This window comes from Silene latifolia, chromosome 9, assembly GCF_048544455.1.
Source record: "Silene latifolia isolate original U9 population chromosome 9, ASM4854445v1, whole genome shotgun sequence".
NCBI classification, from domain to species: Eukaryota; Viridiplantae; Streptophyta; class Magnoliopsida; order Caryophyllales; family Caryophyllaceae; genus Silene; species Silene latifolia.
In genome coordinates, this window is record NC_133534.1 from 8311433 (window position 1) to 8455611 (window position 144179).

Consider the following 144179-nt stretch of genomic DNA (forward strand, 5'->3'; position numbering starts at 1 on the left):
CACCGGTCACTTGACTGACAACAGCCGGCATCTGAAGAATGCCATTGAAGAGCTGATCCGGAAGGGGAGCCTCGGCAAATATGTTGCCAAAGGCCAAAAGACTGACGCCGGCGGCTCAAACAAGAAATCCGTCTTTGAACGGATAGGAGTAATCCATGTTGTCATCGGGGGCAACGAGAACGGTGGGTCCGCTCATGGGCACAAACGGCACCTGAACGAGCTGTATCAGGCCATCAACTTTGTGCCCAAAACAGCGACCCCCGCTTCCAACATCCCCGATATGACTATCGGAAAGAAGGACTACGAGGGAGTCATCGCCCCTCACAGCGACCCACTTGTAGTCCACTTGGACATAGCCAACCACCTGGTCAAGAGGTGCCTGATTGACACAGACGCCTACACGAACATCATGTTCAGAGAGTGCTTTCTCAACCTCGGTTTGAAGGTTGAGGACTTGAGCCCCTGCACCAATCCGTTGTACAGTTTTTCCGGGGCCGGCCTGGTACCCCTGGGGTCAATCAGACTGCCGGTGAGGTTCGGCGAGGGGAATGCGGCTAAGAATGTCCTAGCTGGGTTCGTGGTCATCGACGGCTCGTCCGCCTACAACGTTCTCATAGGCCGAGTCACTCTGAGCGAGGCCGATGCAGTAATGTCCATCCGGGCCCTGACACTGATGTATGTCTCAGACCGGGGGGAAGCGCATAAGCTCGTCTCAAAGGACGAGAAGGACGAGATGGTCAACATCCAGATATCTGCCAGAGGGTGCAATATGCAATCCCTCAAAGTGGCAAAGAAGTCCGAGAAGGGGAAGAGCCCATCCTTACAACAGGAAGGCGACCACATGGATGCAACTGTCGGCATGGTCGGGGGAGCCGAGACTGAAGAGGTGGAAATTGACCCAGGGCGCACCGTAACTATCGGTGTCAACCTGGAGCCAAAATTCAGGGCCGCTCTCCTAGACCTGCTGAGGAAGAACAAAGACGTCTTCGCCTACTCAGCGGCCGAGATGCCAGGCGTGAGCCGGGAGGTAATTGTTCACAAGTTGAACGTGCTCTCCACCGCTCGCCCTGTCAAGCAGAGGATGAGGAACTCCTCAGCCGAGAAAGATGAGGCCATTAAGGCCGAGGTAGATAAATTACTAGCGGCGGGCTTTATCATGCCTTGTACTTATCCTGAGTGGTTAGCTAATGTTGTAATGGTGAGGAAGTCATCGGGGGCGTGGAGGATGTGCGTAGATTTTACCAATCTTAATAAAGCGTGCCCCAAAGATTGTTATCCCTTGCCTCGAATAGATAGTTTAATCGACGCGACAGCAGGCTACACTATCTTGAGCTGGGCCGGACGCCTTCTCGGGTATCATCGGTATTCATGGCCGAGGAAGACATGCCTAAATGCGCATTCATCACTGCTAACGGCACATACATGTATAAAATGATGTCGTTTGGTTTGAAGAACGCCGGCGCAACTTACACAAGACTGGTGGACAAAGTGTTCCAAAATCAAAAAGGGCGAAACATTGAGGCTTACGTCGACGATGCTATTGTAAAAAGCAAGTCGACAAATGAGCACTTAGCCGATTTACACGAGACATTTTGTTCACTAACGAAATACAAGATGAAGCTCAACCCAATGAAATGCAACCGGTGTCAAAGGCAGGTAAGTTCCTCGGCGTACTTGTCAGCGCCAGGGGAATTGATGCCAATCCAGACAAAATCCAAGCAATCCTGGACCTGCCGGAGCCGAGGAATCGAAAAGAGGTTATGATGCTGACCGGGAGGATGGCGGCTCTAGCCCGTTTCATCTCTCGGTCAGCCGACAAGAGCACCCCATTCTTCAAAGTGTTGAAGGGGAATAAAGACTTCAGTGGGCGAGAACAGAGCACGACTTTCAAGCAAGCGAAAACTCATCTTGAGACTCTCCCAACCCCGTCGGGCCGATCTTTGGGGAGACGCTATATCTATACATAGCAGTTACCTCGGCCACGGTCAGTGCCGTGATCGTCAGAGAACAAGACAAACAGCAACACCCAATCTACTTTGTCAGCCATACATTGTTGCCCGCCGAAAGAAATTACCCGCTGATTGAAAAAGCAGTCTTTGTTGTCGTCGTTGCCGCAAGGAAACTGAAACCTTACTTCGACGCACATCCCGTGACGGTCTTGACCGACCAACCATTGGAGAAAGCATTGGAAAAATTTGAGCAATCTGGCAGGCTCATCAAATGGGCAGTAAAGCTATCCGGCTTCGGCATTCAATACAAGCCGAGGCCCTCGATAAAGGGGCAGGCACTTGCAGACTTCCTTACCGAGTGCACTTACCAAGAAGAGCAAAACCCCGGGGTATGGGAAGTATACACCGACGGGTCCTCCACGGCGAACAGTTTAGGAGCCGGCATCCTTATCATCGGCCCAAACGGGGACGAGTTTGAGTATGCCTTGAAATTTACCTTCTCGGCGTCCAACAACGAATCCGAGTACGAGGCGGTGATAACGGAAGTCGAGCTAGCTAGGGCTGCCGGGGCGGAGCACATCATTTTGAAAACAGATTCACTTTTAGTGGCTAATCAAATCAAGAGGAAAGTACGAGACTCGAGACGACGGGATGGTAAGATACCTGGAAAGGGTAAAAGCTGACACTTCAAAGTTGAAATCTTTTCAGATACAATGCATTCCAGTGCGAGAACAACCGAGCCGACGCTCTCTCAAAGCTTGCCGTTCAACTATCAAGAATGTCACCGAACCGTTTGGTGGACATCGGGAATGCCAAGAGCATTGCGAGGCCGTCGGCATGGTGGGTAGCATAGAGACCGAGACGACGTGGATGACTCCGATAATGAAATACAAATTGACAAATGAATTTAGGAGGACCGGTCTCTCGCAGAAGATAAAGAGAATCGCAAAGCAAGGTACTTGGTGTTTGAAGGGGAACTGTACGGAGAGGTCCGTGATAAGGCCACTCTTGAAATGTGTCGGCCCAGGCCGACGCGGGAGCTAATCTCGAGAAATTCACGAAGGCATCTGCGGCCATCACATGGGGGCAAGAACACTAGCCCACAAAGCTCTCCGAGCCGGCTACTTCTGGCCCACCATGCTTGCGGATTCCAGAGCCAAAACCAAAAAGTGCAACAACTGTCAAATGCATGCTCCGGTGATACATGCACCTTCCCGAGACTACGCCGGTACTTAGTCCCCTTCCTTTTGCACAGTGGGGGATGGATCTACTAGGGCCATTTCCAACGGCATCCGGAGGAAGAAAGTACTTGATTGTCGTCGTTGACTACTTCACCAAATGGGTTGAAGCTGTAGCAGTACCAGCGAAGACGACGGCGGCCGTAAGGAAGGTAATCTGGGAAAATATCATAACTCGTTTTGGGTTACCCCAAGTCATGGTATTTGACCACGGCCGAGAGTTTTGGAGTGACACAATAATGAACTGGTTGGAAGAACTTGGTATCAAATTTGCATACTCCTCCGTCTGCCACCCACAGAGCAACGGGCAGGCGGAGGCAGCCAATAAAACAATTCTCAACGGTTTGAAAAAGACAGTTGAAGACCTAAAGGGAAGATGGGCCGATGAACTACCCGGCATCCTGTGGTACCTGCGAACCACGGAGAAAGAAGCAACGGGGTACAATCCATTCCACTTAGTCTACGGGTCCGAAGCGATCCCGCGATTGAAGCAACGGTCGGCATTCGAAACGACCACCTTTAACCCGGTTGAAAACGAGGAAGGTTTAAGAACCTCCCTAGACCTGGTCGAAGAAAGCCGAGATACCGGCAGTATATCAAAACCGAATGAGAAGAGCTTACAACCGAAGAGTCCACAAAAGGGACTTAAAAGTAGGAGACCTCGTCCTAAGAAAGTCGGCCGCCACCAACAAAGGAAACATTCATGGAAAATTGACGGCCAACTGGGAAGGTCCCTACAAAGTGGTTGAAGAAATGAGGCCGGGTACATACCGGCTGACAGACATGGAGGGTGTGCCTTTGATGAGCCATTGGAACACTGACAATCTAAGGAAATACTTTGTATAGCGGCGGAGGTGTCCAAAGCAATTGTTGGCACCCCGACGCATGTTTATATCTAATGAAGAATCATCCAAGTTTTCCATCAAAGTGTTTATCTCCTCCGTGGTCATATCGAGGTAGACGCCACGGCCCAAGCCGGGCAGTCACCCCAAGAAGTAGACGCTACGGCAGTCACTACCAGCGCAGTTGATACTCGCGAAGAAAGCGACCAACATGCCTTAGGAACGTATAAGTACAGTTGAGACGCAATTCTAGCCGCCTCGGCCAACCGAAGGCCTGGCAGAGGAAGCGATCAATATGTCTACAGATACGAACACTGTCGCGCCGTAACCCCTAGTCGCCTCGGCCAACCGAAGGCCTGGCAGGGGACACAACGGTCGATACGCTAACATGTTTACAGCGGCGGTTGGGAAGCGCAAATCCGACGCCTCGGCTAGACCGAGAGTGAAAGAGGAAGCGACCAACATGCCAACATGTTTAAAAGACGTTAAACACAGTTGAGATACGCATTCTAACTGCCTCGGTCAGGCCGAAGGTAAAAACGAAAAAGCGCTCAATTAATAACGCAAGAAGACAAGTGAAGAATTGTGATCAAAGCCCCGGCCAAAGCCGAAGGCCAATAAACAACTCTTATTACAAATGTTAAACAAATTACAAGTGAGAAGAATACAGACGACGGCCGTCCCCATAGGGATAAGCCAAAACACAACCTACCAAAGTTTTACAAAAAACAAGGAAAAGAAAAGTAAAAGGTTACAGACATATCGTTTAAGCGCCAAAAGATGGCAGGGAGGCAAGGCTTAATAATTGGCCCCCGAACAGCTAAAGCTATCCGAGATGCCGGGGGAACCTGGTGATAACCGCCCGTCTCCCTATGCTCATTCTGCTGCTGCTTGCTCGCCATCGGCGACGTCGTGAAACATCATCTTTGGTGGGCGACCGGGCCGACTGGTCGGCTTCACTCGCCCGCCTTGACCTCTCAGCCTCCTCCTTGGCCGCCTTCGCAATTTCAGCACGGGCCGCCTTCTCCGCAACCTCCTCTTCCTCCTTCTTCACCTTTGCTTCCTCAGCAGCCTTCGCCTCCGCGGCCTTCTCCTTAGCTTCGAGCTTATCATCGAGCAGCTCGTCAAACTTTGGCCACGGAAAGGAGCCATCAAGAGGAAAGAGCTCCCCAATCACTTCCCTGGCAGCTTCTTCGGCCAGGTCCCGGTATTGGGCACACATGTTAGGGAGGACAACGGTTTGGAGTGTCTCAATGTCCTCCTCCCTTTGGGTGATGATAGCATCCTTATTTCGAACCACCTTCCCCTGGGCCTGAAACATGGACTTCCATTGGTCCCTCTTATGAGCATTGAAGTCGGCGACGGCCTGAAGCTTGTTACGCTCCTCCAGCAGCTTAGCAACTTCAGCCTCTGCAGCCTCAGCCTTGGCTCTCTCATCAAGGACTGCCTTTTCAGCATCCTCCTTAAGTTTTCGCTCAGCAGAGACAGCCTTTTCAGCCTCAGCCTTGGCTCCCTCAGCTTCCTTCTCCGCAGCAGCGAGTTGAAGCCTGAGCCGCTCTAGCTGTGGGGCAGCTTCAGCCATGGCCTTTTCTTGCTCCACAATGAGAGCACCGGCCACATCAGTCCACTTCGACAGCAGCCTAGCTAAACTTATACCCTCCGACCTGATCTGGGCAGGGGTAGGCTTCGGGAAGGAAGAAACGACGGTGGCATCTTTACCACCCGTCTGCAAAGGTTGCTTCTCAGCATGCCGATCAACAGTGTGTCCGGCAGACGGAGGCGGTTTATCTACAAAAAATTCAATCAAGGCATCTGTGTCAACAGTCATGGATATACCAAAGAGCCTGTCATCAGGAACGCCTAATGAACCGGCTAAGTCTGAGCCACAGGTTAGATCTGTACCAGTCTTGGCCTTCTTGGCCGGAGGACCCGTTTCTTTGCCGGCCCGGCGAGAGCAGACGATGGCAGCGAGCGAAGCGGCGGCGCGGCCGCGTCTCTTTCTCTTACGAAAGAGAGGAGATTCTTACGCCACGGTGACCTCGTCCTCGGCGATAATATCGACGATCTCCACCGTTTCCTTTTGGAGTGAAGGGAGTGGAGGTGGAAGTGATGTCGACGCCGTCGCCGCCGAAGACTTTGTTTTCCGCGTTCGGCGCGGCATGTTACCAGCAACCTTCGCCTGGGCCGCCTTCACATCTAAGCCCTTCCGCTGCTGATCCATGAGATCATTTGGCGCCGGCCTGCGATCACGGGCCTGGGCCTTTGGATGAAAATCAACGACTGTCTTGTCCTTGGCAAGCCCCATTCTCCGGAGGATATCCTCAGACAGGTCCGGGCCAAAATGGTCTGCAAAAGAAACGAAGCAAGAGTTAGGAAGAAGAAATAAATCAAAGTTCAAAAACAGAAACATTAAGAGCAGAATGGGCCTCACACCGACCCCACTCACCCCGTCCGAGGGCCGGTATGAGGCCGACATGGCAGAGCAGCTCATCCTGAAGAATGATCTGCGTCGGGGGAATCCATCTCTTCGGCACCCCATTCTTCTCCGCCTCAAACAGCCTCATCGCCAGCTTCTCATTCGCATTAAGAGGGACCTTGCTGGCGTCCATCTTAAGCTTACTCTGGGTGACCCATCTGTCATGCTCCGCCTTACTCTCGCACCGCAAATTGACTTCGTGCTGGGAGGACCGGGGCAGCGGATAGTCATCCGGCACCTCAACGTACACCCACCGCTCTTTCCAGTCCTTGCAGGAAGAAAGCTTATCAACGGAGACATACCCCGGCTCCGTCTGCACGCTGTACCATCCAACGTGACCAGGGGCTGACGGCCGAAGGTGGTGAAGCCGACGGAATAGATTAACCGTTGGGACCTCCCCCTTGAAGAGACAAAGCCAGACAAAGCCGACTATGGTCCTAATAGCCAACGGGTGCAGTTGGGCCACGGCGACGTTCATGGCTCTAATTATGGCCATAATGTATTCATTCAGCGGAAACCGGAGCCCGTACTCCAGGTGCCGGATGTATACGCCGGTGCAACCCGGGGGAGGGCAACAGACGGCCTGACCCTCCTCAGGGATAACAATTTTGTATCCCCTGCCGAAGTGGAAATGGCCCTCGAAAAGTGTTTCGCCAGAACAACTGGCAAACTTGTGGGTCCAAGCACGGTCAGGGCAGACCTTACAGGCGTCGCCGTGATCCATGATATACTGCCTCCCCTTCATTAGGACGAGTCCTTCCAACATCATCACCGTCATCATCACCGTCATCATCAACATCATCATCATCCTCCCAATCCTCTAGAGCTTTTGGATCGACTTCAGGAGAAGGAGACCTAGGGCCCCCGGACTTTATCGGAATGGCGGCTAGTGCCTCCTCTTCATCAAAGCGCGACGGGGAACCCCCCGGCGCAGGTTTACTAGGCCCGGCATCAGCAGAAGACATGTTCACAACAAAAACTTAAACAATTGAAAAGTTGGAAATTTTGTTTGTTTACCTTGGGAAGAGTGTCACGCCGAGTAACGATTCTGAAGATTAGAAGAGAAAGAAGCCCTTTGAAAAGTTTAGAGAGAATAAAATTTTAGAGAAAATGAAATTGGTGGCCAATTTCAGGGGCTAACTGCCCTATTTATAGAGGAAAGCCCATGAAGAAGGACCAATCAGGGCTCAGCCCATGAAACGTCAGCCAATCAGCAAACAGACACGTGTCAGACATGCAGCCATGGAATGTCAATCGTCGCAACAGTTGAACGTCAATCAACGCAACAGTGACCAAACGTCTTCAACACGCCCCTTCATATCTCTTTGCCTATCCATCTTCCTCAACAAACTCCTAAGTATCCGTTCTCCGCCGGCCACATGATCAACCAAGCCAGATACCGGCCGGGGGCAATCAGAAACAACCGGCACTCTTCACCCTGGTCTCGGCCAGCGTCATTTTTCTTTTCCACATCGGATGTCCATTACACAACCATGTGGAGGGGGGATATAGTACGGCCATAACACGATCAAGCCGAGGAAGAAGCTCGCCGATGCAGAAAATTTTTACTTGCGCAGAATACGCTCAACACTCATCGAAGGTCCATACCACGGCATAGACTACGCTGGGGGCAAATTGATGGGGCATATTCTGCACCCGCTGACCGAGTCAACATACTGAGCAAGGTCAAAGATATTCACAGCAAGTCAACGACTTGACTGACCCTAACCGACGCGGCCGTCGGCTTTGTCTCTTGGGTCTCGGCGGGACAACTAGCCAGCCGGGGCACATATCCGCGAACTCATATCCAAGACCCCTCGGCGGCGAGTCAACAGGGCCCGCCGGCCTGCCATGGGTCCCTCGGCCGAGGGTAGATCAGTCTTTCCACCTGCTAGCCACTTGGCCACTTGGCCACTACGTGACAAAAGGTGAAAGTCTATAAATACTCCTCAACCCTCATTGAGGAAAGGATCCACAATTTAACCTAAACACCTCATAATCTGGTAATATCTTCCTTATCTCTCTACAATATATACTTCGCCAAGTAACATACGACTTAATCCTTTTAAGTTTACTGACTTGAGCGTCGGAGTGAGTTCGCTCGGTACAAAGCCGAGCCCTCAGTTTGTTCATCGTTTCAGGAGACCGAAAGGAGGATTCAATCAAAGACATCATTCTACAAGCACAGGTGGTAACATATAACTGCTCTGGAATTACACCCGGAACACTAATAAGTAAGTTGTTTTTATATACAACGAAATCGTCTCACCGTGTAAAACCGTCTCATGTAATAACGACTGTATTAATGTTATTGTCTTTACTATATTAAAATATCAACAACTCTCCTATAGAACCGTCCTATAGCATAGGACTGGCCCAATAGGAGAAAAGTCCAAGGAAAAACATTGAGATATTAAGTTTTTGATTTTATTTTGATAACTTTATACTTTATAATGAAAACTAACATATTTAAATATATAAGTTATTAATTTAAAATATTAGGTTATTAAAATAAAAGTATTATTTCATATTTTTATTAAGTAATTTTGTTGGGCCTTATGCTATTGGGTTAGTCTTATCTAAATATAAGTCTTATAGAACAATTTGTGTTAAAATATTGTCGAATGATATTCTTACTTATAATTTTGTATATTTGAATTTCAATATTTCTACATTTTCTTCATTCATAATTTAATAATAACAATTGTTTAATAAGTAACCCCGTGCAATTTTTGCACGGGATTAAAACTAGTGATCGTGTAAAGATGAGAAAACATTTTTGTAAATGACCACTAACTAATAGTACGGCTCATTTTGACAAGGAGTTCAAGAATATAATTGAGGTTTGGCCCAAAGCAGAAAATATCGTATAAATATGTACAATAAAGATGACTAGACTGTATAGAAACCCAATAATAAAAATATATCAACGTTTCCGCAATTTAGAAACTTTTTTCTTTAAAGTTGGTCAATAATAAATAACCTTTTTTGAACAAGATGATTTTCATCAAAATTAAATCAATTAGTCTTGCTTATAACCGTTGTAAATTATAGCGGAGGGGTGTATCACCCTATCACCCCGAAAAAAGGTGTTAGTTGGGTTGGATTTATACCCCCGTTGTAAATAATAACGGATGTAAACAAGAATTTGTGAAAATATAAATACAAAATGTTAAAGGTATAATGTATATTTTTTTGGTTCAAAAATGTATAATGTATATTGAATGTTTGGAAGCATTCTCATCGCATAATGTATATTGAATTATGTACATTTATGAGTAATTCTGGCGGTACTCCTCACATACAAGTCATTATAGTATTCCACTTGGGTGGATTGTGTTTGTGGGTGAGGAGTACCGTCCTCCGGGAGGACGGTGGAATTACTCATAAATGTACATAATTCAATATACATTATGCGATGAGAATGATTCCAAACATTCAATATACATTATACATTTTTGAACCAAAAAAATATGATATAGAGCATGAATGCATTAAAACATTGTATGTTTCTTTTCTTAATATGTATATACATTAGAAAGGAGATTAATGGTTGCATTTCATTAGATTAAGGATTAATTGTCAAGTATAAATACAAAATGTTAGGCTACAAATAAGGAACTAAATACAACAAACTAGGCAATAAATAATAATTAAATAATTTGCATACTTATTAATATTCTCTCACATTATCCATTCATGTTCTATAAATTACATAATTCACATAAATTGTTAAACACTGTTGCTAAAAAAAAAACGGTTTTTCTAACGCGTGCCCTAAGGGCACACGTTAATAGTTGATTAGGCATAGGTTAAGCATTATCATTAGTTAAGATTCCCACATTTACCTTAATTATCTTTTATTTTTCTCTCTCCCAAATATTCTCTTATCTCCCTAATATTTTCTTTCCTTCCTCCCAAATATTGCTTCTCCCACCGTTAAATTTTTTTCTACAGAAGTTTTGCATCAATAAAACTTATACCAATTTTATGCTCCATAAATCAATTTTTCATCTACCCAAAATCAACAATGAGCAATCTAATCAGTTATGATGCAACAGACTCTCCTTCCGCAAGGTATGTGGTTTTTCTTTACGAATTGTGTCCTGTATAAATTGTTGTATCTTCCTTCGTCCAGTTCTTGCAGACCTCTAAAAGATGGTTGCAAATTCATAGAAACCAGTGTCTAATATCAAAGACTTCGGTTTACAAATCTTGAAAACTAGATCAGTCTACAGGGAAATTAAAAATTTGTATAAATTCACTAATGTTTTAGGGAAGAAATGCTCCTTGTTTGTCAAGATAGCCTGTATATGTGGACTTCGATATGATAAAACTTGCTTTGTTTTACAGGGAGGAGGTGCCCTAATATATACTTCGTAATTTGCATGCCAAACATGTATTGGTTGTCATGTTGCTAATTTATTTCAAGTATATAGGAAAAATTTTTTCCAAAATGGGGCTTAAACACAAAGAAATTAACGGAATAAGTTGAATTCCAAAATATTTACCCAAAATGGGTCCACGTAGGATCGATTTTTACGAAGCTGGGCGAAGAGGTCAAGTCGCTAGGGCGGAGGACGACTTTAAGTCAAATCTCTCTCCCGGAGAGCGACTTGTTCACTGGTAATATTCACAATTTCACACCAAATATCCCCTTCCCCTCATCAATCATCTTGCTCATTCAATCATTCCCCAGAGAAAAAAACCCCAATTCCAAAACCCTAACATTAGCATACTCGAATTTTCCTAAAGAAACCCTCAAATCAATCAACTATTTTAATTAAAACTCAAATGATTAGTCTCTATGCAATATCAAACAAGTATTTGGGTCTTCCTTGTTCAATCTCCATTGAAATCCAATTTTCAACATGATTACTTGGTGTTGTTGATTTGGTACGTTGTTGTTGTTGATGATGATGATTCTTTATCGGCAATGCAAATGGAGGAATGGAAAATGAAATTAGACTGCCCAGATCCACCAAATCGCTTACGATGATGACGACTTGAGCTCAAGTCGCTCAGGGGGACGACGATCTCGGCTCAAATCGCTCTCCGCCTGGGCGATTTGACTGCATATCACAAAGTCTAGGTTTGGCTTCCTTTTAACTCACACCTTGGGTATGGTCGCTGAGCCGGTGAGCGACTTGAATCCAAGTCTAGCTTCGGTGATGACGTGGACCCATTTTGGGTAAATACTTTGAAATCACAACCATTTCGTTAATTTCTTTGTGTTTGGGCACCATTTTGGAAAAAAATTCTATATAGGATGTCATGTTGGGTGTTGGTGTGACGTCGTGTCTTACGCTGTTCATTTCTTTAGCAAATGATTGATACTTTAATTATACAATAAAAACTTGTGTTTGCAGGTCAAATGTAATTCGGTTTTTTGACTTGAACAATGAACCAGAAGATGAAATACTCCAGTTCGAAAATAATGAAGTTGTTAAACTAAATGAAATTGAGGAAAATATTGATAGAAACTCTTTTGAACCCTTTGTTGGTCAATGTTTTCTAAGTGAAGAGGAGGCTTATTTGTTTTACGAGAATTTCGCTAGAGATAATGGGTTTTCAATTCGTAGAGGTCGGTTTGAAACTAAGAATGGAAAAATGGTTAGGCGAGATTTTTTTTGTCATCGAGAAGGATTTCCAAGAGTGAAAATGGTAGAGCCGTCTAAGGAGCAGCGAAACAGGCCATCAACGAGGTGTGGTTGTAACGCTGTTATGCGTATAACTCTTAAAAAATCTTGTGACATTTTTCTCGAAGAGTGGCATGTTACCCAATTTAATTCACATCATAACCATCAACTTTTGTCAGCTACTCAAGTGCGATTTCTTCCTTCTTATCGCTCCATATCTAAAGAAGATGAGCAACAACTTATGTTGTATAAAAATGTTGGTCTTTCAGTCAGACAAATAATACGAGTGATGGAGCTCCAGAAAAATGTCAAATATGGCGATTTACCAATTTTTAAAGAAAGATGTTCATAATTTTAGAAAGGTCGTCCGAAATTCAGGCGCGAAATAGGTGGAAAAGAAGCTGCACAAAAGCAAAGTAGAAATTGTTCTTTTTGTAAAAAGCCCGGACATAAAATTACAACATGTCCAGAAAAGGAAAACATTCATGTAAATACTGTCCCGGTTGATGCTAAGAAGAGGAGAAAAGACTCCCAAACAAGAGAAGGCTTAAATCCAATTTTTTGTTTAAAGGAGTAGAATAAATTTAGAGACTTTATTGTATCTTTTGAAATTTTATTTTTTGTCTCTTGCAATTTTATTTGAGTTTTTGAAAATTGTTATAAGTGATTATGACTTTCATCAATTAAGTTCAATAAATTCCATTACTGTTTTTTCACTGTCAATATATTCTAATTAATTGTATTTGTAGTTGATTAAGAACAATTATGTACTAGGTAGATTTTTTTCTTAAAAAATAAAAAAAAAGTCAAACTTAATGGCATATAACAAAAACCAACGTGGGAGAAGCAATATTTGGGAGAAAGGAAGGAAAATCTTAGGGAGATAAGAGAATATTTGGGAGAGAGAAAAATAAAAGATAATAAAGGTAAATGGGGGAATCTTAATTAATGATAATGCTTAACCTATGCCTAATCAACTATTAACGTGTGCCCTTAGGGCACGCGTTAGAAAAACCGAAAAAAAAAACATAAATTGTTAAACAGAAACCTCCTTAAACAAAAGAAAGCATACAATGTCTAACATTAAAAATATACACAGAGTTATTATTTTTCTGTACCTTATAATTATTGATGCTATATCGTCAATCTTTAGTATCAATGGATTAACGATGAGAATGATTCCAATAGACTCGCACCATTTACAAATTGTTCCAGAAAAATTTACTATCTATGAACGACTTCAATTTTTTAACAACGTGACAATGTCACGTATATCCAATCGTCGAAACCGTTTATTCGTCGATGGAATCAAGTCGCCATTGTCATTAATTCAGAACAGTGTATTTGTAACTCAACTTCATTTAAGTGAAGGTGATACAACTTACTCTCCTTATGTAGTTCTAGACACCGGTTCTGAAGTAACTTGGGTTCAGTGTAAAGGCTGCAATCCTTGTTTTGAGTTAGATTAGCATTTGGATGTGCACTCGAAAGCAAAAACCTCAAATTTGGTTCAACTAACATGAATGTAAACGTTGTAGCCGGTATATTTGGGCTTAGTGCGAAACCTAAATCGCTCTTAGCCCAACTTGATGCTCAAACCCACGGTAGAATTTTTTACTGTATACCACCGGTTAAAGATTTTACTTTAACAGAATCAACTATTTACTTTGGTAATGATGCTCAAATCAGTGGTGATGCTACTAGACAAGTTAAAACCATCTCAATGCAAAGTGGTATGTATTACTATTTGTCATTAAGTGGAATTAGTGTTAATAAAAAACGACTACCAATCAACCCGTCCATCTTTGAATATGTAGAAGGAGATGAGACAAAGGGTTTTTTCATCGACTCTGGAACACCTTTTACTGTGTTAGCAAAAAGTGCATATAATCCTTTGCGACAAGCAATAGTCAAATTCTTTCGTGATGGCTATGGTTGGTTACCTAGATCGGCCAAACAAGCTTTTGATCTTTGTTACGCGGCATACCCTCGTTATGATCAAAATCGATTTCCAGTTGTAGTTCTTCATTTCTTGAGTAACGACCAAGTTGGCGAGATTGATATGGTATTGAGCAAGGAACACTTGTTTGTTGAGATCGAAGACCTCTTTGGTGAAAAAGAAGGATTTTGTATGATGGTGGTACCTGTTGATGACCCTGATCAGTCCATACTTCGTTCGTTTCAACAAGTTAATTTTGGGATTTTTTACGATGTTCATAATAGACGTTTGTCTTTCGTTCCTCAAAATTGCCATGAAAACATATCATAGGCTTATGTTATTATGCTTTCATTTGTTTTAAACTAAGAAAGGCAAGTCTCTGGTAGTTGCAATGTATGTTGCAGCAACATTCATGCGGATATAAAATAAATTTAAACATTATACGCTACTCGAATACGATGTGTCTCGGGAGTTTGATACGGGTATAATTGTTCATCAGTGTGACGAAGAAAACGAAAAAGGAACTCCGAGCCAAAGCAAAACCAACGATCAGGTAGCAAACCATATTATTGTTTCTGTAAGAACAGGGTGTGCATCAGGAATGCCTTCAGCATTCCATTAACGCAGGTCGGAAACAAATAAGAATTCCTGTGAGAAAAGGGTGTGCATAAGGATTCAGGAATGCCTTCAGCATTCTCTCTACGCTCAATTGTTTCGGCTTGAGTTCAGGGATACAGTAGAGGAATCTATATGCCGCCCCTTCTGATAATATGTGGACATGAGTCGAGTTGCATCAGGACTGTCTTAAACATTCTCTCCAAGCTCTCAATCTGTTCTGAATGTTTTTACCATAACAATAGGTTGACATAACCGTTCATACTCTTTACGCAAGTAGATGGAAGAAATACTTAGTACACCGTTATTAGTATAGAAATGTCGACAAAACATTCACATACAACAGCCTTACAGCAGCAAAAACTATGTAGAATACATCTAAGTACTATCAAACATATATAAGGTTTTCATCTCTTAAACAAGTGGTCAGGGGTTCGATTCCTAACTCTTGCGAATGAAAAGGTCAAACTTGGAAGGAGTCAACCCATTAAATTGCCTTCAATAGCCCGAAGAAGATTGCCCCAACTCCTGGCCACACCATAAAAAAAAAAAAAAAAAAAAAAAACATATAAAAGGCTTCTTCAATAGGATCAAGTCCGATCAACTAGTAAAAAAAATAAATCACAGGAAAAGGACGCGGGTCGGATAGCATGTACCTACATTTTGACCCATGTCGTGAGACCAGAGGTAGCGACTTCTTATTCTTCCACGCTTTTGTTGCGCATTGGATCAAGAACCGCGGACCTGAATGCTTAGTTAAATGAAGGACAACAGCTTAAAGTAGATGACAATATACAGTGAAAGAGAGCCAAGAGCCAAAATGTGCTGCCAAAACAAAAGCGCGGATGCTTCCCTGACAGCATAGCCTCTCAAGCTAGCAATTGCACCAAGTAAGATGGCACTAGGAGTGGTGTATTGCAAGAAGAGCACAAATAGGTACATCTGATCGCCCTCGACAGTGATGTTTAATTTATCAGCAAGTGCAACTATACCAATCCCGAAAATAGGAAGAACCAAGAGCCTTGCCACTATAATACCAATTGTAGTTCGATGTCCTAGAGCTGATTCATTAGGTCCCTCGGCAAGCATACCTCCAAGTATGAGCATCACAGCCGGGATTGTTGCCCCGGCCAAGATATCCAAACTGTCGGTCATGAATGACAAAGGGGCATCATATCCAAAGAAAAACGCTTTTAGATGAGGTACAATCCCAACAAGTATGGCTAATAGTGAAGCAATGGTTGGAGGTTGAAGTATATGTTGAATTGGCGTTTGCTCGGCAACAACCCTAATTTTTCTAACAACCCTAGGAGCAGCAAAGCATGTAACTGACAGAGGGCTATCACCCCTTGTGATTGCCCCCTCTTTCGGGTCAAATTCTGGTAAGCTCGAGAGACTAGAGATGCTATTAAAAACCCTAGCTATGAAGGGTTTTTTCGAGTGTTCAGTCTCTTTATCCCCTATACCAGGCCACTCTGCATCCACTAAAAGCGGTGCACTAACATCATCAGACTGTTCTACTCCCTCAGTCTCCGTCTCTTCCTGAACAATCTCATAGTACTCCAAAGGAGGCTCCATCATATGATAAACAAGAGTATAAACAAGAATGACAGCAACCCATTGAGCAAACGAGACATAAGCGACCCCTTTCCGAGGACAATCAGGCCCAAATGGATTATCTGCACTATGACAGACAGAACTGACAATTGCAAGAGGCAAATTCCCGGTATTCCCAAACCCGGTCATGATAACTACAAATCTATTAAACTGAGGAGGCGGGCGACAAATAAGAACCACCACATACCCCAACAAACACCCAATTGCTGTACTAAGAAGTACATTAACCGGAATAAACCACCATTGAATGAAATTCTCAAGAGTCATAGATTGACCCAAATGAGTAAAGATCAAACATGGCAAGAACAAAGCAAAAACAAGCTTGCTGAGTAACTTAAAGGTTGATCTTGGGATCATTTCGAACCGCGAAAGCATTAATCCAATCATTGTTAAGCTCAGTAATTTCAACAGAGGAATAATTGCACTTAGAACATCATCTCGTTCAGATTTCATCTTATTTTCATATAACAACCTCGTAATTACCTCTGCCATTATTTCCTGTTTATTAATTGATCAATCTGCACATCAAATACCCAAAATTTGTAAAGAACAATAAATCTCTTTTAAGACGGTTGTAAGCGTGAAACGCACCCAAAACACGATATAAACACTTATTGGCTATACGGGTTGTTTTAAATCCGTTTCACGCTTACAACCGTATTTGTAAAGATTAAAACTTGACAAATTAAACATAAACAATTTGACGGGAAATCACAAAAAAGGGTACAGCAGTAAAGAATTAACAGAAAGGGGATGTACCTGAGAGAAAGAGGGAGATTTGCACGTTGAAAAACAGATGCGTAGAGATTGGATGAGAAGATACAACCTTTGAATCAATGAGTATATGATTATTGATTAATCAGTTTAGTGAGTGAGGAAGGGAGATACGACCTGTGGAATCTATGATTAATAATTTGGTTGTTAGAATGATAGTGATGTATGTGAACTTGTGAATATTCTAGCAGACCTGTTATACGGGTATACTCCGTATAATGCTTTTTTGGCAATCATTGACCCGACTTGAATGAAATACAACACGAATTCAATATGAAGTTAGTGGATTGGTATTATAGATATTGTGACTAGACCTGGCAAAATCAACCCGACCCGAAAAGAATGACCCGAGACCCGAAATTGACCCGAATTGCTGAACCCGAACGACACCCGAAGCCCGAAGTGACCCGACCCGACCCGAAAATGACCCGAGCTTTCATGGACCCGTAACAGACCCGACCCGAAATGACCAATCCGAAACCACTCAACCCGAAAATGACCCGACAAACTATAACTTTAATTGACCCTAATAGACTTGAAATGTCTCTCTTCTCTTAATCTTTGACCCGAAAATGACCTGACCCGAATTAACCCGACCTGCTTGACCCGAAACACACCCGACCAACAAACCCGAAATAGACCCATAACCCGAAATGAACTGACCCGATCCGAACTAACCCGAAAATTTGAGAAACCCGGAATGACCCGACCCAAACTGGCCCAACCCGAACCCGACCCGGTTGACCCGTTTGCCAGGTCTAATTGTGACCCATAAACCTGATAAAATTGAACTGATGAATGACTTGACACGTTTTCAACCCGATACCCAAAATTAAGATCCGAGTTTAACCTGAACAACTTTTTATAATTCACATGAAAAGTTTTATCGGAACATCGTCTTTCCATGGTAAACTAAATATGTCCATATTGATAGACACTCGTCTCAAAATGGGGATAATAATTATTCGAGGGAAATGAAGAATAATTTTTGCAGCACATAGTTTTAAAGTGAAAATGAGGGGTACCTCTTAGAAAATAAAAATGAGTGATGATTTTCGCGGCACATAGTTTACTCATTATAGTAAGCTTTTTCCATTTCTCCCTCATTTTCGTACTGAAGGAGAGGAAAATGAAAAAAGATTGTACTACATACATGATATATACGGTATTAAAAAGAAAGAAAACATCCAACTTCACCACCAACCTCCCCTATTACCTCACATCTCAACCACTGTCCCTCTTTAACCACCCAGCTGCCCTCCGGCGAAGGGAGCAAAACCGATGGCTAGGTGTCCCGGGGATACCGGCCACCACTGACCCCATGTCTCACCGCCCTAATCACCCACTAATATCTACCAACCTCTTTAAACGTCCCCTTTTCATCACCACCACCTAAACGCCTCCAAGTAAAGGTGTGCAAAATCCGGTCCAGACTGTAAAAATAGATCGGTCCGGATCGGAATTGATCGCACTAAAACCGGAATTAAAAATTCTAGTCCGATCTCTAGTCCAACATTTTTTAAGATTCCTGTTTCTGAACCGGAAAGCCGGAATTATTTTTTTCCTTAAAATATTATTTAAAAAATATTGTGTGTCTATTTAATCCGGTCCAATGCACTAGATTTTGGATCGGAATTTGAAAAAATTGGTATGTAAAGACAAATTCCGGTTTAACAGGTCTCGTCCGGTCTCCGGAGCGGGATTCTTGATTCCGGTCCGGCCTCTGGTCCATCACTTTTAGAGATTCGGGTCCGGTCTCTGGTCCATCACTTCTAGAGATTCTGGTTTCAGTCCTGTCAAAATCGATGTGCAGCCCTACCTTCAAGCACCAAACTCCCCGGCAACCCTTCATGACTTGAAACAGAGGGCTGACGGTGACCGCAACTATACTGAATGACCCCATCTTCGGCTCTTTGCCTCATTAAGCGCCCATCAATGAAGGTGGTTGAGGTAGCGAGTCCAGGGGTCGCTGATGGTTGGCTGTTGTCCACTCATGCTGCACCACCATCCTACAAATCTCAAATCCTAAAACGTATAAAAAATTACTCTCTCTGTTACGGTCATTTGTTTGCCTTTTGTTTTGGTACAAAAACCAAAGAAAAAGAAGGGACTAATTATGAGTAGATGACAAATGGACCAAATTGAGCGAAGATGATCTAATTACCTATCAAAATCATCCTTAAAATAGAAAGGCAAACAAGACCGAGACACTCCAAAACATAATAGACAAATAAATGAGCGCGGCAAAGAGAATAGTACAAAGTTTGTTACAAAACATCAATTTTGTCCACAAATTGTAATCAACAAATTAAATTCATGTCGTTAGATCAAATTAACATCTTTTAATAGACTTAAGCAATTTTAGTTGTCGAATTTGAGAGAATTAAGTTTATTTTTTGTTTTTATATCAAGGGTATACAAATAAAAAATACTTTTTCGGTCTCGATCAATAGTTATCTATTACTTTTGGCACAGCAATTAAAGAGAGTAAAATGAGTGAATTTGGATCACACTCCACAAAATTTATAACTCCATATATGTACATGAAAGATGTCCACAAAAGATGACCAAATAAGAAAATAGATAACTATTCACTGAAACACCTAAAATGAAAATAAATAAATATTCACCGGAACAGGTAGACTGGAAGAGTAATAAAAATGCACTAATATAAATAAAAATCGTACAAAACAAATAAACTTGTTTTTTTTTTTGACAAATAACAAATAAACTTGTTGAATATCCCAAAAAAAAAAATTGTCAATTGTCCAACACCTACCGTACAATATCTGACCGTAGGATCATCAATCATAATATTGATCAACACGTTGAAAACATAAAATCACACCAACCTATACGGCTATACACCGCGAAACACTACATCCTTCTCCACCTCTCTCATCCACATGTCCTCCTCGCTTCCTCTCTCCTCTTCAACCTAATCCAAAATCAATTTGAACAACAATCCCCCTAATTCGCCCCTTTCATTTAAATATCCGAATATTCCCCTAATTTCTCTTCCTTAAAAATTAGGGTTCTTCGCTTTTCTTCAACAAACAAACAAACATTTCAAACTAACTTTACTCTACGCGTTAAATTCTAGAGAGAGAAACTAATCTTCGCTCCAGTATTTCTCCACCAAATCGTATGTTCTTAGAAGGTAATTATACTTATCGCCGAGATCTATGCTTCTTTTGCATTAATTAATGATTAATTACTAGTTTAATACTGTTTTATTGTTGTAGTTATTACTTTTTTTGTATTAATTAGTGTAATTAGTAATTAATTATTGTTTGATGTGAAATATTGTTAGGAGTCAACATAGACTTCTACAGAGCTCGTGAACCTCCGTCGCCATCGCTACCGACACCGAAACCGACGAGTATTGCTGTGTTTGAATTTGTTGTTTATCATGAAGTTTCTCGAATACACCAGTCTGGACCGGTATTTTTCTATTTTCTTTTGTTTTTTTGACTGTTTATTTTTAGAAATTTTATTTTACTAGAAGTAGAAATTTGTCTCGTATACGAAAAATATGTGTGTGAATTAGATGAGTTCGTTTTGGTGAAGGAGATTTACTGTCATGTCGTTGTTTATGATTAAACTTGTGCTGTGCTCGTATTTGTCGCGTTTGATTATGTTAGTTGGAATGTAGGAGGCAACAGCACTGTGAATTAGTTCGGTTATGTTGAATTAGAGTTCGTTTTGATGAATACTGCACTAGGAGATTTACTGTCATGCTGTTATGATTAAATTAATGTTGTGCTATTGTTTTTGTCTGTTCGATTACGTTAGTTGGACCTAATATAGGAGGCTAGGAGCACTAGCTAATGAAGGCTTAAACACGGCAACAACTCTGTGAATGAAGGCTTTATACACGGCAACAACTCTGTGAATTAGATCAATGCATTGAATTAGAGCTCTTTTTTATGAATATAATGAGGAAAGAGATTTACTGACTTGTCGTTGTTAATGCTTAAATTCATGCTGTGACCGTATTCGTCTCGTTCGTGCTTGCTTATGTTAGTAGATTTTCATATAGGAGCACAATTGTTTTTATTAGGTTGCTAGACGAAGTTTGTAGGCGACAACTCTGTGAACTAGATTGATTAAGTTGAATTAGAACTCGATTTTGTGAATATAATGCACAAGTAGATTCACTGGCATGCTGTTTATGCTTAAATTCATGTTGTGCTCGTATTTGTCTGCTTAGTCGGAGGTTATATAGGAGCACAATTGGTTTTCTTAACTTGCTAGATGAAGGTTTGTACTGGGCAACAACTTTGTGAATTAGATCTGTTACGTTGAATTAGGGTGTGTTTGGATAGGAGAAATGGAGGGAAAGGGAGGGGAGGAGAAGGAGGGAAGGGAAAGGGAGAGAAGGGAAGGGGGAATGGGGTGTGGGTGTTTGGATACAATTTCCCTCCAAATCTTGCCTATTGTGGAGAGATTTTGATTAGGCTTGGAGGAATGAAATTGGATCCCTCCAAATCTCTCCCCTTCCATTTCCCTCCACTCTCATTTGCTATCCAAATAAGGGATTTAGAATCACCTACTCTCCCTCCCTTTCTTTTCCCTTCAAATCCTTCAATCCAAACACACCCGTAGGGTGTGTTTGGATAACAAAAGTGGAGGGAAAGGAGGGGAGGGGGAAGGAGGGAAGAGAAAGGGAGGGAAGGGGAGGGGAGGGGAAATGGGGTGTGGGTGTTTGGATACAATTTCTCTCCAAATCTTGCCTATTGTGAAGAGATTTTGATTTGCTTTGAAGGAGGGAAAATGGATCCCTCCAAATCTTTCCCTCTTCATTTCCCTCCACCCTTATTTGCTATCCAAACAAGGGATTTTAAATCCTCTACTCTCCCTCCCTTTCTTTTCCCTCCAAATCCCTCAATCCAAACACGCCCTTAGAGCTCGTTTTGATGAATATAATGCTGTAGGAGATTTTGCTGACATGTCGTTGATTATGCTTAAATTCATGCTGTGCATGTGCATTGTATATGACTCGTTCGAGTTTACATGTTAGTTGAAGTTGATATAGGAACCCATTTGTTTTCTTGAGTTTCTAGATGGAGGATTTAGGTAGTTGTGAACCTTTTGGAGCATGGAGATTTGATGAACTTGTAGTGTTTTGCTCCGCTATTCTGACATATTAATTAGCCTTTTTATATATCCTATGTTACACGGACTGGATGCAAGTGCCGGGTACTCAGACATGACTATTTTGTCTCACGTTCTTTTGGAGTAAATTGAAGTGTTGAAGTGTTGTGTTTGACATGTGACAAAATTCAGTGTTGAGTATGAGAGTAACATAGGGTATATGAAGGGCATTAGTTTACTGCCGTTTTACTGGATCATATAGACCAAATATCTTGGTCTTGTAATTTTAATAGAGTTGATACTTTTTATTTGATAAGTATTTTTTGGCCTTGTAGCATAAACGATTTCTTGAGTCATCTGAACCTCGGCGAGCGTACTATGAAAGGATGCTTGGAGGCTTATTCATGTAAGCAGTGGCTCTTTGTTATACTGCTAGAATTAATTGTTGCCTAACGTTTATCACTTAGTTTTTTTAATGCCTTGCCTCCATTTTTGTTAATCTATATGCTCATTCTCGCACTGTAGGCAAGCACACAGGGACAGACAAGAGGCTTTCAGTAAGCTTAGAAAATGAGGTAAGATTTACGCAACTGATTGACTGAATTTCTATGTAATGCATTGGTTCGCTGTAGTTGGGAATTATGTGGAGCCTTTGTTTAGGAGTATATTTGACCAAACTATCCCGAGTTGGTTTCATAGTTGCTGTTTTGTAGCGTCTTTACTCTTTATTGATGCTTCTGCTGAAGTATTTCTGGGGATTCTTAAGAAATTTTCATTGGTTTTTTGTGTTCCTAGCTCCTTGATTGTCTTGGAAGATCATCTGACCCAGATTCTCCTGCACTGGCTGAACATTTGTGTAGCAGATCTAGGTATTGGTTGATGTCTCAAATAGTCTATAAAAATTAAAGAACCGTTATAAATCCCCACTTACCCATTTCTTGAATTTTCAGCCGGAAAACCCTGATTTACCTGATCCTTACTTTGTACCAAATGTACCCAGATTATGACTTCAGGTAACTTTTTCTTATGGTGCTTGCATGATAAAACATATGAGCTAGAGGATTATGGGTAATGTCATTGTCAGCTTTATGGGCGTCATGGCAACCCGCATATAATACTCTAGATTTTGCATTGGGAGTGATGTCAAGAGGTTTGACAGACAGTTCTGACGACTGCCGCTCTTAGAGGAGCTGAGAGTTCAAATCTCTCCATTTCCCAGCATTAAATTTTGTCACAAGTGGTTGAATCATTCTATTACCTTTCTTATCTAACACATGTGTCCATCCTCTTAGTTGAATCTTCTTTTGTATGTTGTGATATTGCCATTTCCCTTTCTGCATAACAGTGCAGTGAACGCTCATCAGTTCTTCATAAGTGAAACTCGAGACAGCTTTGAGCAGATTTTTGATTCTTACATGAGTGAAGCATCAAAGGTACCTAACTACCTATTGTTCCTTCGGTTATATACTCTTTCTATGTGCTATACTTTAACCTGATTTCACATTTTATTTTGTTGTGTAAGAGACATTTTCTGTTTTGTTTGACACAACTCTTCACTGGATATTTAAATATGTACTTAAGTCACATGGAGTGACAAAGCAACTTTCTCATGCAAAGTACCTGTCAAGCGAATACTTTTGCTGTGTTACTTGTGACATTTTTCTTTGTGCTTTGTACTTAAGTTTTGGATTACATGAAAAGATTTTGCAACATTTTCTATGTATGACTTTTGTTCTTACTTAAACTACAAATGTGTGATGTCACGTTTAATCTATTTGCAGTACAGTTTATCGTGTGATGTATCAAAGCACTGCTTAAAAATTCAAATGGGATATGTATTTTACAAACTACTATGAACCATATAGGTCAAAGGCACAAGTATACAACCATTTCCTAGAGTATTTTAAGGCGTTTCTTGAGAGTAGTTTAAATTTTGTGTTCACTGCTTCAAGGACTGGTCTTCCGTCTTCGTAATCTATAGGAGTACTAGAGAAGGTGTTAAACTTGTCCCATATAATTGTGAAAGAACAAAATGGTTTATGTATTTTACCGACTACTATGTACCATATAGGTCTGGGAAACAACCATTTCCAAGGGTATTTTAAGGTGGTTTTTTAAGAAAAATCTGAATCTTGTGCCACCTATCTAAGAATTGGATAAAAGAACTTCTGCTCACTGCTTCAAGGGCTTGTCTTTATATTAGAGAAGGTGTTAAACTTGTCCCATTTTATATGAGGTAAGATGTTGCATTTGGGAAACAAAGACGCTGCAAGAAGTATGTTAGGAGTCAGTTGTAGGTTGCAGAAAATAAGGTGAGCGAGAGAACTCCTACGCAAGTCCCAAATAAGTTTTTGAGACTGAATTTGGTAGTAGGAGTAACCGTTTTTAAAATCGTATATTTTGTTGTCTCTGTCCTCTCTCTACACTCTAATATGCAAAATATTGGTTTGTATGGATGGTGCTCACCACTGTCCTTATATTTGGTCCCTTAATTTTATTCTATCAGTTGGACCCTCCTATATTTTTACCTTTTCCCCTTTACATCCAAACTTTTTGATCCTTGCATATATAACAATTGTTATTGTCCCGTTAAAGTTTAGGACCTTTAGGTACCTGGGAGAAGTGTCAGTTGTCAACATTCCGTCATTTTATGTGCTCTTACAAATGGAAAAGAATAATTCCAACATTTTGTTGTTTTCATGTTAACCTACTCTTGTTTGGTTATCTTTTACAAATGGCTTATTTTTAAAGCGAGTTAAAGGCATAGAAATCAAACTTGTTTTAATAGTTACTGGTAAAGAATATAATAATTGACGCCTAATCTGTACAATACTGAGGGACAATTAGAAATATTTAGGGGAGAAGTGGGTTTCCGAAAATTATGTTAAGTGTACAATATGTCACTTTTATCATTGTAATATTCTCTTTATTTGCATATTTATACTTTTAAGATTATATGTTCCTATAATAGGAGGAAATGTATGTAGGTTCCTATTGCCATTCTATTCGGATATTACCAAGGACTTCTCCAATTATTAAATATTTTAATACTCCTTATGTCTTTTTAAGGCTACGCCTATTCTCTGTTTACTCTCAGTTATATGTAAGTTGAAATGGACAATCCAAAACTAACAATTGAAATAGGATACCTGGACGTGCTAGAATCTTAATTAAGATTGAGTTAGTGGCTGATTTTGTGATATTGATTTTGACCCGTTCTGTTTCAGTTATGGGTAGAATCCTATGGCGGTAGTTCCCTTCTCGAAGACCTGTACAAAGCTCTTGATGAGGTAAGCATGTTGTAATATGTTAACTATGTGCAGTTTTAATTTTAAGAGACAAGTTATCTTATGTCTGTTTAAGTGTTAATGCAGGTGGTGAAGCTTTCAGAATGTGAAATTTATAGCTACAATCCCGACTGTGATGCTGACCCGTTTCTACAAAGAGGAGCGATGTAAGACTGCAGATATAATATTATTCCTTACACCATCACCGTGTTTCTGCTTCTGCAAATGTTTATTTTTGGTTCTATTTTTTCCATTCTCTTCACAGATGGTCATTCAATTTCTTCTTCTACAACCGAAAGCTGAAGCGTGTTGTGAGCTTGTGCTTCTCCTGCATAAGGTAGGTGCTCTATGAAAGTGGAGTTTTGAAATACCACAAAACTTATTACTGATGTTTGTTTCTGCGTAATATTTAATTTCGATTTGAGAATTGATCTCAAATTTGGTCACCTTCACCTGAAGTCTGTTGATTCACGATAAATTTGGTCAATATCGGCCCGATAGGCAGTCGGACTGATATTTGTTGCTTCCCTTAGTCGGTCAACTGAAATTCGGCCAACCTTTGTTGTCATATTCTCACAGATTCTCTACTGATTTGGAATTCTGAAATTTTCAGTGGGCTTTCCTATTGGTTAGTTTAACTGCCCATGCTATTTCAACCTGTTAAATGAGTGGTACTAGAAAAAGTGTCCTGTCGCCGGTACTGGTGCTTATTTGACTTAAGAGAGTCGAACAATGACGAATTTATCTGAAATGTTCTGTATATTCTTAGTAATGGCTGTTTGACCCAATAATTTCATCTAAACAATAAATTTTCGAGGAAGGTAGTAATACATTTTTTTTTCCCTTTTGCCAATTTGGTAAGGTCCAAAGGCTAGTTTTTACACTCGTATACTCCGTAGATGTTTAGGGTTTTGTCCTATGTATTGTGCTAAGATCGGTGGCATTGCTTCTTTCAGTAATTTGGCGGTGGATGAATATCTGGCCGATGAGTTGGGTTTCGAGGAAGATGGAGAAATATTTGACAACATGGATATCTGAGTGCTCATTTTAACGTAGCTGTTTATAATTGACTGCTTGTAACTATGTGATAGTAGGCAGGATGTATTATATAATGTAGTACTCCGTATTTGATTCCCTCGTGAGTAGTAAGACCCCTTTAGTAGGGTAGTGTCATGTTATAAAGACCAAACTTGCATCCCAACTCGGGATGCTGTGGTCGAAAAATGCGTCAAATAATGTCGTATTTCCTAAACCTTCTATATTTGGTGTTGATTACATTTGTTGTTGGCTCATCACTTTGGTGTTTTTTTTTTTTTTTTTCAATAATGATGGGACTGCAGTCGCTACTTTAGGTGTGTCCTTGGGAAGTTCCGATATCCAGGCAACCACTCTTATACAAGAGTGGCAGACTATATTACTGAATAAGACATTATTTCTAGCTAAAGTGCTTCGGCAAACATTATTTCCAGGCAACAGGCATTTTCATTTGCGATTGTGAACCTTAATGTTAGCTGCAGAACACATATTAGGAAGTCGATTTATGCTGGGTTTAAGTTTCAAAGCTATTAATTTAGCAATTCGTTCCAGGTTCGCTCCTTGAATAAAATTGTGCCGGGCTGTTCATTTAGCTATTCAGTTAACCAAATTGATCAGCATTTGATTTTGAGGTTAAACTTCAAAAAGTAAACGGACACCTGTACGTCAACCCCAACTCTTCCTACCCCTAACCTTTTCTATGGTTTAATTTTAACTTTGGACTCGATTGGATGGTTTTAATTTATTTTAAAATGAAAAGGTTAATGAGTGAAATTGGGATTATTATAATATAATAATCTTTGTAGAAAATGGATTGAAGAAAAAATGGAGATGATGCTCTTCTCTCCCTGCCAGTCTGCCACCCCTCCCCTATCCCCTCCTCCACCAGCCTCACACCCATAAATTTGAGTAATTTTATTTAACCCAATTATGTTAGCATAATTTGACTTAATTGCATTTACTTCCACTTCCGTTTTGCAAGAAGATATTATAAAAATCGATAATTATCAACTAATAGTCTCTCAATTCCAATCGTTTTATAACTTTTTTTATTTATTCTTTGTGGTTTTCAATAACGGGTTTTCTAACCTAATGGACACCATTACAAAATTAATTATGGTAAATATTACACAATTCATTTTTTAAATATGAAAAATATCTTAACCAGGTGTATAAAATGAAGTTTGATGTCTGTTACTCCGTTAGTGCGAGGTCAAAGAAAATGAAGTAAGTCGAGGTCTGTTAGTGCGTGGTCAAAGACAGAAAATGAAGCTTGATGTCTAAAAGCGGAGCAAAATCAGTTTATGCCGAAGGGCGAAATTTTATCCAACGGCGTTTTCGCACGTTTCTCAATTTTCTGACGATTTTATTTTACCGGGTGATATTTCACCCTCCGAAGCAAAATCGTCTTTTGGTTTGTAAACCCTCATTTTGGGGCTTATGCTTCATATCTAGAAAAAACATCTTGTTTTATGCTTCATTTTAAGGAAATTTAGAGTTTTAGAGTGAAATAAAGGTACTTAGGTTTAATTTGTAAGGAGAGTTAATTTCTTGGGTTTTAGAGTGAAACAACTTTGATCCCAATCATGGTCCTTGCTGATCGAATCGAATTGGTAGCTGAAGCAATATAAAAAGTAACTAACCAATTTTCATGTGAGAATTGTGATAATTACTGTCACGGGACGTGCTTCCCATTTTAAGGCTATTTTCAAGAGGGCTGATGAGAGTAATGAAGAATAGACGTAGAATTTGTTGATCTTCTATTTGATAATTGTATTTTACAATGACATATAATATACTAACAACCTTCCTAACAACTAATTGGAACGGTTGTAAACTCTGATTTTCCTGTTTGCAGGGTATTGCATGTGCCCGGGGGAATTCAACCCCTCGTCAAAAAAAAAAAAAAAAAAAAAAAAAATTGTTTAAAAAAAAAAAAAAATAATAACAGACCGCCTCAATGCCAATTAACTTCATGATGTGGACTAGATTGCATATTTGTGGTATATGATCATTTAGTACCTAAAACTAGTCCGATAACACAAAGCCCAACTAAATTAGTTAATATATTTGTACAAAAGTATTTTATTTGATAACTTAATATGGATTATAATATTTTGATAATTTACGCATTTAAATATGTCACTATTCATCATAAGATGTCAGGTTATCAAAAATATAAACTTAAAATGTAAATACAGTTGAATATTAATGGTGGACTATTTTAATTTGTACTAGGTATGTCATATGCTGTAAGAAAAAAAATCACTAAAATTATACTCAATCCTATTAATTAAGCCTATAGTTCTCCTTTCTCTAATATATGTGAGGAGTATTATAATGAAAGAGGAAGTATAGGCTGAATAAGAGGGAGTAAATAGGAAAAATTATTCAAGAATAATCTCACCCTTTACCTTTTTAACCTGTCTTGCTCACACTATTTGCCTATTTGGTAATTCTTGAATTTATTCATGTGCTTATGTTAATATCATAGAGTAACTTTGGCACGTTAGTCTATTTTTTCATGTAGGGTTACATTTATCACTTTTTGAGTTTGTTTTTATTCATTTTAGAGAATGAATGTGTGAAAGTTATGGATGATGTGGAACGCGCGTGGAGTTTTAAGTAGGCAATGAGATGTGAAAAAACACTTGCATGAGTAATATTATTTTTAACACCATATATCTGAAATATATATAAGAATTGATTAAAAAAATATGGGTATGTAGAGAAAACACTAAATTATCAACGTATTTCAACCACCTCATCTGTACAAATTTGTTGAAAGTTGCAAAAAACAATTGAATCATACGTAAATGTATTTCACATATATTGGAAAAATGTATCTCAGATACATATGAAACGTACCTATTCTCGAGATGTTCTAACTTCTTATGTGTGTGGGATTGAGTGGTCACATAAGATCCTAAATATATAAAATGGATTCATTGATATATACTCCGTATATATAATATAGTCCGAATCTATTTTGGTCTCACGCGGGATTTACTTAAATTATTTTTCATCTAAGTTAAAATAAATTTGGAAATAAGGGTGATAATTTTGAGATGATATCAAATGGAAAGAAATGAAAATTGATCAAACTTTTACACGCCCTACCAATATTAACATTTAATAATTTTGACCTATTAATTGTCAATAATACTTATGTTCTATTGTAGTATTGTTTGTTTCTCCTAACACTATAGTCTATTTTTTTTTTTTTTTTTTGGTGCTAATGAGGGGATAAACCCCTTTAACTAATTATTCGCTATTACACGGGGAATAGCCACCCCAAATATGTCCTCCCGTAGGATAGGACGCAGCTCAACTAGAGGATCATCTAAATAGACAGGCGTGGTACTAGCGTTCACGCCCTTATTTGCTAACAAATCGGCAGCTCGATTTGCCTCTCGATACGTATGCTCCACTTTGACCATCCATGAGCTATCCCGGATCATTTCTTGACACTTTTGGACTATGAATTTCAAATTATTGCTCAGCAACTGATTCCCTTTGACGATGTCGACACACGGAGAATTGTCCATGTGTACGAGAAGTCTTCTTAACCCCATATCTTTCGCCCATTTCAGACCGGTTTGAAGTGCTAAGAGCTCGGCCTTCATTGATGAGCATGACCCGCAAGAGAAGTAGTAAGCGTGTAGAAAATTACCCGTCTCATCTCTGAATATTCCACCTCCTCCAGCTGGACCCGGATTTCCCTTCGAAGCTCCATCCGTATTAAGCATGACCCAAGTATAGGGCGGAGGCACCCAACGGATAAAAACTTCAATGTTGGCTGGTCTTGGTTGAGGAATGAATAAGTCATACCGATCAAAAGCTTTTTTATTCATTTCAAATTGCTGGGTAAGGAATTGTCGAGGTTCAGTTGGGTTCTCATTCTCGCGACCAAAAACCACATTATTACGCCATCTCCAAATCCACCAACAAGTAACCGCAAACATCATAGGCCAATTCACTTCATTAGTAGAGACGTCATTACTCGCACATCTTGTCAACCATTCACTAAAGGGGGAGTTAAAAAAGTATATATTGGAGGAATCAATACCTATGAGATTCCAAATTTGTTTTGAAACGGGACAAGAGCGAAGAAGGTGCTCCGTTGTTTCTTCGTCTCCTTCACAGCGTGGACAACGGGGGTCGTTCCCCATATTCCGAATTACCCTGTTAACATTAACCATAACCCTTCCATGGGCCGCCAACCAGATAAACATACGCACTCTTTGCTGGACTGGTAAACGCCAAATCGTCCTCCACATGATGGACTCAGGCTCGCTGGAAGTATCATGTCCTCGGAGAAATCCCAACGCGGACTTTAGAGAAAATTTTCCCGAAGACGTTCCGTTCCAGTATAGCGAATCTTCCATTTCAGGGTCCTCTGTTAGTGAAATTGAAGCAATTTTTTGAAGAATTTCTTGTGGTAAGAAATTAGCGAAACAATCCCAGTTCCAACCCGAGCTTTCGCTCCACATTTCACTCACTGTATTTCCAAGGATTGCTTCCGGAATTGGAGCTAAGGCATGATCACTCGGGCAAATTCCGTCGACCCAAGCATGGTCCCAGAATAGGGTCCTTCGCCCGTTTCCCACAACCGTAGCCGTACCCCTTACTATTGTTCTCGCTTGTGACGAAATTCCAGCCCATACATTAGACATGCTCCTCTTAGCTTGGAAAATGTCAATGTCGCATCTATTATTACAATACTTGGCTCGTAAAACTCTTGACCAAAGGCTAGTCGGTTCCGCTAACGCTCTCCATCCTAGCTTAGTTAGAAAGGCGGCGTTTGATTGCCTTGCTGAAGGTAGGCCGAGTCCCCCAAGTGATTTAGGCTTTTGTAAATTTTCCCATGAACTTAAATGAATTGGTTTTTTTAATTCATCACCTCCCCAAAGAAATCTTCTTGCTTTCCTGTCTATCGAATCACAAACAGTCCTGGGAATTTTTGCCGTTTGCATACTATAATTTGGAATAGTCGTGAGAGTTGATTGAACGAGAGTAGTCCTTCCCGCAAGCGACTGTCTTTTGGTTGACCACCCTGCTAGCCTTCTATTAATTTTCTCCTCAAGATGGCTGAAGGTTTGACGGGTAACCCGTCCGTTGATTGTCGGCATACCTAGGTAGGTCCCTAAATCATCCGTTTCTTCAAACCCAAGGGCTGCACACACCTCCTCTCTGTTTGTTTGCTCCGTGTTGTTAGAAAAGAAAACTCGGGATTTGGCATTACTAATCTTCTCTCCTGAGGCCATACAGAAATTATCGAGTACATGTTTCATGACCGCTGCCTGTTCTTCTGTAGCCTCGCCGAACAGTACCATATCGTCTGCAAAGAAAAGATTGGTAATTTGAGGACCATTTCTACAAATAATGATGGGCTTCCAGTTGTTGTTTCGGACCTCCTGATCAATGGCCTGCTGCAACTTTTCCAGACACATGACAAACAAATAAGAAGATAACGGATCCCCTTGACGCACTCCCCTACTCCTAGTTGGTGTGAATTGTTCCGTTGGCTCCCCGTTCCATAAAATTTGCATCCTTGCCGAGGTTACACATTCCATCACTACGTCAATAATTAACCTAGGAAAGCCCATGTCACTCAATGTGTCGTAGATGAAGCTCCATCTAAGTCGATCGTATGCTTTCTCGAGATCGATTTTGATTGCCATTATACCCTTCGACCCTTTCTTCTTTCTCATAGAATGAATGACTTCTTGAAAAACCACTATGTTGTCAGTTATTTGTCTACCAGGCACAAAACCACTCTGGGTCTCGGATATGAGCCGAGGTAGTACTTTTTTTATACGATTAGCAAGCGTCTTGCTTATGATTTTATAGGCTACATTGCACAGACTTATGGGGCGAAATTGTGTAATGTATTCAGGAGTGTCGACCTTAGGTATTAAAACAAGATAAGTATCGTTTAGGCCAGCCGGCATGCCCTTACCTTCAAGCGCTTTCAAAACCATCTCGCTAAGAGATTGCTCAATCAAGGGCCAATGTTTCTGGTAGAATAAAGCTTGAAACCCGTCTGGTCCTGGAGCCTTCAATGAGCCCATATTGCTAATTACCTTTTCAATTTCAGTTATACTATAAGGTCTAGTAAGCCATTCCCAATCTTCATTATTAAAGTCTTGGAAGATATCCCAAGGAATCGCATTATTGAACCCGAGATTATGCTCGTCCGTATAGAGAGTTTTGTAATACTCAACCACGATTTGTTTAACTCTACTTGGGTCATCTTGCCATTGCCCCGAATCATCCTTAAGCGTTGATATTTTATTTCTCCATCTCCGAACCAAGGTACTGACATGGAAATATGAAGTATTACGATCGCCATCTTTAATAAATTCGAGCCTTGATTTTTGGTACCAAAGGATCTCTTCTTGTGCTAGAACTTCATCCAATTCTCTTCTTAGTTTAGCCTCTAACTTAATGTAATTTGTTCTTCTTGCTATCGAGAGCTCTCTTTGGCACCCTCCAATTCGAGCTATAAGTGATTTTTTGCGTTTGTATATGTTTACAAAAATTTCAGAATTCCAGCTTTGTAATTTTTCTGATAATTCATCTAATCTGACCGGGAATTCACCGCTTGATGGCCAGTTTTGGTCAACAAATTCCTTGAATTTTTCATGCGTCAACCAGCATGCTTGAAAGCGAAACGGTCTATTTACTGCTTTAATTGGAGCAAATCCGTTTGGGGATATTAAGATAGGGCAGTGATCAGACTGGAACGCCGGTAAGTGCCGAACCATTGCATCCTCGAATAAGGTGCCCCAGTCACTGTTGCAGAGAGCCCTGTCTAATCTTGCGCTTTGCCTTGTTTCGGCCGAATTTCCCCTTGCCCAAGTATGAGCTGAGCCCGAGAAAGCTAGTTCGATAAGCTCACAATTTTCTACCCAATTGTTAAAAATGGCACATCGTCTTGCCATATTGTAATCTCCACCGTGCCTTTCACTTAAAGATCTCGTCTCGTTAAAGTCTCCTGCTAATAGCCAAGGTCTATTGTTCGCCCTGGCAAATTCTTCTAATTCTGACCATAGGACCCGTCTATTTGTTGGGTCTGGGCTAGCATACACAGCAGAGAAGAACCAAGGGAGCTCTCCCTGTCTTGCAACTTCGAGGGTGATGTACTGTTGATGGTGAGTAACCGGAGTGACAGACACGACCTCCAAATTCCAATAGACCCAAATTCCTCCACTGAAACCTATCGCACTCACTTTCGACTGTCCTTTGTAACCCAAAATATCTCCTAGTTTAGAAGCATGATCGTCTCCCATGTGAGTTTCGACGAGTTCTAGCACCGTCGGTTTATAGGTTCGAACTACTTCCTTAATCGCACTGATCTTGCGCTTATTTCCTGTTCCTTGTACATTCCATACCATAAAAGTGATATGGGGTAGGTTGGGACACAAATTTGGTATTCTTGTATTCATTAATTCCGGTAAATAAGGTAAAGATGATAGATAAGCTCTACTTACGAGTTTGAGTAAATTATCAACACTCCATGGTATCGATAATTCCATTGTTAGACTCGACGGACTGTCCTTCACTTGTTCGATTCTGACATCCATCAATGGGCATTCTGCCACCATTATTCCCAAGTACGGTGCCGCCATCTCCGGCCATGTCTAAATCTTCACCTTCTGTGTGGGGGGAATGACTTCTATCTGGGGGTTTTGTGGGAGGCATCTCGGTTGTGGAAGTGGTCGATCTAGGTATGAGAAGTATGGGTGCGGGTTCCTCTCTGATAAACAATTCGTTGTTTGACTGGGGTTGGTTTGGAGTAATTGATTGAGCGTAAGGGAAATTAGGAGATACGGTATTGTTATTAGATTTTGAGGGAATGGAGATATTAGTAATATCTTTTAGAATTGTATTTTGGGTAGGAGAATTAGAAGATAGAATAGGAATATTAGATATGATATTTTTATTTGGGGCAATATTGTTGGATTGATCTTTTGGATTTTTTTTGGTAAATTGTTGAGTAGATTTATTTGAAATATGGCTAGAAAGAAGTCTATTGGTTTGCTTATTCAAATTATTGATTCTTTGCCTAATAATGGGATTTTTTTCCATATTTCGAGGGATTGCGCTAGCCTGAAACACGCGATTGTTCGAGATTGTGGGCGGATTTTGTACCAGATTCGTATCCTCTTGATTATTCTCTAGAACTCCAAATCTTGACCCAGAGAAGTTAGACGGTTTGCCGGAGTTAAGATTTTCCTTTCCTGAACTGGTGGTTGCTTCCCCGAGCTAATAGGGGGTTTTCGTCTTGGTGGTTTCTTGACAACTATCCAATCTCCGAAATTGTCTTTCTCTTCTGGACGTAGTCCTGCTTCTAGAGAATTTTCATGTCGATGTGTAGGGTTGACTTCTCGCTGCCCTTCTTGTTCACTACCTTCCATGGTTGATGGAGATCCCTTGTCTTTCCCACACTCGTCCATAGTGTGCCCCAGTTTACCGCATTTGAAGCAGATCATCCGCAAACCTTCATATTGAATACCATATACTTTACCATAGAGACGGAATTTAGAGAGAAGAGGCTTTGAAATGTCCACCTCGATACTCAGCCTAGTGAATTGCCCTCTCTGCGCAGTTGCTGTATTATTATCAATACGAATAACTTCTCCAATCTTAGACCCTATCTTCTTCAGGAATGTTGCATTAAAATACTCTACTGGTAGATTAGGAATTCTCACCCACGCGGTTAACTTAGTGATAGTATCTTCCGATGGGACGAAGTTTGGTATCCATTTCCGAATGGTAAGGTAGTGATCGTCGATCATCCAAGGCCCTTGCGTCATAACAAAATCATAATCATGTTTAGACGAGAACCTGGCCACATAATAAGACCCCGTGAGATCAGTTAGGGTGAGCTTTCCTTTAATCGGCCATTTCGCCTGAAGTTTTCGCATTAACGAGAGATAGCCAATATTTTTATCAAACATTTTGATGATGATGGCATGTCGCCATGGTTTTCGAATGATAGCTTTTTCCATTTTAGTAAGACATATCTTGGGGCATAACTCGTCTTCATCCTGATCCCCGTCATCGATATCAGAGTCAGATTCAAGATCTATCTCGTCGAGAGATAAATCATTCATTGAATCCGAAGCATCATCAAAGCCTTGCACCATCGATTTGTACGACTGATGACCTGCATTTGAACCGTTGACATGAGTGAACTTTGGTTGGGGATTTTCAGTATGAATGTGATTGTTTGAGTTTAGGGCATTGAAAGAGTCAATATGCATGGTTTTCCTTTTAGCGTTTTTGTGAGTAAGAGGGCTTGATGGAGTAATAATTTCAGGGATAATGTGCTGGTGGACGGGAGGGTTTGGATTGATGACGGTGTTGTGTATTGTGGTCTCCGGCGGGAGACCAGTTGTGGGTTCAAGCATTCAAAAAATAAAAGGGAGGATTTTGTAATTTAAGGACTAAGGAGATTACTCTAACACTACAAAAAAACGTCTCGATGCGACGGATACACTGCGACGGAATAATAATCCGTAGCAAATTTAAACCTGCGACGGACACTGCGACGGACTTTCCGTTGCAGCCTATTTTCCCAGACCGCCAAATTTTCTGACATGGCGGGAAGGTCCTGGACGGAAATTCCGTCGCGAGAATAAAATAATAATAAAGTCTGCGACGGAAATTCCGTCGCTATATTAAAATAATATTTTTTGTGCGACGGAATTTCCGTCGCAGAAATTTTAAAGTGTCCAGCTGTACACCTCTTAACACGCTGGAAAAATAATATTATTTTAAGTCTGCGACGGAAATTCCGTCGCAGGATTTATTATTATTTTATTTTTGCGACAGAAAATCCGTCGCATGCTTTCTTTATACGGGCAGCAGCGTCTCCTCCCCCTTCATTATCACTCTTCAATTATTTTCCCCCAAATCACCCAAAACTCCGTCTCCCTCAATCTCACCACCACCACTCCCACCACCACCACTCCCACCACCACCCTACTCCCCAAATCACTCCTCCTATTTCTCCTTTCCCTTTTCCCCTTTATTCTCCTTTCCCCTTTTCCTTTTTTCCTTTCCCCTTTCCCTTTTTTTTTCTGCCGCCTTGCTCTCTCGCCGCCGCCGTTTGGTCCCGCCACCGCCGCTCTTCTCCCTTGTCTCCATCTCTTAATTAATTTAAGGTTTGTTTAATTTATTTTACTATTTTGATTAATTAGGGTTTATGGTTATTGTTTAAATTAATTATGATTAGTTTGGGATGCTTAGTATTATTAGGTTATTTAGTTTAGTTGAAAGCCAATTTAGGATGTTTAGTATTATTAGGATTGTTTAGTTTAGTTGAAATCCAATTTAGGATGTTTAGTATTATTAGGATAGTGAAATTTAGTTAAAAGCCAATTTAGGATGTTTAAATCAATTTTATAATACTTAGTTTAATTAAGTTTATGATTGATAAAATAAATTAGTTTAATTAATATCTAATTTAGAATGTTTAGGATTATTAGGGTAGTTTAATTTAGTTAAAAGTCAATTTAGGATGTTTAAATCAATTTTATAATGCTTAATTTAATTAAGTTTAGGATTATTAAAATGATTTAGTTTAATTAAAAGACAATTTATGATGTTTAAACCAATTTAAGGATGCTTACTCTACTTTTGCTTAGTTTTATAAGATTTATTAGTAATTATTAAGTTTGTTTTGATAAGTTGTGTACATTTGTGTCATGTATATTTTTTTTACAAATATTAATTCATCTTATGCTTGTGTTGTGATTGTTAATATATTTTTGACCTAGTACCCGTTCAGGGATTACACATTAGGTGTAATTCTTGAATAGTCCCCATTTTGGGATTGTCTTTGAATCTTTTATGCCATTTAGGTGGTAAATACTCAATTTTTTTTCTTGATTGTTATGAGACAAAATTTGGTTGACATTTCCTTTAATGTTCTCCGAATACATATGTAGAGTGAGAATTCATTCTAAATAATGTATTTGGAGAACTGTAAGGAAGTCTTTGCGAATTTTTGTCTCATTACAATCAAGAAAAAAATTGGGTATTTACTAATGGTATGAAAGATTCAAAGATGGGTTTAGGTTGGAGAGATAAGGACCCCAATCCGAAAGTATTTTTTTGCAGTTGTGGTGGTGGTGGTTGTTGTTGTTGTTGTTGTTGTTGTTGTTGTTGTTGTTGTTGTTGTTGTTGTTGTTGTTGTTGTATGAAAAATTCAAAGATAAGTTTATGAATGCTCTTACCATTTTTATTAATAATTTTTATTTACTAATATATATGTAGATTTGCAATGAAGAGATTAGAACGAAATGGATGTATCAAAGGTTGGATTCCAATAAAAAATTAAGGAAGGAATTCGTAATAGGGGTTAATAAATTCATTGATTATGTTAAGCAACAAGACGAATTCATTAGAAATAAAGAAATTAGGTGTCCATGTAGTAAGTGCAAAAATAAAACGTTTTTAGTTGAACAAGAAGTACGAAAACACCTTGGTCTAAAGGGTTTTTGTGACAACTATTATGATTGGGTGTGTCACGGAGAGAAATTCCCCGTTGAGGAAGAGGAAATGGCAATGCCCTCTGACAATCCTTATAGGGATATGGTAGAGGATGCGTTGCGCGATAGCATTGATCAAATTAGGGAAGAAGCTCTTAATGCCGAGGTGGTTGATGAATCTCCAAATCCCAATGTATTAGCCTTTTTCCAAATGTTAAAACGCGTCGAGCAACTTTGTCTACGAGGGATGTCGACTCTCATTGCTACGGTTGGTCGCAAGGCTTGTCGCTCCGAAATGTGAACACAACTTAGCCCATGAATGTGTAGATGGTTTCACGTCACTCATGGGAGACCTTCTTCCTCAAGATCATATTTTGATGCGTAACTTCTATGAAACCAAAAATGTTCTCAAAGCTCTTCAACTTCCTCATGAAAAGATAGATGCATGTTTTAATGGATGTATGCTTTTTTGGATGGACGACGCTCTTCTCGACAAGTGTAGAAAATGTGGTAGAGCTAGGTACAAAAGTGCAAAGAATGCAAATGGCAAAAGGGTCCTCGAAAATTTCTTAAATTATTTCCCAATAGGACCACGTTTGCAACGAATTTATGCCACAAAAAACCTCGCGGAACAAATGCGTTGGCATTATGAAAACCCCCGAGTTAGTGGGACAATGTCTCATCCAAGTGACAGTGAGGCGTGGAAACATTTTGATCATCTTCATCCTTCTTTTGCATCTGAGCCTCGGAATGTTAGACTTGGACTTTGCACCGATGGTTTCTCGGCTTTTGGGCCATTCGGGAACACATATTCATGTTGGCCGGTGATGCTTACACCTTACAATTTACCTCCCTGGCTATGCATGAAAAGACAATTTATGTTCTTAACATTAATTATTCCTGGACCAAAGAGTCCCAAACAAAACCTTGACGTCTATTTACAGCCTCTAATTCACGAGTTGAAGCAATTGTGGGACACGGGATTGTTTACATATGACGTGTCTAGGAAACAAAACTTCGACTTAAGAGCCGCACTCCTATGGACGATCAACGACTTTCCTGCTTATGGCATGTTATCTGGTTGGTCAACTGCTGGTGAGAATGCATGTCCATATTGTACGAAAAAAGAGACTAAATCGACTTGGCTTCAAAGATAGCGAGAAAATGGAGTTGGTTTGATTGTCATAGACAATATTTAGACATTGATCATACTTTTCGCAAGGATAAAGTCCACTTTCGAAAAGGAAGAATAGAGAACGATGTTCTTTGGGAACGAGGTTATCGGGCGAACAAGTGTGGGAATGTGTGAAAGATTTACCAAAAATCGTGGATGCATCGGACCATGAATTGAGAACGGTTAAAGCGAAACGAATTGGGTGGTGGAAACAAAGTATTTTTGGGAGCTTCCATATTGGAGCACACTACTAATTCGACATAACCTTGATGTCATGCATATTGAGAAATTTTTTTCGAACAACTAATTCACACGGTGATGGATAGAAAAGACAAGACAACCTTGAACCCAACCGCACAAAAAGACATCTTACAACTTTGTTCAAGGTCGCGAAAGGTGGATTCAATCGTTTTGAAAAAAGAGCAGAAGAAAGTGTTGTGTGATTGGATATGTAATTTAAAGTTTCCAGGACGGCTATGCTTGATTTGAGAAGATGTGTCGATATGAATGAGTTGAAGCTACATGGCTTGAAAAGCCATGACTGTCATGTGTTTATGGAGCGTTCTTGCCGGTTGCTTTAAGGCACCTTCTCCCTAAAAATGAGTGGAATGCCATAAGCGAGATTAGTCAATTTTTCGAGAGACTTGTGCACTTCATCAAGTACAAATTGAAAAAATAACAAGTCTCGAGAAAAATATTGTCGAGATAATCTGCAAATTGGAAAAAATACTTCCACCTTCATTTTTTAACTCAATGGAACATCTGCCAATTCATTTGCCATATGAAGTGAAAGTGGGTGGTCATGTGCAATATAGGTGGATGTATCCTTTTGAGAGGTAATATCAATATCTTTTACGAAGCCTTTTAAGGTTATTACTTAATTTCATTCATTCTTAACCAATTTTTTTGTAGGTTCTTGAATCATCTGAAAAAAAAAATTGGAAATAAAGCTCGTGTTCAAGGGTCATTATGCAACGCATATTTGCTTGAAGAAATAGCAAATTTTTTTCTTTTTACTTTGAAGATCATATAGACACAAAGGCAAAAGACCTTGACATAGGTCAGAAAAAGGCGAAGTATTCTACCTTGCCCGAGCTATTTCAAGATCATGAGGGCACTACTTCTGGAAAATGTCGTGAAAGATTTTTGGAAGATAACGAATATGAACGTGCACACCTCTATGTTTTATCTAATTGTGATTCTGATGAGTTGAAACGTATGGAAAGGTAGGTGAATTTTTTTTTAATTTTAAACGTTGTTTCAAGTAAAACATGCAAAAATTAATTCAAAACTTAATTCGGCATTTTTGAATAGGTTGTTTGAGGATTACATCAAAAGAGAATATCCTGAGGTTTCTATGGCCGAGGATATTTGGAACAAATTTGAAACAAAATTCCCTAACTGGCTTAGAGGTCAAGTAAGTAAATAATATATATTCTATAATGCTTATTTAAATTATATTATTATTTGGTAAATAATTGGTTCATTATCATTAATTCTAGGTAAATAATTTAAAAGATCCAGTTGTAGTTGCCTTAGCAAATGGACCTTCAAAAAAAGTAAGAACATGGAAGCGTTATTCCATCAATGGATACAAATTTCGAGCTTTCATAGATGGGAAAGATTTGGAAAAGTCTACAATTAACAATGGAGTGTGTGTGAGTTCGATCAAGGAGCGACTACTATGGAACCCTAAATGAAGTTGTTGAGTTGTCTTATCTTGTGAGAGAAAAATCCTTACAACGTTATTTTATTCAAATGTAATTGGATAGATAACTCAGAAAGAGGAATGCAAGTACATAAGGAATATAAACTTGTGGATGTTAATCGGAGCAAAAAATTTCCAAAATATGACCCATTTGTATTAGCATATCAAGTGGAACAAGTTTGCTATGCTCCTTATCCAAACATCAAAAGAGATAAAGATCAGTGGTCAACAATATTTAAAATAAAGGCAAGATCACAAGTGGATGCTCCTACTGATGAATCTATCTTTCAAGAAGATGTTAATAATGGTGATACAACATTGACAATAATTGAAATAGAGGATGAGAATGAAAATGTGGAGGAGGAACAAGAAGAAACGCAAGGAGATGAAATGCAAGTACAGAATGATGCTATGCAAGAGGAGGAAGATGAGGAAGAGTTAGGAGGGGAGGCTTTGAAGAAGTATTTAGAAGAAGATGATGAGGATTTTTTAGAATCGCTTTTTGAAAACAACGAAAACACTAATTTAAGTGATGATGATGATGATGATGATGTTGTCTAGGATTTATATTAGTTGTAGATGTTTTGTACCCTTTCTTTCAATCTTATTACTTTGTTGGTACTATTAGTTGTAGATACCGTATGGCTTAATTTAATGAAATCTAGTTTGTTTTCATTCAATCTTACTTTGCCAATTTCTTATTTGGTAGGTATTATTTGATTATTTGATTTCTTACTTTGCCAATTTCTTATTTTGTTGCTATTATTTGATTATTTGATTTCTTACTTTGCCAATTTCTTATTTTGTTGCTATTATTTGAAGCTTTGATTTCTTACTTTGCCAATTTCTTTTTTTGTTGCTATTATTTGATTATTTGATTTCTTACTTTGCCAATTTCTTACTTTGCTAATTTGTTATTTGGTTGCTATTATTTGATTTCTAACAATGTTGAAGAATTTAGTTGGTTTCTATGGCGTCGAGGAGACGAAGACATGGTAGTAATAGTAATGCAGGAAACCAAGGACAGGGAAACGAGAATGAAGAAATACCAGCAGTTGACAAAATTCCTCTCGATTCTCTTGAGCAAGAAGGCGTTTGGTAAGTATGTTATTTTTTCGTAATTAATTATTTTTATAACGATTTATATATATATAAATATTTATTATCTTCTCATTCTTTTTTTTCAGGTTCAGTGATGAAAAAGTTGTGAACTTGATATCGGATACTATTGGATGCAACTACAAAGAACATGCTCCTAATTGGAAATCGGCGTCATCTACTCTAAAGAAGGATTGGTGGAATTGGTTTGAGGTATTAGCAATTGTCATTTAATTTAATACTAGGTATTTTATTCATTTATTTTATATTTATTTACAATAAAGTTTATTTTCTAACTTTATTTTTTATTGAACAGTGGCGTGTTAGTTACGATCCCCGTGACAAGGCAAGGGTTAAGAAGGCTTGGGAAGATGCCATGAAGACCCGTTTACGGCAAATGATTTATCGAGCTTATCATAAAGAAGAGCATGAAAAGCCGGATTGGATTAGTGTTGACTTGCACCGTCAATTGAGGAATAGACCACTTGAAGATCCTAGTTTCACGGGAAGATCGGAGCAGAATTCGGCCAACCGTAGGTCGGGAAGTGACGAGAAAGGGAAGGCGTTGGCTACCCACGTAATGGGTCGAAAGAGCACTTTGCAATATATGGACTCAATGGTAATTTCTTCACTTCCTTTTTTTATTTATTACCTTTTTTTTCTTTAACTTTATTTAAAGTTAGTAATTATATTTAACAAGTATCAAAATTGTAGATTGATAAAGATGGGAAAGGAGATATTCCGCTTTGCTTTCATAGCTTGTTGGAGAAGACAAGGAAGCATAGCACAAAAGGATGGTTATCCAAAAAAACTGGTCAACTCTTCGTAAGTTACTATAATTATTTAATTTTTAACTCATTTTTTCAATCATGATTATTTAGTAGATGTTATCTAATCTTTCGTTTTTTTATTGATATAGGGTAAAATCATCTCAAAGAAAACTGAGCTTCAGAGTCAAGGGGTCGAGAACATCGATGAGAATGAGATTTATATTGAAGAACATGGAGGATTTGATAAGAAAGGTAGAGTACTTGGCGCGGGAAATGCAGCACCACAAATTTGGGAGCACCACCGCGCTCGATTTGGTAACCTCTTTTCTACTCCTCATACTCCGGGTTTTGTTGGTAGAGTCGCAAAAGAGAATGCCCGACTTAAGCAAGTCGAGGCCGAACAATCTCAAAGGCTTGCAGCAATAGAGGAGTTCTTGAGCCAACAAGGTTTTACCACTCAAACTTGTAACCCCGGAGGTCCATCTCAAACTAGAAATGACTTTGATGATGATGGTGGCGACAATGCTAGGCCTACTCCTACTCCCGTGTATTGATGTAGTTGTTTGTTGATTAGTAGTTATCACTCCTACCCCGTAGTTTATGGACTTATTTGGCTTTCTTTGTTGAACAATTATTGTACTAAACGGTTGTAAACCTTTTATTTTAAGTTAATGCGAAGACGTTGTTTGGAAATCTCGTCTTGAACGAGTTGTGAATTTGTCAATTGCTGGATTTTCTGTATGTTTGTAGGAAACCGGGAGTATATGTAATTGCTTTCAAAGCAATTTGGGCGCTGGAAAAGCGTTGTAAACCCACTGGGTATTTCATCCCTGCGACGGAATTTCCGACGGAAAATCCGTCGCAAATTTTGACTTTCATGTTGACTTTGGGGACACGTGGCCTGAATGAACAGTGATCTGCGACGGATTTTCCGTCGCAGATATTGACTTTCTGTTTGACTTAAGTGCCTACGTGGCCTGTATGAACAGTGATCTGCGACGGAAAACCCGTCGCAGATATTGATTTTCTGTTTGACCAACGTGCCTACGTGGCCTCCAATGAACAGTGTACTGCGACGGATATTCCGTCGCTAATCCCTCTTTTGCGACGGGTTTCTGCGACGCAATTATCCGTCGCAGATATTTAGGTGCGACGGAATTTCCGTCGCAAGACCAAATTTTGCGACGAAATAGAGCGACGGATTAAATCCGTCGCAATTCCGTCGCAAGTTCTTTTTTTTGCGACGGGATTGGCATATTTGCGACGGAGTTTTCCGTCGCTATGGAACCTTTTCTTTGTAGTGTAATCCGATATTATAATGTCATCGTGACTCATTTGACAAAAAAAAAATTTATGTACAACTCTAAGAGATACTATACAAGGATGTTGTTACTGCTAATAACTAAGGAAATCGTATACCATATATTCATAATACTTGTATTATTCATAGTACCGTATATTATTGTCGCAATATACAACCGTAGCCTTGGAAACTCTAAATACGATGATAATTTGACAAAAAGATACTACTAATTAACATGAATGTCACTATTATTAATTCCCTCTATGATTCCATGCCAGCCTATAGTCCATTTCTAAATTTCTAAATTTAGGAGGATACTAAATGAGAGTATGAGACATTTTAGGTATTCTTTGCGAAAGCAGAGAAGAAAAAACAGAGGAGAATTCAAAACCTGAGTTAAAAAAAGAGAACTCCATGACGAAAACTAAGAGAGAGTAAGCGAACGAAAACAGAGAACAAAAAAACTGAGTGAAAAAAACAGCAGACTCAAACGACACGACAATGTCAAGCTATAATTTTCTCTTTTTTGTCATCTTCATTGCGTCCGTTGCCTTTTCGCTACCTTCACAAGACGATCGAGCTATACTACTCAAGATCAAGGAAGAGTGGAGAATTCAGCTCATATCTTGGAATACAACAAACTTCATTTGCATGTGGGATGAAGTACATTGCGAGGATGGTGACTCGGTGAGGGTGAGCGGGTTGTTGCTTCAAAACCAAGAATTGACAGGTACAGTTCCTCGACCCGTTTGTGAATTGAAGAGTTTAGAAACTCTCGATGTTAGCTACAATCGTATCAATGGACGTTTCCTAACTTTCTTAAATTGTAGTAAAAATGCAACATTTAACCGCTCCCAAAACGAGTTATTCGGCATCTTACCGGCCGACCTATACAAATTTCTTCCTAACCTTCAAATCCTTGGCCTTTCCGATAACAACTTTACCGGAAACATCCCGAGTTCGATAGCTGAACTTAAGGGTTTAGTTACCCTACATTAAGAGGGAAAATTTTTCAATGGAATATTCTTTTCGGCCTTGGGAAAGTTGCGTAAACTCGAGACTGTAGTGTTTGCAGATAACCCGTTTCCCCCGACATATATGCCTAGAGAACTTGCAATTCTTGAAAATTGAAGGATTTTATGGCTAAGTAGTTGTATCTTGGAGGGATGAATACCACAGGGTTTGGGTGAATTATCACAACTCGAGCATTTGGATTTGGTCGAAAATAACTTGGTCGGTGAGATACCATATAGTTTGTTTCGTCTAAACAGTTTTGAAGTATTTGTACTTGTATAAAAACAATCTATCGGGAGGCCTTTCAAGGACAATTGACATGCCAAACTTGGTTCATCTAGATGTATCGATGAATAGGTTAACCGGATCAGTTCCCGAAGAAATTGGCAATTTGCGTAGGTTATAAGCATTGTCCTTGTTTGACAATGATTTTAGTGGAACATTGCCATCGGTGATGGGCATGTTGTCGACATTGACAATTCTGACAGTTTACAACAACAAGTTGTCCGGACCTCTCCCGCAACAGATAAACTACACTCCAAACTTATTGAGTAAGTACTATTTTAGATTTTATGTCCCTTGATTTTAGGGATTGAATATACTATATATAATATATAATATATAATAATATATATATATATATATTTCATACAGAGAATTACATTTTATTATAGTCAGGTAATTAGTCATTAGTCATTAGTCATAATATTTAATTTTGTTATCTTATTAGATTGTTTTTTATTAGCTGCCATATCAATTTTATATGAAATATTATGAGGACACATTAGCAACTCTGGCTTTTGCATTAAAGAAATATATATGATGATAGCATATATTAATAAACTTTATTTATTAAAGCGCATACATCACCTTGAACTTAAAAACTTTAACAAAATCATATTGCATTATTATCATCATAAATATTATATTGAATCGGCGGCGGTGGCGGGTCTGGGTTGAGTCCTGATAGAGGGATTCTCCGTCTCAACATTCGCCATAATTTTCGTTGATTATGAAAAGTGGATTCCCTTGATGAAAGATCGTCAAAGTTGATAACTTTTGAGGGTGGATCTTCTAGGCAGAGGCGTCGTTACGGGGGTTGCAGTGGGTGCGCTTGCATCCCCCTGATTTCAGGAAAAAATGTTAATATAGATAAAGAAACATCTAAAGACCAGAAATCTATTATGGTGCAGTGGTTAGAAACTTGGATTTCATTCAACAGATCTCGTGTTCAAAACTTTTAGTAGGCAATATTTACTTTTTTTTAATTTATCAAAGAGATTGATGTTCCCTAGACTAGTACAGTGTAATACTGTACTAATAGAGTGATAGTGGTGTGGAAGTACCCAATAGACGAGGAATTGCAATAAATGACAGTTGAGGATTATTTTATGGAGTATTTCTTTAAACTATAACTAGTTTTCAACCCGTGCAAAATTGCACGGGTATAATTTTAAGAATATTGTCGTAAATAATTAATATTTAAAAAATATTAACCAAAATACATGAATATTTTATACTCTATTTCTCTTATAATGATAATAGGTTAAAACACTGCAAAAATTCAGTGATAAAACATGGTATAAAGTATACTGGATGCAATGTATATAAAACGATATGCATGTCATATACAAAAATTATATTGACTGAATATATTTTTGAGATAATAACTTATTTTTTTATTTTTTAAAAAGAAAATTATAGTATGTTGTTCTTTAATTTCTTACACCATTTACGATTACTTTAAACTTAAATTTAGTATTCAGTATCTTTGTAGCAATATTGGTTGTTATCAGTTGATGTATTTTTTCGTACTTTATTCTAATTGTTATTGTAATTTATTATCGTTGTAAAAATTTGGACCGAATTTGTAACAGCTGGTGTAATTTATCAGTAAAATAAATTTTGGGGTAAATTATTTACGTTTTAAATTATTTACTTTTCATTATTATTCACTAATATTTTCGTGGAAAAAACATAAACGTAAACATTTACGTCTAAAACTTAACTTTTCCAACAATTAATTCCAGATTTTTTTTTCTGTGGGTTCCATATATACTTAAAAAAAATAAAAATAAAAACATGAATATGAATATGATGATGTGGCTTAAGGAAAATGCTTGAAATGTTTTTGGTTTTATAAAGATAAGATATGACAGTTGAGGATTATTTTATGGAGTATTTCTTTAAACTATAATTCTTGTGTGACGTCTCACAGTGTGAGACGGTGAGACGGTCCCATTATATACAAAGATAATTCATTTATTAACACTAAATGAACAAACTTTTTTATAAAAATGGACCGTCTCGCAGTTTGAGACTGTCTTATTCTAGGATTTGTGTTCTTTAAATTGGTCTGTTTTGGTATCTTTTCATAATTATGTTTTTGATCATCCATTTTATATGGTATAAGGAGTATAGTTTGTTTGAATTAATACAACATTATCTCTTGAAAGAGGCTAATAATTCGAAAATTTGACCGCTTACAGTATTAAAAAGACGCCTAACTTTGTAATATTCGATTAGTATTTCAATTTTTTAGAAGCGTATAAATTTGCACCCCCTGTAAGCAAATCCTAGATACGCCACTGCTTCTAGGACACGACTTTGGGTCGTCGAAAATGTTGAACATACGATCACAAGTAAAAGAGCAATTACATGCATCAATCGACATAACGAATGTCTCATATTGATGACTGAATTTCTATGTACTCCCTCCCATTCAAAATAAACCTCCCTATTTCCTTTTCCGTCTATTCACAATAACCTCCCTATTTCCTTTTTTGGTAAGTGTTTGTGTGGTCCAAATTTAATTGTATGGTGGGGTAGTGTATTTGTGTGGTTCAAATTTAATTATATGGTGGGGTAGTGTGTTTCCTTAATATTTGTGCAAAAATGAAATGGGAGGTTTATTGTGAATGAGAGGGAGTATAATAATAATAATGTATGTATGATAAGAAGACCGATCTAACGTAGTATATGTACATGTCAAAATATTTATCGTATTTATGACTGTTTTAAAAAGTATTCTTAAAGTTTATTTTGTAATATACATATCATAAGATATTATAAAATAAACTTTAAGGATTTATGAAACTATTTAAAAAAGTATCATTTCTCGATATTTGGCAAAAATTCGTTTAGGTGAGATTCTGGGATATTTTTTTTGACAAAAATACAAAGGTTGAATTATTATTGTTTAAGTTAAAAGGCCGGGTTATTTCTGGAAGAGTTATCAAAGATTGGGTTATTTTTGTTAAATTCGCCAATCTATTATTATAATTTGTTTTTAATATTTGTTAAGGTTATTCTAATAATATACATGAGATTTGTGAAGAGTTTTTACTAATTAGCTTCTTATCATCGCTCTTAACACATACGTTGAAAAATCGTTTAACTAGATGTAAACAAAAATTAAAAGTGGGGGGATGAAAATGAAAAACAATGCTCCCCCTCCAATGAATTGTACTCTGTGCTATTCTTTAAGATCTTCCACATTTCCTAAAATCGCAAATTTATAAAGATCTTCCACTTTTATTATTTCTCTAAAATATTTGTGGTTATAAAAACTTAAACCCCACATTTTCTCACTTACTTTCATTTACATCCACACATCACCATACCATTAAGGGGGTGTTTGTTTGGCAAAAATAGGGTTTCATACCTGCAGCAGGAGTTAGGGGCAAAGGTCCTTCATTTTCAAACCAAAGGAACATTCCATGGAGCTGTACAAGGCAATGAAACAATTGAATGCATTTTTTTAGATCAAAATGAAGCTTAGGAAACCTGAAATTCTCCCAACAGTCACATGATTTCAGGTCTAACTTCAGATGATCATATCTGGAGTTTTACATGGCTAAAATTTATGTTTTTTATATGGTTAAAATCTTGAAGAAGTTAGATTTTCAATGGAGTTGGAATCAGCAACTTTAATCGTGTAGATTTTTCACAATCAAGCTTTAAAGACTGTCACGCAGGAATGCAATTCAGTTTTCTGAAATGACCTGTCAGTGTTCAGACCTGAATAACTCAAACTCTACTGGTTATTTTTGGTTGATTCTTTTTGGAGGTGAAGTATAACTTCTTTAGCTTTTATTTGAGATATCATGGGTATTTTTAGCCAACATGAGTTGCAAGATATGAATTTTCAAAGATGCTGCTACTGCACATGAAGAATACTAAACATCCAAATCTGACCTGTTCTTACTCAAAAATCTATATCTCACGTTCTAGGCCACTTCCAATGCTAATTATTTTTGGAGATGAAAGTTAACATCCTTAGCTTTCATTTGAGCCAACATAAGCTATTTAATTCAACCTGAGACAAGAGATATGATTTTTTAAATACAAGGCATATGTGTGAAAGCTGATGTACAGTTCAGTCCTGACCTGAACTCACTCAAAGGCCTATAACTAAAACTCCAGACATGATCTTTGGATGATTACAATTGGAGGAGGAAGCTAACTCATTTAGCTTTCAATTGATATAAGGGAGGCACCTTAGTTCATCATGAACAACAAGTTATGGCTCCTGTAAGTAAGGTCTGATTTCTGAATGATACTAAGTTGTCTGTTATGCATTATGTGTGCAGCAGGGGCATTCCTGTCCAATTACATGGCTTGAATGGCACGTCCAAGGATGACAAATGATATCTAAATAATTCCAAGTATGTGAGCATCAGAAAACAAGAAAAGGAGACCCTCACATGTGATCAAAAACAGTTTACTTTTGAGGAGACACAATGAAAGTGACAGCTTGTCCTCTTCTTCTCCTTGTCTCCTCTTTTTTGTTCTCTACTGCAAGGACCAGCCTCGGGCCATAAAAGAAGACACTACAACAACTCTTATTTGTCCTTAATAGTTGACATTCAGATCCTATCAATTTGTCCTCTTACTTTATTCAAAATCAACTCTTAGATTAAAGTAGCTTTCCATCAATGATTAGATTTCTTTTTAGGGTTTTATTTGCTACATTTGTAAGCTCAATATAAAGAACCCTTCTCCATTGTAATATTCAGAGTATGTTGAATGAAAAAAGTTGAGTTTTATCTCAAATTTGAAATCTGTTCAACTTGTGCATTGACTGTAGTTGAGAGTCAGGCTTGATAACATCTTGTGCTAGGCTGTGGATGTTGATCAATCACCTGTGGTAAAGACTAAGCAATCATGTGCTTGATTGTGGATTGTTTATCCTTTGCTGTTGGTTTAGATTGAGTTTACATGTGCTTGGCTGTGGTAAATTCAGTTTAAATTACCCAAATTATTAGTCTAATTTCCTGTGAGCTTTCTGTGGAATTTAGGTTAATAATTATATCCCCTTTTTATTTGTTGCATCTTATTTCAGAAAATTGTCTCACAAAAAGAGCCTCAATTTCCCTTGTTTGTTCAGAAACTTGAACATAGTTTGCACATTTGTTAAACTCAGCTTGCACATTTGCTGAACACAAATTGCACATTTGCTCGAGTTTCTTCAGAAAATTCCCCCTATTTTGAAAGTGTTGTTACTCTTATTCTAAACATCCCCTTAGGTTGTTTGTATCAACTTTAAATACCTCAAATTATAAGAAACCCTCACCATTACACTGCAATACCCATACCTCAAACCCATAAGGTGTGTGTTTCTCATACCCAAGGAAGGAGGTGGGTATGACAACTACGTATGAGATTGATACCCATGGGTATCAAATAATAAAACCAAAAATCATAAAAAAAAACTTATATGAAACATTTTAAATGAATTTTTTTTACAATTATTTGCTCAAATATTTATTTTCATGATTTTTCAATATTAAAAATAATCATTTTTATGAGGTATTTTAAATTTTTTAAATTTTGATGAAGTTCAACCTCATTCCCCCCAAAACAGAAACAAACACAAGGTATGAGGAATAAGTCCAAACTCATACCACCGGCCACCGGGTATGGTTCTTGATTCCAAACCTATACCCACGCGCGAACCAAGGATCCTCTCCATTTCCCAAAAGAAATGGAGGCTCCATTTACTATCAAGGGTCAAGATTTCATCTCACGGCGATCTAACGGTCCATGTTTTCAATCGATAAATAAAGGTAAAATGCAATAGAAAGAAAGGTGTAATATTATATTGTAATGTGAGAGGAAATGGACAAGAAGTGAAGAGAAGGAAATGGAGAGGATTTTTGCTCGAACCAAACACCCCTTAAATTCTACCCAAAAACCACTACTACAGATACATGCTATAACAACGGTTGAAAACCGTTGTTATATAAAAAATCGGACGTTGTTAAAGCGTCCGTTGTTAAATGTTTTAACAACGGTTGGTTTTCTTAAGGAACCCGTTGTTAAAACAATTAACAACGGTTTTAAGTATAAAAACCCGTTGTGGAAAGTGTGACTCAATTTTGGAGGGAAAGTTATAACAACGGTTGTAATATACAAAACCGTTGTTATAACTAAAGACAACGGTTTTTTAATAAATAACCGTTGTTGTTTGTTCTTAAAAAATAAAATAAAATTAAATTAAATATTACTAGATGCATGCATAATTACGGCCCGTTATATTTCCGATGCATGCATTATTACTGCCATAACTGTAGCATATGAACGGACAATATGGAATGAGAATGGTTAGAAGCAGCATTGAGAGATATGATGATGATTATGGCACAACTTCCTAACATATATATTAATTAAAAAACAACTCAACCCACACATTGCTTAGTATAAATACATTGCATTATCTCAACTAACATTTCCATTCTCAATATATACATCTCCAAACCCTAACTGCTAAAACAAACTCCAAATAAATTAACCCTCTTTAATCTTTCAAAACAAACTCCAAACTCCAACAAAATGAATGATATCATCCTTAAGACTCTTACTATGATCGAGAACAACAACAGTTTCATCCGCCGGTTGCTCCATATTGAGGAAAGTTTCAGGAGCTACCTTGAGGATGCTCGATCCGTCATCAAGGACGCCAAAGAAGATGGCTTGACGGAGCAAAGAAGCGATTTAGCGGCTATATGACGATATAGCATATGCTGAACGGAACCTCCAAATAGCCAAGGAGGAGAGGACGAATATGATAGAGGAGAATAAGATTCTCTATGAAAATATAAGAATTGCATTTTTATTAATGTATTTTTTTTTAATTTATGTATTTATAAATATATATATATATATATATATATATATATATATATATATATATATATATAGAGCAAAGTTCTTCTAAGTCCCTTTTTTTTTTTGAGTCCATAAGTCCCTCCCACAACCCTTGGATCATGCATGGTAGAAGGTTGAGATTGAAAGCAAAAAATACACTTAACACTAATTAATTCACTTCTCTCTCTAGTTTTAATAATACATTCACTAATTCATTATCATACACAATTAACACCATATTTTGTCTTATACTTCAAAGTTTATGAAAATTTTGTTAACATTTTTTCTGTTTCGATTTTTTTCGTTTTTTTTTTCCGAGACAATTTTTCGGCACTTTAGGATTTTACGAGTGTAATTCTAACAGCAAAAAGTGTAATTTTAAGGAATATTTTCTAGAATTTAGCGTTTTACAAGCTTAACTTCAATCTTTTCCGAGTGATTTTAACGAATAATATTTTGAATTTTTGTCATTTTATCACAAGTTATTGTAATTTAGCATTTTACAAGTGTTATTTTAATGACAAAAAGTGTTATTTTAGTCCAGGTAAGTGTAATTTCAGTCCAATGAGATTGTTATTTTTAGTCAAGGAGAATGTAATTTTAGTCCAGAAAAGTGTAATTTTAGTCCAGAAAAGTATAATTTCAAATTCCCACCGAGAATGTAATTTTAGTCCATTGAGAGTAACATTAGTCCAATGAGAATATGAGAATATGACCAAGTCCATGGAGAATGTAACATTAGTCCAATAGTAGTAAGTGTAATTCTATCAGAAAAAGTGTAATTTTAGCCGAAAAAAGTGTTATTCTAGCAGAAAAAAGTATAATTTTAACAAAAACAAAAAGTGTAATTTAAATGGAGAAAAGTGTAATTTTAACAGAAAAAAGTGTAATTTTAATAATTTTAACAAAAACAAAAAGTGTAATTTTAACAGAAAAAAAGTGTAATTCTAACAACAAAAAGTGTAATTTTAGCCAAAATATACATAAAAACGAGATTTCACCAAATAAAACAATAATGTAAGATCTATTTAATAGATCTAAGATTAAAATACAAAGATAGCATAAAATAATTAAAATTATAATTTAAGATCTAATAATAAAAAGGAGATTTCACCAAATAAAAACAAATAACAAGAAGAAAAAAAACGTGATGATGGAAAGGAATAAAAACAAACACCCTCACTCCTCCTCATCACAACTTTGAAAACAAACACCTTCACTCCTCATCACAACTTTTAAAAAAAAAATTTGTTAGATCTGAAATAAACGAGATACAGTGATGATGGAAGAAGAAAAAAATAAAAAAATCAAATCTGAAAAGGAGGGCATGACGGAGGAAGGTAGGCGGCTAGACTTGTTTTTTAAAATCTGAGAAAACAACAAAATAAATATGAAAAAAAATCGAAAAGGTGGTTGAGGGCTGGTTGTTGTGAGCGGCGGAGGGAGCAGACGGCGTGGAAGGGCTGGTTGAGGGTGGTTGTTGTGGTCGGTGGCAGCAGGCGAGATCTGGGGAGTTGTTGTCGATGGTCGTGGTGGGTGGGGATGTTCGTGGTGGCGTTGTGGGTGGTAGCGGTGGTCGTGGTGTGGGTGTTATTGAGGGTCGTGGGTAGTGAACGGTGGTTGCGAGGGGATGGTGTCGTGGGTGGTGGTCTGCGTGGTGTGGGGAGTGGTCGTGGTTGTGCGTGGTGACGGAAGTGGTGGTGGTGTTGGTGGTTAGTTGGGTGTTGGGTGTTGTTTTTGATGGTGGTGGGTGAGTGGTGGCGAGGACGTGGTGTGGTGGTGGGTGGGCGTAGGTGGTGCGTGGGGTGGTGGACGTAGGTGGTGCGTGGGGTGGACGCGGCACAATGGCAACGGGGTGGGAGAAAAAGGGGGGGGGGGGAATTTTGGGATTTTTTTGTTTTTGAATTTGTTTGGTTTTTTAGAGAGGAGAGGTTTTTGAGAGATAAAAAATGGGTGAAATTATGAGATATGAGAGAGAAGTGGTGTTTTGGAAAAGTATATATATTAAATTAGTAGTTAATTAGGAAGAGTTAGTGATTAATTAGTATAGGTAGTGAGAGAGTGGGTTTAATGAGCTTTAATCCCTTCTTTTTTGCTTTCAATCTCAACCCTCCATCTTCCTCATCCAATGGCTCTAAAGGGAACTTATGGACTCAAATGTAAGAGGTGGACTTAGATGATCTTATTACTATATATATATATATATATATATATAGAGTAAAGTTCTTCTAAGTCCCTTTTTTTTTTGAGTCCATAAGTTCCTCCCACAACCCTTGGATCATGCATGGTGGAAGGTTGAGATTGAAACCAAAAAACACACTTAACACTAATGAATTCACTTCTCTCTCTAGTTTTCATAATACATTCACTAATTCATTATCATACACAATTAACACCATATTTTGTCTTATATTTCAAAGTTTATGAAAATTTTGTTAACATTTTTCCAGTTTCGGTTTTTTTCGTTTTTTTTCTTTTCGAGACAAGTTTTCGAATGTTTTGTTTTTTTCTTTTTTTTTTTCGAGACAAGTTTTCGACATTTTAGGATTTTACGAGTGTAATTCTAACGGCAAAAAGTGTAATTTTAAGAAATTTTTTCGAGAATTTAGCGTTTTACAAGTTTAACTTCAATCTTTTCCGAGTGATTTTAACGAATAATATTTTGAATTTTTGTCATTTTATCACAAGTTATTGTAATTTAGCATTTTACGAGTGTTATGTTAATGACAAAAAGTGTTATTTTAGTCCAGGTAAGTGTAATTTCAGTCCAATGAGATTATTATTTTTAGTCAAGGATAATGTAATTTTAGTCCAGAAAAGTGTAATTTTAGTCCATAAAAGTATAATTTCAGTTCACGAGAATGTAATTTTAGTCCATTGAGAGTGTAACATTAGTCCAATGAGAAGATGAGAATATGACCAAGTCCATTGAGAGTGTAACCTTAGTCCAATAGAAGTAAGTGTAATTCTAGCAGAAAAAGAGTAATTTTAGCCAAAAAAAGTGTTATTCTAGCAGAAAAAAGTGTTATTCTAGCAGAAAAAAGTGTAATTTTAACAAAAAAAGTGTAATTTTAGCGAGAGAAAAGTTTAGTTTTAACAGAAAAAAGTGTTATTCTAGCAGAAAAAAGTGTAATTTTAGCCGAAAAAAGTGTTATTCTAGCAGAAAAAAGTATAATTTTAACAAAAAAAAGTGTAATTTTAATGAAGAAAAGTGTAATTTTAACAAGAAAAAGTATAATTCTAACAACAATAAAAAAGTGTAATTTTAAAAGAAAAAAGTGCAATTTTAATGGAGAAAAGTGTAATTTTAACAAAAAAAGTTTAATTTTAATGGAGAAAAGTGTAATTTTAATAAAGAGTAATTGTAATTCTAGTAGAGAAAAGTGTAATTCTAAGATGAAAAAAGTGTAATTCTAACAGAAAAAAGAGTAATTATAGCAGGAAAAAGAGTAATTCTAGGAGAAAAAATGCACATCTAAGATGAAAATCAACAAATAACCTTAGATCTATTTATTAGATCTAAGACTGAAATAAAACAATCTAATATAACAAAAATTGAAGAAAAAACCTAGATCTAAAATTTTAAAAATAATGAGAAGCCAACAATCACAACTAAAGTTAAAAAAAAAAAAAAAAAAAAAAAAAACGAATCACTGAAAAAAAAAACGAGTCACCACCATGACTCAACCATCACCAAGAAAGTCCTTCATATATTTTGACTTTCAAAAAAAATATTAAAATAATTAAAAAGTGAGTAGATCTGAACGGAAAATTCACCAAACAAACAAAAAAAAAAAACAAAAACGAGAATTGGAAGGAAAGAGAAAGAAGAAATGGTGGCGGATCCTGGTGATGCGTGAGGGAGGCGGAGGACGGGCACCGGTGGTCGGTTGGTGATAATGGCGGTGAGGGCGGATGGCGTGAGGGTGGTGGTCGGTTGGGAAGCGTGAGGTTGTCGGGGTAGTGGCGGGCCGATGGCGGTTGGAGGTCGTGGTGGGTTGTGGTGGTAGGAGAGGAGGTGCGGTTGTGGTGATGGGCAGTTGTAGGGTGTCGTGTCGTGGTGGGTGGTGGTGGCCGTGTGCGCTCTTCCTATTACCATTTTCTTTTTTTTTTTTTCAGATCTGCGATTTTTTTTTTTTTTTTTTTTTGTCGTAGATCCGCGATTTCGATCGCGGTGGTAGAGGTCGGGTGTTGTTGTTGTCGCGGTGTTGTTGTCTCGGTGGTGGGGGGCCTGGGTGGTGTGGTGGGGGATGATGGTGTATGTCGGCGTGAGCATGGGTTCGGTGAGGAGGTGAGGTGGTGGGTGAGGGAATTTGGTGTCGGTTGTGGTGGCGAAGGGATATGGCCGTGGTTGGTGAGGAGGTGACACGGCACAGTGGCAGCGGGGTGGGAGAAAAAGGGAGGGGAATTTTGGGATTTTTTTGTTTTTGAATTTGTTTGGTTTTTTAGAGAGGAGAGGTTTTTGAGAGATAAAAAATGGGTGAAATTATGAGATATGAGAGAGAAGTGGTGTTTTGGAAAAGTATATATATTAAATTAGTAGTTAATTAGGAAGAGTTAGTGATTAATTAGTATAGGTAGTGAGAGAGTGGGTTTAATGAGCTTTAATCCCTTCTTTTTTGCTTTCAATCTCAACCCTCCATCTTCCTCATCCAATGGCTCTAAAGGGAACTTATGGACTCAAATGTAAGAGGTGGACTTAGATGATCTTATTACTATATATATATATATATATATATATATATATATATATATATATATATATATATATATATAGAGGAGATCCGTGAGTTTGCCACTTTTCGTGAGTTACCCCCGCATTTATATACCATTGGATCTAACAAGATCAAGAGCTGAGATTAACCCACACAAAAATACACAACCTTAATTTTTCTTTCTCTCTTCCAGTTCATTCTTGTTCTACGTTACCCTGCTTACTATTTTTTCCCCTCCCTTTCTTCATTCTTTCCTATTTTCTTCCAATTTATGGCATAATCCAATCAAAGTTTCTCAAAACTTGAGTAATTCAAGTTGAAAACACAAAATTAATTCATTATCTTCATTCAATTTGATTAATACACGCATCAATCGTCGCTTTTTGCCCAAAATTTGCGTAAAACCCTAGCGCAAATTGACAAAACGAAGGTAAGTGTAGATTATATAAGTGAATATATGTTATTTTTTAGTAGTTATTTCAATTGTTACTCCGTTAATATGCTTGTCTATCATACCGTTGGCATTTGATTGGTGATTTGTTATCATAATCCTGAAAAATTGTTGGTAATATAACTTAGCACACCAATTGTATGTTATAATGTCTAGTTCAATATAGAAACTCAATTATTGTAATGAAGAAACGTGGTTATTTAATAGTTATTCAAATGCGAAAACTCGATTATTGTAATGAAGAAACTCGATTATTGTAATATAGGATGTCGAGTTATTGTAATGTATAAACTCGTTATGGTATGTAGAAACTCCGATATTTGTAGTTATTGTAATGTAGAAACTCGATTATTGTAATGAATAAAGTCAGTTATTCTATATGTGATTGATTATTCACTCATTAGTTGTTTAAACTCAATTACGCTTATTTTATAGTCTAGTTATTATAATATATTGACCGAGTCATTCTATATGATGTTCTGTTAAGTTATATTCTTCTTTTTGGTGATTTGCAGATTGAATCAAGATAGACGCGGATAATTGACGTTCAATGGAAAAATTGATGTATATACTTGGTCATTTGTTGTTAGCTTTCATCTTGTTTAATTGAATAGCTCAATTATTGTAATGTAGAAGCTCAGTTATTGTAATGTAGAAAAGCTCAGCTATTGTAATGTAGAAACTCTGGTATTTGTAATTATTCCAATGTAGAAACTCAGTTATTGTAATCTAGAAACTCAGTTATTGTAATGTAAAACTCTGGTATTTTGTAGTTATTGTAATGTAGAAACTCGGTTATTGTAATGAGTAACTTGTGTTATTGTATTAAGATGAAACTCAAATATATTCAAATATCTATCGTGTGTTTGTTTTCATCTTCTTTAATTGAATAACTAGTCATTTCTACTCAATCAATCATTGAGATTGGTTAATGCAATTGCAAAATCTGAAAAATGAAATAATCATATATAATATGGCTAAAACAAATCAATTACTTTTATTATATAACTATTTTGTTTCCAACACATTACACTTAAATATCTCCAACAAATTATAACTAAGCATCATCATCATTACATCTAAGCATTTCAAATAATACATCTAACAATAGTACATCACAAATATTACATATATTTATCTCTATTACAACGTCTAAAAATATTTTTTCCAACGAGAACCGTGTCTTGTCGTTGTGTTCACGTTTCTTCCACCGATATTTCTTCCCGACGAGAACCATGTCTTGCCTATTGATGTAGGCTGAACTAGCAGACAACAAAAGCTCACTGAAAGAAATAAAAACAAAAAGGGAGTAAGTTATAAATTACTATACAACTATAAGCAGATTATATAAGACCACAACAATAATTACAAATTTAAATAACTAAGTTAAAACAATACAATAATTGAGATGTAATATTACTATAACCAACTTAAACAGATTATATAAGAAGACGTCATCTTGCAACAACTCTAATTTGAAATAACTAATTTAAAACAATACAATAATTAAGTTTGAATAATACAATAATTCGGTTAAAGCAATACAATAACGGTTGTTAACAGATTAAAACAAAGAAAAAAAAGTAATCGCAAAATACAATAATCGAGTTTGTATAATACAATAAATCAGTAAAACAACTATAAAATAACTGGATATTTTAGAGAAGTAAAGTATACTATTATAACCGACTATAAGCATATTATATGAGACCACAATAATAACTCCAAATTGAAATAACTAAGCTAAAAAAATACAATAATTGAGGTGTAATATTATTATAACCAACCTAAACAGATTATATAAGAATACGCCATCTTACAACAACTTTAATTTGAAACAACTAAGTTAAAACAATACAATAACTAAGTTTGAATAATACAATAACTCGGTTAAAGCAATACAATAACTATTATTAACAGAATATATTCAAACATAGCAAACAAGAAGTAAATACAAAATACAAAATACAATAACTGAGTTTGAATAATACAATAACTCGGTTAAAGTAATACAATAATCGTTATTAACAGATTAACCAGAGAATTCGAGATATTATCAAAGATACAAAAAACACAATTGAATAAAAAAAAACCTACTCAAACACCTTACAAACAAGATGAAAATGCACAAATCATTTAGAATTCTCATCTCAAACTCAAAACCTTAGAAATTATTGGCAAAAACAATGAGAGAACAAGTAATTTAACAACAAAGACATAAGAACAAGCAGATATACAACGAATCAACGAAAATGAAACGAACATTAGATAAGAACGATAATGAAAACGCACAAATCGATCCTGGAAAAACAAAATTAGTACTTACCTATTGTGAAATTGAAGAGAAATACGAAGATGAGGCGAAAGTGACGACGAAATCTCCTTAATTGATGACGAATTTGAATGAGTATGATGAAGACCGAGTTTGTAGTCAGAATTTGAACGAAATTGATGAAGATTGAATTTCATAATTCTTATCGATTCTTTTTTTTGTTCTGGTTTTTTAGAGGTTGAAGGAGGAGAGAGAATGATTTTTTCTAATAATGGGGGATATTGAGGAAAAAGTGGGTATTTGTAGGTTGGGTAAGATCTAATCTCAGCCATCCATCTTAGATTAGATTAGTGGTTCAGATTTAGAGGGGTAACTCACCAAAAAACCAAACTCATATGATCCTATTTCTATATATATATATATATATATATATATATATATATATATATATATATATATATATATAGAGCAAAGTTCTTCTAAGTCCCTTTTTTTTTTTGAGTCCATAAGTTCCTCCCACAACCCTTGGATCATGCATGGTGGAAGGTTGAGATTGAAACCAAAAAACACACTTAACACTAATGAATTCACTTCTCTCTCTAGTTTTCATAATACATTCACTAATTCATTATCATACACAATTAACACCATATTTTGTCTTATATTTCAAAGTTTATGAAAATTTTGTTAACATTTTTCCAGTTTCGGTTTTTTTCGTTTTTTTTCTTTTCGAGACAAGTTTTCGAATGTTTTGTTTTTTTCTTTTTTTTTTTCGAGACAAGTTTTCGACATTTTAGGATTTTACGAGTGTAATTCTAACGGCAAAAAGTGTAATTTTAAGAAATTTTTTCGAGAATTTAGCGTTTTACAAGTTTAACTTCAATCTTTTCCGAGTGATTTTAACGAATAATATTTTGAATTTTTGTCATTTTATCACAAGTTATTGTAATTTAGCATTTTACGAGTGTTATGTTAATGACAAAAAGTGTTATTTTAGTCCAGGTAAGTGTAATTTCAGTCCAATGAGATTATTATTTTTAGTCAAGGATAATGTAATTTTAGTCCAGAAAAGTGTAATTTTAGTCCATAAAAGTATAATTTCAGTTCCTGAGAATGTAATTTTAGTCCATTGAGAGTGTAACATTAGTCCAATGAGAAGATGAGAATATGACCAAGTCCATTGAGAGTGTAACCTTAGTCCAATAGAAGTAAGTGTAATTCTAGCAGAAAAAGAGTAATTTTAGCCAAAAAAAGTGTTATTCTAGCAGAAAAAAGTGTTATTCTAGCAGAAAAAAGTGTAATTTTAACAAAAAAAGTGTAATTTTAGCAGAGAAAAGTTTAGTTTTAACAGAAAAAAGTGTTATTCTAGCAGAAAAAAGTGTAATTTTAGCCGAAAAAAGTGTTATTCTAGCAGAAAAAAGTATAATTTTAACAAAAAAAAGTGTAATTTTAATGAAGAAAAGTGTAATTTTAACAAGAAAAAGTATAATTCTAACAACAATAAAAAAGTGTAATTTTAAAAGAAAAAAGTGCAATTTTAATGGAGAAAAGTGTAATTTTAACAAAAAAAGTTTAATTTTAATGGAGAAAAGTGTAATTTTAATAAAGAGTAATTGTAATTCTAGTAGAGAAAAGTGTAATTCTAAGATGAAAAAAGTGTAATTCTAACAGAAAAAAGAGTAATTATAGCAGGAAAAAGAGTAATTCTAGGAGAAAAAATGCACATCTAAGATGAAAATCAACAAATAACCTTAGATCTATTTATTAGATCTAAGACTGAAATAAAACAATCTAATATAACAAAAATTGAAGAAAAAACCTAGATCTAAAATTTTAAAAATAATGAGAAGCCAACAATCACAACTAAAGTTAAAAAAAAAAAAAAAAAAAAAAAAAAAAAAAAAAAAAAAAAAAAACGAGTCACCACCATGACTCAACCATCACCAAGAAAGTCCTTCATATATTTTGACTTTCAAAAAAAATATTAAAATAATTAAAAAGTGAGTAGATCTGAACGGAAAATTCACCAAACAAACAAAAAAAAAAAAACAAAAACGAGAATTGGAAGGAAAGAGAAAGAAGAAATGGTGGCCAGATCTGCTGGTGATGCGTGAGGGAGGCAGAGGACGGGCACTGGTGGTCGGTTGGTGATAATGGCAGTGAGGGCGGATGGCCGTGAGGGCTGGTGGTCGGTTGGGAAGCGTGAGGTTGTCGGGGTAGTGGCGGGCCAGTGGCGGTTGGAGGTCGTGGTGGGTTGTGGTGGTAGGAGAGGAGGTGCGGTTGTGGTGATGGGCAGTTGTAGGGTGTCGTGTCGTGGTGGGTGGTGGTGGCCGTGTGCGCTCTTCCTATTACCATTTTCTTCCTTTTTTTTCAGATCTGCGATTTTTTTTTTGTTTTTTTTTTGTCGTAGATCTGGCGATTTCAGTCGCGGTGGTAGAGGCTGCGGGTGTTGTTGTTGTCGCGGTGTTGTTGTCTCGGTGGTGGGGGCTCTGGGTGGTGTGGTGGGGGATGATGGTGTATGTCGGCGTGAGCATGGGTTCGGTGAGGAGGTGAGGTGGTGGGTGAGGGAATTTGGTGTCGGTTGTGGTGGCGAAGGGATATGGCCGTGGTTGGTGAGGAGGTGACACGGCACAGTGGCAGCGGGGTGGGAGAAAAAGGGAGGGGAATTTTGGGATTTTTTTGTTTTTGAATTTGTTTGGTTTTTTAGAGAGGAGAGGTTTTTGATTGATAAAAAATGGGTGAAATTATGAGATATGAGAGAGAAGTGGTGTTTTGGAAAAGTATATATATTAGATTAGTAGTTAATTAGGAAGAGTTAGTGATTAATTAGTATAGGTAGTGAGAGAGTGGGTTTAATGAGCTTTAATCCCTTCTTTTTTGTTTTCAATCTCAACCCTCCATCTTCCTCATCCAATGGCTCTAAAGGGAACTTATGGACTCAAAGGTAAGAGGAGGACTCAAATGATCTTTTCTCTCTCTCTCTCTCTCTCTCTCTATATATATATATATATATATATATATATATATATATATATATATTATGTTTATCTTGTTTCTTCATCTTGCTTCTTCTTTGTTTTACTAGCTAATTATGCGAACAATACTTAAAGAAATAACATAATGGTCGATAAAAACACATACATGGAAATGAAATAATTAGAAAAAGAAAATAATGACGATGAAACTAACCTGATAATTACAGAACGTAAGAGACGATGAAATCAACAGTGACGGCGAGAAGATAAAGCGACGATGAGAAAGAGAGAAAGAGAGAAAGAGACGATGAGAAAGTGTGTGTTTTGTGTTTGTGTTTGGCTCTTTGGGTTTGTGTTTGTGTATTAAGGTTTGTGTTTTGTGGGTCGCAGCATACTTGTGTTTGTGTGGTTTATAGTATGGAAGGTATTGACAACGGTTATTAAACAACAACCGTTGTCAAATAAGTTTTAACAACGGTTGTAAATCAACAACCGTTGTGAAATAAGTTTTAACAACGGGTTCCAAAATCAACCGTTGTGATTACTTTTCACTAACTTTGCGTCAATTTTGCGCCATATTATTAACAACGGTTGTGCATGTGTAACCCGTTGTTAAAACTAATAACAACGGTTTTTATAACCATACCCGTTGTAATTCATTTTAGTAAAATTCGCGCTATACATTCTACAACGTCTATTGTCATTTTCGTGAATACTCGTTGTTAATGGGGCGTTGTAGTTGCCTGGATTTGTAGTAGTGAACAAATATGGAAAAACTTTAGTGAATAAAGGGAGTATACCTTTGTTTTATATACGTACATCAATGCTGGTTTTATTTTAATCATAGTTTCAATTACATATTACTAAGAATTATATGAACTAGGTTTGGTGCCCGGCTTCGCCCGGGCTACCTCTATTACTGTTAATTTTTTTCAATGAAATAAACTATGTTGGAGTTGTCTAACTCACACGTTTACTATTTGTAATATATTTTTCAACATCATATCTTGTAATTATGATGAAATGTAAAATTTATTTCCAAATTATGAGACACGTTCACTACCCCGCTATTAATATTATTACTTTCACGACATTCTTTCTTAATATCATTACGTTCACTACTCCCGTGGTTACTATTTTTTTTTTTTTACTAATTCTTCTATTTTTTTTCTATTAAGTTCATTAATCCTGATGCGTGCATTTTATCACTACTACAGATACGCGCTATAACAACGGGTAAAAACCGTTGTAAAAACAAAAAGCGGACGTTGTTAAAGCGGCCGTTGTAAAAGGTATTTACAACGGTTAGGTTATTTACTTAAACCGTTGTCGAAAGTATTCACCACGGTTAAAAGCCGTTGTTGTTGCCTGTAAGCCGTTGTGGAAAGTGTTTCAAAAATTTGGTGGGAATAATATAACAACGGTTGTGATATGTATAACCGTTGTTGTAACTTTCCCTCCAAAATTGTGAAGACTTTTAACAACGGGTATATGCTAGATACCCGTTGTTGGAATTTGTAGTAACAACGGTTCTTTGTTTATAACCCGTTGTTGTAACTTTCCCTCCAAAATTGTGAAGACGTTTAACAACGGTTCTTCGTTTAAAACCTGTTGTTGAATATTAAGCGCGGTATTTGTGATAGGTATTCACAACGGTTTTTTGTTTTAGTAACCGTTGTGAAAGGTATTCACAACGGTTTTTTTTAGTAACCGTTTTTATTACGAACTCCTAATGTTTTTAAAAATTAAATATGTTTCATGCCATTCAAAAACCTCGCATATATCAAGCCAAAGACCATATACCAAAGACAAAGATAAATCACAGCTGGGTTCATCAGAACTCAATAGATTCAATTCAACCACAACAGAAGCATCATATATATATATATATATATATACTTACAAGGAGTTAAATTTACATGAACAAATCATTCCCTAACTTCAACAAAAAATTTACTAATAAGCTGATCTAAGCTCTGAGTATCATGCATTTCTATGTTCTAAGACGTATTTGCCCAACATGTCTCTTACCTCGTCTATATCTAAACTTTTGTACAACAGAATCTCTTGTGACGGGTTGATTACATACTGCGGAAAAAACAAAGACAAGACATTATTGTAACAATGCAACATCAAATACTGCATAGCGGACGTTATGGTATAGCAGCAAGCAAGACAACATCAGCTCTAATTTAAAAAAAGAGGGTGGAAAATTATTAAATTACTAACCTTTTCTGGAATAAGGATATATCTTCGCCGAATAATCTCCAACATGAACCGACAAACGTAGTATCCACATTGTATGCAATCCGGCTGGCGAGGGACCTATTATTACATAAAAACAAACAGACGAGAGAAGGCTGACATCAGAATCTTGAACTTTCGGTATTGTATTAGTATTATAAACACAGATTTTTGCACTTAATGTATTGTATTTGAGCACGTACCCCTGTTATCGTAATAAAATTAGGGCCATCATCAGAATCTTTCGTGGGTTGATCCTGCTCGTTAGCTCTTCTCTTCTCAAAGGCCTTTTTTTTAAAAAAAAAAAAGAGGCAGAAACTCATTTTTTTAGGGGCAAAAATGAGCTTTTTGCTATAAATAAAAATTGAAACTTAATGTTATTATAAATAAATCAGTATTATAAACTTACTTATTAATCAAGCGCTTAAAAGTCTCGCTTGGTTGATTATGTATAGAGTCCAACCAAAAAACTTTCTTCTTTGTCGGCATGATGGCTGCTAGCACCCAATGAGTCCTACATCAAGAGACATCATCATTATTAACAAGTACATATATTAGTTATGAAAATGTAATTGTAGGGGGACACGTAATATTAATTTGTTTATTACCCTTTTTCATTATAAGGGGCAAAAATCAGCTTCTTGGTTGTCGCCAATTGCTGAGCAATATAATCTACCCGATCTTCGAACGAGTATTCCGGAATAAATAAAGATAAAATATAGGGGCACATGAATCCGTATTGATCAGATGGAATCTTCTTCTCGGGGATCACTCTCAATTTCAATATCCTACATTATTACGGTATTAATTCCGGTATTTAAAACACTATCTAGTAGTCAAAATATTAGAATATGAAATTATTTATTAAGAAACTTACTTCATCCAAACAAATAGGTGTTGGACATCAATCTGGTCTAGGCCAGCCCAAATGGCTAGCATATCCCATGACATAAGTGCTTCGCGCTCAACCCCTAGAATATCCTCCTCGAGCGGAATAATTATCAATTGCTCGTTGGCTATGCGACGGCAAGCCTCCTCATGCAGTTTCCTCATCGTCACCGTTCTTACTTTTTGCATGTAATCCTTCCCAGAATATTTTGTGGAGTTTAAACTCCTAACTTCTTTCAGATCGGGAAAATAATGATTCTTTGATTTTGTGCAACTACCACCAGCCTACACATGTAGATAATTAAAATAATAAAAAATCCAAAGGTAACATATATATCCTAGTTGGAGTAATAAAAATAAAAGCGTACTTAACTAAATACCTCATCAACCTGCTCTTTCAATGATGAGGTAGTAGTAGCAGGTATGACTGGGGACTTAGGCTTATCAGTCTTTGTTGTCCCCTACACAAAATTACCATGCTTTTTAGAAATACAGACAAAATATAAATAAAGAGAGCGAGGTTTTTAAAAAAATGGAGAAGTTAATTAAATACCTCATCAAGTAGTTGTCTGAACGAGGTAGTTGGCATCTCCGGGGACTTAGGCTTATCCGCCTTAGCCGGCTTTTCTGTTCCCTACATAAAAAAAATTTCCATGCATTTTAGAATTACATAAACAAAAAAAATTAAAGGGAGGTTTTCATAAAAATGGAGAAGTTAATTAAATACCTCATCAAGTTGTTGTCTCGACGAGGTAGTTGGCATGTATGTGGACTTAGGCTTATCCGCCAAAGCCGGCTTTTTTGTTCCCTACAAAAAAAAAAATAACATATAAATTTAACATATAAAAACATTCAACAATTAAAAATGTAACATATATATAAAGGTATTTCTTCTAACCCCAATCGCTTTTTTTCGCCGAGGCGAGACGACCGAGCCAAGTAGATGTGAGTTTCAGGCCATTGGATGAAACTTCCAACCGCATCTCCCAGAATGGTAATGTCGTCACGAACTGGGACAGGCAGTTGGAAGTTTTCATGGCCTGGAAAGACTATAGTTATCTCTACGTTTCTATGATTCGGCAAAAGTTTTTCGCCATGAACTACAGTCTCCGCTGCTGATTTGGTGTGCATTTCTACGAGACCCCGGCCAACACGCACATATGGATTTTCGAATTTAGGGTCAGCAAGAATAATGGCCTCTTGTTTACGGCTTTGAAGAATATACACATACATTATTATATCCCAAAATTTAATAGAATTCATATAAATTTAACTAATTAAACACTTCATGCATACCTTACTGAAAACAGTGAACTGACTTGAAGGGGATGTATGCTGTTTTTCATCAGCCGTCTTCTCAAGTTGCATCTCCTTTTCAGACCCATTATTTACCTAAAAAAATTAACCAATGGTGTTTTGGTAAATTTCTACCAATTTAGGGTTAAAGCGGTCTTAGAGTTAGGTCTATGTTATGATTTGAATGATTGTTGTGTGTTATCCTGTATGAGCAATGTAAACAAAGAACACAAGCAATTTTGGTGACGCGGAAAACCCGATGTGGGAAACAACCGCGGGGGGAGACGGAATCCCACCAATATTTTCACTATAATTCGAGAGGAAATACAGTTCGTATGCTTGCTATGAATGCTAGGGTGTAGTTCTTGTATTTTCTGATCCTCGTTTTTCCTTGTATCGAGGCTCCTTATATAGGGGAGGTCGATGAGCTAGGGTTTCTTGCTTTCCCTCCAAGTTATCCCTAATTTGACATTGGGTAGGACTTTCCTTCTTCGGATTCGCAAGACGTTGGACTCTCCTAAGCTTCTCCCGCGTGGGCCAAAGCCCATATCCTACGATGCTTGTTGACGCTGGCACCCTGATATCCTGCATCCCACGGCGCTTCCAGGCCTGCTGCCCCAAGTCAGCCCATATCCAGATTTTGGGCCTAACAGTTTGCCCCCAATTTTCTGCGAAAAGTGCAACCCTAATTATTTGAGCGGGAAATTGCAGTGTATCGTTGAGTGACTTCTCGCATACTCCATTTCAATTTACATTTCTGAAAACCCCAACTACCCCTTCCTATTTAATCTCATCCGCCCACCATTTTCTCTTTCATCATCATTTTGCCTCCTCAAAACCCTAAACTTTCCGTCTCCCCAAATCCCTTTTTCGTCAACGTCCTTTCACTGCCAACGCCGCCTTCATCCGTCCTCTCAGGTACTTTCATTTCTCTCTCCTCGTTTATCATGGCTAAGACCCGCTTAACATCATCTTCCTCCACCACCATCGACCTCGAAAACGATGACTTCCCTTCACAGGGAGTCCTCAAGAGGCCGCATTCCGGCGACTCCCACCTAACCCAAGAGGATATACCTAGGATCAAAGCTCTGCTGGGGTTGGGTGACGATGTGGTGATCCTCATCCCCAAACCTGGCCAGAAAGCAGACGCCTTTCGTTCGGGGTGGATCTGCTTGTACACCTACCCCTTCGTCCTTGTTCTCAAATTTCCCTTCCCCCCGATGATCCAGGAGTTCATCCGCCTGAACTCTCTTCCTATGGCCCAAATCGCCCCTTATGCATGGAGAATCCTCCTGTCCACTGTCGCTCTGAACAACAGTATGGGCGTCGAGATTGGTTTGTCAGATCTGGCCCATAGGTTCGAGTGTCGGTCACTGGGACACGACCAATACACTTTTAGGTCGGTGGATAAGACTGAGAACTTCCTCCTCTCGGCGGCAAAAGGGAAAGACGATGGGTGGTACGAGGACTTCTTCTATGTCAAGCTTGAATCTCTCCCCATTCGTGCCGACTACCTGTTTGAGCACTAGGTTTTCGCCAAGAGTAAGTGTATTTGCATGTTTATTCCTAATTGCCCCCGTCGCTCACTGTTCTTACTCTTTTATTTGATGCAGAACTCAAGAACCCTGAGAAGTCCGAGGACGAGGATACCTCTGTTGCCAAGCTCTTCTCCATCCCTGAAGATCGTAGATATTTTCCCCTCCTGCTCGCTGGTCTAGACGACTCTGTCACCGAGGAAACAATGTCTTCTGGTAAGCATCCTTTATTCCTAAAGCTTCCTGCCCCACTGGGTCTTCATTATGATTTCCTGCCTCCGTGTGCTACTGCAGGAAGCGCTAAACCGTCTGCTTCTGAGATTCTGATGCGCCATGCTAGGAAAAGAACCGATGACTTCTTCAGCTCCCCTGTCTCCTCAAGAAGAAGATCCACCTTGAGGCCTGCTCCTGAGCCCATCGAGGTGACTCCAATATCACGGGCGCCTGGATCCCCTGTTCATACCGATGAGTTGCTGCTACGCCTCCCTGCTGACTTTGGGGACGCTGATCGTGCGAACTACTGGCCTGCACTGGAGAGGCTCCTGACTCCGGCTTGCTCTAGGGCGTTTGATTCGACTACCCCCCAAGAGATGACCGACCTGGCTGCTGAACACTGCTTCCTTGTGAGCCTGCTTTCACTGTCTTTGTCTTTCTTTGCCCCTGGGCTTCCCTGACTAACAATTTCTTCTTCTTGTTTTTTTTTTTTTTTTTACTGCAGGCTCTTCAATCATTCCTCTATCTTCGTAAGATGCTGCAGAGGGCTAAGGTTGAATGTCTGGCTTCCGTAGGGAAGAACAAGGAGCTCACAGTCACCTGTGCCAAGTTGAGGGAGCAGCTTCATGCGGCTTTTAAGGAGAAGGAGGCAGCTAAAGATCAGCTGGCGAGGACCCAGGAGGCCAACTGCGTTCTGACTTCTGGGTTAACAAAGGCAGAGGCCCGTGCTGAAGAGATGGCTGAACTGGCCAAGAATGTGGGAGCCTACACTGATTTTGAGGGGCGGATTGACTGCATCCGTGATTATACTGAGGGGAGGCACAAATCCTGGAACCTGGAAGAGGAGCTGGCAGAGTTTGCTCGTACATTTCCCAATGGTATGGACCTGAGTGCCCTGTTCCCTCCCGAGGCTGAAGCTGCTAACCCGGAGCCTGAATACACAGCCATGGATATTTCCGGAGCCATCTCTGGGACTGTCGAGGAGATCCTGGCTGGGGAGGCTGGTGATGGTGCTACTGCAACTCCTGAGGCTGTCCAGGCACCTGCAACGGAGAAGCAAATAGAGCATGGGGAGCAGAGCAATGGTTAGGAAGCATTTATCGAGAGGATTGACCTCTCTTAAATTTTATTTCAAATTATCTGGGGACTTGGCCCTGTGTGGCGCAAGTTTTGTAAAAAACTCTTTTTTATTTTTATTTCTTGTTTTGGTTCGTTTTGTGCCTGCCGGTGTGCAGGTTTTGAACTTTTGATGGCGCCTGCTAAAGGTAGCAGGTGCCCTATTTTAAAGTTGCTCTGGGCCCAGGTTTCTAGGCCCTACTTTTGTTATACTTGCGTTTTTGCCACCGATTTCTGGAGTTTTGATTCCACATAGACATACCCAGGAAGCTGACTTGGCTCCAGGTGCACAGCCCCTGTTTCTGGCGACAGATTTTTGATAACATATTTTACCCATGACGTAAAATATCTTATCACTAGGGTTGGCTGACTTAGAGCTTACCTTCATTGAATGTTTCTGACTAACAAGGAATGTTGCGTTCCTTGTGGTTCCAGACGTTTGAAATCCGTGCGTGCACCCATTGATCTACGACATAGCTAGCTAAGGAATTACTGAGTTAACGTTAAGGTATGGGTGGTCTTAGTATGCCGAACCCTGCGCGCTACCTCGGCGTATGCTCTCCATGTGGCTTGACTTAAGATAAGCGTCTTCGTAGCCTCACATGGCAGGGGCTGGACCCTCAAAGTGTGCCTCATCTGATAAGTAACCAACATTAGTACCAAAGCCCTTCTTCGTAGAAGCGTTATAAAGTCCAAAGTAGTGCAAATTACCTGGTGCTACCTCATGGTGTTCCAGGGCAACACCTGGATCCAGGAAGCCACAGCCTGTACTACTCGGTTTAAAAATGACTCTTTCTGACTAAAAAAAAAAAGAAAAACCAAAAGAAAAAACGTTTTTGTGAAACGTACTAACGCCTAAAGCATATACTAACCCCCCCCCCCCCTTTTTTTTTTTTTTTTTTTGAAAACCTTTTTTGTTTTTGCTTCACGGACTTTCGAAAGGTCCTTTGTACACTAAAGTTTTGGCACTTTGTCAGACAAAGTACCGTTTCAAGTGACGGATGTTCCAGGGTTTATCCAGGATTTGACCGTGTATGGTCATCAACCTGTATGCCCCATTCTTAATAACGCTTTCGACCTGATATGGCCCTTCCCATTTATAGGCAAACTTGCCTGCCTTGTGGTTCTTGGTATTTTCGAATACCCTTCTGAGTACTAGGTCCCCTACTTCGAGGGTCCTGATTTTGACATTCTTGTTATATGTCCTTGCTACGGATTGCTTATACGATGCCATACATATGTAAGCACTTTCTCGCAGCTCATCAACTGTATCCAGGCTCCTAGCCATTTCGACTTTGTTCTGTTCCGCCGTTTGACAGCCGTATCTGTGTGTGGGTACCAGAACTTCTGAGGGTATCAGTGCCTCCGCTCCGTATACCAGGCTAAACGGAGTTTGACCTGTTGCCATTTTAGGTGTTGTTCTATCCGACTAGAGTACCAGTGGTAGTTCATCTGCCCATTTCCCCCCAACTCTTCTAGCCGTTTTCTGAGGTTCTCCACGATGATTTTATTGCTGGACTCGGCTTGGCCGTTGGTTTGTGGATATCTGGGGCTGATTTTCTTAGTGTTATATTCCATCTTGCACGGAAGCCCTCGCTGTTGTCTGATATGAACTGGGACCCATTATCGCATATGATCTCAGATGGTATCCCAAATCTGCTTATGATGTTGCGTTTGATGAAAGAGATCACCTGTTGCTCCTTTACCTCCGTCATTGATTCTGCTTCAATCAATTTTGAGAAATAATCGGTCATAGCTAGCATATACACTCTGTTTCCTGGAGCTCTGGGCAGCTTACCCACTATGTCCATGCCCCACATCATAAATGGCCATGGAGAGATAATCGGATGCATTGGTTCTCATTGGTTTGGTGGATTGCCGGAGCCGCCTTTTGACACGACTCGCGAGCGTTTAGCATGGTTCATCGCGCTGCGCGCATGGTGGGCCGAAATACCCTTGTCTTAAAATTTTGTTTGTGACTCCGTCCTCCGCCGTGATTCCCGCATTCTCTCCGTGCACATCTTTCAAGATCGTTTGCCTTCCTCCTTGCCTAAGCACCTAAGGCATGGTCCCGCCAATGATTTCTGAAGAGAATATTATCAATCATGATGTATCCGGAAGCTTTTATCCCGAAACTTTGCGCTTCCTTTCTGTTTTCTTCGGGAGTGTCCCATCCCTTAGCCAATTTAGGTATGGAACCCTCCAATCGCATCCTCGCGGTCCCTCGTGGAAACCAGCGTCCTGGCTCTTAGTGCACACTGCATGTGTACATCCTCTTTCATTGGTTTCTGATCTGGCTCTCCCTGGATGGCTGGGGTCAACACATGAGTAATTGGTATGTTTGATAGCTCTGCGGGATGGAAGGTGGATCCCAACGTGGCTAGAGCGTCTGCCTCCACGTTCTGCTCCCGCGGCACCTGAGTTATCTTGAATGTTCTGAATTTTAACTTTCGCTCTGTGGCTTATTTCAAGTAAGCTATCATCTTCGGGTCACGCGCTACATACTCGTTGTTTACATGATTTACCACAAGTAAGGAGTCACTGTATACCCTCAGGTTCCTCACCTTGAGCCCTGTCGCCATCTGCATCCCAAGTATAAGAGCTTCATATTCGGCTTCGTTGTTGGTTGCCTTGAACTCACACCTAACGGCTTGCACTATCATGTCTCCTTTAGGAGATCGAAGGACCAGGCCTACGCCAGCCCCTCTTGCATTTGAGGCTCCATCAATGTACAAGGTCCAGATTTCACCGTCCTGATTCCTTGTTATTGCCAGCATTCCTTCTTCTGCCTCCCTACGGGTGGCGGGGCAGAAGTCAGAGACGAAATCTGCTAGGGCTTGGGATTTTATCGCCGTTCTGGGTTCAAATTGCAAGTCATAGCCACTAAGATGTACTGACCATTTAGTCATTCTACCTGAAAGTTCAGGCTTCCTCATAATAGTCTTCAGCGGGTAATTGGTTATGACATGGATGGTGTGAGATTCAAAGTACGGCCGTAGTTTATAAGAAGCAGTAACCAAAGCCAATGCTAGTTTTTCAAAGGAAGTGTACTTAATCTCTGCAGGGAGCAGAGACTTGCTAATGTAATACACGGGATGCTGCACTCCTTCCTGTTCTTTGACCAGGACAGCGCTTACGGCTGCTTCCGTGACTGACAGATACAAAAATAGTGGTTCCCCTTGCTCAGGTTTCGCGAGTAATGGTGGCGTGCTTAGGTAGCTTATTAGTTCTGCGAATGCTTTTTCATGCTCTTCAGTCCATTCGAATTTCTGACTCTTCCTCAATATATCATATAATAGTTTTCACCTATCCGAGGCCCTTGATATGAACCTATTTAGGGCCACCACCTTCCCTGCTAGCCTCTGCACATCTTTTGGCTTCTGGGGTGATTCCAGCTGGAGTATTGCTCTTATCTGCTCTTTGCTTGCCTCAATTCCCCTCTGGGTCACCATATACCCTAGGAATTTTCCCGAAGACACCTCAAACGAGCACTTGGATGGATTAAGTTTCATTTTAAATTCCCTTAACGTCTGGAAGGTATCCGCCAAGTGCTCCATGTGCATTTCTGCTTTTTTAGATTTCACCACCATGTCGTCAATGTATACTTCCATGGTCTTTCCTATTTGTTGCTTGAACATTTTATTTACCAACCGTTGATAGGTGGACCCGGCGTTCTTTAGGCCAAAGGGCATGACCTTGTAACAATATATGCCTCTTTCCGACATGAATGCTGTTTTCTCTTGATCTTGTGGATGCATCTTGATTTGATTGTAACCGCTCCAGGCATCGAGGAAAGTGAGTACCTCGTGTCCCGCAGTAGCGTCCACCATTGCATCGATATGTGGCAGTGGGAAGGGATCCTTGGGATAAGCTTTGTTTAGATCTGTGAAGTCTACGCACACCCTCCATTATTTGCCGTTCTTTTTGGGCACCACTACTACGTTAGAGAGCCACTCAGGGTAACTGACTTCTCTAATTTTATCTGCTGCCAGGAGACTGTCTACTTCTTTGTTAATGACCTCATTTCTTTCTGCCGCGAATTTTCTTCTCTTCTCATTGATCTTTGGGGTGGCTTGGGTTCACGCTAATTTATGCGAAATAACGGATGGGTCTATCCCCACCATATCATTGTGGGACCAGCGAAGCGATCCATGTTGTTCTTGAGAAATTGAATCACCGGTTGCTGTGAGCCTCTTCATCGCAGTTGCCCCAATCAACACTGTCCTATCCGGGTGTTCCTCGTCCAAATGTATCTGGTCCAGCTCCTCCGAGGGAGGCTCCTTGTATTTTGTCGAGGTGCCCTAGTCCTGTAATTGCTATGAGGGGAGCTTGGTTGTAGCCTTGAGGGCTTGGGTATAGCAGTTTCTGGATTCCTCTTGATCTCCTTTTACCGTAACCGTGCCCCATGGTGTTGGGAACTTGAGACACTGATGATATGTTGAAGGTACTGCCTTCATCTGATGCAGCCACGGTCTTCCTAGTATTACGTTGTAGGTGGTTGGACCTTCGATGACTAGGTATCTTACTAGTTTATTAACTCCTTCAATATACGTTGGGATGGTTATCTCACCTACTGAATGCGCAGTCTCCCCACTGAATCCCACCAGGGGCACAAATTTCTTTATCAGGTTTTCTTTATCGAAACCCATGGTTTTGAGGGTTTCGAGCATGATAAGGTTCACAGAGCTCCCTGTATCTACCAGTGCTTTCCGTACGGTGCAATTGCCGATGGATAATGTTATAGTTAGGGCATCGTCATGTTGTTTTGCGCCGCTTTCCATGTCAGTTTCATCGAAAGTTACCGGGGGTAAATTGCTCTGGCTTACTCTGTACGAAGTTTCTGGATGACCCCCTTTGCTCCCGGTGGCATTCCTCTTGGCAGCAGAATATGTCAAACCTGCTAGCTCAGATCCGCCTATTATCACGTTAATAATCTTCGTGCATATGGGTGGAGCAGAAGGAAGCACCTGATTTGCTGCTTCTCTTCTATTCTGCTTGCCCCCACGTGATAACAGGTGGTCCAAGTTCCCCTTACGTACCTGGAACTTCACCTCCCTCCGCAACTTGTAGCAATCTTCTGTTCTGTGACTTATGTCCTGGTGCCATTCGCATCTTTTGCTGCTGTCTCTGTCGTCGTTGGGTCGGTCCTGAGTGGGTGGCTTTGGCCACCTCACTTGATCACCCAAGTTTCTGAGTGCTTTTAACAACCCCTTCATTCCCGTGTTGAATCCGTATTCAGATAGCTTAGGAGGATGCGGAGAATCATCAATTTGCTGAGTTTTTTCTGCTACCCTGCTGATATTGGGTCTGGTGTATGACTTAGCTCTGTCGTCCTTCTTTTCTGGTGCGAATTTCCTGCTTGTCTTGTCGAAGCCTGCTGTACCCTTTCTAGCCTGTATATCTTCTTCCAACCTTAACGCTGCAGTAGCTCTCTGTTGGACTTCCTCGAATCTCTCACAAGGATACATCGTTAATTCTTTGTAGAGGTTTGACTCCTTATCCAAGCCTTGCCTGAAGGCGTTGATGGCAGTGGACATATCACAGCCTCGTATTGAGACTTTTTCTGCATTGAACCTAGTAACGTAGTCTTTGATTGATTCACCTATCTCCTGAACGATCCTGTACAGATCACTCGGCTGCTTGGGTGTTCTCCGGCTGCTGGAGAACTATTGGTTGAAAGCGTTGACTAAATCGACGAATGAGGATATGGTCCCGTTAGGTAGACCGACGAACCATTGCAATGCTGCTCCGGTTAGGGTTGAACCGAATCCCTTACACATACATGCCTCTTTTGAGGCTCCCGTGGCTGTAGTAACCATCATCTTCTGCTTGAATTGGCTGATGTGATCACATGGATCTGTGGTTCCATCGAAGAGGGTCATTGTTGGGACGCTAAATCCTTTTGGTAAGGCCACTATGGCTATGTCGTTAGTAAACGGTGAGTCAACGTAGCTTTCTGGTGCAACCATCTCCATAGGCAGAGGCATGCCGGGGACCCTCCTGAGGAGGCGTCGTAGTTCCTGGTACTGCTGTTCTATGTATGTCTCTCTTCCGGTGGGTCGCAGGTGCTCCTGTGACTGGTGTCCTACTCCTCGTACGAAGTTCCGTTGTTCCAGGATTTCTGTTTGACGCGCCTGCGATGCTGCTGCCACCGGAGTGTCTTCCCAGGTATACTCGCCTTGATTCGTAACTGGCATCCTGGTTATTGGGACTGCAATTGTGGCCCTGCTTCTCTGCGATCCCACCGCGCCTGACGTGGGTGTAGGTTCCTGGCGTACTGGTTCCTCATCTGGTGTTAATGCCCCCAGTCCTGTTGGGACCAGGCCTCCTCGTGGCTGTGGTGTTCCATCCATGTCCAGCCTGAGTGCTACTTCGCGTGGTAATACCCGCGTCTGCCTTCGGTCCCCACTTTCTCCTGGCGGCCTTCCAAATCTGTCTTCTTGCATCCCAGGGGTCGAATTAGCGGCCTGGTTCCTTAATTCGTTGATCTGTGCTCAGAGGAGATTGTTGTCCTCCTCCATCTGGGATCTCATGCTTCTATTTTCGCTCTGCATAGTCCTGATGGTCCTGGCTAATGTGTCCAACCCGCTTATCATGATGCTGGTAGGACTTGGAGGTGCCTGAATCTGTTGCCTGGGTTGTGCTCCCCTTTCTGATTGCGGGACTCCCTGCTGTCCCTGAGCGACTCCTGGGTCTTTAGTCTGAGCCCTTCCCGAAGATGGGCTTGATGCTGCCTGGGAACTCTGACTTTGCTTGGCTGCTGGTATCTGAACAACAGTGGTGGTCCGAATCGAAGTTGCACGTGTTGCCGCTGCTGCCGAGGGAGGTGGTACCTGTGTCGCTGCAGAGGGGGGCGGCACCTGTGTTGCTGGTTCACCGCCGACGTTGCCTGAGGTTGTTTCTTTGTGTCCGGACATGTTTTGACTGTTGAGTTAGACTGACTAACGAAGACGACCACTATGCCCCACGGTGGGCGTCAAACTGTTTTGGTAAATTTCTACCAATTTAGGGTTAAAGCGGTCTTAGAGTTAGGTCTATGTTATGATTTGAATGATTGTTGTGTGTTATCCTGTATGAGCAATGTAAACAAAGAACACAAGCAATTTTGGTGACGCGGAAAACCCGATGTGGGAAACAACCGCGGGGGGAGACGGAATCCCACCAATATTTTCACTATAATTCGAGAGGAAATACAGTTCGTATGCTTGCTATGAATGCTAGGGTGTAGTTCTTGTATTTTCTGATCCTCGTTCTTCCTTGTATCGAGGCTCCTTATATAGGGGAGGTCGATGAGCTAGGGTTTCTTGCTTTCCCTCCAAGTTATCCCTAATTTGACATTGGGTAGGACTTTCCTTCTTCGGATTCGCAAGACGTTGGACTCTCCTAAGCTTCTCCCGCGTGGGCCAATGCCCATATCCTACGCTGCTTGCTGACGCTGGCACCCTGATATCCTGCATCCCACGGCGCTTCCAGGCCTGCTGCCCCAAGTCAGCCCATATCCAGATTTTGGGCCTAACAAATGGCACGATGTCAGAAGTTATAGCATTAGAGCTGGCAGGGAACACACCCCCTGATCTTACCCAAAAAAAAAGGAAAAGAAAAATAAGGAAGTATTAGGTACCTGATCGGCTTTAGTTGTTACAACTTCAGAAGCATTAGGTACCTGATCTTTCTGAATCTCGTTGACCGATACTTTCTTCTCATGTATTGCCAAGGTAGTAGCGGCCTCTTGACCAATCTGTTGTACCTTATTACCCTCTATATAAATGACATCCTCCATCATCTTCACTTCTTCTTCGGAAAGCTTGCCTCCAGCATTCAACTTTAGTAGTACACTAGTACGGATGCCATTAACTGAAGCTGCGTGCCAAGAATGTAATGTTTCAGCAATTTTTATCCCAACAATAACATGTGAATTGAACTTAAATGAAAATAATAGAATAAATGGTACCATGTCAGCCTTCTCAGACTTAGTCTTCCTTTTCTTCTTTATCGGGGCAGTTGTCCGATAATATTTCGTTACTCCAACCTGTAACGGGACGCCCCTTAATCGACCTGGATGTTCGGGTCGGCCAATCGCTCTAGCAAGAACGTCATTACGACCATTGGGAGTGAATTTCCCTTCTTCTACCTCCGTCAATACGTTGTCCTATAATATATTAAATAAACTTCAAATTATATTTGTGACTAAAATAATAAAGTTAGTAATGAACTCGTCTTAATAAAATAATGCTTACTATGTTGGCCAACACTTCCTCATCATATTTGTCACGCGACCGGGATCCTTTAGGCGTGTGCCCTTCTTTATAAGTTACATGCCGATCCAAGTTGGTCACTCCCTTTGTCACCTACACATTAACATGGTAACATTTATACATGTAAATGTGTATCAATGCAAGTCCAAGTATGATTAAAAAAATAAAGTCTCACAGGGGAATGCATGCTACTTACGAGGTTCTCTTCTATCTTTCTGTAACCGCCTCGAGAACCATACCATTTACCCTTCTTGCATGAAATGTTAGCACGATTTCTTACGCTAAATGACCTTCAAATAATTATATAAAAGCGCAAGTAGATGAGATAATAAAAAGATTATATAAAGGACTCATTAATTAAAAAAATGATAGGTAAATCGTTAAAAGGCGAGGATATTTAACCTGAAACTTCTCAGTAGTTCTCATCTCTTTGAAAAGATCCCATTGTTCCTGACTGATGGTGGGACACTTATTGTCTTCTGGTGGGTTCTTACGCATCTCCCCCGTTGCCTTGTCCACATACAACCAATCCTTAGCAACGTCACACTTCCACTGCCTTAGGACATCCCCTGCCTTATGCATTAAATACTCATCATGGCATTCATCGCCAATATCAAAGGCTTCCTTTACACGAGCCAAGTATAACTCCGCCAATTTTGGATTCAAATTTCTAATGTCATCTAAATGGATAGGCACAAACTGTCTTGTGCAACATCCAATCCAACTGGAAAAATAACCCGCATTTGGACCAGTAGAGAAACCCTTCGAGCTCCATGTTATTTTCATCGGCTCTTTAGCGGCTATAGCTGCAAGGGCTTTCTGGCACTTCGTAGCACCCCTCTCACCAGGCTTATTATCCCCAGGCTTATTATTCTTTTGACTTTTTTTTCCGTTTTTCACCCATGATAATCCTAAAACCAAAATATGAATGAAATAGGAAATGAACAACTTAACAACGTACATGCAGAGTATTATCTAAAACCCTAAACCCTAATAGGAATGAAAATTTAAAACAACAGATTGAGCTTGTAAAATCCTAAACCCTAATAAGAGGAGTGAAGTAGATGATGCGGGATGATAAAGATAACAAAGAAGACGAAAAACAAACAGATGCATGAAAAAGAAAAAAGATGATCGTCTTAAAACCCTAATGACGAAACACAAAATTAAAGTGAACATACCTGATGATGATGATGATAAAGAGAACGAGCAGGATGATAAGGGAAGGCAACGGAATCTGGGCGGGATTCGCATAAATCCTTATGACTCTTGGTATCAATGGAAAATACCACAACACCTTAGCCGGGATCCCTTCCTTATCCTTATAACGCCACTCCAAACATTTAGGGCAATTGGTTAAGTTTTGATATAATTTCCGATACAATATGCAATCATTTGGACATGCATGTATTTTCTCATATTTCATACCCACTCCTCTTATTAGTTTTTTCGCCTCATATGTCTTAACAGGTAGAACATTACCATCAGGAAGCAACTCCTTTATCAAGGCTAAAAAACTAGTGAAACACGTGTAACTCACCCCATTTGCCCCCTTGATATTATACAACTTCACCACAGCCGACATTTTTGTGAACTTACAACCAGGATACAGAGGTGCTTCAGACTCACACAACTTCTCATACATGTTGTTAAGGTCATCCCAATTACTAGTGTCATCACCTACATCTTCAAAAGCAATCGACTCATCATCATTCTCTTCATTATTTATAGACCCAACATTCAACTTCTCTACTTCCAACTCTTCCAACTCAAAAAACTCGGCAAACTCAGGATCATCAGTTAGCCTTTCTTCAGAGTTATTCTCTTCCTCTAATGATTCCCCATGAAACTTCCAAAGCGTATAGGATCGACTAAATCTCCACTTTTCTAGGTGTATTTTAACGTCCGGAAAAGACATATAGCTAATATTACCACATCTTTCACAAGGACATGCAATACTAGAAGAACCTTTCAAATTGTTCGAAACGACTTCATAAAATTCAGCTAAACCATCCTTATAGTTGCGGTCACTCATATTTGCATCAATCATCCAAGTTCGAGTCATTATTCTACATTCGTAATAATAGGCAACTAATTCAGAAAATACAATAATAGGCAAACAAATAAACGAAATTCAGGAAAGCAATTAAGCTAAATTATCAACAAATTAGATAATAACCCCAAAAATCCTATATCTATAAGCGTTGCTAAGAAACATATATACCTGATTGATAAACACGATGAGGGAGAGAAGACGGTGACAACAGTGACGGAGATGAAGACAGAGAGACGATCAGGGAGAAATGGAGGATGATATAGTAGCAGTATTAGCTTGTGTTTGTGTTTTGTAGCGTATAGCAGAATAAAGCAATCTGTTGTTCTTAAGATTTTCATAACATTAATAACAACGGTTATTGAGTCTACAACGGTTGTTAAAAAGTATTGACAACGGGTTCTAATAAAACCGTTGTGATTACTTTTCACTAATTTTGCGCCAAATTATTAACAACGGTTAAAATGTATCACAGATTCAACCGTTGTTATTAGTTTTTATATTAACAACGGTTTTTCAAGTATGACCCGTTGTTAAAACCAATAACAACGGTTAACAACACAGAACCGTTGTAATTAAGTTTGGTAAAATTCGCTGCATCAATTCTACAACGTCTTTTGATGATTTTCGTGAATAACCGTTGTTAAAGGGTCGTTGTAGTTGCATGTATTTGTAGTAGTGTATATAGACTTATTGTACCATATTTTCACGCATCTCTATGCATATTTAGTAGTGTTTAGTTACAAATGTCCCCCGAATTGTCTACTTTGGTATCTCTTGTATTATTTGCAGGTATGAACCAAAGAGAAGCATAATCAAGCTTAGAACATGTCCCTATCTATGCATTTAGGAGATGAGTTGAGCCGGAGCTTGAAGACTACTATTTTGAGATGCGCAAAGAAGTAAGATAGCTAGGCGAGCAAAATAAGAACTTCAAATTACTAGTGCCTAATTTGAAGAGCCATATCTCGAGTTCTAAAACAGATATTCTAGTGATTCTAACTGAAGATGAAAGCTTGTCCTCTTAGCTTTCCAACTCCACCGGAAACGCTCTATTTGCCCAAGTAACGAAGAAATGGCGACCGTTTGAAATTCAGTGCGCGAAGTAGGAATTGTGCGCTGGAAAGTACTCGATCGAGTACTATCTTGTTCGATCGAGTAGTTATTGTCTTCGATCGAGTGCCCTCCTTTTGATAGTGTTCGATCGAGTACCTAAAGTCCTCGATCGAGAGGTTTTAGCTTGGATTTGTTCGATCGAGTGTTATGAAAGTGCTCGATCGAGTAGCTTGCTATGGACTCGGGCTTTTTAGCTTAAGTTCGTGTTTTAGGTTTAATAATTGTCTTTCCTAATAGGAAAGACGTCATTAGGTTTAATCTCTCTCTTTTCTATCTTCTTTTCTCTCTTTTAAAAACGGGATACTGTTGAACGCTGCTTTTCTCTCATTTTCCGGATCTAGACTTTTGTAATTCCTTCTTCCCTTTTATCCTAGTATTCTTTCTCTTCCTTTCATCTCTTTACTATGCTTTCTATTACTTTATCTTTCCTTTTTCTTTACCCATTATTATGTTTAGCTAATTCTCCCGCTAGGATTTAAGGGATTCAATGAGTTGATGTTAGTTGCTAATTAGGTTTGCAGATCTGTTGCTAAAATCATGTCTTTGTTGTTAATCACTGCAATTAATTGTTCTTGTCTACTTGAGTCGACGCAATTAGATAATTAATCTTGGTACACCTTTACCTGGATCGGAAGATTGGAATGGGTAAGACCTGCAGTGAACATTAGGATGCTTTAGTGAGGGCGGAAGCTAAGCTAATAGTGTTTTAGACTGAATTAAGACCGGAAGGAGATATTCGTTGCACCTCACACTGATACAAGTGACCGATCTGTGACCTTAGCTGCAATTATCTGACATTCATTGGTGACCCGACAATCCTAGTTCTCTCTCTTTATTGTTAATCCCTTTTATTCTTTTCTCTGCTTTAGTTAGTCAGTTTAGATAACAAATCAACAAAATTTGATACCGTCGTTTAGTACCAAAAATAAATACCTAAAACAACTAACAGAAGCTAGTGGAAGTAGGGTCGATCTCCACAGGGAGGCGGTCACTATCTACTTGTTATTCTAGTCTGTCTAGTGTCACTAAACTGGGGGTTTTGTTGATTTGTTATCTAAACTGACTAACTAAAGCAGAGAAAAGAATAAAAGGGATTAACAATAAAAAGAGAGAATTAGGATTGTCGGGTCACCAATGAATGTCAGATAATTGCAGCTAAGGTCACAGATTATATTGGTCACTTGTATCGGTCTAAGGGGCAACGAATATCTCTTTCCGGTCTCAATTCGCCCTAAAACACTATTAGCTTAGGTTCTACCCTCACTAAAGCATCCTAATAATGTTCACTGCAAGTCTTACCCATTCCAATCTTCGATCCAAGTCAAGGTGTACCAAGATTAATTATCTAATTGCGTCGACTCAAGTAGACAAGAACAATTAATTGCAGTGATTAACAACAAAGACATGATTTTAGCAACAGATCTGTAAACCTAATTAGCAACTAACATCAACTCATTGAATCCCCTTAATCCTAGCGGGATAATTAGCTAAACATAATAATGGGTAAAGAAAAAGGGAAAGATAAAATAATAGAAAGCATAGTAAAGCGATGAAAGGAAGAGAAAGAATACTAGGATAAAAGGGAAAAGGGAATTACAAAAGTCTAGATCCAGAAAATGAGAGAAAAGCAGCGTTCAACAGTATCCCGTTTTTAAAAGAGATAAAAGAAGAAAGAAAAGAGAGAGAGAGATTAAACCTAATGACGTCTTTCCTATTTATAGGAAAGACAATATATTGCATCCTAATGTTCACTGCAGGTCTTACCCTCCTTTGTGGATTCTGTCCCATATATTGCAGCCTCTAGAGCGTCCAGCTCGGCTTTTCAAATGGGGGATTCACCATAACCATTGTTTTCATTCGTATCGTCATCCAAAATAGGCGAGAATGACGAATCAACACTGTTCATGGTCAGAGTACTCGATCGAGCACTAGATCGAACAAGGTAGGGTGTTCGATCGAGGTCCTCTTCCTCAGCAGTACTCAATCGAACAATGTCTCCTCGATCGAATTCCTCCTCATATAATTCACTCGATCGAACAAGGTGGGCCGTTCGATCGAGTGTTTGATGCTGAACCGTAGTGAGGTGCTTGATAAATGCTTCGTTTTCAATAGTTTCTTCAATTTCCGAGTCGTACAAATCTTCATCATCAATAGGCAGCTTAGGTCCTTCATAGGAAGGACCGCTCTCGGTACAAATAGCAAGTACCTCCTCTGAATGCCTATAGTCTATCTCGGTAGCTAATTGAGCTATTTGAGATTCAAATAGCTTGACACGAGCTTCCCTAGCTTTATCAGATTCTTGCACTAGAAGTGCAAGTGCCTTCACCAAGGACTTCAATTCAGCAACCTCTTCATTCTCTTCAACGGGAGGAGGGGTTTGTTGTTGCGGGGGCCAGATAAACGGAGACTTTTGATAGCCTCGTTGCTGAAGCGGATGTGGTGGCACATATGCAAAGGAATGAGTGGCTTGCCTATGCTGCCTAAACGCATAGACTTCGTCGTTCCCCGCTAGACAGATAACAGCATTGTGCCCCGCAACACCACATCTCTCACAATAGACCACCTGTCGTGCCATAGGATGGAACATAGGTGGAGGATCAAAGGTACTCAAGACTTCCCTTTGATGATCTTTTACCTAGATCTACCTAGGTAGGACCTGTAAGACCTATCAAAACAGCATTAGAGAAAAAGAAGAGAACTGTCTCAAGGAATAAATCCCTTGAGGCTAAAGACAGACAAAAATAAACAAGCAAATAAAATAGTTGCCTCTCCGGCAACGGCGCCAAAATTTGATACCGTCGTTTAATACCAAAAATAAATACCTAAAACAACTAACAGAAGCTAGTGGAAGTAGGGTCGATCTCCACAGGGAGGCGGTCACTATCTACTTGTTATTCTAGTCTGTCTAATGTCACTAAACTGGGGGTTTTGTTGATTTGTTATCTAAACTGACTAACTAAAGCATAGAAAAGAATAAAAGGGATTAACAATAAAGAGAGATAACTAGGATTGTCGGGTCAGCAATGAATGTCAGATAATTGCAGCTAAGGTCACAGATCGGTCACTTGTATCGGTCTAAGGGGCAACGAATATCTCCTTCCGGTCTCAATTCACCCTAAAACACTATTAGCTTAGCTTCCGCCCTCACTAAAGCATCCTAATGTTCACTGCAGGTCTTACCCATTCCATTATTTTGATCCAGGTCAAGGTGTACCAAGATTAATTATCTAATTGCATCGACTCAAGTAGACAAGAACAATTAATTGCAGTGATTAACAACAAAGACATGATTTTAGCAACAGATCTGCAAACCTATTTAGCAACTAACATCAACTCATTGAATCCCCCAAATCCTAGCGGGAGAATTAGCTAAACATAATAATGGGTAAAGAAAAAGGGAAAGATAAAGTAATAGAAAGCATAGTAAAGAGATGAAAGGAAGAGAAAGAATATTAGGATAAAAGGGAAGAAGGAATTACAAAAGTCTAGATCCGAAAAATGAGAGAAAAGCAGCGTTCAACAGTATCCCGTTTTTAAAAGAGAGAAAATAGAGAGATTACACCTAATGACGTCTTTCCTATTTATAGGAAAGACAATTATTAAACCTAAAACACGAACTTAAGCTAAAAAGCCCGTGTCCATAGCAAGCTACTCGATCGAGCACTTTCATAACACTCGATCGAACAAATCCAAGCTAAAACCTCTCGATCGAGGACTTTAGGTACTCGATCGAACACTATCAAAAGGAGGGCATTCGATCGAAGACAATAACTACTCGATCGAACAAGATAGTACTCGATCGAGTACTTTCCAGCGCACAATTCCTGCTACGCGCACTGAATTTCAAACTGTCGCCATTTCTTCATTACTTGGTCAAACAGAGCGTTTCCGGTGGCGTTGGAAATCTAAGAGGACAAACTTTCATCTCCAGTTGGAATCACTTGAAAATCTGTTGTAGAAATTGAGATATGGCTCTTCAAAGTAGGCACTAGTAATTTGAAGTTCTTATTTTGCTCGCCTAGCTATCTTACTTCTTTGCGCATCTCAAAATAGTAGTCTTCAAGCTCCGACTCAACTCATCTCCTACATGCATGCATAGGGACATGTTCTAAGCTTGATTATGCTTCTCTTTGGTTCATACCTGCAAATAATACAAGAGAAACCAAAGTAGATAATTCGGGGGACATTTGTAGCTAAACACTACTAAATATGCATAGAGATGCGTGCAAATATGGTACAATAAGTCTATATAAAATGCACGCATCAAACTTCCCCAAACCAAACCTTTACTTGTCCCCAAGTAAACTATATGCAACTAACTAATGGAACGGAGTAAAGCTCAGAGCTAGCTACAAATCGTCCACCTAAACCAATTTAATGCAGCAAACTAACACTTATAGCAAAAATGTCAAATGCAAACGAGTTGTAGGATGTTTATAATAAAGCTGAACCGTCGACCTTGCAAGACCTTTAAAAATGGACTCTCATGGGTCACTCTTCTCCCATGAAGCAAAGGGTAAGCATATGAATGTAAGAGAAGAAGGAAATATAGTCGTTCACCTAAACTACGACCCACATAAACATGCATGCAACTAATATGATAGACAATTCTAACTACCGTACATACATTCCAACCAAACAAGGTCTGTCACAGCCGAGGGCTTACAAAAGTATGGTAAAGTGAGGAAATGGATAAGAAAAGGCAAAATATATTTGAAAATGTGAGGGTATAGGCGGCCAAGCTAGTACCTAAACAGAACCAATGGAACATAGTCATTTCTAATCCATCCAAATCAAGCACAACGCCCATATTTGGCATTCAAACTCACCAAACCGAACCAAACATACTCTTCAATAAATATAAATAAAGCATAGGAGTGAAACCGTCAACAATCAAACATCTTTTTTTTTTCTTTTACTTTTTCTTCTTTTCTCGGTTTCTTTTTGTTTTCTTTTGATTCACGTTTTTTTTTTCTCATCCTCATTTTCCATAAATTACCAACTCCTGATAATACAATACAAACCAAACTTGGCACAATAAACAATATACCACAAAACAATCTAAACTAGCTTGACAAGGCATGCTAAATTTGGATGTAGTTAAGGGTCAACAGGCAAATTTGGCTAAATGTGGAGTGTAATGGGTAAAAATGAAAGGAAAAGGGGAATGTAAGCGCCTCCCTGCATGTGACACCAACCACTAACCCGAATGTATGTAGGCAAAAAGACATTAAATTTCATATACGTGCAAATTAATGAACATGTTATGCAAGGAGTATACTACTCACAATCCTACATGAAACCGGTCACAAATGACACCAGTTTATTAGGCTCTAAAACCTTAGAAATTATAATTAGTTTGCCAAAATTATCAGGTCAAGTCATTTGTTCAGCTAAATTTTAACATTAACTCGTAGATATGCAGAAGACAAAGCTAATAAGATATCAATTTTCTGCAAGGCTTAAGCAAAAGGACGAATTATAGTGCAATTTCATCATTGGAATATACCGTCCCGACTCGACCTATATGCAAAAGTAAACGTGAAATTTTTGAATTTAATAAAAATTTTAATTTTTATGAGATTTTTGATTTTTTATAAAAATAAACAACAATGCATACAGAAATTAAACGTGATAACAGAAATGCAATAAAAACATAATTGCAGACATAGATATGGATGCATAACCTCCCCAAACCAAACCATACAATGCCCTCATTGTACTCAAAAATAGGGAAAGGAAATGCAAACTAAAAAGGAGAGAGTGGAGATGCGGAAAACTCACAAGAATACGCGAAGTAGGGACCTCCCCAAACCAGCAAGCAACATAGGAGGTCGCTAAAAGCCTCAGACAGCGTCATTGGAAATTAATCAACTAAATCTACCCAATGGTACTCGATTGAATGGTTCAAGCACTCGATCGAGTAAAAAGAATGCTCGATCGAGTGGTACCTGCAGACAAATGACGACCAAAAACCAATCCTAAATTGTTCCGCGGTCTATGGTTGTAAAAACCATTTATTACACACACAACAAAAACTGAAATGCAAATCAACTAAAAATTTAAACTCCGGGTTGCCTCCCGGACAGCACTAAATTCAGACAGGTCTCAGCTCGACCTTCTTTTCTTCATCCAGCTGCTCCAGTTAGTCGCGATCAAAGCAACTCAAAGCTCTTAGCATAAGATCATATATCTGCGCATGTGCTACACAAGAGCATAAGTAGCACCAAAATAAAGAAGGAGCATATGAAAGAGAACTAAAGTACTGTCTCAGCCTAACAAATTTCCGATGACAAATATGGTGAAACTTTATTAGCTTATTTGTCCAATTGGGAGGGGATGGAGTATTGAAATATATAGCCTGAGTCATATGAGGTAGTGTACTATTTATACCAATAATAATAAAATTACCGTTAACTACCTCAGGTCGGTCGCTCCTAACGTCGCAATCATTGATAAAAGAATATATTACCTCTACCGTTCTAGGAATATTCCCGGACTCAGCTACCTTCCCATTCCCCTCCTTTGTGGATTCTGTCCCATATATTGCAGCCTCTAGAGCGTCCAGCTCGGCTTTTCAAATGGGGGATTCACCATAACCATTGTTTTCATTCGTATCGTCATCCGAAATAGGCGAGAATGACGAATCAACACTGTTCATGGTCAGAGTACTCGATCGAGCACTAGATCGAACAAGGTAGGGTGTTCGATCGAGGTCCTCTTCCTCAGCAGTACTCAATCGAACAATGTCTCCTCGATAGCAAGCTACTCGATCGAGCACTTTCATAACACTCGATCGAACAAATCCAAGCTAAAACCTCTCGATCGAGGACTTTAGGTACTCGATCGAACACTATCAAAAGGAGGGCATTCGATCGAAGACAATAACTACTCGATCGAACAAGATAGTACTCGATCGAGTACTTTCCAGTTCACAATTCCTGCTTCGCACACTGAATTTCAAACGGCCGCCATTTCTTCGTTACATGGGCAAACAGAACGTTTCCGGTGGCGTTGGAAAGCTAAGAGGACAAGATTTCATCTACAATTTGAATCATTTGAAAATCTATTGTATAACTCGAGATATGGCTCTTCAAATTAGGCACTAGTAATTTGAAGGTCTTATTTTGGTTGCCTAGCTATCTTACTTCTTTGCGCATCTCAAAATAGTAGTCTTCAAGCTCCGACTCAACTCATCTCCTAAATACATGCATAGGGACATGTTCTTAGCTTGATTATGCTTCTTTTTGGTTCATACCTGCAAATAATACAAGAGAAACCAAAGTAGACAATTCTGGGGACATTTGTAGCTAAACACTATTAAATATGCATAGAGATGCGTGCAAATATGGTACAATAAGTCTATATAAAATGCACGCATCAATTCCCGTTAATTTAATCCGGCCTATATTTAATTAAATAAAATATTTCCTTGAGTCTATTAGTTATTTAATTGTTCATACTTTTTCTCATTGTTACCACGGTTACTTTCACTACATTCGTAGTTACTTTCACTACTCCCACTATCATTATTATAAGTGTCACTAGTCCCACATTAATACCGTTAATTTTATTAATCTCGTTGCTGCTACTATTACTTTTACTACATTTAATTTAATGTATAATTCTATGATGATACTAATTAATTCCATAAGTGGGGCATGTTAATTTTAAGGAAAATCACTATATTCTTGTGTTTTCTAAATTTAATTACTTTAATTTAATGTAATTTCCATAAATTTTCTTTATCAAGACATCTTTATATTATACTTTTAACCAAAACTATATAATATTTACATTAAGGTCCCTTTATCAGGTCCATCATAGGTGCTATCGATTTAAAACTATATATTATAATTAATTTGTATAGATTTCTTTAATTACATTGAAGTTCCTTGGTTTCTGGAATTTATATATAGTATTGATTGATTGATTGATTTGATATTCATGATATAATCAATAAAACAATTTAAAACAAGATCTCACATACTGACTATCTTTTACGTACTCCCTTCCATCCAAACCAAAGGTTACATTTGATTTTTTGGCACTATTCATAATTGTAGAGAATCTTTGGTATTATTAGTAATGTATAAGAGAAAATATAGTCATGCGAGATCTTGTTTGATTCATCGTCATGAATGCTATACGAATATCAAGTTTTCGTAATTTTTAATAATGTGTAACTAAAGATATTCACGTTGCAAAACGCGCCTCGGCAAGCGTAATAAAGTCAAATGTAACCTTTGGTTTGGATGGGAGGGAGTAGTATATTATTATCCGTAAAAGTTATATTAAAAATTCTCCTCGCTTACAATTTTTTTAAAAAAAAAATGCAATTCAATGGAATGGAGGTAGGGATGGCAGTGGGTCGGGGACCCGACCCAGACCCTGAGGGTCGGACCCTAATGGGTCGGGTATGGGTCTCATTTTTTCAGACCCAATGGATATGGGTCGGGTATGGGTCTTAAGAAAATATTTCGGGTCCGGGTGTAAGTTATGAGACTCATACCCGACCCTTAGACCCTTTATTAAAGAAAAAAAATCAAAATTACAACTTTTCTGAATTCATACTGGAAGACTATAGAAACCCAACTAAAGTCTCTTTCTCTTCCCTCATTCCATAAAGTGATAAAACCCAACCAAACTCTTCTGACAATACCACCACTCCACCACTGACACAAGAAAACCACCACCACAGCACTGATACGCGACTGGCAACCACCTCTTTAATAGCCGGCGACCGGCAACCGCCATTAACGGCAGATTAATAAACTTATAATGTTAATGTAGTATGAATTTTTTTTTAATATTATAGACCCTATAGCTGTTAATCTTGTTACTAAAGTGGCTGAAACTCGGACCCACGGGTAGACCCAGACCCTACCCTTACCCATAGGGTCCGGGTATGGGTCCTCAAATTTTAGACCGTTGCGGGTCTGGGTCGGGTACGGGTCCAAAGGGAAAATCTCGGGTCGGGTCCGGGTCTAGGCGAACCCTACCCAGACCCTACTCATTGCCATCCTTAAATGGAGGTAATATCTAAATTCAAAAATCCTCATCTCATACATAACGCGAGTAATTCAAATTTCAACGTTCTTTAGTCCGTTTCTCTTCATCTTCAACAATGGCGACACTGCAGCTTATAATCGAGAAGGGCTCGCGTATTGGCAAAAGCCGCAAAACCCTAGAATTCAACTCCAGTACACCTGTTCAACTCTGTTGGGAAATAAGCGCCAATCTCCCACGCGCAACGGAAGCAACCAATCGACAAGTAAACCGTAAAAGTAAATAAATGTAAGCAATAATAAGACGAGACGATATTTTAGGGTCAAACCCAGGGCAAAACCTTCCAAACCGGAAGTAAAACCCACTAGCCAAATAGACTAGAATCCACTATAATAATATAGTACCAGTACAACGTAACCGTCTCGAATTAAATACCAATTCGAAACCCACAATAATATAAGATAACAGCCTCTAGCCCTCCAGTAATATTAGTCAATGCCACTAATATTACCCCTAGAGTAACCTCATAAATTATTGTATAAAAACACCCGTTATACTGCCTCTCACCCTCAAACCCGACTTGCTATTTACCAAGCTAAGTCACCTTGTTTGATATTTTGTTGTGAGATATATTTTCCAAAGGATTTCAATCCTTTATATAGCCATTGTGAAGTGACGTTAGATTTTACATCATAAATCACTTCACGTTACCAACACATGAATTAAAAACAAATTCATATGTTTTTCCATTTCATTACGTAATGTTAAACAAATGAATTAATATTCATTTAACATCACACAATGTTACATGTACTAAATTAATACATGTAACACTTCTCATTAACCTTTGTGTTGGATGTTACTCAACAAATCTCCCCCTCCAACACAAGAGATCACCACCGAGGAATCAACCATTGGCCTTTTGAAATCACCAGCTGCACACCCGAGTTAATATTCGGTCCTCACCTTAACTCATTATCACGGCCAATGCACCGTGTACAGCCTAAACCCAGTCAATGACGTTACTTGACTCCGGAGAGAAACCTCTTGCTCTCCACCTTCCTACCAGCAGGAATTTTACCTTTGCGCCCGTCTGTAACCTGAAAACAATCTACCTTCGTCGCCACTTCCACGAACGAAACACGTGCACGCTTTTTCCGTTTCCAGCCATCCTGTGAGGTTTTTACTGCATATGCATCCAGACGGTATAAACCACGACGTAGCTCCCCCTTCATGAGGACCATAGAACCCTTAGTCACTTTCATTACTCCCCCATGAGCTTTACATCCATAACCCTCGGAGTCTAGTTGACTAAGTGAAATTAAATTCTGCCGCACCTTTGGAACATAGGCAACCTTGTCCAAAGTGTGCACCACCCCATTTGACATTTTGATTTTCACCACTCCAATACCTATGACATCAACTATTGAGTTATCAGCCAAACTCAATTTCCTAGCCACGCCTTCTTGGAGCTCCTCAAAACTGTCCTTCCGGGTGCAAATGTGGTTGACACAACCAGAATCTAATATCCATTCTTCCTTGGAACACACGTCGTTTACAACCGTGACCGCAAATATGTCACTACCACCGGTAAGGAAACAACCACTACTTCCTTCGCCGGCAACCAAGTTGGTGTCGCCCTTGTTTTCTTCATTCCCGCATTTCTTAGGACAGAACCGCCTAATATGCCCAAGGTCACCACACTTGAAACACTTCACATCATTATTTCTAGAAGCGTTCCTGGATCGAGACCTGCCATGCATCGATCCATCCTCCCTGTTAAACGATCGACCTCTCCCATCCCGAGCAATCGCAATCGTACCCGTCATCGTCGCTCCAGTATCTGACCTTGTCCTTCTTCCTCGCATCAAAGGACAATAAAGCTGTTTGTGCTTGCTCCACCGTGATGGTGTCTTTACCGCACAAAATAGTATCCACATAAGTCTCATATGTGTCCGGGAGAGAATTGAGGAGTAGTAACGCCTTATGTTCCTCCTCAAGCTTCACTTCGATCTTCTTCAACTCGTCTAACAGTCCATTGAACAAATTCACATGTTCAATTAAATTTTCATCCTCGTCCATCCTCAACCGATATAACCGTCGCTTCAAAAGCAACTTGTTGGTCAAACTCTTCGCCATGTAGAGCTTCTCCAACTTTTCCCATATCACCGATGGAGAGTCATCATCAAGAACACAATTGATGACTGAATCCGAGATGCACAACCTAATAGTACTTGCACACTTAGTGCAAACCTCTTCCCAGTCGGCATCACTCATCTTCTCCGGCTTACCATCAACTCCTTTCAAGGCTCTAGCCAAGCCATGATGAACCAGGAGATCCTTCATCCTTCTTTGCCAAAGGGTGAAACTACTTTTACCGTCAAATTTTGGATGCAAAAGAGACCCCATATTTGACATCCTTGCCAATTAAACCGACCACCACAGGCCGAGCCTAGTGGCTCGATACCTTGTTAGGAAATAAGCGCCAATCTCCCACGCGCAACTAAGCAACCAATCGACAAGTAAACCGTAAAAGTAAATAAATGTAAGCAATAATAAGACGAGACGATATTTTAGGGTCAAACCCAGGGCAAAACCTTCCAAACCGGAAGTAAAACCCACTAGCCAAATAGACTAGAATCCACTATAATAATATAGTCAAAGATAACGTAACCGTCTCGAATTAAATACCAAATTCGAAACCCACAATAATATAAGATAACAACCTCTAGCCCTCCAAAGAATATTAGTCAATGCCACTAATATTACCCTAAATAACCTCATAAATTATGTATAAAAACACCCGATTATCTTCTCTCACCTCAAACCCGACTTGCTATTTACTGTCTAAGTCACCTTGTTTGATATTTTGTTGTGAGATATATTTTAAAAAAGGATTTCAATCCTTTATATAGCCTATCATATGAAGTGACGTTAGATTTTACATCATAAATCACTTCACGTTACCAACACATGAATTAAAAACAAATTCATATGTTTTTCCATTTCATTAGTAATGTTAAACAAATGAATTAATATTAATTTAACATCACACAATGTTACATGTACTAAATTAATACATGTAACACTTCTCATTAACCTTTGTGTTGGATGTTACTCAACAACTCGACCGAGTTGTCCATGGCAACGATTTCACCATTTAAGAACCGGGTATTTCCTCCAAGCATTTCACTATCGATTTCAATTCGGATTCGGGTAATGGTTCATCATCAGTGATCTCGATTCTTCTAACGGTACTATTTTGAACTCTTCTCTGCTTAAACCCCTTTCCCCCTTGAATTAATGATGGTGATGTGATTAAAATTGGGGAAATTACTTTAATTAGGGTTTAAATTAGTGATGAATTGGATAATCGTAGATGTACTAGACTGCAAGGAAGAGGATGGCCGGAGAACGTTGTCGTTTTGGAGGTGAACAATAACTTCAATTAGGGTTGAAATTAGTGATGAATGATAATTTGATGAATATGGAAGTTGTTGAACTACAGTTGGAAAGCTCTTTGTATGCAACAGAGAAGCCTTGTGTGGATTCCACGGAGAATACAACACTGCATGATAAGTTGGAAGACATAGGCGAGGCACAGGCTAGAGGCTCAGAACTAGAAGGGAAAGTGAATGGTAACATGTTGGAGGTGGGAGTTCCTGAAAATGGGAGTAGTTTTCATGTCGAAAAAAGGTTTTCAGATCGAAGATCAGGTAATGAGGGCATGTGATACCAGGGAGCTTCCTGAGGAATTAGATACCAGTTACGACGGTAGAGAAACCGGCCAAGAGTCTGTACAGGCACCTAACTTGGAAAAGATGACTCTAGGGGAATGGTTTGATTATTTGGAAGTCTGTTTCCGTAAGCAGATTTATACTGTGTCCGATGAGATCATTAAAGACATGCGAAAAAGAGCCAAACAGTTTTCTGGATTCATGTTGCTGCAGCAGAAAGAGAAGGGAAAAGTGCCTGATGGTTTGCTTTCAGTCTTCTACACATTAGGAGTTCATGAAATGTTAAATTTTTATAATTTCAGCGAAAGGCTCGACAAATATAGTAGTCCAAAAATTATAAAAATTACGCCATTAGTATTCTTATGAAAAGAGATTTCATATGAGTGAGAATGACATATATAAAAAAATAGAGGGAGTATTTAATAATTTGTCGAGCCTTTCGCTGAAATATTTCCATCTCCGATCTGGTAGATAGTTTGCTAATTTCTTGCTTAGTTTTAGTCGTTTAGTTGATTGGTAGACATAGTGCCGAGCTTGTGAATAATTTTAAGAAGAAAAACTTGGAAAATAAATGACTTTGAATACGTCTGCCCTGCCTCGTTAGCGTTTTGAAGACATTTGACGAGCAAGCATGCAAGGAAGGGAGAACCTACTTCTCCCTTTCTTGATATTGCTCATTTCAGCTTGCCAAATATTTGACTATTCATGTACGTGGTTTTTATAATTCTGTTTAGTCGGAGATTGAGGTAATGCAGTTGGATACAGACATGCCAAAAGTAACAATAGAAATAGGATACCTGGTCATACTAGAATCTCACTTAAGATTGTGTTAGTGGCTGATTTTGTAATATGTATTTTGACCTGTTCTATTTTAGTTATGGGTAGAATTCTATGGTGTTAGTTCCCTTCTCGAAGACCTTTACAAAGCTCTTGATGTGGTAAGCATGCTGTAAGTTGGTAACTATTTACGGTTTTAGTTTTACAGTACCAGTTATGTTATGTCTGTTAAGTGTTATGGCAGTGAAGCTTTCAGAATGTGAAATTTATAGCTACAAAGAGGCGCAATGTTAGTCTGCAGATATAATGTTAGTCCTTACACCGTATTTGTGCTACTGCAAATGTTTATTTTTGGTTCTATGATTTCCATTCTCTTCACAGATGGTCGTTCAATTTCTTTTTCCACGACAAAAAGCTGAAGCGTGTTGTGAGGTTGTGCTTCTCTTGCATAAGGTAGGTGCTCTATGAGATTGGAGTTTTGAAATAACAGAAACTTATTGCTGATGTCTGTTTCTGCATAGTAAATAATTTCGAATTGAGAATTGATCTCAAAATTGGTCATCGCGGCCTGAATTCTGCTGGTTCACGATGAATTTGGTCAATATAGGCCTGATAGGCAGTCCGACTGATATTTATTGCCTCACTAAGTCGGTCAACTGAAACTCGGCCGTAGTAAGAGCCCTGTTGTAGGGTAGTGTCAAGTTATAAAGACCTATGTTGCATCCCAACACGGGATGCTATGGCCGAAACATGCTTCAAACTGCCTCCAGACATTTATCGTCTCCTAAACCTTATATATTTGGCGTTGATTTGATTTGCTGCTAGTTCATCTCGTGTTTCTTTCATTTTAAAAAAAAAAATTAATGCTGGGACTGCAAAAAAAAAAACAATCGCTACTTTAGATGTGCACTTGGTAAATTTACGTGAATACGTTATTTTATAATTTATGTTCAGCATATATATTTTCATTTGAAACGCAACTGTACATTAAAAAACGGTATTTGTTTATGATTTTTTTTTCGGCGCTAGTTATCTGGGCCGTTTTAGTGATGTAATCGGACGCAGATAGATTGTAATTTCAATTGTATTTACTCCATCGTCGATTAGTCTTCATTCAATCTAATGTAGTCGTTTCATAATTAAAAAATTCTTTCACCTATTGCAAATGGTAACTCGAGGAACAAGTTGTAATAGAGATTAAATAGTATTGACAATGATAATGCTGACTTCTTCCAAAAATCTTTTTTTCTTATTTCCTTTTCTTTAGTAAAAAGTCTTAGAGTTGGTGTGCTTGGACTTGTAAAGTTATAAACATGAAAACTATTGAAACTCTTAAATTGAAATTAAATCAAATAATGCGACTACTTTTTCTTTTTGTACGTACACATCATGTTCCGGATCATCTAATGAATTTAAGAGATCTTGTTTTTTTTAAAGTTAAATTAAGCCTAAAAGTCCAAAATTATAGTGTAAGAAAACAAGATTATAATAAACATTCAAGTAAAAATTAGGAATATATTGACTCTTTATTTCAAGGAATAACGGTTGGCCATATAAGATTGCTTTATATAATAATGAATGATATTATAATAATCAAAATATAACCATACTAGAGGGTAGACATGGTTATTAAAAGAACCTGTTATATATTCCCTCTATTCAACTTCCACTTTGCATGTTTCTCTTTTGCACACTATTCACAAGCAGACATTCAACTTTAATTTTCTCTCGATACATAAGTTAAAATATATTTATGTAGGATTTTATTTAATTCGTCTTTAAGAGTACATTAAAAATATCTAACTTTTATAATTTTTGTAAATACGTAGCTAAAGATATTTACTGCATAAAAATTGTGTTGACAAACGTAATAAAGCAAACATGTAAAATGGAGTTGAATGCAGGGAGTATTAAACTTGTGTACTGCTACCTCAAACAAATATTTGATATAGCTCATAGATAAACTAAATTTCACCCATTAATCAACCCCACTTACATTGTTGAACTCCTTCCAAAAAATGTTCTCAACTTGTTTTTTTACCTTTTATTTATCGCTTCTTCTAACATATACCCCTAGGGCCCTAGAACACACATTAAAAAATTAATTAGAGAAACATCTATTCACTAATAAAAATATTCAATTGTCACCCAAGATGTGTGAGTCTAGTGGAATTCCAGGGTAACCTCAAAGCCTCCTAAGGAGGAATTGCGAGGTCCACATGGTACAGGCGCCTAGCAGAGTGGGGTCCTGTATCCGGGGAGGATCCAACCTCCTCGTCATCAAAAAAAAAAAAAAATATTCAATTGTCTTGCTTGTTTTTTTTTTTTTTCACAAGTGTTTTACTTTTAGCCTATTTCTGCCTAAACTGTTGTACAGGGTGGTAATTACATCAATCAACTTTAGTTATTCTATTGTCTTTGAAGGCCTGGTTCTTTCTAACTTAATTTTAGCTTATTTTAATTCATCTCAGCTTTATTTAGTTTAGTGAAGTTCAGCTCAACTCAATTCCATTCAGTTCAGTTCATCTTTATTTAAATTAACTCTTATTTCAATTCTATTTAGTTCAGCTCAGCTTCATTCGATTCAGTTTAGTTAAATTCAACACTAGTTAATCAAGTTCAATTCAACTTCTTTTTTTCAGGCCAAAAGAACAAAGGTTAGACTTTTATTCGTTCATTTTCTTGAACAACGAGATGATGTTAAGAGGATGCACCATCCTCTTCATGGTGGATGCTCTTAAACTCTTATTCGTATAGAGTTTTCTGGGACAAAGTTTAATAAATTTGTTAGCTGACCCCATATGAAATTAATGTTTTCTGTTTTTTATTATTCAGTACTCCGTAATTAGCGCATTACCATACAAAAACTGATTAATTAAAAAATCAAATATGACCCGTTCATCATAAGTCTTAAAAGAAAGGTATTGACATGTGACATTAATTAATAGTTAGTGCTGATTTCTCTACCCAACATGCCTATGGTTGTTGGACATGCAATAGTGGTAGTCAGACTTGAGTTGAGTAGGAAGCAAGAAAACAACTTCACCATGTCCCAACTCAGACCCTATTTTTATGAATTAAGACGGATATATTCGTCATAAAAAAAGAATCGAGTTAAACAATAGATAGAATAAAAAATAAAATGCTTAGTGTTGGATTTGTGTCTTGATTCTTTATCAGTTGCTGCTTCGAACAACTATGACGGTATCGGTTATCTGATTGGGCTAGGATTTTCTCTTTTGGGCTTCCAGGTCTTTTGTGTACTGGTCTTAGAGAGTAATATATAAACTCTATAAGCCACACCGTAACAATTATGCATAATATGCATATCATAACTATCTGAATCTGAAATATGTAAACTTCTCACTATCAATAAAACTCTCCACACTTTTGCCATGAACCATGTAAATCTTGTGTGTTACTTTCTTTATCGTTTCTCTTTATCTTTTATCGCATCTGTTATAACAGTTAGAAACCGACAAATTTTTGTTTTATCTATTTAAATAGGTTGCTAATTTAACCGTTTTACGGATGTTTGATTAGACAATTGTAAAATTGGATCTCGAAATGTTGCTTTTCTACCTGCCTAACAAAGAAAACAAACACATAACTAATGTGATTGTGAATTATTCCAATTACAACTACTTACCCGTCGGTATCGTTAAACTAGCATAACTAGTTTGAAGTTAGCTAAACAATTTCGGTGGAACTGCATATGACGGGTTTGGTGATGATGTGAAATAAGTAGTTAAGGATATGTAAAAGATAAATATAGTGCTGTTTGAAGGGACCGAGCGAGCTATGTACAGGCTGATCAGGTCATTATCAAGAATATATGATTAGAAATACGAGCTTGAGAAAAAACCCAAATATACACGGTTCATATCATGTGTTTGATAGTAGTAACTTGAGGTAGTATAACTTGTGTTTTATCGTGTGGAATTAATAAATTGAGTAAATATTGTACTGTTATTTTGGATTGAAATTGCATAAAATGATTGAATAATAGTTAATTAAGTAAACTGAAATAACCTTATTTAACTAAACTTACTTAACTTTACTAAAATTAAATTAACTCAAGTTATTACTCATTCCATCCCGGTTATTTATTTACCTATTTCATTTTGAGATGTCTCAGTCAATTGTTTATCTTTCTATTTTAGGAATGTCTTTGATGGACAATTTGATCTTCCAGACTCAATTTGGTTCACTTATCATTTAATAATTGTCCTCCTCTTTTCTTGGTCTCTGTGTCAAAACCAAAGGTAAACAAATGACCGGAATTGAGAGAGTATAACTTAACTTAAATTTAATTTTATTGAACTTAGCAAACTTAAAATAATTTGCATTAAACTCTACTAATTAAAGTAGATTAAATAAAGTTAAATGAACTGAAATTAAGTCTAAAAGTACGCAAATATCGTCCCTACATCATCCTTTTATCCTTGATAATTCTATAAGAGTACTCCATAATCCATATATGATGAAGTATATATTCAAAGTTTCAAGTCTTTTGCGTCGGCCATAACAATTAACAAACTAGTACCGGTAATTTGTGATTTATATTTGTTTTGTACTCATCAGGTTTGTTGTTGCACTCAAAAGTTGAAATGGTATAACTTCTAATCACATGCTCACCATTCAACCTCCTTAATCTTTCTTACGTTTAGAGTTTAGACTAACTATTCACATGATCATTAAACTAATTGAAGTCCAAATTTCCAACATAATCTTGGGAAGTCGGTAACAATTACCATGCAAGTTAATATATAGAGCATATTAATGCACCAATCATGGATGACTATCATTTTGTATACAATGAGAGTAATACAAAAGTCATCTAATTATTTGTAAATTAAACTTTTTTCTTTTCTTTTCAAGTTGATTATATATAAAATTTTGATTTCATAGTTAGTTTTTTCTTATTTGTTGTTATATTCATAGACCTAGCCAAATTAACGAGCCTGCCTAACCCGACCAGCCTTGTGACTCATCATTCCCACGGTTTGTCCAGCCCGTCAGTGGTCCAACCTAACCCGCCTCGAAATCGGCCTAGGCCTCACATTCTCGACCTAACCCACCCAAGTCGATAAAGAAAACAAAATAAAAGATAACAAAGGCAACCGGTTTGCTCCAGGGTTAGGCTTGAGCCAACCCGACGAACTGGTCTAGTTATACACTTATACATATGCAATCAAAATATTTTCTAATTAACTCAACATCTTTTCTCGACTTGCATTTTTTATTAATTAAAATCTTATTAATTTCGTGAAATGAAATTAAAAATTTTACAAAGTTAGAAACACTAGCTACTTTTAGTCTAGTTTAATGAGAAAGAAACCCAAATTTGTTTATGCTTTTCAAACACTAGTGTGAATTTTCAAACCATTAGTATTCTAAATTTGACAATTGAGACTCTTACCTCTCTTACATGCACGTCTCTATCGAGCATCCACCCTTATAATCCAATTGATCCTTGCTAACTTTTTAGATAAAGGAGTCATTCTAAGTTCAAACAATCACCCACTCTTCAACCAAATAAACTTCCTACTCCAACACTTTTTTTCTCCATTTTTTGTTATTCTTCCTCACAAAATGGGAAACACTCTAGGAGGCAAAAAAACTACAAAAATCATGAAAATAAATGGTGAAACAATCAAGTTTAAGACACCAATAAAAGTTGGTGATGTAGTAAAGGATTACCCGGGTCATGTGGTGCTGGATTCCGAGGCTGTAAAGCACTATGGAATCCGAGCAAAACCACTTGACTCGCTTTTGAATTTAGAGCCTAAACGGCTCTACTTCTTAGTGGAACTTCCCAAGTTATCACAGGATCACCAGCACAGAGTCCCCAGAAGGGTTCGGTCTGGGATCCAAATGTCTGCCAGAGACCGCCTTGAGAGCCTAGTACTCTCAAGAAGGTCTGTGTCAGACCTGTCTATCATGGGACCTGCAACCAGAATAGAAAATGACGGGTCCCATGGTAGCCTGAACGCCTCAGCGGGGCTCAGGGTGAAAATGAGGCTCCCTAAGGCCGAAGTCGAGAGGTTAATGAGCCAGAGTAAGGATAGAGATGAGATGGTTGAGAAGATTATGAATATGTATTCGTCTAAATTGAGTCAAGAATCTCAAAATGGTTCAAGAAATGATTATGTGCATGGGATTCAACGTGAAAAGAGTAGTTTGAAGGGTAAAGAGATTGTCAACGGCGATAGTTGTTTTGTTCAATCATTTGGTCGTAGTCGAGCAGGTGACAAGGTGCGTAAAGTTTACAATTTTTCATTTTTCATTTTTCAATTTTTGCTTTATTTCAAGGTCTTTCAACTTTCATTGTTCACAAATACTGGTGTGGCGGTTTTACATAAATTTATCGTAAAATGAACTTTTTAGTAATTACTTTTACCTACTAATAGAGTTGTCCGTGTTAGCCGGAATATTATATTAGTGTAAAATCGCCTGACACAAAAGTAACTCTGTCATTGTTTCTTCTTACGTTTTACATAGTATATTTTTCTCCATTTTGAAAATCATATTTTATTTTATTTTGTCATGGTGTATTATATGTGTACATTTCCTTCGTATTAAATAAATGGCAATTCCCTCTTGCTTAAACATTTATCTTTTTCCTTTCTTAAAGGCGGAATTGAAAATTTTACATTCTGGTGAGATACATTTTATGTAGTACATTTCGTGTATAACTAATTACGAGTCTCACTTAGTCTTATACAAAATAATTTCAACGATTTTTCTAATTATGGAATGATTAACAAGATATTCACCTTATCTACTTAATTATGGTAAAAATGAGTTTATACTTAAATATCGCACAAAAATACAGGTTATTAATATGTATCCTTAGATCCTTAATTAGAACACACGCTAGAAAAATCGTGTTTAAATTTCTAAGTATATATGCTCTTCCGACAACTTCCTGTGAGCACTCATTATCCGGATTTTGAATAATATAAACGCATGATAAAAAAGAAGCCTAAAAAAATGGCGTCTTGTAAATAATCCTTATCTAATGGAAAAGACAAGGTAGTGGAAACTTACTAATCCATTAAAGTGTGAACACCACTCAATCACTTTACTATTAGCTCCACCAAACATTGCTTCTAAATGGGAATAATTAAGGTTTTTTTTATGTCATGCACACCTCATATATTATGTCAAATCCCACAAACTTCACAAAAATAAACATTGTACTACTAAATTTGTTTACTTTGGTCTCGTTCATTTGTTTACGTTTAATTTTGGCACAGAAATAAAAAAGAGGAGAATACCAATTATACTAATTATTTAATGATAAGTTGTTCGAATTGAGTGTAGATATCAAATTGTGGATCAAAAGTATTAACAAAATAGAAAGATAAATAATTGACTGAAACAAAATTAAAAGGATAAAAGAAGTATTATGTATACTGTAGTTGATAAAGACAAAAAAAAAAAAAAAAAAAAAAAGAGCAAAGGACAATTTTATGCGCTTAAGGTGGAACAAATTGAAGTGACCTTTCTAGTTTCAAAACCTTAGCTTTTCCGTTTGCCTTTCTCTTTCAAGTTAATAATGAAAGGTTCGACTTAAGTCCAATCACCTTAGCGTTAAATTTACCCTTGTGACTAAAAATACGTGAATACTATGCTTAATTCGGTATCAGGTGGAACATGCAAAAAATATATATAATGATATTTTGTAAAATGTCCGAAAGGAAAAATATATATTGCTTTAGCTATAGTTTAGGTACAAGTATTTAGGGTAGTAAATAAATAAAAGAATTGGTAATGAACATATATGGCACGTAATTTGTAAGATATTTAGATTTGCTATGGACGATATACGAGTACAAAATAACAAAAATCTTTTTAGATACGCGTGTTACATCAAGTCATTATATTAATGATCGGGTCGTGTCATTTTCAGGGTAAAATGTATTTGTCGTCGGAAATAATAATTGATGACCCGTAATTTAAGCGACTGAAATACACTGAATGAAATTTACCTACAATTCTATAATATTTCTTCTTGCTAGATTTTCAATATTTTATGCAAGTATGTAACTATCTGATAGATATGCTATCGAGCTGAAATGTCATAAAATTGAGTGAGTCCAAGTAAATGTAGCCGTCTTACGTTACGCACGAACCATACTTTTATAACGGAACGGTATGTATGTCAAAATCGTATACTAATACTCGTACATGCATGACAAAATTGCCACAAAATCATGGGTTTGTCGTCAAACATGATAATCATTAACAATTCCAATACATATATTCAACAATCTCCTGCTCAACTTAATTTCTTTTTTGTTTGTAACTTGCTTAGTTGCATTACGTACTCGAAATTGAGATATTATTTACGTCTCCTTCATTATTTATATCTTTTATAGAATTTTGATCAAAAGTAAACAAATAATTGGAACCGGGAGAAAATATTTGTGTAGGGTGGTTACCGTATTACATTACATGTTAATTTATTATTTTTTTTTGTTTACTTTATTTTATGTGAAATCATTTTATACAAGACTTTTTATCGTGATTTTAGTAGTTGGATATTTGAAAGCGGTTCTTTTCCTTTACCCGACTAATTTTATACTACTACCGTTAGAAAAAAAAAACTTATGCAATTAGTTAATTATCTACAATTTTACTAAATATTATTATGCTGACAAATTATTTTTTTAATGATGACAGAAAAGAGTAGGTTTTATGCCGATCCGTGAAGGTGAGATTGGGGTAGCTATTGCCACTTGATATTCAATCATTTTTTGGACCCTTGGACGCAGCCCCATAACAAAAGACAGAAAGAAGCCCCAAGGCCAATTGGAGATAGAAGAGAAAATCGCTCACATATAAGACGGTCTCATTCATAAAACCCGTCTAATAACATGGACCAACCTTAAATTTTATAATGTCGACTTAACGTTAGATAGGTCGGTCGTCATTATAAAGTATTAGATTGTCGAAGTTAAATATAAAGTGAAATATATATCAGTGTTTATATGGACTCGTATCATTTTGATTCTGTCATTCAATATGACACTCTTAAAAATGATTAGTTCAAGCTTATATTAGCAAAGATTAGTAGATAATTTCTCTGTCTCAATTATTTGTTTACCTTTGATTAAAATATTCTTTACATAGAATATAAAAAGGTAAACTAATGATTGAGATGGAAAAAGTAGGTAATTAGCGTAGACGTAAGTTTGGTGGGTTGATTTGTCAATTTTTGCTTACTAGCTTCGGATCCAGTGATTAAGATGCAGTTTTTGTGCTCCTCTTGTATATTGGCACGAAGACGGTTCTTTTCGTTGAGATCTTTATACTATTGTTTTAGAGGTCTCTTGTCACGAAAATAGAGTATACTCGTATATGTATAAATAAAGACGTTATCATATTTAATCAATTAGTATAATTTGTGCATGATAAAAAGACTATGTATGTGCAGTAGTGGACTCACGCTTTTAACTTAGGGAAGCGAAAAAGTTTAGGAAAGTGAATTAGTGATTATATATATAAGGTACGCTGGGAAAAATTTCGAAAAATTTAGCTAAAATTTACAAAATTCTCATCGGCCAGGGGGCGAAGGCCCATGCTAACCCCCTAGATCCACCACTACGTATGTATCACCATCTCCGTTAATCATTTTAACGTTATTTTATAGTTTCAACGACAAGTTAACTACTCCAAGAAAATGATGGCAATAAAATAAAATAAAATTTAAATATATGAAAATATGTATAAATAAGTTATAAACCAATTTTTGCGACTCGTAACAACTTTTAATTTGAGAAATTTGTAGTTTTTTCTCCATTAACAGTTGTAAAACGACGTAGTTACATGGCGTTAGGACTCTCTTAGCCCTTCCATTTATTTAACAAAAATAAAGGACATTTAGCTAAAACTATCTTTGTTAGTTAAAAAATAAGGGCTTGTTTGGTTGCCCATAGGAAGATGAAGTTTCCAGGAAATAAAATTCACATGATTTTTCAATTCACGTGAATTGAAAAAATGTTGTTTGGTTGGGATATGGGAACTCAATTCATGTGGGAAGTCTCACTTACCTAGGGGGGTTAGGTAAGTGACTTCCTACATTATGTAGGAATTGGAGTTCCGTAGGAACTTCAACTTTCCATGAATCGGGTAACCAAACAAGACCTCATTTTTGCACTTGAATTTCCAATTCACATGAATTTGGAAGGCAACCAAACAACCCCTAATTTTGCCGGGCATTAAAACCATGTGGCATTGGTGGAGTACGGTAATTGAGCACGAACTATAAGAAATATAGACCTAATACAATAATTTATATGTGGACAAATTATTAATTCGGTAATAATTGTATTTATGCGCTATCAGTTATGGTTAGCCAAATATAAAGTGATCCACTACGGTGTATTAAATACGGGCGTATTTACGTCTTAAAAAGTATGGGTCGGTCTATTATCTAAGTGTAGATACCCAAATAACCCAATTACCCATTAGGTTTCTAATGCATGATGGGTGCATTAGACTAAGGAGACTATATATAAGTCACCTGGGTTATGGTTATTGATAGCACACAATAACCTAATCTCCTCGCATCTCATATCCCTGTGGTATGTGTGTCTACTAGAAGATCTAATATTGAAGACCGTTCTTTCAGGCGGTTCATCCCAACCTTTCGTCATGTAATCAGGTACGCTTCCGCATCTAGTATTTACCGAGTAATTTAGTATGAAGTTTATGGTTTCTATTCGGATTAAATCTAACAAGTGGTATCAGAGTCACCTTCATATTAAATTATTTGGGTCGGATATATTTCGTATATTGTTCTTGTTTAATGTCTTTGATTGCGATGTAAATTCATCATCAAATTCTTTAATGCACCGTTATGAAATTATGTGTTTGGATTATTAAGTATTTGGCACTCTTATACGGTCTCACTTTTGAAGAAAAAAATGTTCTATGCCGCCGCCATGTTGTTTATTGTTATACACACTCATTAGACAATTTGGTTTACAGTTGGTATACAAACTTGTTTTAAAGTTTGTGAATTTGTGAATCATGGCTATTTAATTAGGATTTTATTTTATTTAGCCCTTATTAAAAATTTAACATTATAAAACTATTGTCGGCTAAACTTGCTAATTTGCAAAGTACATGAATTCGGTTATGGCATGTTTGACTAACGGCTCCATCATGTAATTTTAATCATTAATTAATGGTGCACTTATATTAGGTTTTGGCTACTTAGTTTCATTGAAACACATGCTACCCATGTCAAGTCTGGATTTATCTATAGTTATATTATGAATTTGCAACAATTGTTAGGTTGTGTGGATGATTATGTTATAATTTTGGTGTTTATATGATATTCCACTATTACGGATGGTTAAGTTTGGTACATGCTGCCAAATCTGTGGTAATAATTCAAGATTGAGTTTACGGTTACGGATTCGGATTCGGTATTAGAATATGGCCGTATGATTGTTTGACATGCGTACGTAATTGGTTTTTGGTGGTTCTTATGGATTAATTCTTTTGTGGACTGAGCATAAAATTATGTAAGTTTGATTAAATTTTGTATGGTTGCTTGTCCACTGACTTTTGTCAAAAAGGCTACGCATACACAATGTGTATGGAATTTTTATACACAACCACTCACAACGCGACACGTGGCAAACTCAATTTAGCCTACCTTAGTTAATTTAGGGTTAGGATGGTATTTTAGCATTAGTGGTTAAGTTGTTAACTACATGTAGTTAAGATATTTATGGAATGTTTAATATTTTATTAATTTCAATTATTCAATTTTAATTACTCAATTAAATTATTTTTTATATTAATTGCAATATTAATTTTTTTTCAAAGGTTGATCAAACTTGATTAAACTCAATCAAAAAATAATCAAGATCATAATTACTGATTAAAAGACGAACCCTAATTATATTTGTCAAAATCAATCATAAAATTAATCAAGATCAAAATCGACAATGATGATTCATAACATTAATCAAGATCATAAGTAGTGATTAAAAAACGAACCCTAATTATATTTGTGAAATTCAATCACATTATTAATGGAAGATCAAAATCGACAATGATCAATCAAAATTTAATCAAGATCATAAGTAGTGATTAAAAGACGAACCCTAATTATAGTGATCAAAATCAATCATAACATTAATCAAGATGAAAATTGACAATGATTAATCAAGATCATGATATAAATTGATGAACCCTAATTGATGGAAAATGATGAAGCCTGATTGAAAATCTAAATTGACAGTGATAAATCAAAAACGTTCATTTAAATTGATGAACCCTAATTGATTAATCGAATTTTTGAAAGAAATTGGTAAACCCTAATTGAATTATCAAAAACGTTCATTATTAAATTGATGAACCCTAATTGCTTAATTGAATTTTTGAAAGAAAATTATAAATTGATGAACCCTAATTTTGGGCGTAAAAGGGGAAACAAAAAAAATTGTTGCTACTGAGGTTCGAACACGGGACGTTTTAGACGTGGTATAATGTTTGCAAAGTGACTCGTAACCTAGTAAGCAAGAGGTATCAGCGCGTCTAAATTAAATTTCATTATATTATAGTTATATTTATTGTAGGAAATATATTTTCGGTTAGTTTTAGTTTAGGAAAGATTTAGTGTATAATATCTTTTACAATTTAAAAATTATTTTACAAAATCTTTCCATTTGACCATATCTTTTCCATTTTAAATTATATTTTCAATATACTTTCAGATTTTCGGTTTATATTTTATTTTCTTAAATATTTTATGCAAATTTTAATTGATATTTTATTTTTGGAGGGAAAATTTGGAGAAAAAATATAGAGGGAGAAGTTGATTAGCAGTATGCTTGCACCCATATAAATATTTGTTCATTTTCAAACCTAACACAACCTTCTCATCCCCAATTACTTATACCCAATACAAATCTCTTAGAAATCATTCCATTTCCTTTCAATCTATAAAATATAATTAAAAGGCTACCATAAAATGACTAATAAACGCCACGTAGACAAAGCCACTAGGATCCAAAAATGCCACGTAAATGTGAGCATCAAAACTCATTGCCACGTAATTGTCTTATTTTATAGATTTAATTTATTTTTCTATAAATTAATTTAATTAATGTAACCCTTACAAATTTACATCAAATTTTCATAATTTATGATCAATATTGACATTTTAATTGAATTTTTGTAATAAAAACATGTTATTAAATGTCATAATTTATAATTAAAATTGACACTTTAATTGAAATTTTGGTAATAAAACATGTCAATAAATCAAAACTTTTCATATTACTTAACATGCACCCACCATTTTTATTAACACTTTTTCCTATTTAATTAATTTTTTAATTAAACATTTTAATAAATTGATTAAAACTCTTCATAATACTTAACACTCACTAAATTAATTAAAATTTCTTCTTGTCTAATTAATTTTTGTAATATAATATGTTAATAAATTGATTATATTTCTTTATACTACTCAATACCCATAATTTTCATTAACATTTTCCCCAATTTAATTCACCTCTTGAGTTGCTCAGCAATCAATTATCTAATTTAATAATACTACAAAATAAATTAAAAATAAAAATAAAATATGGGAGTCTATGGTTGTGTGATATACCTATGATAGTTTCTATTCACAATATTTATCTAAAATCTATTGCTCATTTGCCCATGAGTTTCTAAGTTGTAGTTTGTATTTTATGGTTTAATTTATTTATTTGATTATAGAGAGTATATTGAGTATTATTATTGAGTATTGTTGTTGTTATGTCCAATAAGTATATTTTAATTTGTTGTGTTATTGGTTTTATAAATCCTTTGATTTATATTTAAATTCATGTTTTCTATTTGGTTTAATTTCAATGATTTACATGTGACAATGTTGATTCGTTTATGAAGTTTTTGCCATGTTGATGTTTTACCTTTTGGTCAATATATTTTTTATATGAATTTTAAAGCATCGTGAAATGTATGTGAATGCAGATAAGATAAAGCATCACGTGGGTAATTTGAAGAGGGAAGAAATACAAAAGGCACGAAACTGAGGTAAAATCTATTTATACAATATAATCAAAAGGCTACTTAAAATATTTAATTTTAATTCACATGGCATTTTTATAGAGGTTAATACTAATTACTTAATTATTTATTTTTATACAATATTATAAAAACGCAAAACTTTGTATTATAAAAAAGTTAATTATCTCCAAAATTGTCACATGCTTATAAGTACCAAAAAAATTTAAAAATTAGTAGTTGCAATCACTAAAAAACTAATATAAACTCTTTATTTTCCTCTCATAAATTTGGTTATTAATCTACCTATTTATTTAACTCTAATTCCATAAGATAATTAAAAAGCAAGCGATACTATCTACCATTATTATTCTGCATGTCATATTTTAATTTCGAAATATAATTTTTAAACCATTCTCATACAAAGTAGATTGTGTAAAAAATAATAATAATAATAATAATAATAATAACAATAATAATAATAAAGCAAATTTTTCACATTTTATTTCTCCTCGCTCACACCATATTTATGTCTATATTAGACTTCATAATACTGAGAAAAATCTATAAATCTAATTAAAAGGCAAGCCAAACTATCTACCATAATCTATATGTCATATTTAATTACAAACAAAAATATCTTAAACCACTCTTGTATAAAGTAGATTTTGTAAAAAAAAAATTATAATTATTAGTAATCAAGCAAACCTTATACATTCCATTTCTCATTACTCCTTATTTATGTTTATATTAAATTTCATAATAATGAAAAAAATGATGCTTAAAACTCAAAAGTCATGAACCTTGATTCATATTTATACTTATATTAAATTTGATAATAATGAAAAAATGATGCTCAAAAGTCATAAACGCATCCTCAATTGTTTATATATTTTTGTTGGAAAGCAAAATTTATAAACCAAAATTTTTCTCATCCCTATTGTTAGCAGAACTAAATGTGTCACTAATCTTCATATGATTATATTCTAATTAAGGTAAATGTATTAAAGTTTTAGATTATTAACTAATTTATTTCTTTTTTAGTGCAAGTTCCATTGGTATGAAATTTTAATCACATTTTTCAATTTCATCGTATGTATTTGTTTTGTTCTCATTTAGGGTCTACCAAGATTTGTGATGTTGACCTATTCAAAGGTTAACATACTTTTCTTTCTCTATTTAAGAGGAAATTTAAGTTAATAACGATAATATTTTATAAAACAAATTCCACTGTTTTGTTGGTTAATTCACACTAATTACTTAGTTACTTTTTTATATGGACGATTCATTGGAGGAAGAAGACTATATGGAGAAGTAAAATATTAGGATTGCTTAAAAAACTATATATTAAAAACCAAGTGTAAGATTGACGACATCAACGTGAATGAGTAATAGTTTTTTAGTTTTTTTTTTCAACTGTATTTTTTATTTTGGTATTTGTTGATTTCTTTCATCATTTTACCTTTGAAAAAATAGCACTCCTTAATTTATCAACTTTGATCTTTATGTTAATATGTCAATGCCCGTATTTTTAGTACACGATTTGAATTATTCATGAGGTAATCTTACTATGTGATTTGATATTTTATAAAGTCTCAATTACTAGAAACACTAAAAACATTACACTAAAAACAAAATATCCCGTGAAATTCACGGGTCATAAAACTAGTTATAATTTAAATGGCTAATCATGCTAATCAAATCGCTAACCTAACCCGTGAGCTTGCTATTGAGCCCAAAATGCATGTTACTGATAACATGGAAACCCGGTTTTTCATTAGGGCTATGCTTAACTTGGTTGATGATCCGAAAAAAATAGAAAAAGCTATGTCACTATCACCTTACGATTTAACAAATACTTGGTATATTTTTGAGGAGGAATTTAATGCCAAATAATGGAGATTGCTACTCGAGGATAGCTTGAAGTGGCGTCAAGTTGGGGATCGTGAATATCTCCCGATGTCTATTATCGACTTTTCAATTGTTCGGGTTAAAGGTGCTGACCATGTTGTCGTTCCTAAAACTCCTCCTCCTACGCATCTTGAATGGAGGTCTAGGGGACGTTATGCATTGCAGAAAATACTATGAGACGCCTAGACTTCGGTGGCAACTAGTTGCTTAATTATTCGTACTATTAGTTGATTAAGGCATAAGTGTGTTAACGTAGCTTAGTTTTCATTTTCGATTAGTTTAGATTTACTTTCCTACGTAACACTACTACAGATACAGGCTATAACAACGGTCAAAAACCGTTGTTATATAAAAAAGCGGTCGTTGTTAAAGCGTCCGTTGTAGAAGGTTTTAACAACGGTTAGTTTTCTTACGGAAACCGTTGTTAAAACTATTAACAACGGTTTTAAATATAAAAACCCGTTGTGTAAAGTGTGACTCAATTTTGGGGGGAAAGTTATAACAACGGGTTTTAATATACAAAACCGTTGTTATAACTAAAGACAACGGGTTGTTCTTAAATAACCGTTGTTGTTTGTTCTTAAAAAATAAAAAAAAAATTAAATTAAATATTACTAGCTATAAATATTAAAGCATCCTTTACCTAACATATATTAAAGCATCCTTTACCAACATATATTAAAGCATCCTTTACTAACATTCATTAATTGAAACAACATGGCAATGAACCCTAATTTTATCAACAACGAAGAATGGCTTACACAAACGATTGAAGATGATGGTAAGGTTCTCGCCGGGCTTCCCGCCGATCAACACCCATTAATCAAAGCATCCCTTGAACATCAACGGAATTATTGGATTAAGGCGTGAAGCGATCCGGCTTGTCAACAAAGCCTCATCATCATCATCATCTTCATACCCTAGTCGGCCTGTTACTCGCAACTTGGTCATGACCAGAGATATGTTGAGTTGTACTCTTCCAACCTTATCTCCACATGCAAGTCGTGTCCTTGCATATATTCAATATGTTATTGCAAAATATGAAGCCAATGACCCGGAAGTTAGCGGTATACCAGAGTGGCGTGATTGGTGGCAGGTTGAGAAGCGCTTTTTACGCTTAACCGGGGTTGTTCCTGCTTATTATACATCTTTTGATTTCGATAATTTTGTAATGTATTTGGTTTAAAATTAAATGAAATGATCATTTTGAAAGTGTTGAGTTATGCTTGTTTGATTTGCTTCCATTTTTTCAACTCCATAGATCTATCATTCATCATCAAGATCTGATTATGGCACAACTTCCTAACATATATATTAATTAAAAAACAACTCAACCCACACATTAGTATAAATACATTGCATTATCTCAACTAACTGCTAAAACATGCTCGATCCGTACTGAAGGACGCCAAATAAGATGGAAATGAAATAATTAGAAACACATACATGGAAATGAAGATGGAAATGAAATAATTAACAAACCTGATAATTACAGAACGTACGTAAAGAGAGGATGAAATCAACAGTGACGGCGAGAAGATAAAGCGACGATGAGAAAGAGAGAAAGAGACGATGAGAAAGTGTGTGTTTTGTGTTTGTGTTTTTTCTTCTTTGGGTTTGTGTTTGTGTATTAAGGTTTGTGTTTTGTGGCTGCAGCAGACTTGTGTTTGTGTGGTTTATAGTATGGAAGGTATTGACAACGGTTATTAAACAACAACCGTTGTGAAATATGTTTTGACAACGGTTATAAAAAACACCCGTTGTTAAATAAGTTTTAACAACGGGTTTCAAAAATAACCGTTGTGATTACTTTTCACTAAATTTGCGCCAATTTTGCGCCAAATTATTAACAACGGTTGTGCATGGGTGACCCGTTGTTAAAACTAATAACAACGGTTTTTATAACCATACCCGTTGTAATTTATTTTAGTAAAATTCGCGCCATACATTCTACAACGTCTATTGTGATTTTCGTGAATAATCGTTGTTAAAGGGGCGTTGTAGTTGCCTAAATTTGTAGTAGTGTAATGATTTTTTTATTGTACTTTTTATTTATTAGAATAGTGAATTTTAATATTAAATATTAACTAATTTTTGAAACAGTAAAACGGTATTTAATATTTAGTTCATGCTAATTCCTCTTAATTTAAGCAAAAAATAGGAGGAATTAGCATGAATTAAATATTAAATACCGTTTTATTGTTTCAAAAATTAGTTAATATTTAATATTAAAATTCATTATTCCAATAAATAAAAAGTACAATAAAAAACCATTACGTAGGAAAGTAAATCTAAAATAATCGAAAATGAAAATTAATCTATGCTAACACACTTATGCCTTAATCAACTAATAGTACGAATAATTAAGCAACTAGTTGCCACCGAAGTCTAGGCGTCTCATAGTATTTCCATGCAATGCATAACGTCCCCTAGATCTCCATTCAGGATGCGTAGAAGGAGGAGTTCTAGGAACGACAACAGGGTCAACACCTTCAATCCAAACAATTGAAAAGTCGGTAAGAGGCATCGGGAGATATTCACGATCCCCAACTTAACGCCACTTCAAGCTATCCTCGGGTTGCAATCTTCCATATTTGGCATTAAATTCCTTCTCATAAATATACCAAGTATTTGTTAAATCGTAAGGTGATAGGGACATAGCTTTCTCTATTTTTTCGGATTATCAACCAAGTTTAACATAGCCCTAATGAAAAAACGGGTTTCCATGTTATCAGTAACATGCATTTTGCGCTCAATAGCAAGCTCACGGGTTAGGTTAGGGATTTGATTAGCATGATTAGCCATGTGAATTATAATAAAAATGAAATGGAATGATTTCTAAGAGATTTGTATTGGGTATAAGTAATTGAGATGAGAAGGTTGTGTTAGGTTTGAAAATGAACAAATATTTACATGGGTGCAAGCATACTGCTAATCAACTTCTCCCTCTATATTTTCTCTCCTAATTTTCCTTCCAAAAATAAAATATCAATTAAATATTTGCATAAAATATTTAAGAAAATAAAATATAAACCGAAAATCTAAAAGTATATTGAAAATATAATCTAAAATGGAAAAGATTTGGTCAAATGGAAATTTTGTAAAATAATTTTAAAATTGCAAAAGATATTATACACTAAATCTTTCCTAAACTAAAGCTAACCGAAAATATATTTCCTACAATAAATTTAACTATAATATAATAAAATTTAATTGCTTAATACATGTGCTGATACCCCTTGCTTACTTGGTTACGAGTCACTTTGTAAACATTATACCACGTCTAAAACGTCCCGTGTTCGAACCTCAGTAGCAACAATTTTTTTTTTGTTTCCCCTTTTACGCCCCAAATTAGGGTTCATCAATTTATAATTTTCTTTCAAAAATTCGATTAATCAATTAGGGTTCATCAAATTAATAATGAGGATTTTCGATAATTGAATTAGAGTTATCATTATAAATTCAATTTAATCAATTAGGGTTTACCGATTTCTTTTAAAAATTCAATTAATCAATTAGGGTTCATCATTTAAATGAACTTTTTTTATTTATCATTGTTAATTTTGATCTTGAATTAAGCTTCATCATTATAAATTATGATCTTGATAAATGTTATGATTAATCATTGTCGATTTCCCTCCAAATGTAGGGTAACTAAACCCTTAAGTTCAGCTATCGAACTCGAGATGTTTCCGGTAAAGTTGTTGCCGGAAAGGTCAAGGATTTGAAGGTTAGGAATAAATTTGTTTATGTCGTCCGGTAAGACGCCGAATACCTCGTTTTGGGAAAGGTTCAATGTTGCAAGTTTACTACAGTTTAGTAAGGTTTGGAAACGTCCATTGATACGGTTGTAGCTAACATCGAGAGTTTCTAAACTCTTCAATTCACAAACGGATGGAGGAACTGTACCTGTCAGTCCTTGGTTTTGAAGCAACCCGTTCACCCTTATCGAGTCACCATCCTCGCAATGTACTCCATCCCACATGCAAAGGGAGTTTGTTGTATTCCAAGATGTGAGCTGAATTCTCCACTCTTGCTTTATCTTGAGTAGTATAGCTCGATCGTCTTGTGAAGGTGGCGAAAAGGCAACGGACGCAATGAAGTTGACAAAAAAGAGAAAATTATAGCTTGACATTATCGTGTCGTTTGAGTCTGCTCTTTTTTTCACTCATATTTTTTGTTCTATGTTTTCGTTCGCTTACTCTCTGTTAGTTTTCGTCATGGAGTTCTCTTTTTTTTTTTCACTCAGGTTTTGAATTCTCCTCTGTTTTTTTCTTCTCTGCTTTCGCAAAGAATACCTAAAATGTCTCATACTCTCATTTAGTATCCTCCTAAATTTAGAAATTTAGAAATGGACTAAAGGCTGGCATGGGATCATAGAGGGAATTAATAATAGTGACATTCATGTTAATTAGTAGTATCTTTTTGTCAAATTATCATTGTATTTAGAGTTTCCAAGGCTACGGGCGTATATTGCGACAATAGTATACGGTACTATGAATAATACAAGTATACTATGAATATATGGTATACGATTTTCTTGGTTATTACATAATTTTGTTTTTGTCAAATGAGTCTGGGTGACATTACAATATCGGGTATGGGGGATTCGAACTTTGGATCTATTGAGCTATTGTCTACTAGGTTAAAAGAAAGAGGTATAGCGGACAATAAGTCCAAGACCCAAATCTCCCCACCCCAGATATTGTAAATTTGTAATGATCTTAATGACTTATTGGACAACAAAACCAAATTACAACATTAGATTATTAGAGTAATCTCCTTAGTCCTTATATTACATGACCTATCTATTTCCATATTTGTGTAAAAGTTATTGCTCTATAGACTATAGTGTTAGGAGAAACAAACAATAGAACATAAATATTATTGACAATTAATAGGTCAAAATTATTAAGTGTTAATATTGGTAGCGCGTGTAAAAGTTTGATCAATTTTCATTTCATTCCACTTGATATCATCTCAAAATTATCACCCTTGTTTCCAAATTTATTTTAACTTAGATGAAAAATAATTTAAGTAAATCCCGCGTGAGATCAAAATAGATTTGGACTATATTATATATACGGAGTATATATCAATGAATCCATTTTATATATTTAGGATCTTATGTGACCACTCAATCCCACAAACATTAGACGTTAGAACATCTCGAGAATAGGTACGTTTCATATGTATCTGAGATACATTTCTCCAATATATGTGAAATATATTTACATATGATTCAATTGTTTTTTGTAACTTTCAACAAATTTGTAGAGATGAGGTGGTTGAAATACGTTGATAATTTAGTGTTTTCTCTACATACCCATATTTTTTTTAATCAATTCTTATATATATTTCAGATATATGGTGTTAAAAATAATATTACTCATGCAAGTGTTTTTTCACATCTCATTGCCTACTTCAAACTCCACGCGCGTTCCACATCATCCATAACTTTCACACATTCATTCTCTAAAATGAATAAAAACAAACTCAAAAAGTGATAAATGTAACCCTACATGAAAAAATAGACTAACGTGCCAAAGTTACTCTATGATATTAACATAACCACATGATTAAATTCAAGAATAACCAAATATGCAAATAGTGTGAGCAAGACAGGCTAAAAAGGTAAAGGGTGAGATTATTCTTGAATAATTTTTCCTATTTATAATTTTAGTGATTTTTTTTTTCTTACAGCATATGACATACCCAGTAAAAATTAAAATAGTCCACCATTAATATTCAACTGTATTTACATTTTAAGTTTATATTTTTGATAACCTGACATCTTATGATGAATAGTGACATATTTAAATGCGTAAATTATCAAAATATTATAATCCGTATTAAGTTATCAAATAAAATACTTTTGTACAAATATATTAACTAATTTAATTGGGCATTGTGTTATCGGACTAGTTTTAGGTACTAAATGATCATATACAACAAATATGCCAGTGAGTCCACATCAAGAAGTTAATTGGCATTGATGTTCATGTTATATATATATATATATATATATATATATATATATATATATATATATATATATATATATATATATATATATATATATATTAGTAATTGAAAACAGAAAAATCAGAGTTTACAACCGTTCCAATTAGTTGTTAGGAAGGTTGTTAGTATATTATATGTCATTGTAAAATACAATTATCAAATAGAAGATCAACAAATTCTACGTCTATTCTTCATTACTCTCATCAGTATCGCATAACCGATGGCAGAAGATATGGTATAAAGGTGGGTTTTGATTTATCCACGAGAAATTTCAAAAAGGCTACGCATACACAATGTGTATGGAATTTTCATACACAATCACTCACAACGCGACACGTGGTAAACTCAATTTAGCCTACATTAGTTAATTTAGGGTTAGGATGGTATTTTAGCATTAGTGATTAAGTTGTTAACGACATGTAGTTAAGATATTTATGGAATGTTTAATGTTTTATTAATTTCAATTATTCAATTTTAGTTACTCAATTAAATTATTTTTTATATTAATTGCAATATTAATTTTTTTTCAAAGGTTGATCAAACTTGATTAAACTCAATCAAAAAATAATCAAGATCATAATTACTGATTAAAAGACGAACCCTAATTATATTTGTCAAAATCAATCATAAAATTAATCAAGATCAAAATCGACAATGATGATTCATAACATTAATCAAGATCATAAGTAGTGATTAAAAAACGAACCCTAATTATATTTGTGAAATTCAATCACATTATTAATGGAAGATCAAAATCGACAATGATCAATCAAAATTTAATCAAGATCATAAGTAGTGATTAAAAGACGAACCCTAATTATAGTGATCAAAATCAATCATAACATTAATCAAGATGAAAATTGACAATGATTAATTAAGATCATAATATAAATTGATGAACCCTAGTTGATTGAAAATGATGAAGCCTAATTGAAAATCTAAATTGACAGTGATAAATCAAAAACGTTCATTTAAATTTATGAACTCTAATTGATTAATCGAATTTTTGAAAGAAATTGGTAAACCCTAATTGAATTATCAAAAACGTTCATTATTAAATTGATGAACCCTAGTTGATTAATTGAATTTTTGAAAGAAAATTATAAATTGATGAACCCTAATTTTGGGCGTAAAAGGGGAAACAAAAAAAATGTTGCTACTGAGGTTCGAACACGGGACGTTTTAGACGTGGTATAATGTTTGCAAAGTGACTCGTAACCTAGTAAGCAAGAGGTATCGGCGCGTCTAAATTAAATTTCATTATATTATAGTTATATTTATTGTAGGAAATATATTTTCGGTTAGTTTTAGTTTAGGAAAGATTTAGTGTATAATATCTTTAACAATTTAAAAATTATTTTACAAAATCTTTCCATTTGACCATATCTTTTCCATTTTAAATTATATTTTCAATATACTTTCAGATTTTCGATTTATATTTTATTTTCTTAAATATTTTATGCAAATTTTAATTGATATTTTATTATTGGAGGGAAAATTAGGAGAAAAAATATAGAGGGAGAAGTTGATTAGCAGTATGCTTGCACCCATATAAATATTTGTTCATTTTCAAACCTAACACAACCTTCTCATCCCCAATTACTTATACCTAATACAAATCTCTTAGAAATCATTCTATTTCCTTTCAATTATAATTTAAATGGCTAATCATGCTAATCAAATCGCTAACCTAACCCGTGAGCTTGCTATTGAACGCAAAATGCATGTTACTGATAACATGGAAACCCGGTTTTTCATTAGGGCTATGCTTAACTTGGTTGATGATCCGAAAAAAAATAGAAAAAGCTATGTCACTATCACCTTACGATTTAACAAATACTTGGTATATTTTTGAGGAGGAATTTAATGCCAAATATTGGAGATTGCTACCCGAGGATAGCTTGAAGTGGCGTCAAGTTGGGGATCGTGAATATCTCCCGATGTCTGTTATTGACTTTTCAATTGTTCGGGTTAAAGGTGTTGACCATGTTGTCGTTCCTAGAACTCCTCCTCCTACGCATCCTGAATGGAGGTTTAGGGGACGTTATGCATTGCACGAAAATACTATGAGACGCCTAGACTTCGGTGGCAACTAGTTGCTTAATTATTCGTACTATTAGTTGATTAAGGCATAAGTGTGTTACTGTAGCTTAGTTTTCATTTTCGATTAGTTTATATTTACTTTCCTACGTAATGGTTTTTTTATTGTACTTTTTATTTATTGGAATAGTGAATTTTAATATTAAATATTAACTAATTTTTGAAACACTAAAACGGTATTTAATATTTAATTCATGCTAATTCCTCTTAATTCAAACAAAAAATAGGAGGAATTAGCATGAATTAAATATTAAATACCGTTTTATTGTTTCAAAAATTAGTTAATATTTAATATTAAAATTCATTATTCCAATAAATAAAAAGTACAATAAAAAACAATTACGTAGGAAAGTAAATCTAAAATAATCGAAAATGAAAATTAATCTACGCTAACACACTTATGCCTTAATCAACTAATAGTACGAATAATTAAGCAAACAATTGAAAAGTCGGTAAGAGGCATCGGGAGATATTCACAATCCCCAACTTGACGCCACTTCAAGCTATCCTCGGGTAGCAATCTTCCATATTTGGCATTAAATTCCTCCTCATAAATATACCAAGTATTTGTTAAATCGTAAGGTGATAGGGACATAGCTTTCTCTATTTTTTCGGATCATCAACCAAGTTTAACATAACCCTAATGAAAAAACGGGTTTCCATGTTATCAGTAACATGCATTTTGCGCTCAATAGCAAGCTCACGGGTTAGGTTAGCAATTTGATTAGCATGATTAGACATGTGAATTATAATAAAAATGAAATGGAATGATTTCTAAGAGATTTGTATTGGGTATAAGTGATTGGGGATGAGAAGGTTGTGTTAGGTTTGAAAATGAACAAATATTTATTTGGGTGCAATCATATTGCTAATCAACTTCTCCCTCTATATTTACCCTCCTAATTTTCCTTCCAACAATAAAATATCAATTAAATATTTACATAAAATATTTAAGAAAATAAAATATAAACCGAAAATCTAAAAGTATATTGAAAATATAATCTAAAATGGAAAATATATAGTCAAATGGAAATTTTATAAAATAATTTTAAAATTGCAAAAGATATTATACACTAAATCTTTTCTAAACTAAAGCTAACCGAAAATATATTTCCTTCAATAAATCTAACTATAATATAATAAAATTTAATTGCTTAATACATGTGCTGATATCCCTTGCTTACTTGGTTACGGCTCTATTTGGTAAATGGCATATTGGCCAAATTTCAGCATATTGGAGATGTTTAGCATGTTTGACTTACGAATATGCTATTTAAAGTGTTTGGTTAATGGCATATTGAAATAGCATATTGGGGTCCAATATGCTATTTTGCAATATGCTGCTCCCACTAGCATATTAGGTTAGCGGATTAGAAAGAAAAAATATTGTCATATTTACCCCCTTAAAAAATATTAACCTTCCTTTTATATATTTAATAAATAATTTATTCATATCCTTTTTTGTCATTTTACAAAGAATCTAAACAATCTGCTAATCTAAAACTGTCAATTACCAAACACCTCTAAAACAATTCTGCTAAATAAATCTGCTAGTCAAACCCGCTAAATCATTATGCTAGTCAAATATGGTTTCTAAATCTGCTTCTGCTAATATTAATCCGCTGTTTACCAAACAGGGCCTACGAGTCACTTTGTAAACATTATACCATGTCTAAAATGTCCCGTGTTCGAACCTCAGTAGCAACAATTTTTTTTTGTTTCCCCTTTTAGGCCCCAAATTAGGGTTCATCAATTTATAATTTTCTTTCAAAAATTCGATTAATCAATTAGGGTTCATCAAATTAATAATGAGGATTTTCGATAATTGATTTAGGGTTATCATTATAAATTCAATTTAATCAATTAGGGTTTACCGATTTCTTTTAAAAATTCAATTAATCAATTAGGGTTCATCATTTAAATGAACGTTTTTTTATTTATCATTGTTAATTTTGATCTTGAATTAAGCTTCATCATTATAAATTATGATCTTGATTAATGTTATGATTAATCATTGTCGATTTCCCTCCAAATGTAGGGTAACTAAACCCTTAAGTTCATCTATCGAACTCGGGATGTTTCCGGTAAAGTTGTTGCCGGAAAGGTCAAGGATTTGAAGGTTAGGAATAAATTTGTTTAAGTCGTCCGGTAAGACGCCGAATAGCTCGTTTTGGGAAAGGTTCAATGTTGCAAGTTTACTACAGTTTAGTAAGGTTGGGAAACGTCCATTGCTACCGTTGTAGCTAACATCGAGAGTTTCTAAACTCTTCAATTCGCAAACGGATGGAGGAACTGTACCTGTCAGTTCTTGGTTTTGAAGCAACAACCCGTTCACCCTTATCGAGTCACCATCCTCGCAATGTACTCCATCCCACATGCAAAGGGAGTTTGTTGTATTCCAAGATGTGAGCTGAATTCTCCACTCTTGCTTTATCTTGAGTAGTATAGCTCGATCGTCTTGTGAAAGTAGCGAAAAGGCAACGAGCGCAATGAAGATAACAAAAAAGAGAAAATTATAGCTTGACATTATCGTGTCGTTTGAGTCAGCTCTTTTTTTCACTCGTCTTTTTTGTTCTCTGTTTTCGTTCGCTTACTCTCTCTTAGTTTTCGTCATGGAGTTCTCTTTTTTTTTTCACTCAGGTTTTGAATTTTCCTCTGTTTTTTTCTTCTCTGCTTTCGCAAAGAATACCTAAAATGTCTCATACTCTTATTTAGTATACTCCTAAATTTAGAAATTTGGAAATGGACTATAGGCTGGCATGGGATCATAGAGGGAATTAATAATAGTGACATTCATGTTAATTAGTAGTATCTTTTTGTCAAATTATCATCGTATTTAGAGTTTCCAAGGCTACGGTCGTATATTGCGACAATAATATACAGTACTATGAATAATACAAGTACACTATGAATATATGGTATACGATTTTCTTGGTTATTACATAATTTTTTTTTTTGTCAAATGAGCTTGGGTCACATTACAATATCGGGTATGGGGGATTCGAACTTTGGATCTATTGAGCTATTGTCTACTAGGTTAAAAGAAAGAGGTATAGCGGACAATAAGTCCAAGACCCAAATCTCCCCACCCCAGATATTGTAAATTTGGAATGATCTTAATGACTTATTGGACAACAAAACCAAATTACAACATTAGATTATTAGAGTAATCTCCTTAGTCCTTATATTACATGACCTATCTATTTCCATATTTGTGTAAAAATTATTGCTCTATAGACTATAGTGTTAGGAGAAACAAACAATAGAACATAAATATTATTGACAATTAATAGGTCAAAATTATTAAGTGTTAATATTGGAAGGGCGTGTAAAAGTTTGATCAATTTTCATTTCATTCCACTTGATATCATCTCAAAATTATCACCCTTGTTTCCAAATTTATTTTAACTTAGATGAAAAATAATTTAAGTAAATCCCGCGTGAGATCAAAATAGATTTGGACTATATTATATATACGGAGTATATATCAATGATTCCATTTTATATATTTAGGATCTTATGTGACCACTCAATCCCACAAACATTAGACGTTAGAACATCTCGAGAATAGGTACGTTTCATATGTATCTGAGATACATTTCTCCAATATATGTGAAATATATTTACATATGATTCAATTGTTTTTTGTAACTTTCAACAAATTTGTAGAGATGAGGTGGTTGAAAGTTTTCTCTACATACCAATATTTTTTTTAATCAATTCTTATATATATTTCAGATATATGGTGTTAAAAATAATATTACTTATGCAAGTGTTTTTTCACATCTCATTGCCTACTTAAAATTCCACGCGCGTTCCACATCATCCATAACTTTCCTACATTCATTCGCTAAAATGAATAAAAACAAACTCAAAAAGTGATAAATGTAACCCTACATGAAAAAATAGACTAACGTGCCAAAGTTACTCTATGATATTAACATAAGCACATGAATAAATTCAAGAATAACCAAATATGCAAATAGTGTGAGCAAGACAGGCTAAAAAGGTAAAGGGTGAGATTATTCTTGAATAATTTTTCCTATTTATAATTTTAGTGATTTTTTTTTCTTACAGCATACTCCCTCCGATCCAGACCAAAGGTAACACTTACTATAAACGGACGATCCACACCAAAGGTAACATTCCTTATTTGGCCCACAACATTACCAAATTATCCTTATACCCATTTGATATTTACACAAAATGCCATTACATACCCCACCTACCAACATACAATTAAACACAAAATTACATGGCCCACCTATTTTTTCCCTCTTTACCCTTACTTTTTCCACCTTTTCTTAAATACTCCATTTTTTCCCATGTTACCTTTGGTCTGGATCGGAGAGAGTATGACATACCCAGTACAAATTAAAATAGTCCACCATTAATATTCAACTGTATTTACATTTTAAGTTTATATTTTTGATAACCTGACATCTTATGATGAATAGTGACATATTTAAATGCGTAAATTATCAAAATATTATAATCCGTATTAAGTTATCAAATAAAATACTTTTGTACAAATATATTAACTAATTTAATTGGGCATTGTGTTATCGGACTAGTTTTAGGTACTAAATGATCATATACAACAAATATGCCAGCCGAGTCCACATCAAGAAGTTAATTGGCATTGAGGCGGTCTGTTATTATTATTATTATTATTATTATTATTATTATTATTATTATATATATATATATATATATATATATATATATATATATATATATATATATATATATTAAACAAGATATATATTATTAATTGAAAACGAGAGAAAAATCGAGTTTACAACCGTTCCAATTAGTTGTTAGGAAGGTTGTTAGTATATTATATGTCATTGTAAAATACAATTATCAAATAGAAGATCAACAAATTCTACGTCTATTCTTCATTACTCTCATCAGTATCACATAACCGATGGCAGAAGATATGGTAGAAAGGTGGGTTTTGATTTATCCACGAGAAATTTCAAAAAGGCTACGCATACACAATGTGTATGGAATTTTCATACACAATCACTCACAACGCGACACGTGGCAAACTCAATTTAGCCTACATTAGTTAATTTAGGGTTAGGATGGTATTTTAGCATTAGTGATTAAGTTGTTAACTACATGTAGTTAAGATATTTATGGAATGTTTAATGTTTTATTAATTTCAATTATTCAATTTTAGTTACTCAATTAAATTATTTTTTATATTAATTGCAATATTAATTTTTTTTCAAAGGTTGATCAAACTTGATTAAACTCAATCAAAAAATAATCAAGATCATAATTCTTGATTAAAAAGACGAACCCTAATTATATTTGTCAAAATCAATCATAAAATTAATCAAGATCAAAATCGACAATGATGATTCATAACATTAATCAAGATCATATGTAGTGATTAAAAAACGAACCCTAATTATATTTGTGAAATTCAATCACATTATTAATGGAAGATCAAAATCGACAATGATCAATCAAAATTTAATCAAGATCATAAGTAGTGATTAAAAGACGAACCCTAATTATAGTGATCAAAATCAATCATAACATTAATCAAGATGAAAATTGACAATGATTAATTAAGATCATAATATAAATTGATGAACCCTAATTGATTGAAAATGATGAAGCCTAATTGAAAATCTAAATTGACAGTGATAAATCAAAAACGTTCATTTAAATTTATGAACCCTAATTGATTAATCGAATTTTTGAAAGAAATTGGTAAACCCTAATTGAATTATCAAAAACGTTCATTATTAAATTGATGAACCCTAGTTGATTAATTGAATTTTTGAAAGAAAATTATAAATTGATGAACCCTAATTTTGGGCGTAAAAGGGGAAACAAAAAAAAATTGTTGCTACTGAGGTTCGAACACGGAACGTTTTAGAAGTGGTATAATGTTTGCAAAGTGACTCGTAACCTAGTAAGCAAGAGGTATCAGCGCGTCTAAATTAAATTTCATTATATTATAGTTATATTTATTGTAGGAAATATATTTTCGGTTAGTTTTAGTTTAGGAAAGATTTAGTGTATAATATCTTTTACAATTTAAAAATTATTTTACAAAATCTTTCCATTTGACAATATCTTTTCCATTTTAGATTATATTTTCAATATACTTTCTGATTTTCGGTTTATATTTTATTTTCTTAAATATTTTATGCAAATATTTAATTGATATTTTATTTTTGGAGGGAAAATTAGGAGTAAAAATATAGAGGGAGAAGTTGATTCGCAGTATGCTTGCACCCATATAAATATTTATTCATTTTCAAACTTAACACAACCTTCTCATCCCCAATTACTTATACCCAATACAAATCTCTTAGAAATCATTCCATTTCCTTTCAATTATAATTTAAATGGCTAATCATGCTAATCAAATCGCTAACCTAACCCGTGAGCTTGCTATTGAACGCAAAATGCATGTTACTGATAACATGGAAACCCGTTTTTTCATTAGGGTTATGCTTAACTTGGTTGATGATCCGAAAAAAATAGAAAAAGCTATGTCACTATCACCTTACGATTTAACAAATACTTGGTATATTTTTGAGGAGGAATTTAATGCCAAATATTGGAGATTGCTACCCGAGGATAGCTTGAAGTGGCGTCAAGTTGGGGATCGTGAATATCTCCCGATGTCTGTTATCGACTTTTCAATTGTTCGGGTTAAAGGTGCTGACCATGTTGTCGTTCCTAGAACTCCTCCTCCTACGCATCCTGAATGGAGGTCTAGGGGACGTTATGCATTGCACGAAAATACTATGAGACGCCTAGACTTCGGTGGCAACTAGTTGCTTATTTATTCGTATTATTAATTTATTAAGGCATAAGTGTGTTAACGTAGCTTAGTTTTCATTTTCAATTAGTTTAGATTTACTTTCCTACGTAATGGTTTTTTTATTGTACTTTTTATTTATTGGAATAGTGAATTTTAATATTAAATATTAACTAATTTTTGAAACAGTAAAACGGTATTTAATATTTAATTCATGCTAATTCCTCTTAATTCAAGCAACACAAATTCTCATTGAAGACGGACATTATCCGTCACAAGCTGAATACGGATAGCGTCCCTCTCACAAAATGCAAATGGATAGTGCAAATGGGGGGAAATGGATACCCCCACTTGCTCACCCACTTGCATTTTGTGAGAGGGCCACTATCCGTCTTCAGCTTGTGACGGATAGTGGACGTCTTCAATGAGACGGACTGTTCAAGCAAAAAAATAGGAGGAATTAGCATGAATTAAATATTAAATACCGTTTTATTGTTTCAAAAATTAGTTAATATTTAATATTAAAATTCATTATTCCAATAAATAAAAAGTACAATAAAAAACAATTACTTAGGAAAGTAAATCTAAAATAATCGAAAATGAAAATTAATCTACGCTAACACACTTATGCCTTAATCAACTAACAGTACGAATATTTAAGCAACTAGTTGTCACCGAATTCTAGGCGTCTCATAGTATTTCTATGCAATGTATAACGTCCCCTAGACCTCCATTCAGGATGCGTAGGAGGAGGAGTTCTAGGAACGACAACATGGTCAACACCTTCAATCCAAACAATTGAAAAGTCGGTAAGAGGCATCGGTTGATATTCACGATCCCCAACTTGACGCCACTTCAAGCTATCCTCGGGTAACAATCTTCCATATTTGGCATTAAATTCCTCCTCATAAATATACCAAGTATTTGTTAAATCGTAAGGTGATAGGGACATAGCTTTCTCTATTTTTTCGGATCATCAACCAAGTTTAACATAGCCCTAATGAAAAAACGGGTTTCCATGTTATCAGTAACATGCATTTTGCGCTCAATAGCAAGCTCACGGGTTAGGTTAGCGATTTGATTAGCATGATTAGCCATGTGAATTATAATAAAAATGAAATGGAATGATTTCTAAGAGATTTGTAATGGGTATAAGTAATTGGGGATGAGAAGGTTGTCTTAGGTTTGAAAATGAACAAATATTTATATGGGTGCAAGCATACTGCTAATCAACTTCTCCCTCTATATTTTCCCTCCTAATTTTCCTTCCAAAAATAAAATATCAATTAAATATTTGCATAAAATATTTAAGAAAATAAAATATAAACCGAAAATCTGAAAGTATATTGAAAATATAATCTAAAATGGAAAAGATATGGTCAAATGGAAATTTTTTAAAATAATTTTAAAATTGCAAAAGATATTATACACTAAATCTTTCCTAAACTAAAGCTAACCGAAAATATATTTCCTACAATAAATCTAACTATAATATAATAAAATTTAATTGCTTAATAAATGTGCTGATACCCCTTGCTTACTTGGTTACGAGTCACTTTGTAAACATTATACCACGTCTAAAACGTCCCGTGTTCGAACCTCAGTAGAAACAATTTTTTTTTGTTTCCCCTTTTACGCCCTAAATTAGGGTTCATCAATTTATATTTTTCTTTCAAAAATTCGATTAATCAATTAGGGTTCATCAAATTAATAATGAGGATTTTCGATAATTGAATTAGGGTTATCATTATAAATTCAATTTAATAAATTAGGGTTTACCGATTTCTTTTAAAAATTCAATTAATCAATTAGGGTTCATCATTTAAATGAACGTTTTTTATTTATCATTGTTAATTTTGATCTTGAATAAAGCTTCATCATTATAAATTATGATCTTGATTAATGTTATGATTAATCATTGTCGATTTTGATCTTGATTAATGTTATGATTGATTTGTTTCACTAATTATGATCTTGATTAATGTTGTGATTGATTTTGATCATTAATTATGATCTTGATTAATTTTTGATTGACTTTAATCAAGTTTGATCAATCTTTGGAAAAAAATTAATATTGTAATTAATAGGAATAATGTTTTAATTGAGTAATAAAAACTAAATAAAAAAATTTAGTATAAAACAATAAACATTCCATAAATAAACTAATTACAAATAGTTAACAACTTAACCACTAATGCTAAATTACTAACCTAACCCTAAATTAACTAATGTAGACTAATTTGAGTTTGCCACGTGTCGCGTTGTGAATGGTTGTGTATGAAAAAAACCATACACATTGTGTATGTGTAGCATCTTTGGACTTTTGTCAGTTGCTTTCTAAAACATTATATAATTACTGTCTGTTGGGTATATAAGGTTATTTAACCTTAATATATTATTTGGTTCGATAACATGGTTATTATGAAGTTATCTATGGTATTATGTATTTGTTGTTTTACAAGCAAACTTAAGGTATGACAAGTGAAAAATAAAGTTATGTATATTTGTTTGTGAAAACTAACCGCTGACTTGTACGACGAAGGAACAATTATGGTGGTAATTTTATTTATCATTAAATATTTAAGTCACTTGTCAATTAAGAACTTGTGTTTTCAGATTAAATAATCGGTTAATCGGATTTATAATAACGGGTCTAATATTTTAAGTTGTTTGATCGACACAATAAGTTGCCAAAGTAACCTCTATTGTGTAAGTTGAATGATTTAGAGTATTATGACTACAGTGTATGATTGAGTTTCATGCGGATAATGGTCGGCCCAAAGGAAGGCTATTATTTGGCCGAAATTCAGTCATGTTTGTGGTGGTAAGTATGTAACAATTGTAAGGTTTCCATGTGAATATTAAGTCGGCCCAAAGGAAGGTTTAATGTTTGACAGGAATTTATTGTTAATACTTGATCACTACACCAAGATGACCACTTACAAGTTAATTTTATGTCCAAAGACTAAACTTAATGTTGTGCTAGGTTTCTTGTGTTGATGGGGATGCCAATATTTGAGTATGAAAATCAAGTTATGGGAGTGTCGTTATGTTTATGACACTCATAAGGATTATGCCCATACAGTTTGTTAGAGTGAATAAATTCAAATTTTTAGTTTAGTGTGTGTAATTCATGCGAATAATGGTCGGTCCAAAGGAAGGCCATTATTTGGCAGAATTATATACACGTAGGGTAATAAATATGTGACGATTATTCGGATTTTCATGTGATTATTAAGTCGGCCCAAAGGAAGGCTTAGTATTCGACGTGAGTATATCGTCAATATTTGATTACAATTACTAAAAATTAGTGTCTTTAACTAGTTAGTATTTATGTTTAACAACTAAATATTAATTTTGCAAAGACCCTTTAATTATTTGAATTTATTCAAAATATAAGCATATTGTTTTGTTCATTCGATTGACATTTATGCTCATTATATCTGTTATATTCGGTTACATTCTCACTTCAGATGAGACCATTTATTAAATAAATGGTAAGAGAATGTAAATACTTATTTCGGGCCCCGATAATCTTAACATTGCTTTAAGAATGTATAATTGCTACTCATAAGGAAAATATCGTGTGGACTCACGTGATTTGAGGATGGAGTAGGGCATTGAAAATGCATTGTTTAGTGATTATCTAAGACAATATTAAAGAAATATTTAAGGGCATTTTTCATTTAATTAAGAAGTTCATTAAGAAGCTGCAAAAGTCAAACTCAAAGAAATAACAACAAACATAAAGTTAGACTTTTTAGTGTTAGTTTGTTAAGAGTTTTGACACATAAGGAAAATCTAATAACATTTTTTTTAACGCTTGGCGTGTCAGTAAAGTTAAGCTTCACATTCTGGTTGTGTAAGGTTAAGTTTTTATATATCCAATCATGTGTGGTGGGTGTATTTGTTTTTTTTTTTCATCCACAAAAGGATAATTATGCAAGTATAACAAAGATGTTACAAGCCAAGTGATGATGAAAGATTCATCTATTTGGGGTATGTTATCATCTGAGTTTCAGACAGTCAACTAACTTAGTTATCATTAATGACTTGTTTCTTTATTTGAATTTGGAAAATACTTTTGGTACTACCTTAGGTGGAGCTTGGTTATTTTTCGTATGGGCAAATTTGGTTTATTGTCTATTGATAGAAATAATCAAATTTTTGTTTTCCTAATTCAAATAATGGTGAATCTATCATTTTTAATGGCTTTGTATAGTTTAGACTGAAATATCTTTTAGGTAAACTTGCATTAAAGTTCATGGGATACAAGGAAGAATTAAGAAACTACAATTTCTCTTAGGTATGACACATTAAAAGGAAAATTAAAGTTTTGTGTCAAAATGAAATTGTTGGCCCTTTTACTTCGGATTTTCAAATTTAAGGGGATAAAGAAAAATTAAGGGAGATTAGATATCAAAGTTATTTTTTGATGTCCTATTATTGACAAATACGAAAAGGTGACCCATTTTATACTCTAAGTATTAATGGTTTAAATTTTTATGTTAATTGTACTTCGAATTTAGGCATGGATATCTATATCTCATTTATGAGATGTTTTAAGTCTTAACGTTTCAGTAATATTTGACTAAGGTAATATACCTCAGTAAATGATTAAATTATGTCATTTGTTTTTTTATCATAAGTGTAAATTTTAAATTTTTATAAAAGAAATCTAGAATTCGATTTTAAAACGCGTAAGTTTACCTTGACTTTGCATTACATTTCTGCTCTTCCTTTTGTTTCTCATTTTCCCTTTTCTATTCGCATTTTGAGGTGTGCGTTCACCCATGGACAGTTCTAAAGCATGATTCATGTCAGCGACCCCAAGTCATTCTGTAATTAAGGCTCTGATGTTGTTGTTGTTGTTGTTGTTAACAAAAATGATTATTTAGGATAATAACGTCAAGGTTATTTTAAAGAATTTTTAGAGGAGTTCGATCTTGTTTGATATTATTACACCATATGAGGATTCATAATATGGATGGTGTAGTATGTATGCAAACAAGATCCTAAGGCCTGGTAAGGAGTGTGATTATTCATACTCTTTTCCATATTACTCTAGTTATAAGTTCTTAAGTTTGCAGTATCTTTGGATAAATTTCTAACAATAGCATTGACTATTTAGTCATAGTGTAAATAATGTATACATTTGATATGTCCGACTAATTCAGTTGAGGCTTAAAAGCCATGAGGTTAATAGTTGGACTTAAGGACAATCAATGACTATTTTGTTGGAAAATACTTAAGATTTTAAGGGTAATAAAGTAATTATCCCACAATAAAGCTATTTAAGACGAAAATTAAAGGGTTCATTGAGAATATTAAGTTGGAGTGGGAGAAAAGGTAACTAATATTGTTTTAAGTCTCCTTATACAGGATTATAAGATCAATTTGGTTGAACAAACTCAAATATCTCAATAACCAAATCATTAGAAGATCCCCATAATAAGGTAAATACAACTACATTAATTACATTATTTTCCTATATGGATAAAAATAGACAACAGTGTAGTGACGGACTAACTAGTTGTAAGAGTTAGATAATGGAATGGTAAAGATGATTTATTCGCCTTTTGCCAAACCAGTGAAGGTCCTAACTCACATAAGTGGACTAATGCCATAAGGTAATAAAGAAATAAGTCATTTGATGAACGATGATATTTGGACCTTGTTTCGTTACCAAAAAATTTTCAGATATATTGGTTTCAAATATTTATTTGTTACAAGGGTTCAGAAGGTAATGTGACAGTCTGGATCATCTTGTCGGTATTGACTATAAGGACATTTGGCATATTCAGTTTCTCAGTTACAGTGGATGGATTATTCAGTGTAGTAATTAGAACTTTGATTCAATGGATTCAAAGTAGATCTTCAACAAATTACAGTAATTCATCCAATAAAGCTAAAAGTAAGGTTTTCCGTCTAAGCAATCTTTAATCTATCATGTCATCATCTTATTTGTGTTAGATGAACGTGGTTGATGATTTTAGATACTAAGGATCCGGAGGGAGTATGAAAATTGTTGTAGTTTTATATCCTTTCAGTAAAGAAGACAAATTTAGTTTCATTAATGCCCTAAAGACATTTTTATTCAGAAAATACAGTAATACTTAAATACACGCGTTTCATGAAATATTTCACGCAATGTTTAAGTAATATAGTATACTTGTTTTTACGTATTCAGATATTACGTACAACTTAAAGTTTAGTTGACAGATATTAAGGTGATACAGATTAGGATCTTGGATCCACTAAGGGCAGCCAAATATATTGTTTGTCATTTATATTTGGAACGAAACATTATTTATAGGAGGTCGATTCAGGTTGAGATCATTCGGTATTTCGACTCCTAGTTGGTTATGAACATTTGTCATGAGGCTGCAAATTCGGTACGGTATTGAAAGACCACTTAAGTAATTTATGACAAATGTGCGCTATTATAGTGTCTAATAACATTACATGTCATGTACTGTTTAAGAAAAAATTCAGAGTAAGAAGGTGTCAATTATACATGTTGATACAAACTCCATTTTGCGGATCCGCTTACTAAGAAATAACTACCCGCGGTCTTTCTTGAGCTAATTGCTCAAATGGGTGTTTCAATTTTAAGGAAATTCAGTTTAAGTGGGAGTTTGTCACGTGAGACACATTAAAGTTTACGGTTATTAAGTTCTGCAGAAATAAGGTTTTAGGTTTACGGTTTCACTCTGTCTTATTTTGGTTGATCTCTCACTAAGGTGGACCAGTTGAAAATATCCATATAGGGATCACATTCGGATGCTATTTTCATGCCGCACTCCCATGCTCGATTCATGTCGTTGATTATATCGACATATGTGACCATTTAGGGCCCTGCTACGACAAACTGGAGCAAAGGCCGCTTTGATCCTATGTTGATATGATTGATGCATAGACCGAATTGCTTAATACGGTTGGATGTTTGATAGAATTTTTGAGCTCATAAGGTTGTTGTAAATACAATTATCAGGTGTCACATATATATGAATGTATTTGGCCCAAGTGAGAGATTGTAAGAAATATGGGTCTAATACAATAATACATATGTGGACAAATTATTAATTCGGTAATAATTGTATTTATGCGCTATCAGTTAAGGTTAGCCCAAATATAAAGTGATCCACTACGGTGTATTAAATACGGGCTTATTTACGTCTTAAAAAGTATGGGTCGGTCTATTATCTAAGTGTAGATACTCATTAGGTTTCTAATGCATGATGGACGCATTAGATTAAGGAGACTATATATAAGTCACCTCGGTTATGGTCCCTGGTAGCACAAAATAACCTAATCTTCCCACATCCCATCAATAGAGAGATCCCTGTGGTATGTGTGTCTACTAGAAGACCTAATCCTGAAGACCGTCATTTCAGACGGTTCATCCCAATCTTTCGTCATGTAATCAGGTACGATTCCGCATCTAGTATTTAACGAGTAATTTAGTATGAAGTTTATGGTTTCTATTCGGATTAAATCTAACACGAACTTCATCCATCATTCACAACTTCTAGAAAGCAACTAACTCCCGAACCCTAATCATCGAGATGTTAAGAACGGGTTTGTTTGAACTTTATATTATCTTCAAAAACGTATATGCTTTTTTTAAGGAGAACAACTAGAAGGAGCCACAAGAGCAATTTTAATGTTGACAAGTTTGAACCAAGTCGTGAGTACCACATCACTTTTCCAACAAAGCTAAATTGATATTTATATCATGAAATTTTTATTATAGAACTGACATAATCGGTAAACCGTAAGCTCAATAAATTACAACCAATATTTTTTAAACTCATGACAAACCAAATCTTTCAATAAAATCAATCAAGAACAATACATCAACCTAGATACTACGCAGTACAATCTACTGAATCAAAGTTTAAAAATACGAATAAGAAAAAATCCGGTCAAATATAATAAATTTCAGTGTCACCATACTCGCAAAATATATTGTAATACTCCGTAAGGTGATAGGGAGTAACACATTATAACCGGAATTATGGTAATACCGACACTCAGTACCACCCTCTATCACCTCCACAGTCATTCTCTACCACATGAAAGCGAACAAAGCGACGAAAACAAGTGGCACGCCGAACATCACGTGACCAGCACTAGAAAGACCCATTGCCCCACTGCTCTGTTTTGGAGGCAATGCAGCTGATGAACTGGGTGACATGGCACCAATAGGGCTTGGGCTCGACTGTACGGGCTTTGTAACTATTGGGCTTGTCTTTGGGCTGGACTTTGGTGTTGTTGGGGCTGGGCTACCGCTGTCTGCAGCGTTAGCTTGCAATTTCATGCCGGCTACACAGTGGCCAGGTTTGCCGCAAATGAAGTATGTTGCACCTTGCTTTAAGGTAATCGTGGTTTTCCCGTCAGTGTGGGTCTCCAGGGGATTTCCGGTATTGCAGTTGTCGTAGTCCGATTTGCTTACTACTAGCACGTTGTGTGTTGAATCGTAGTTGAACACTGAAAAGGTAATAAAATACAATGTTGGTTAGATAATTATTTAGGAGAATAAATTATACGTAGAATTATATGTTACGTGATATATTATTTAGACCGTTTTAACTCGTAAATTATATGAGAGTTCGAGTGATCGCCATAAAAATTGAACAAAATGTTGGTTTGATGATTATTTTAGAGAATAATTCATACCGAGAATTATAAATCATGTGAGACATTTGTTAAACAGTTTTGTCTCGATAAAAAAAGAGCTGATCGAGTGTGACCATTATAAAGAACTTGTTTGACCTAACTTGTTGAAAATGAGTTTTTGTTTTTTAAGCTTAATTTTTTAAAAGTGTTTTTCAAAAGTAGATGTAGCAAATTGCTGCTTCTATCTTTATGGGCAAAAAGATGATTTTTTGGCTTTTGAGAAGCTTTTAAATAACACAAAATCTCCCTTATGACGGAGGGTATCCGTCGCAACGACGGATACCATATCGTCTCACAAAAAACCCATAAGGGTGAGAGACAAAGCACATGGGGTGGGTGCCCACCTTGTCCCCTCTACCCATTTCCACTCACATAATACCCGTCGCAATATCCGATCCGTCGCAAGGGAGACCTACTGTTTAAATAATGATTTGTTTGACCAAAAACACTTTTAAAAGTCAGGCGAAATACACTCAAAATTACTCGTCGTGTTGTTTTTATTAAAGATAGTGGATGAATCATATAAAATACGAGTAAAATGTAAAAATCACGAAAAATTTACAAATTGGAAGAATTCTCGAATAGTACCCTAAACAAATGCTCATTAGACCGAAAAGTAAAACAGGTAAGCAAATAATCGAGATACCAAAAATCGAAAAAAACATTATGAAAACTTACGTAGGGTAGCACCGGGTGCGAAAGATTGTGTGGAGTAAGAAGAGTAGCTTTGGCCTAATGCCCAATTAATGGTGGTTTGAGCATTGGCAAATGCAAATGGAGCAACAATTAGCATAACAAGAAAATAAGTTCCGAAGGCCATTTCTCTGAAGTTAAAAATGAAGGAAAAATAGATTTCTAATAAGACGGAATTATAAACAAAAAAAAAATCTCGAAATGTTTAGTTCTTGTTATAGCAAAGAAGAGAAATGGAATGTTTATCTTAGAGGAAAATGGAGCACATTATATAGAAAAATATTACACAATAAAAATACAAATAATTTGAAGATAATAATATTCAATTAATCAATTCAATAGTTCACACTTATACGTTGGTGATAATTGGCGGCTTAGGTTATTATTTGAAGGAAAGCTTAACTAATTCATATGAGATTATGCGCGTAAGGATAATTCCATTCGTTTATTACAAGCTCTGTAGACCTAATACGCTATGACTTTCTTTGTTTTTCTAGGCTTTTGACCTGGAAAAGGTCAACCTTTTCTTATTATTGACATCTTTAGGGATGACTGGAGGAGTAAGTGTGCCTACTACCATGTTCTAGGCCTTTTTTTAGTTTAGAGTTGGTTATTAGGTTTCGAGATCCGGCCGGTCATGTTTGGTTCGGTTTTTGTCGAGTATATATTCGTATTTGAGATTAGTAAGGTTGTTTTGTCGAGGTGATTTGGTTGAGTCATTATTGGGTCACATTACTAACGAGTCATTTATAGGCTCAATTGGAAAATGAGTAGAATTTTTTTTAATTTGGATATCGTATCCATTTAGGTTTTTGCGTAACATGAACTTTTAATTTGGTATTGGAGTTTTCAATGATTCTAAGGTCTCAAGTTCAAATCTTAACAACTCCTTTTTTGATCAGTGATCTGACTGATCTCTGAACTTTCTAATACAGTGTTACTTGGGTCGATGACCGGGGTATGACCATAGGTCTATTTTATTGTTCAGGTCATGCCATTACCCAAGACGGTCTTATACTCAATAACTCAAAGAGGATTTATAACACATTAAGGCCTGTGCTCCCCAAATAAATGAAGCCCCACATGAATGCACGTACAAGTTACAATATTTCAAGGTTTGAATTAAATCTCATCAATAAATCTCGTAAATTTGACAATTAAAATAAAAGTTTGGTTCTCGTGCTTATGGCTGAACAAGTTCTAAGACGCTCTTGCTTACTCTTATGGCACTATGCCACTATCTGTGTTAATAATCTTTCCGGAGACAGGTTTACTATTATTTCAATTATCAATTTATCATAGAAAATCTCACCCGCGACATAAGTGCACTCACTTAACCGAGAAAAAATGAAAATTTATCATAGGAAATATTCCCTTTTATGCTAGTACTCCACAAGTTATTGACAAATTAAATGGATCGAGAAAATTAGTTATTGAATATCCAGACCCAGCATGCAAAAGGCGATTGGATGAAGTTAAGTTCACCAGATCAAATAAATGGATTGTACATTTGTACAAATTGTGTTGCAATTTGGCCCAAGTGTGAAGTTCAATAGTTGGGCCCATTATCATGAATTGGTTGGGCTTGGAGCTAAATTACTTGCTCTTTTACGCATTTTATATCGCGAATTCTTGTTTCAGACGACTTATTTAGGTCTAAAATAATAAGACGGGATTTTATGAACATTTTATAGTAAAATTTAACCACAGTGATCCAGTTAGTGTTAGAACTTATTAGTAACTTGTTTTGCATAAGTGGTCAGTCTGGTCACATTTGATTATAAAACAGTCTCAAAACTTCGTATTATTGTTTCACAGCAAAATAGGTCGTCTGAAGTGAGACCAATTCATTTTATATAGGACATAAAGAGAGGGAGGCATACTCTAACAATACTTTCTTTAATTATTGATCGTTACTTACCTCGAACAATTATAATTGCTCTTGAAACACCATTTTCATTAGCTATAATCACCATTCTACAATTTTTCTTTTAATGAGCGAATCCATTTTATCATGAATTGTTATTGTTTGTATTAGTAAATAATTTGCATACTCTTTTTACTAATAAACTGAGTTTAGCTTGAATTGTAATTTGGGTTAGGATTGAGACAATTGACCCGTTTCCTGTAAATGAGTCGAGTTCAGGTTAAGATGATGACTCATTCAATGTTGTCAACTTGTCATGAACACAAACTTGACACGACCTTATATACCTAGAGTTTAGACATGTAATTTTTTTTTTTGCCGAACTATATATAGTTTACGCGGCAAAAAATTCTTGAGTAATAGAAATTAGTGTTAATGATATAAGTCAACCCTCAAGATTGCACTCCTCTAAATGTGGAAGAAATCAAACGTGATTTGTGCTCACATATTATCTTGCCTTATCTTTGTAATTAGTTATCTTGTTACCTATTTTATCTCCTCTAATTATGCTTGTAAATCTTTAGTTGACTAGGTTAAGCTTTGTAAAGTTAGTATATAAACACAACCCTTGTAACTCTTTAATCATCAATACAATTACATTCACAAACATATTGTTTATATGGTATCAGGTTTCATATCGATCCTAATACTCCTAACCTTTTTCCGCTGCCCTACCCACCATCGACATACCCATGGCAACCACCAGCACCCAAATCTCCAACTCCGCTGAACCGTCCAAACCACTCCTCTCCGTATCCTTCCCGTCATGCACCAAACTCACCCCTACCAACTACCGTGCATGGCACTATCAAATTAGTCGCCTCTTCCTTGGCTTCGGCCTATTCACTTACCTCGATGGCACAACCAAAGCCCCACCAAAAACCATCACCCCGGCTGCCACCACGGCTAAGCCTAACCCTGAACCAATTCCCAACCCCGCCTATGAGACATGGTTCCGTCAAGACCAATTGATTCTAGGTGCCCTAGCCGGTACCCTAGATGAAGCCGTAGCACCCGTCCTCCTAGATGCAACCACATCCCATGAAGCTTGGACAACCCTCGCTACTACCTATGCAAACCCTTCCCGAGGACACATCCTACAATTAAAGGATCGTCTTCGTACCATTTCCCACACCGGAAAAACCATATCCGAATATATGCTTGCTATAAAAGAATGCACCACTCAATTAGCCCAACTAGGCAAACCAGTCGATGTCGAGGATATCACCTCGCACATCATTAGCGGTCTCGACTACAATTTATATAAACCCGTTATCGATGCGGTTCGCGCACGTGACTCACCCATCTCATTTGAGTTATTTCATGAAAAATTAATCCAACATGAGTTAACTGTTAAAAACCAGCCGCCATCCACCACCAATACAGCCTTCAACCCGTCGGCTCACGCCGCCTACACTCGCCCCTATCACAACACCCAATCTCGTCCACCTTATCAAAACTACAATAACCAACCTCGACAACCCTATCAACCTCAAACCAACCATCAAAACCGTACCAACTCCAACAACAACCCAAACCCCAATCCCTTTAAAGGTCGATGTCAATACTGGCGAACCTCCGGTCACGTCATTTCTTATTGTCCCGACTTTAAAAAGGACTACCCCAATGTCGTGTTCCCCCCACCACCTACCCGACAGCCTCGTCCCACTGCCATCGATATATTGTGACAATCTCAGCACTACTCATTATTCATCCAATCCGGTCTTTCACTCAAGAATGAAACATGTTGCTCTAGCCTTCCATTTCGTCAAAGAACAAATTCGCAAAGGCTTCATTCGAGTTCAACACATAAACGGGATTGATCAGCTAGCGGACACTCTTACTAAGCCGCTACACAAACCACGGTTTCTAATGCTCTCATCCAAGATTGGTCTTCGCTATCGCCCGTCCATCTTGAGCGGGAATGTTAATGATATAAGTCAACCCTCAAGATTGCACTCCTCTAAATGTGGAACAAATCAAACGTGATTTGTGCTCACATATTATCTTGCCTTATCTTTGTAATTAGTTATCTTGTTACCTATTTTATCTCCTCTAATTATGCTTATAAATCTTTAGTTGACTAGGTTAGGCTTTGTAAAGTTAGTATATAAACACAACCCTTGTAACTCTATAATCATCAATACAATTACATTCACAAACATATTGTTTATAATTAGTACATACAACAGAATAATTGCCACCGGGACGACATCTAACATATCGGTATGGAGAAAAGTGAGAAACGAGTCATGGTCGTCATATGTAATTGAGGGTAACTTGGAGTATATAGATTTTAGCATGGACAAGAACCTAACTCTCCTTTTTATTGTTTGTTTTTGTATGGAATTTATCATGTTTTTAATGTCTTCATCGATGAAAATAAACTTTCACAAATTCGTAACTAAATACTTCGATAATCAATCCAATTTGATTGATAACAGCCCATATTCGTAGTTTGGTTGTCCTCTATAATCTTCTAGCTAATAACAACATGTGTTACTTTACGAGATGTTGTTAAAGTTCACAATCATAAACAATCATTGTTACTTGTAATATTAAGAAGTTTTGCGATATAAGAACTTGTTGCAAAATGGGTTTGATTTACTAAAAAATCATTTACGGAGTTAATCTAACCTGGCCAGACCCAAAATTATCCAAAACACACCCGACTCGGTCTGACGAGATCGTGAATATGTATGGATGATAAATATTTTACAAGATTACATTTGTTAGAAACAAACAAGTATTATAATGAAGACAAAAACAATGTAGTAAAAAGTGTTATTTTGGAGGATGCACAGAGTTAAATAAGATCGTCATGATTAATTAAGATAAGTCAAATAACACTCCACTTAAATTGATTAAATGAGTTGAATTGCTAGCTTTTCTAAACATTTTGTTTTAATTGTCTACTCTATATACTCGTTTTGTTTTGAGACTGATATATCCGTTTAATAGAGGTAGTTGTGAAGTAGATATGATGGTTGATGAATTGTAATATGGAAATTGGAAAACCAATTTTGTAAAATTGGTTGGCACTTAATTAAACCCTAGAATACTAGTCTTACTCGACCATTTTGCAACACATGCTTTAATAGAACGAGGTGTGCTACAAAGTTAAGCAACACATTAATTTGAGATTCCTAAGTATTTAGCTCCTAAAATATCTTCTTTTAAAGCGAGAGCTTCCGCAACAAGGATACTATTGGATGTTCTTAAAGCACACGTTAAGCTAGAACATAATTATTGAAAAAAATGTGATTGTCAGGACTCGGGACACGAAAATTGAAATTAATTTCAGTTATCAGTTAAAAGTAATGCAGAGTGGCACAGCCATAATTTGTACGGATGACTTAGGAAGGGCGGAAATTTTCTGCAGGGTCAAACACGTATTGATATAAGAGAAACTTGAAAGTTTTATCTAAAAACTAAGTATATTTACTACTTCTTCCCCAATTTTAATCATTTGTTTACCTTTAATTAAAATAACCCTCACAATGAAATGAGTAAAAAAAGGTAAACAAATGATGAGTAAGAAAAGGTAAACAAATGATTGAGATGAAGGGAGTATGCTATATAAGACGTTACGTTTAGCATCGGCTTAAAAGACTAATGATTCCTACAAAAACCTTTCTCAACGTCTTTTTGTATGTTTTTTGTTCGTGATGTTTGATGCTTTTAGTCTTCCCATTACGGCAATTCATATTGTTTGTTTCACTTTCTTTTATACGTAGCTTACTTGCAATCAATGTATTGGGTGGTTTGCGTAAAATGGATGTTTTAGGAAATTGACTTTTGAGTGAATCGTTCAAAACATTGATAATAGACTTGAGAAGACCTATCTACCCGATTTGATAGACTCGACACTCAGAATTTGTGATGAATAACCTAAATGTGACTTGTGAAGCTCGAATTTGACTCCAACTCAAAAATGTTCGATCATTTATAACTCAAATTGGCCGACAATGACTTGAAAAACCTATTTTAAATCATGCTTAATATAATGCACACTAAAGTAAAATAATCAATCATCAAACTTACTTTATAAAATGGTATCTCCAAAACACATTTTCAATCAAATTAACTAATAAACATCTCTCATTAATCATAATCCGAATTACATACCCAAATTGGCCAAAAGTAGAACAAAACTCGAAATGACCCGAGCTAATCTAACCTGGCCAGACCCAAAATGATCCAAAACACACCCGACTCGGTCTGACCAGATCGTGAATATGTATGGATGATAAATATTTTACAAGATTACATTTGTTAGAAACAAACAAGTATTATAATGAAGACAAAAACAATGTAGTAAAAAGTGTTATTTTGGAGGATGCACAGAGTTAAATAAGATCGTCATGATTAATTAAGATAAGTCAAATAACACTCCACTTAAATTGATTAAATGAGTTGAATTGCTAGCTTTTCTAAACATTTTGTTTTAATTGTCTACTCTATATACTCGTTTTGTTTTGAGATGATATATCCGTTTAATAGAGGTAGTTGTGAAGTAGATATGATGGTTGATGAATTGTAATATGGAAATTGGAAAACCAATTTTGTAAAATTGGTTGGCACTTAATTAAACCCTAGAATACTAGTCTTACTCGACCATTTTGCAACACATGCTTTAATAGAACGAGGTGTGCTACAAAGTTAAGCAACACATTAATTTGTGAGTGGAGTGTTATTGGGTCCCTTGCTTATAGAAACATATTACTCCGTACTAATACTAATGACTTAATAATAATTGGAACCACACTTGTATTTGTCATTCCACTTTAATAAGCTTAGACACATTTTTGCTAGGACATAACAACAACTATTGTACTACTCCAAACATAATAATGATCTCATTATGTCTTGGTTTCTTGTGTCATTTAAGCCAATTAAGGTAGCAAAATTTGAAATTTAATTACAAAATTGAGGTAGTAATCCGATCCGAGGAACCCAAAAATTGGTTTCTTGTGTCATTTAACTCGACCCGAGGAACCCAACTTGATAGAATCGGTGAATCGAAGCTGACTCAACCTAAGGTCAAACTGCAACCCAAAACTACCTTATTTGTCCCAACTTAAACCCCAAACTAAACCGATCCATGACCCTATATTAACTCAACCCAATTTTGACCCGATAACAAAATTAGGTTAATAATGGTCGATATGAGACCAATTTGATACTCAACTTAACTTTTTAGACTTGAAACTAAAATAAATAACTTTAATTTCAAAATTGTTTTAACATGAAATTATCAATCACTTTAAGATAAAATATATTGTTATTAACCTGATTCGTTATTGACCTGAACTGAACTAAGCTCGACTTGTCACCCGATTATGACCAGACCCGACAATGACCGGCATGAACCACGCAAGCGACACTAACCTAAATCCGATATGCCTCAACCCGTTTTGACCTGACCCATAACCGACCCTATTAACCGGATTACTGCCTCTACATGCATCCTCTATCCACGGTCAACTCACAACTTTAAATTCTAACCCCGCCACTAAGAGACATGTGGGCATGGAGCGACAGTAGAATTTGGCATCCTTCTGTTCAGTTGCTTCTCATGTGAGTTGGGAAGTAACATGTTAAGAAGCAATTACGACCCGTATTGGTAGTGAGATAAAACCTAGGTGAGAGCAATAATAGGATTTCATAGGCCATCTTGTTCCTCTAAGGACCCACAAAATTATGGCTTTAAAACATGGAAGGTGGAATTATTAGTCTCCTCTCGTTACACTTTCCAACATATGGTGTATCTACATTCTGCAGCCGCAACTATTCTTATTTGTGACGAAAAGGTTTTTGTAACCTCTCACAACTATCTTTTCCTTTTTACATATTTAAACTGGTCGTGAAGCATCATAAAAGCTTGTGACGCGTCACAAATGAGATTTTGTATACTGATCAAGTCGCAAAAAGAGAAAGTTACGGCTAGATTCGTTTCATCGACAATAACCCTTGACACAAGTGTACTAGCTAGGTTGTTTTAAGTTGTATGCATCCATACCTATAGGATACATTGTCAAGTTTCGAGTTTTCACCTTTGCTACTCCATATTTGTACGAGTTGTAGTAAATGATGATTACACTCCTGTTTCGGTTATTTATTTACATTTCTTAAAGATTATAACCTAAAAATACCAAGCACAAACAATTGGTTTAAATCCTTTAACGGAACAAGATATACAAGTACTATCTAAAATCTAAATGTGGCTTGTTTGGTTGCCCATTAAAATCATGGAATTTTAAACTTCCTAGAAAGTGTAAAACCATGATGTTGTTTGGTTGCCAAAATCATGGGAAGTAGAACTTCCCACATGAATCTACTTCCTCCATTATGTGGGAAGTCACTCACCAAGCCCCCCCCTTGGTCATTGGAACTTCTCACATTCAAACCAAACGCTTTTTGGGAATTCACATGAATTGGAAATTCATGTGAACTTGAAGTTCCCGGGAACTTTAATTCCCTTATGTCAACCAAACAAGTCCTAGATCTCAAATTGTCGCCGATTCCTCAACAAATTTCATTATATCAATACTCGACATTCAGATATGGGTATGATACTTACAGAAATCAATCTAAGAATCTAAGGCAAGGTATTACTATGGTTTTTATACTCATGTCGATACTCAAGGGCGGCCGGTGAATTCGGGAGGCCCTGTTCCGATTCTTAGGTTGAGGCCCCAAAACAATTAATTGTCATTTACTTGAGATCCTAAAAAAAAACTATTAAAAATAAAAATTTGAGAAAAAAAGGAAAGGTTAAGATATATGAATAAAAAAATGCTATGATTTATTTTAGGCATATACTTAAAACACAAATTATATAAATAAGACTGTTTCATAATTTATATCATGAGACGATTCACTTTTATAAATATACAGTACTTCATATTTGTTTATTTTTAATAAATATCTTGTCTTTTATAGAATAAAAATGTCTCACACAATAATTAATAATTTAATATAAAGAGTAATATAAATAAAAGAAATTAAAAGATGGAGATATAACAAAAGAACCGAGAATTAAGAAAGCTAAAAAATATACTTTTCTGTGACCCACTTAAATAAATAAATTTTTAAAAAAATGCCTATTGATGGGAAATGGGGA

General features: G+C 36.4%; 6 protein-coding genes and 1 long non-coding RNA gene across 9 annotated transcripts; 4 read left to right on the plus strand and 3 right to left on the minus strand.

The window, feature by feature from the left end:
* The first annotated feature begins 10239 nt into the window (after positions 1-10239).
* On the plus strand, positions 10240-12860 carry LOC141602400 (uncharacterized). Its single transcript, XR_012524428.1, has 2 exons — positions 10240-10582; positions 11875-12860. It is a non-coding gene; the product is annotated as an uncharacterized LOC141602400 (long non-coding RNA).
* Positions 12861-13663: 803 nt separating this feature from the next.
* Positions 13664-14413, plus strand: LOC141600557 (aspartic proteinase nepenthesin-1-like). Its single transcript, XM_074420800.1, has one exon. The coding sequence runs from the start codon at positions 13664-13666 to the stop codon at positions 14411-14413; it is 750 nt and encodes a 249-aa protein (XP_074276901.1).
* A 566-nt stretch (positions 14414-14979) lies between these two features.
* On the minus strand, positions 14980-17277 carry LOC141598979 (protein PIN-LIKES 2-like). Of its 2 annotated transcripts, XR_012523692.1 has the most exons (3): positions 17075-17277; positions 15359-16833; positions 14980-15226 (listed from the first exon to the last, which is right to left on the minus strand). XR_012523692.1 is itself a non-coding variant. In XM_074418832.1 (2 exons), exon 2 carries the CDS (start codon positions 16805-16807, stop codon positions 15455-15457), a length of 1353 nt encoding a protein of 450 aa, XP_074274933.1. In that variant the 5' UTR covers positions 16808-16833; positions 17075-17277; the 3' UTR covers positions 15244-15454. The 2 variants fall into 2 exon arrangements, 1 of the variants encoding a protein (XP_074274933.1); XM_074418832.1 differs by lacking the exon at positions 14980-15226 and having other exon boundaries at positions 15244-16833.
* Positions 17278-19927: 2650 nt separating this feature from the next.
* LOC141598980 (uncharacterized) lies at positions 19928-95352 on the plus strand. 2 transcript variants are annotated; one of them, XM_074418833.1, is made up of 11 exons: positions 19928-20249; positions 20403-20533; positions 22522-22592; positions 22712-22761; positions 22982-23055; positions 23137-23199; positions 23532-23619; positions 25414-25476; positions 25561-25640; positions 25739-25810; positions 26430-26763. In XM_074418833.1, exons 2-11 carry the CDS (start codon positions 20502-20504, stop codon positions 26509-26511), a joined length of 675 nt encoding a protein of 224 aa, XP_074274934.1. In that variant the 5' UTR covers positions 19928-20249; positions 20403-20501; the 3' UTR covers positions 26512-26763. The 2 variants fall into 2 exon arrangements, with proteins under 2 accessions (XP_074274934.1, XP_074274935.1); XM_074418834.1 differs by lacking the exons at positions 25739-25810; positions 26430-26763 and adding an exon at positions 95262-95352 and having other exon boundaries at positions 19951-20249.
* Positions 64456-66001, minus strand: LOC141602401 (uncharacterized). The gene is made up of 6 exons (XM_074422697.1): positions 65763-66001; positions 65494-65673; positions 65349-65399; positions 65089-65172; positions 64867-64966; positions 64456-64729 (listed from the first exon to the last, which is right to left on the minus strand). Exons 1-4 carry the CDS (start codon positions 65960-65962, stop codon positions 65094-65096), a joined length of 510 nt encoding a protein of 169 aa, XP_074278798.1. The 5' UTR covers positions 65963-66001; the 3' UTR covers positions 64456-64729; positions 64867-64966; positions 65089-65093.
* Positions 95353-100320: 4968 nt separating the features above from the next.
* Positions 100321-103944, plus strand: LOC141598981 (uncharacterized protein At1g66480-like). The gene is made up of 2 exons (XM_074418835.1): positions 100321-101138; positions 103572-103944. The coding sequence occupies exons 1-2, from the start codon at positions 100476-100478 to the stop codon at positions 103629-103631; spliced, it is 723 nt and encodes a 240-aa protein (XP_074274936.1). The 5' UTR covers positions 100321-100475; the 3' UTR covers positions 103632-103944.
* A 29684-nt stretch (positions 103945-133628) lies between these two features.
* On the minus strand, positions 133629-135346 carry LOC141602402 (uclacyanin-2-like). The gene is made up of 2 exons (XM_074422698.1): positions 135112-135346; positions 133629-134244 (listed from the first exon to the last, which is right to left on the minus strand). The coding sequence occupies exons 1-2, from the start codon at positions 135251-135253 to the stop codon at positions 133823-133825; spliced, it is 564 nt and encodes a 187-aa protein (XP_074278799.1). The 5' UTR covers positions 135254-135346; the 3' UTR covers positions 133629-133822.
* Between the last annotated feature and the right edge of the window lie 8833 nt (positions 135347-144179).

What these genes read in the sequence shown, in the direction of transcription:
- LOC141600557 (XM_074420800.1), top strand. Translation starts at nt 13,664, where the DNA reads ATGAATGTAAACGTTGTAGCCGGTATATTTGGGCTTAGTGCGAAACCT.
- LOC141598979 (XM_074418832.1), bottom strand. Translation starts at nt 16,807, where the DNA reads ATGGCAGAGGTAATTACGAGGTTGTTATATGAAAATAAGATGAAATCT.
- LOC141598980 (XM_074418833.1), top strand. Translation starts at nt 20,502, where the DNA reads ATGAAGTTTCTCGAATACACCAGTCTGGACCG. An exon ending in ACATGAGTGAAGCATCAAAG is followed by an intron (nt 23,620 to 25,413) that starts GTACCTAACTAC and finishes GTTCTGTTTCAG; the next exon opens with TTATGGGTAGAATCCTATGG. An exon ending in TTGTGCTTCTCCTGCATAAG is followed by an intron (nt 25,811 to 26,429) that starts GTAGGTGCTCTA and finishes TGCTTCTTTCAG; the next exon opens with TAATTTGGCGGTGGATGAAT.
- LOC141602401 (XM_074422697.1), bottom strand. Translation starts at nt 65,962, where the DNA reads ATGCAAAAAGTAAGAACGGTGACGATGAGGAAACTGCATGAGGAGGCT. An exon ending in CACCTATTTGTTTGGATGAA is followed by an intron (nt 65,674 to 65,762) that starts GTAAGTTTCTTA and finishes GTAATAATGTAG; the next exon opens with GATATTGAAATTGAGAGTGA. An exon ending in GCCCCTTATAATGAAAAAGG is followed by an intron (nt 65,400 to 65,493) that starts GTAATAAACAAA and finishes CTCTTGATGTAG; the next exon opens with GACTCATTGGGTGCTAGCAG.
- LOC141598981 (XM_074418835.1), top strand. Translation starts at nt 100,476, where the DNA reads ATGGGAAACACTCTAGGAGGCAAAAAAACTACAAAAATCATGAAAATA. An exon ending in GTAGTCGAGCAGGTGACAAG is followed by an intron (nt 101,139 to 103,571) that starts GTGCGTAAAGTT and finishes TAATGATGACAG; the next exon opens with AAAAGAGTAGGTTTTATGCC.
- LOC141602402 (XM_074422698.1), bottom strand. Translation starts at nt 135,253, where the DNA reads ATGGCCTTCGGAACTTATTTTCTTGTTATGCTAATTGTTGCTCCATTT. An exon ending in CGCACCCGGTGCTACCCTAC is followed by an intron (nt 134,245 to 135,111) that starts GTAAGTTTTCAT and finishes TTACCTTTTCAG; the next exon opens with TGTTCAACTACGATTCAACA.